The sequence below is a fragment of the Oxyura jamaicensis genome, chromosome 3 (genome assembly GCF_011077185.1).
Source record: "Oxyura jamaicensis isolate SHBP4307 breed ruddy duck chromosome 3, BPBGC_Ojam_1.0, whole genome shotgun sequence".
NCBI classification, from domain to species: domain Eukaryota; kingdom Metazoa; phylum Chordata; class Aves; order Anseriformes; family Anatidae; genus Oxyura; species Oxyura jamaicensis.
Genome location: NC_048895.1, coordinates 61,275,580 through 61,392,464, shown reverse-complemented (window position 1 = coordinate 61,392,464; position 116,885 = coordinate 61,275,580). Strand labels below are relative to the sequence as shown.

Sequence of the window (116,885 nt, the reverse complement as noted above, 5' to 3'; positions counted from 1 at the left end):
AAGGAAAGGAAAGGAAAGGAAAGGAAAGGAAAGGAAAGGAAAGGAAAATAAAATAAAATAAAAGAGAAAAGAAAAGAGAAAAGAAAAGAAAAGAAAAGAGAAAATAAAAGAAAAGAAAAGAAAAGAAAAGAAAAGAAAAGAAAAGAAAAGAAAAGAAAAGAAAAATGCATTATTCTCCTGTTCCCAGGCACTTTTCTACCCAGCAAAAAGCACAGGGTATCTTTGTTATAAGGTAGATGTTGTCATGTTCATCTGTATTTCATCGTTCTCTTTCAGAAACCAGGAAATATTCTACTTTGAAATCTTTTTTCTTTCCAATAATGTTGCATTGACATTCCCAGTCTTTTTTCCGTTTGCATTATCCTTGAGATCATACCAAAAGAGTACAGACAACTTACTCACACAGACAGTGTATTAAATTGCCACAAAGACATATTAATAAGCCTTTATAGATACAGTAGTATAAAAGTAGATATTCAGGCTCCAATACATATTTAAGGATACCATAAAAACATAGCATTTGTGATCTGAATGCAAGAAAAGCTATGAAAGAAGTAGCTAAGAAAAGCTACTTGTTTTCCTATTTGAATGAAAGAACAGAAAAAACATTTGCTAGAACACACAAGATCTCATTAAAAATATTGTATTAACTTTATGCAAGTAAGTAAACTGCCTGGGATTTGTCACTGCTATGTTTCACTATATTTGTTACTAGGAATATTGCTATTCAGGGATATAGTGTAAGATGTTATTAAACTATCTGTCTAATACAGCCCAGGTGAATACTGAAAACTGTGCATTTATGAGAGACACTGTGATGTGGAAACCATGTGTAGAATCAAAAAGCTTTCAAAGATGCACTTTTTTTTTGGTCCAAAACTTTATGCCATGATTAAAAATGATTTAAAAAAAACATGTCATGATTAAAAAATAAATTTATTCTGTCCTTTGTATTAAAGAAAAAGTCCACTGCAGCCCCTTTGCCAGGTGGCTCCCTTCTGGATGCTGAGTTGCTCAGCTGATGTAGGCATTGGGGTGCTGTTGAGAACCAAGCCACTGCCAGTGAAAGGTGCCACCCCTGTCCCCCCTGCTGCCTCATGAGACCCCTCACTGTCCACATCCCTCCTGCCAGTACAAGAGCTCTGTGGTCTTATGAGACCCATCAGCAGACAAACACGTGAAAAATGAGAGGAAGGGTGAAGACCTGACATATTTTCTGTCAGGTTCATTGTAGTCCCATAAATTACCTGTGCTGATCAAAGGGAGGTGGTGACACAAAGATGGCAGTGAGTTAGCAGGGGGTCATGTGGGAAGATTTCTTCATTTTGGTAGCAGTGTTGGCTTAAACTATCTATTGAACTACTGCTGGATTTAAATAAGGAGGTAGACAAACAGTCATTTGGGAAGGAGCTGCCCTGATGTGAAGCACTGCCTCCGGCTGCTTCTTGTTTCTTGGCAGGAAAAATATTAAACCCAAGCTGTTTCAGTACTCCTATATATCAGTTTAGTTATGCAGTAAGTAATCATTGGCACAGTGGTCATGATACCCTAAATCACCATAGCTGTTTTATAATGACTGACCAAAGCTTTACATGCCCAGTGGGTGAATCTTGATCACATATACAGTCACCCAAATCTCCGTATTTGCAGCAATTGTTACAAATCACATTGGTAAGGGTGGAATGAGGAAAAGCTGGCCTTTCTTAAGGCTAGAGCCTGCTTCTTCTGGAGTCCTTTGGATATTTGGTCTTGTCACATTGATGTCTGGCTGCCCCAGCAGTCCTGGGCAATGGCTGGTACCAGGGTGTCCCTATTGTTCTGAGGGTGACGTTGCTGCTGCTCTTTGCTCAGGTTTAGTCTTCTGAAAACAGAGTGTTCATCAGATTCACATTCATCAGAACACATTCGGTCTTTAGGCCTGAAGTGAGTTGCTGGGGCTATATTTACATATTTGCAGCATTAGTGCAATTCAATGCTTCTGCTGTATTTTACTGCAGCTTGGGAGCTCATTGCTTTCCAGTCTAGGACAGTCAATGGAAGACAATGTGTTCACTGTCCCTTGGCTTCTTAAACAAAAATCAGTGCTTAAATCCTCTTTGTTAGTTTAACCTAAACTGTTGGACTTTCTACTGATATGCTAAAGGTGTACACAGAAGTTTCATTACCATTTTGATGTGGATGAGATAGTCCTTAACAATAGGTGAGGGGAGGAGGTGGAAATCAGCATTACTAGGCAACCTGAACTCTTTACGTCTGCTGGTATTTGGAATTTCTCACATTACACTTGCAAATCTTGTATTCCTTGTAAGTGCAGACAGATGTTTCTTTTTCCATGTCTTCTTGCCTAAATGTAGTTGGAAGTTTAGGATCTTTTAACAACATCCACAGAATTTTGAGTCCTCCTGCCACAGCATGGGGTGCTGGAGCTCAGATGCCCCATCGTAACCCTGTGCCTATCCAGCCAGTGTAAGGTTGTATCTAGGGCACAGCACGGAACAGGTTCTCTGTGGCTGTAACAAAGGGAACATTTCCTTCTCTGTGGACGTGAGAAATGGACGTGGGCTACTCTTCATTCAGTGTGGCCCGCTTATGCCATGGTTTGCCCTCCAGCCTGTGCTCTGGGGTCCTGGGTGAATGTTGGGAGAGTTCAGCAACGCCATCATCCTGGCTTGCACTGAGCAGGGAGGTGGTGGGGAAAGCACAGCTCCACAAGCCATCTCCAGACAGGTCTTAGCAATTATTTGTGGCTTCTTGTTTGTACATGAAAAATTTAGCAATATTAGGATTGCTTCATCTTTTGCATTGACTTTTCCTATGTCAACTAAAGGATGTGCGTGTTCTTACTTGCCATTGACATGCATATGTTGAGATTAGATTTTTGAACGTATCCTTACAATCTAAAATTTTAGGAAATAACTAAAACTCAGCTATATCTTAAAGGGCTTAAAATTATCAATGCTGACTTACTACTTCTGTAATTAAGAAGTGTAATTAAGGCAATCAAAGGATAGCACAGTGACTGATTGCTAAATGAAGTTTCAAATGCTACTATACAGCAATATTTCTATCACATTTATTCTATAATTTTTATAAATGCTAGCAGATATGAGGCATATTTTCAATTATGTTTTGCAAAGCTATGGAAATCCAGTTTTACTGAGAGGAAATAATTAGCTACATTCCAGACTCTCAGGATCTCTTGACATTAAAGAATTACACCAAACTACTCCAAAGAGATTAACAGCTTTTCAACAGTTTTCTGTAATGTATGTCCATCATAGGGTGGTGAATTCTGAATGCAAGCCACTGCTAATTGTTCTGCTAATTCTTTAAAATACTGAGTTTAAGAACTGGTTTCACAACAAACTCAGTATTCTTTTCTGTACAGACAACAGATTTCAGAAAAGAGACCCCTGAAAACCCATCCAGCTGCCCGTGCTTGTATATGTAATATTGTTACACAATCATATTTACAATAAGAGTTTTTGGAAATAATTGGCTATCATACACTATTTGGAAGGATAAAGTAACAGAACTGAATTCAAAGAGAGTTTTGGGTGAGTGGAAATGTGAAATTTGACTCAGTACATGGGCTGAAATAGCATAAACAAAATGCTGCTGGCTGGGGACAAAAAGAACTAGAACAGCTTCAAATATTTTAAAACTACACAATGCAGAACAGAACTTTTAAAAATAATTGTGGTATAGCCAAGAATGTTAATGTGTTCATTTATGCCAAGCATGTCTTAAATATATTGTTATCTGCGACCGAGCAGTGATCAAATTTTATAGAATTTCAACACAATAAAAAGTATCATAGAACACTGTTGGAGCTAACAGCCATATTCAACATAAGCAGGTGGTAACAAAACAGGTTTTTTATTGCAGTTTTTATAGATAGTGTATTCCTGTTAGCTGTTTTCTCTGGTTCTGATATTATATGGTTGAAGGCCATCCTTATGTCCTTTGAAAGTGACAGCAATAATAAAATGCTGGGCACCACAGATTTCTGCACAAGAAAAACTAGCTTCCTGTACTTACCTGTTGGATTTTCTCCTGACAGAAAATCACCCTTTATAAATATTGTTTAAAATAGGATGCGTAATTGCTGCAGTGAAATTTTCTATGTTAATGTCACTGTCAATTAGTACAATACTTTATATTCAGCTCTTGTTGAATGCTGTGGTTTTCAGGTTTCAGATGAACCTGTGTTAAAGAAGAAAGCAAAGGACTCTAAGTGTTATGCTAACTCATGTGCTATGTGTAACCTTTGTACTCAATACAATATTATATTTATATGCTATATTTTATTACAGCTGAGAATTTGGATTCTAGCTTGGCAACACTAAAGTAATACCATGCAGTCTCCACGGCACAGATAAGACTATGTCTACATCTCTCTGTTTAGGAAATCCCTGTGGCCACGCCTCATGCACCATGGGGAAGGGAAGGGAAGGGAAGGGAAGGGAAGGGAAGGGAAGGGAGGAAAATGGAGAAGGGGATCCTCTACCATAAAAGAGATTGGGCCAGATATACTGCTTGTGGTGATGTTCTGATCACCTATCCCAGTTTAGCCAGGAGCAATCATTGAGGAGCTAGTTTTAAGCTTGTGGATAACAGTCTATGGGGATCCCATTATTTGATACCCAGAATGGTTTATTCACTCTATAGGAAACCTGGATATTTATCTCAGCTAAGGATTTTATGCCACAATACTTTGTCTAGGAGTTAAATGTGTAACACCTTGTAGTGATAGCGAAGCAGTTCACCTTGGTGTGAAATCATGGATATTGATAGCAGTATTTCTGTGCAAATAGACTTTCACCTTTATTATTTTTTGAAAGGTTTATTCTATACTAATATAATCTGCATATGAGCAAAACTCGTCTTTCAGTAGAATAAAGTGTATCCAAGGGGTTCATTGCCCTGATAGTTATCCTGCCGGTAAGTAGGAAGAGAAAATCTACCTTTTAAAATACAGATGCATTAAATATTCACAGATGAGAGCTTCCTTTTAAGTTTTACTCCTATAATAAAAGGAGTATAAGCGTTTTCTTGAAAGAATGTATATTAGCTCTACAGTCAGTAGTTACAGCTAAAGCTATATCTGAAACAACAGTTTTAGTTACATTTATTCATAACATACCTCTGGTGGGTCATGGGAACTGGTCCAGTAGACTGGTAAAAGAAAATGTTAACTAAGCCATCTGTCAACTTGACAAAGCTTTGAATGCAGGACACTTGCCAGTAATCCCTTCTATGACTGACGTTTTCCTAATTCCATGCAAAATTATGCATTAGCTGTTTTTGCTATAATCTCAATGGGTTGCTATTATTCATTTATTTATTTATATACATTCTAAGACATCAACTTCACTCAAAACAATTTGCTGTTACTTGTTCAGATTTCCCAATGCTCCTGGATTTTTGTCTTTGAGTTACTAGTTTCTCAAAATTTGTGGCACACCTTCAACCCAAGGATAGCATATTTAATTAACATTTCCCAAACCTATGCCAATAGTTCTATACATGGAAAAAAATGAATGTATGCAGTGTCAATCCTCAGTCTATGTTAAAATCAGCTGAGGGATTACATTTAGAAATGGACTTCTGAAGAAGTAGACATTAAAAGTCGATCTGAAATTTGGCAGGATGATAGTCTTGATATTTAAGATGTTTTTTCCATTTCAGTAACTAAATGCCTAAGTTGGAAAAGTTGTAAATTATTTATGAACCTCTGATTGCTTTTGTTGTTGTTGTTGTTCTTGGTGGTGGTTTTGTTTTTTTTTGTTTGTTTGTTTGTTTTGTTTTCCCTTTACTATTCCTGCTGATAATGTAGCTAATATTGATAGTAGTCCTCTCAACACACACATATTAAAGAATTTATTACTAATTTTAAAGCAAAAATCATCACATAAGAAGCTGGTTAAGCCTTGATGTTTCAGCTTGCATATAGTATACTATCTCAAGTCAAATTTAACCAGGATGGTGATATTGGAAGGTCAGGTGATTAAACCAAAAGTTTATTTTTTTCTTTGCCTTTGTAAAGCACTTTATTTTGAAGGTAACAACCATAACCATGCCACTTTTATACACATTCTACTACAAACAGATTTATAAATTTACCACCTGGATTCATAGAAAATTTATCATTCTTCTGAGTTTATTAACAAGCTTCACAGCCTGCATTTCTTACCAGACTATTGTCAAAACTAAAAAACAATTACAAAATATTAACCATTGAAATATATCCTTTGGATGCCACATCTTGGAAAATTCTACTTTTTAACATGTCAGCTATGATATTTTTAAGCAGTTTCTGTGGTTTCCCTTTAACCTGTGAAGTTCAATTCTTCTGGGCAGAGCAGATGTTAGTATTGAAGACCTTTGATCTCATGCGATACAATTAACTTTACAGTTGTATAGATGAACAGAGAAAATTGTAACACATATCAAGAAGAAAATATTTTTTTATTAAAAACAAAGCCCAAGCCATGAGATCCAGTGTTTATAAGCTTTCTGCTAAGTATACCCTTAAAAATCTTTTCGGTAATTCAAACCCTCTACTTCTGTAGCACTGTTAAGTTTATATAGCTTTTAAAGTGTGGTGATGGTGTCAAATGATGTTGCTTCTGTTTAAACTGGACAAATTTACAAAGAATAACACCAGTGATCACAATCCTTTCTTAAGTAAACTGTATAATCATTGGTCAATAGCTGCAAACAACTTGCACAACTTGCAAGGTATTTATTATTATTATTATTATTATTATTTTCAAATTAATATATTATGGAGAAAAATAAAATTGATAAATACACAATACTTTCTTTCTAGGGTACATTAGCATGAAAGTATTCAAGCAATGGGACCTGTGGTAGCCTAAACTGATCAATCTGTGGATATTTTTCTTCCCTGCTGTGTGTTACTCCTCCCTCCCTTGTAAGAGCATTTATCCTCTTGTAAGCATGTCATGAATCTTTTCAGGCACCTGATGCAGCTGAAACAAATGTAGCAAGAAAGTGATTATTATTATTATTATTTTAAATGCCCTTTTTGAATGAGTTTAACATGTAGTTGTATGAGATGTAGAGCTGATGTAGGGATGGGAGGGCCATGGTAATCTGGAATTAGATCAGTTTAAACAGTCTTGGAGCAGTGTGCTTGGTTGCACCAAGCTCTGATTCTGCTCACGACTCATATCACCCATTTCTCAACATATGGCAAGGAAATACAGATTCTGTGACCTTTGTCTGAAGGAATATCAACTTTACAGCACATATAGTTCATATGCACTTAACATTCATTTGCAATGCTTGCCATTTTGGCAATATTCCAACCTTGTGTCCTCACATGACTTGGTGGTTGGTTTGTCCATGTGACCTCTACTGTGCTAGGGCTGGTTAGATATCAGCTCCTGCAGAAGAGCTCTTTCTGAAATTGAAAGCACTCTGAATTTGAGGGTATATCAAATGGACAGGTAGCACAGCTTATATAGAGCAATATACCACCAGTCTCCTTGTTCCCTGGGAAGAGATTATCATTTGTTCTTTTGAACAAACTTCATAGAAAAGGCCTTTACAAAGCTGTCACCTACAGTGTTCACTTAACCAAGTCATGTCTGTCCTGCAATGTCAAACCACAAGAGAAATTCCAATACAATCTTCCAAGCATCAAAAGAAAAAAGTGTCCCTCCAACATCAGTTGTTCTTTGGTTATTGTGTGGGGCTGGACTAGGCAGTATTCGTCAGATGCTTCTGCCTGCTTGTGGTTTGGAGAAGAGTACTAAGATACTGAAGTATGGAGGTAATTCCAGGATCGGCATGGAGTCAGATAATGGTCAGCTAAAAACCTGAGTCTCCATATTATGCAAAGATAAGGTTATTGATGGGAATCCTTGGTCTGTCAGATTTCTGGATGGAACTTGTTCTTTTTGGTACGGGAAACTTTCTTTTCACTGGTCAGATTTGTTTTTGTTGCAAATACTTTGTTTAATTTTCTATGATAGACACTGGGTCTTTTTCACTGATATCTAAAATAATGTTTATGTCAGGGGAAGAATCAGTGTTGCCTGTGCATTTAAAAATTTTCTGTACCTAACCAGGCCACCATTCAGAAAATATTTATTTCTTGTTCTACACTTTTCATGCTTATGGAGAGCTGGTGTATGGTTGTTCTGTCTTCAGAATAGTGACCTCTTCTTCCTGTCTGCCGTAAGTACACTACAAATTTTGAGTTATAGTAGTTATAGTATTTTCCTTAAAACTTGGTCAGTGCTCTTTTGAGACTACATAGAAAGTTACAGAGTACATTGTAAAGTTCTGTGAAATAGTATGGTGTATAGTCTTTGTAGTATACTATAATAATATGGTCTTTAAGGACAACTGGATGGCTTTGTGGTAATGTGGAGGGTGGTGGTGTCTCATACAAAACTAAGCAATTCTGCTGTTCTGCTTATTGAATGCATAGCATAGGTGAGCAAAAGTAATAGGGCATTGGTAAGATAACAGGCTCTGGTCATTGCACACTCTAAGATTTTCAAAAGTTGTTTTAACCCCATTCATCTCACTGCAAACCTTGTGCATGCCTGCAGGGGGTACAAAATGGCACTTTTTTGCATAAAAGTACTCAGTTGTAGATCTGGCATCAGAAGGAGAGCCTCTCTGTTTTTCATTTCAGAATAGGTATCTCTGGCCTTTTATCCCTGAAGGACGTCAGGTGGGACCATTCTGGTGAATTATGTCAGAGCATACCTTGCTGTGTTCCTTTTAGTACTTTTAAAACAGGCATCTGTTCTGATTCTTGATCAGTGACGTCTCTTCTGACATAAGGACTGCCTGCAGAGGTATAAAAATATAGCTGCTAAATGCTTCTCTCTCACACCTTACTGCCCGTCCTTTGTGATAAAATGACCTTTTGCATCCAGCATCTAGCAAAATTATAGGAGAAGAATGTAAAAAGAGGAATATTTGCTGAGCAGATAGCACAGAAGATGGGACAGGGAAGAGAAGAGCAAAGAGGCAACATGGCCACGTTGCTGGCTATGTGTAATGTTAAAGGAGATTGGACAGAAAGGTACACAATTAGGCATGAGAGAAATGTAATTTATGTGAATTCTGAATAGTCTGAGAACCTTCTGGAAAACGTGTTACGCTCCTCCATTTTTTCCTTTGTAACAGTTCTCTGCCTTATGTGGCTCCATCTGATGTGGCACTGAGCACCTCTTACTCATGTAAGATGTAAGTTTTGTTAACCACAAATCCTCCCACCTAGACATTTCAGTTAGATAATACCACATCTGAGCTGCTATGCCAAAGATGATTTCTACCATGGCATTTTATCTCTCAAGTGCAATCAGGGAGAAGACTTGCAATGATATCTCCCTGATCTGTATGTAAGGCCAGAAGACCTCTATTTTTGTTATCTCACAATGGTAACATTGGATCCACTCCTGACAAAAGTTGCTTTTAGGGATCCTGGCAGGACTGTTCAGAAACAGTAATATGCTTTGGCATTATTTTTACCTCAATTTTCCTGCACTTTAGCCAACTCTGTGCATTTTCAGTGTGGAAATGGTTCTGTGAGGTTTGGGTGATGGTGAAAGCAATCTCACATGATTAACTGCTTTCTCCTTTCATTCCTTTAGAGGAGCATCTGGATCTGTGCAAATATCACTTAAATTACATGATTGGGTAATTATGATTGGCACCTTCAGGTGGCAAGTATATCACTCTTCTATACTAGACTCTCCCTCCAATCCTCACTGAAACGTCACCGCTGCCAATCCAAATATTTCATGCAGGCAAAACTCAACTTCCTCCAGCACTTCATACTTGCAGTACCTCCAGTACTCACCTGCTACTACTACTGGGCTACTTAATGTTGCCTAAATGTTGATTATGGAGGAAGACCTGCATATCATGCCTCTCTAGAACAGCTAGAACTTTTATTATTTTTTAAAATACAATTTTGATAAAGTTTTTGAAGATTAAAAGAGACAACCAACTTTATGCATCTTGTGTGGCTTGATTCTGTTAGAGCATGATCATTATATATAACACTATATATATTTCAGGGAAACAGTGATTAAGTGGCCAAGTTCCAAATGTCCGTAGAAATTATGCACCTGCAGTACTGCATCTCATGAAAGGTATCTGTATAAGACATTACTATTAATAAAATAACATTACTGTGGATGCATTCTGAAGTAACCCATAGTGATCAATCAGTGAATGTGGAGTAGCTTTGGCTTTCTGCTTAGCTATTGCTGCTAATTAATAGATATTTGAAGTGCAAGGGTGATCCTCTCTGAAGCAGGATATGAATGCCATATGGTATGGGATCACTATAAAGCATTTCTTTAGTTCATGGGATGTCATACAATCCTGCACTTAGGATTGCATACTATATTCTACTACTGACTTACCATAAATAAAAGCAGATAATTGCCTGTTGGAAAGCGGTGGGTCTAGAAGAGCTTACTTTATGTACTGAAGTTTCCCAAATACTTGACAAACTACATAAGAATTACTCATTCTCCGATACCGGTTTTTAGCTTCCTTGAATAGAAAAGAGCAGTCTTCGTTCATGAGAGCCTTTCTTCAACATTTTTCAATGCTGCAGCTATTTTTTTAACAGAGGTGAGATGAAAAAGAGCTTTTTGAGCTGAAACTTTTAATAGGATGAATTCTAGGATACAAAGATTAGTAACAACTCTACAAAAATGAACCACAAAGTATTTTAAAGACTACAAGTGCTCAAGATCTCCCTTTTACATCAAATCTGGAAAATCAAATGCTTTTTGGACTTAGTGAGGTAGCAGAGCAATTCTCCACTAAGATAACCTCACACGTTTTAGGCCTAGTCAGCCTATTCCATGTTCATTCTGATCGTGCTTAATTAAATGAAAAATACAAATCAACAGAGTGCAATGATTTATCTATACAACTGAATGTAGACTGTCTGATCCTGCAGTCTGAGGGTGGTGGGACTACCAGATTGTTGAGCAGCCTGGTGTGAGACTCTTCCAGGACACGTAAGCTCCAACTTCAGCTGCTGGATCTGACTCCTCATTGCAAAAGTAGAGCACAATTTTATGGAGACAAAGAGCAAAAAAAAAGAGGCAACCCTAACTGCAGGCTGGAAACAAGAAAATTGGCTGTGAAACAAATGTGCATTATACAATTTATGATCCACCCATTCTCTACATTTTCTTAGGCTTATTTTGATAAGGTATAGGGAGAATAAGTGTATAGGATGAGGAATTTCAGGACATATTTATAGTATTTCAGCAGGACATTTAGATTGCACAGGTGCTATATAATTATTCACTTATCTGGGAAAGACGCTAAATGTTAGGTGACAAGGGGTTACACCATGGGTTTCCTTATGGAATGCTAATAGCTATTACTAAGAATTGATTTCACTGTAGATTAGCTGCTGTCATTTCTCAGTAATAATCACTTTGCTCAGCAAAACATGCAAAAAAAAAAAAATCACGCTTACTGAATGTGTGATTTTCTGAGATGAAATACAAGCAGCCTTTCTTTCTTAAAAATGTGTTTGCAAACAGGGGCCGATATTCTTGTTGGACAGATGATTTCTATTAAAAACAGTTTGGCAAACATATGGATTAAGTCTTGCAGTGACAGAAGAAACCCTGTTCAATTAAAGTAAATGGCAAGCGTATTGATTTTAGTGGTGTAGGAGCACCCACAGAACAGTGGGTAAAATGGTGACGTTTTAACCATTAGTGAGAACACCAGGATAGTAAGCAGATGCTTATGTTACAGTGGCCTTAGACCTCAGAGTAATGATTTTTTGGATTCTGTATGATGATCATCCAGGAAAAAATATTTAATGATTGACTCAGTGCCCAAACTCAACACACTAGCATTCTATAATACTCGTATGTGTCTATCTTAAACCAAATTAAAAATATATATATATTTTAATGCATTTCATACATTTCCTATTTTAATGAAGGAGTATGTAAGACAAAGCTCTTTCTGCCCTCAAAAAGAGCTAAATTGATGAGCAAAAAAATATCAGAGACAGTACAGATTCACTAGGTGGCAGCATAGTTAGTAATTTTCTGTAAAATCTAGCTCATATTCCATGTATGTTTTAGGTACATTTTGGCCAAGATGGACATGAAAACAGAGAAATAGTCTTTTAGAAAGCTAATATTAAGAAAATAAAATCATTGTAAGCATGATATTCTTTCAGAACACATTAATTTAAAGATATGAGGTAAATGATATATATGCATTACTGCTTGGTAAAAATCTGCAATAGAACAGAGAAAATGAATTTCCTAATCAGATGTCCCAATATAGCTTTTAATTAAGTCTATAATGGATGAAATTTGAACTGTAGCTTCAGAATGGTTTATATATATATATATTCTTTATATATATATATATATATTCAGCCATTAAAAGTTACTAAAGGTAATATGAGTTATCATAACCAAAGGAGAAATTTAGTCAAGATTGCACCTCAGAAGAAAATCACTGCCAGTGCTCTCCAGAACCTGGTATAGGGCAAACACCATAGTGCCAAATGGAAGAACAAAGGGAGCAGAGAAGGAAGCTTACGTTCATGGCTGACCATTTGCAAAGCTGCACTGGTGCTGTGAACTTGTAGCTGAAGTTTCCTGGTTGGGTATAAGACTGCAAATGGATCTTACCTAGTTGCAAGATCCTCTCTAATTTCATATTTTTATTGTAAATGACAGTTTATTTTTTTCCTTCTCTTTGGTGGAAAAACTAGGTTAAAACCTTCTCAGCAGGGAAAATGCATATAAAAAAACAGCAGTAAATAGACTGAAATAATTCAGTCTTCTTAACTTTTAAGGTTCGGATGAACAGATTAGCCCTTCACATCTCCATATATGCCTTACTATCAACAATTGTAGATTCAGAATGGATGATTTACTGAAATGTTCTGCAAACAAGCTATTTCCTGGTACAAATCAACATAATTATCCAATAATCTCTGTTCTCCAATGCTTCTCTCAGCCAGTTATGCTTAATGCTTTTCAAGCGTATTTACAACACTGCTGCTGCTAGCCCACTTGGAACCCAGTTGTGTAGCACTTAGTCAGGCCACATTTTCTTTGTCTGCCTAATTTCCCCTCATTAGTGACTGTGAGATCCATTACTTTATATTTCAAACTTTAGGACTAATTGTTACCCTACTCAGATGAGTATTTTTTCTTATTTTTTTCTTACTGTTCTTATACTTCGCAGTATACTGCAGGGTGCTTCGTGTCTTCGACAACTTTTCTTGCACTAGGAAAGTAAGAGGACTGGTGGATGACAGAGAGAAATATGGTCCTGAACTAAAATCTGGTCCTGGTATTTAACCACAGGAACTGGCAACCATTCACGCACTGCTTGAGCTGTGCACTTGTTGTTTATGATTTCAGCATCATTCCCCAATGAAACTACAGTTGTGTTCAGTCAGGATTGATGCATGCTTTTATGCTTTTGGCAAGCAGAAGAGCCATGGCTCAGAAATGCTGTGTAATATGTTGTAAATGTTGCTGTTTATAATGAAATGGAACAGATTTTGCATCTTTATAGTGCTTGTATATATATCAAGGGCTGGGAGTAACAGAAATGCTGTAAATGCTAGTAAATTTAATACAGATTAAGCATAACAGAGCCTAGTAACCAGAATAATAATTTCTTAAATCCAGTAGAACAAATATAAAATTTAACACCTAAATATGTGTATTTATTTTTACAAACTCTATATGTATCACATATAAAATTCTATTCAACTGTTCAGTTTGGTTCTCTTGAGGAAAATTCAGCCTTTTTGCCTCAGTATGGACTAGAAGATCAGCTACCAAAACATCAAGCCTCAATGACACTGAAGTGCATGAAAGTCTTGCAACTGCTACTACACTGGAGTGAAGTTTCTCCAGCATCTTTGACTCACATCTCACTAACTGGGATTTGGACACCACCTTCCCCTCTGCATCTCACAGGTCAACCAACATTCAGAGGTGTCAGTGTTTTATCCATGGAAATGAGAATAGGACTCAGGACAGGGTTAGCAGGGCATTTATCCCACTCTCTTTTATGCCAGGCTTGAAAACCAAGTGTCAAGGGCCAAGAGTATGATGAAAACTAGACAGGAACTGTGCTAGTCTTTTGCCAAGGAGAAGGGGGGGGCAAGGAAATGTAACTCCTCTATCAGCTGTTGCAAAAGCAGAAAAATTGCACACCATCAGCCTTTCAAAAGACTTGCCAAAAGGTATAGCTCTAAAACTGTATAAACAATTTGGATTAAGAAACATTAAACACATTCACACCTGCTTTCAAGCTTTGAATCTGTAGCTCTGCAAAATGTCATCTATCTGAATAAAAGCAGCTATTTTTCTTTCAGTAAACATCTGTTTGGAAATGATAAACTTATTTTTCTGCTATGAACTTTCCCATCTCATTTACCCATTTATCCTCCTATTAGTTGAAATATACTGTTGATTAACATTGCACAATATCAATAAATTACAGCATTAAGTTATTCCATTCTTTCATTTTCTCCCTAGCCTACAAACTTAAGGTGTTGAAATAATTCTATGTACAATTGCTAAATTTTAAAATAGAAACAATCTGAAGACAAACAAGAACCTGGTAACATATTTTAAGAGCTGGGAAAAGTATTATTCTCCTTTAATGTTAAATACAGTCTTAACAATAAATATAGTTATTTAACAGTATACTATTAATACAGACCCCTGTTAAATACAAAAGAGGCTCATTTTCAGTAGAAAGCAGTCACATTCTAAGTGAATGAAAAACAAATGCCTGTGTTAAATTACATACATGATTCAGAATCTGATGAAAAACAATCCACCAGACAAGAGTATTCAAAATAAATTTTGATTTCATGATTTTCATATTATGTAGTTATAGATAAGGTATATGAGCTTGATTTGAATTTATCTTATGTTTAGAAGTCTGAAAAATTTGGAAAAAACAGAGCAATTCAATCAAACATTCTTATCAGGAAAAAAACACATTTCTTCAGAAATGAGTGAACAAGGTAGGAAATAAATGCAGCATTTAACAATATAAACATGTTAATATTTGATGTGTATTTCAAACATAAGGTTGTGATCCTGGCAGCATGTTCCAGTTTAAGTAATATTTCTGATTCCAAGGGAGTTTGTATAAATAAAGGTACGTGATTGTGCATTAGGTTTTGGAGAGTCACATAGAAAGCCATTGGGACTGGAAGCTATACTCAAACTTTTGTAAAGTATATTCACTGAGATGTAGAGTTTTCCTGATGCTGCTGCTGCAAAATCACTAGTGGGGAGGAAAGTGCTGTATAGTATTTTGTAACCATTCTTATACACACACATCCGCAATAAGCCCTGCTAACACAGTGAAAGTGGTGTATAGTTTTTGAAGAAAACTGAGAAAACTGTAAGGACAGAGAAAATAGAAGACCAATTCATATTAAAGTTTAGAAAACAATGGAAAGCCAAATGGCTGTATCAAGTGGCTGCAGTTTTACTGTTATAAACACGTTACATATTGATAAAGTTCACTTAGGAAGCTTGGTGTGTCCATTCTGAGTACTTGCAATTAACTTAAATTGATATAAAAATGTGTGTAGGTTGGATCAAGATTAACTTTAATTTATCTTCCATGTTTTTTTGTTTTTTTTTTTTTTTTTTTTTTTTTTTTACTTTTCCAAAAGATAATCTCTGACTTGCTAGCAGATGAGTTAATACAAACATTAGCTTTGTTCTGTAATGTGGACAAAATGTCTTTTCTGTGCAAATGTGCCCTGAGACTATTCTTGGCAAGTTATTTTCATGTTATGGAGATAAGACTTCAAATTTCTCCAAAAGCCAAAAAGCCATAGCTGTTTAAGAAAGTCTAGTGTTTTAAATGTCTTCCAGGATGTTTCTAACCACAAGGTGTTCTCATTTGCGGAATTCACACATATTTTGAAATCTGTAAAGAATATCTTAAATATTTTTTTCTAAAATTTCTTATCAGAAACATTGGTTGCAAAAGCAGGTTCAGATAAAAAAGGCACTATCTTGCACAAGTGTTGGAAACTTAATAAGACTGAGGGTCATTGAATGTCAAGCCTCTGTAGTGCATGGAGTTACATTGTACAGACTGCTGAGCAACTCTTTGGGGGCCCTGTGCTCTAAGTGAATCCCTTTCCTGCACTATATAGCCATTTCTTATCTATAATTTGCACTGAGAATGTCACAGGAGGCTCATTGCATATAAATAAATTAGTTCCTACATTTATATAGTAATTTGTACTCACATGCCCTTTCAGAACATGTCATAAAATTGGGATATTTCCTATGACAGCAAATCTCTAACTACCCTTGTTGTTCCCTATTATGCAAGTAATGGCTACTCTGGACAACTGAGGACAAAGATCATTCTGCTGCTCCTGATACCACTGCTATTTGTAATATTTTTATATTTAGTGTCTGTATTTCTGAGCATTGTTTTATTCATTTTCTTTTATGCAAAAATTGCTTATTTGCAACTGAACCTCTCTACTTACTGTGTGCAAAGAACTCACACTTGGGCTAACAAATTCCTACATTTAGATGATGGAAGTTCATTATCTCACATAGCTCTGAGGAATCCTGATATGGGAGTTTACCCTCTGAATTGGAAATAAAGCCCATGAAAATGCATCAGACATAGATGCCTATCACTTTTAGAAACAGGTAAAATTTCTGCTTGCTACCGGTGACAAGATACCTATGGGGAGCAGGATCTTCTGTGCTGCTGCTTTTTACACAAACACAGAAAAAAAAAGGTCATCCTTGTAATTGGTTCTTGCATCCCAAAGGTGCTGCCTGTAGTGTGACCGTTTGGAGTCTTCCCTCAGCTAGGTGAGCCTTCAGCCAGGTCAACCTCAGGGCTGTTTGTCACTGTAATCCTCACCAAACCCCCCCGAAGCTGGGATGGATGAGGCCATCCACATCTGGAATCCTAGCTCATCAGGGAAAGAAAGAGGACACTGGCTCCACAGGAATCATTTTAATATATCTGGACATTTCAGGTAGAAGCACTGCTTGTTAGAGCCTAGACACTTGGTCTCATCCTCTCAGGACGGTCTCAGGCGGCGGTCAGCCATGTATATTCTTGTATTCTATGTATGTCTATTCCAGACCCATGATCTTTCACTGACCTCTCCAGCTGCCCTCTCCAAATCTCTCTCCTGCTTTTATATTTCACTTTGTTTTGCTTTAGTATACAATCTTCTAAAAGTGACACAAAATAAAGTGGTTCTTTATTAAAAGCATGTGTTTGTGCTTCCTGTCCAGGCTGAGCCAGTATGCTCAAAGCCTTCCTATGTTGTGAGACTGTGTGTCCTACGGGAGGGAGACTGTGGCTGTGGCAAGGGACATGACTCGTGAGATCATACTCCAACATATCCTCCTGACTCCAAAGGATCACAATCTAGCCTTATAGTGAAAGACACAAATTAGGAAACAATAGGAAATGTGCCTGGTCAGCATGCCTGTCATTGATCTCAAAGCTGTCAATTGTTTTTAAAGACATCACATCACAACTAAGAGAACTTTAGTTTAATTAAACCATTTACCAGCAAAGTTAACAACTGAATAAACTATAAAATTTATTATATATCAGAACTTTTTTTTTTTTTTTAAAAAAAAAAAAAAACTGAAGATATGGGTTTAAGCTTCAATTGATGGAAGAAACACTATGAGAACAATGAGATGTTTTCAAATCTCAAGGTAACTAAATTGTAGAGGTAAAATACAGCTGATGACTGAATGAAACATGGGGCCTCTTATGTTTCATTCAACAGTGTACAACCAAGTTATGTGACAGATACTGGTGAGAAGAGGAGTGCTGAGACAATTGGAAACTGCAGAGGAAATTTAAGTAGAATAAAATGTCATCATGCTGGAATGTAAGTGGGAGACCAATGTTAACACCAGTTGTTTTCTTGGGATGGAAATAATACCAGAAAGTGCATGTCATTACCCCATTTATTTACGTGAAGGCTTTCATTGACAGATAAAATAAAAACATGCACTAGTCACATCTTCCCTCTGCCATACTGTGCACTAAATTCACAATAAAGTCAATGAGAATTTGCATGCAGATGGGTACATAATAAACTGTCTGATTATGTGTAAATAATGGTAACAAAACTGCTCTCCTGATGAAGATGTTATCCAGCTTTGGTCAAGCTGTGAAGAAAAAAATATATTTTCAGAAGAGATGGTTAAATTAACAAACAGATTCTAACAAAGTTCCTCATGTTTCATTTCAACACAAAGAATGAATTGATATTTTGGCAAACTACATCAACAGAGGCTCCAGCTATCCTGCTGTGTGTTTTTCTGCAGATGTGCTGAAGCAATTAACAATACGGTAAGGTAGTCAAGCTCATTCTACACAGCATTTTGTTCCAGATTATTTCCTTTAACTTAAGTAGGTTAGAAAATTGGCTTAAAAATACCTTTAAAATAACTTTTTCTGAAGTATTTTTTTTTATTATTTTTATTTTTCCTAACATCAGGTTAACATGTTTTCACATGATCTCTTTCCATCATTAGCAGTTCAGTGAAGATATCAATACTTCTCTGAAAACAATTCCCCTATACTTAGGCTTCTGATAAAATACATCCCGGGAGATGTATGAAAATAATGGATAGCAGGCTCTTCTTTATCAAGCTTCTATCTTAATTGCCATTTAAGCAAATCTAATATTCATAAGTAACTACTCAGTTATAAACCATTCATAAATGAGATTTGAGACAATAGCATGATAAACTATGGTTTATGGTAGACTTACATGATTATTATATAATTATTGATAATTGAACTTTTAAACATTAATGAATGGCTCAACTTTTATTGTTCCATAGTGGTCTCTTAAGCATTTTATGCCATTCATTTTACATATCTCAATCATCCTTAACAAGTACGTAATTTTACATAATTTTAAAAAACACTTTCAGGGACATCTTTGTATAGATGTTTCCCCTGCCTCTCCTTTTTTTTTTCTTTTCATTTTTATGTTATCATAATAGTTTATTGTGTGGTTTCTTTTAAGACAATCTCCCGATATAAACTATCCTGAGAATCTGCTTTCTTCTGGGTTACTGGTTTAGAAATGAAAAGGAAAGGGAAAGGGAAAGGGAAAAGGAAAGGGAAAGGGACAGGGAAAGGGACAGGGAAAGGGACAGGGACAGGGACAGGGACAGGGACAGGGAAAGGGACAGGGACAGGGACAGGGACAGGGACAGGGAAAGGGACAGGGACAGGGACAGGGACAGGGACAGGGACAGGGACAGGGAAAGGGAGAGGGAAAGGGAAAGGGTAAAGGGAAAGGGGAAAGGGAAAGGGAAAGGGAAAGGGAAAGGGAAAGGGAGAAAGAACTGTGGCTAAAACTGGACAGTGAGAGGACTGCTGAGATAAAATATATATATATATATATATATATATATTTATATACAGGGTTAAGCCCTTGTAATATCAGGTAAAATAGCCTATAGCCTATATATTTGTGTTTTGTTGGATCTAAAATGCTGGATTAGGCATTAATATTATTTCCATCATTATTCACATAATAAATGATAATTTCCTGATGTCATCAACTATTCTGCATTAATTATCACACTTGGTAGTCTTTATTATGGACTTAGTCAACATTTGCCTTTCAGAAGCAGGCATGAAAACTAACAGAAAAATAACTTACAATATATTCTTCATAAAGCTTGAAAATTATGACTGGTGATTTACAATATGTTTTGATCAAATGTTTAAGACTTATTGCACCTTATTTAACAATTTGAACAAAAGCTAACTTCTCTCTAGACTCTCTGTGGAACTCAGTTATTCAGAGGACTCACATAATCACATTACACAGAAAGAACCTCCAAACATCAAAATAGACTTAATGAAAACAGATTATCTCTAGAATATGTCCCAGTGCTCCACTACTATGTGCCATCCCGAAAACCTATCCTGAGAATCTTTAAGCATAGTAGGAATCTCTAAAGTTGATTTTCTGCCAATTTTCTATGCTGAAGATATATTTTTTTTGAACATCATTATTTTTCTAAAGTATTTCCTATAATTTAGGCATTAAGATCTAGCTCTTTGATCAAGGATGGGCAGTAATGCTGTGTGATTACTGTGGATAAAATACTAATGACTATTGGAGAGGTGCACTTTCTTTTAGGTATATATCAGTTTGTAAAATTCATGTTTTAGAAAAACATGCATATCTAGTAATGTCACAAAAGGTTTTTAACATGTTCATATTTCATAATGAAGTGACCTATTGTTCAGTTCTAGTTTCTTTTTTATCTAGGAACAATAATATTTAGGAAGCAGATTGGTAGCACTTCTAGGTAATTAGTTACATATTTTACATAATATGAATGTATTACGTAGACGTGTCTTCTTTCTGCGTAGTAGGAGATAGAAGGAATTTTTGATAATTCCCTTAACAATGCATTTCAATAGTGATACAAGTATTCAGATGAGAGGCATCTATTAACTTTTCTTAATGCTCCATGGCTTTTTCTCACAACAGTAGTAAAAAGAATTTAAGATGGCATAAAATGGCATGAAGTCTGAACTTACTATCACCACAACTAAAATGATCACAGATAATTACTATCTGTCACATAAGAAACATGTAAATGGCAAAGTTCAAAACTGTGAAGAAATGATATGGTTTCCATTATTTAGATTTTCATTCAGAATAGCAACTGTACTTTTCCCAAAATAGTTTTGCTTCACTTGATTTCCTATAAGTCCACAGTGGAATTTTGTCTGGGGATAGTGTGACTACTGCTTGCACCAGCACATGCATGGAAAGCTTGTTATGGAACTTAAATGTTAAATCACACACTATGTTGCTTTTTTTTTTTTTTTTTTTTAATCTTCCTGGATATATATGATGGAAAGATGGCAGTGATGGCAGTTCTGTAAGCACTCTTCTCTTTTTTTCTGGCACTACTGCTGGCATTTAAAATGCAGAGACAAGCCCTTATGCAAACAAGGAAATATGCTACCTGTAGTATCAACATCCCACCTACTTTGCTTGAAACAGCCCAAACAGAAGAGCTGTGCTTTTGACTCATAATGAAATATCAGGAAACCTTAAATGCAGAGGGGAAAAAGTGTTTGCTGCAAACAATTTGATAATCGGGGAAAATACTATGTTTTCTATGTATTTGCTCCTTCTAAAAAAAAAATATTCCACTAACATATTATTTATGCCTCTGCTGTAATGGACATGAAAGCTTACACACTACTTTCTATCTTCCTTTCATGATGGTACTGCAATTTAAAGATGCTAACACAAAAGAGTGTCCCAGACACAGGCCAAAGCACTTACATTGCACTGATGAATAAGAAATTGAAAATAAAATTAATAAAATAAAATAAAATGTTAAAATAAAAACAAAATAAGAATAATAATAAAAAACAACAACATTTGGAAGATTTTTTTTTCTTCAATATCCTGTACATTAAACAAGAGTTCATATGTATTTAACTTTCTTAATTCGGTATATTTTTCAGTCTCTTCATTTAATCATAATAAAAGCATAATAATCATTATCTTCCTAGAAAAGTATTTCAGCGTTTTTTATTACTTACCAATATTATACATTCCAGCATGTCCACGTATTCACAATAACAATTTTTAAAGACAAACATTTCAAATAAAACCTATTAAACACTTGTTTCATACAACTGTAAACAATAGATATTCCAGCAAATTCTTTATATATGAAATGCCATATACACACTAGATGCTGAACTGAGAGAAGTCTACTTTGTATTTACAGAGACTGCTGACATGATTTTCAAAGGTTTATTTTTAATATACACACATTTTTGTCATAGCTGGAGAGCTGAGTGTTAAATCTGCTCTGTCTATTCTTTTTTAAAAAGTTGGATCATATGAAAGCATGAAGTTAAATCAGCCTTTTTAAGTATTGAAAATCATCTGGAAGTAGATATTTCTATCTGTATCCTCACTAGCTTCAGAAACTGTTCAAGATAAAGCTCAAGCCAGTAAGTAGTAAATCACATTGTATTCTGTGCTATTTAATTATTGTTAGCATAAACAGTGACAAATGCCAAAATCCTTTTATACAATTCTGACATTTTCTTGGCCCTTTTTTTCAGTGCTTTACATTGCTATTACCAAATATTTGCACCATAATTCTGCTGAACATGATCTTGTTGTATTCAGTGTTGTACAGATGCAAACAAAAATATGGTATCTGCCACAAAGAGCTTCCAGCAGGATAAAGACAGCTTAAAACAGATAATTCTAAGATTACAGAAGATATAGGTGATACAGATTACAGGTGATAGAGAAAGGAGTTTCACACTGTTGCTCTAAGGAGATCAATGAAGTAGTTTTACTGATACTCATGATGAGCTCCTCATAGCTCTAGAGTGTAAGGCGTCACAGGAACAAAAAAAAAAAATTTGCTTGTTAAATATCTTAGCAGCTTGGTAATATATACTGGCCTCAGGGGCTAGGGCCTGACCTACCAGTTTAGCAAGGGATCAGAAAAGGAGTTGAAGACCTTCCAGACCTTGGAGGGCGAGGAAAGGTGGCTCCTGTATGAAAAGATAGGTAGTGAGAAGCAGTGACAGAGTCACAAGTTAATACAACAGCCTGGGTTGCATCATGCTTCTTTAATAAAAACTTTACTGTCTCAGTTAGAGGGAAAATATTGTAAAAGATACAAGGTCACTTTGAGTGTGTATGTAATGGAAGTACCTACACTGTTAACTCTACGGCCTGTTGGAAAATATTGGGATGATTCAGATTTTCTGTAACTGAATTTTAGTTACCAGCTCATGTCATCGGATTACATGTAACAGGTCTGTAATTAATATTAAGATACTATTTAGGCCCTTGATTGCTTAAATACTTGCTCGTGTACAGTCTAAGGAACTGTATTTTGTATAATTTTGTATTCTTAGGGGCAGAAAACAGCTGTTAGTCAGAGATCTAGACATAATTTGTGGTTCCATAGTTATTATTTATTGACTAACATTCATTATCACCAAGGAACCCTTGCTATCTTATGCAGACCAAATTCACACTGATAACATTGAAAAAAAAAAGAGTATGAACAAATGATAGACTAAAGATTTCCTCAGAATTAATTAATTAATAATTAATTTTAGCTTAATGTAATATGGAAAGCAAGCTATGTAAGGTAACTGATTCACAATATCATTTACACTATGTTTTGGCAAAAACTTGTGATGAGGGCTGTTCTCCCTGTAGTGGCCCAGATTTGACTAGTTCTTCACACTAGTGGGGATCCCTTCAACCTTCAAATACTTTAGTGTTCCAAACTCACATTTTCAAGTCTGTAGCCCTACAGCATGGGACAGTTCAGTGTCCCAAATTCGAACTAAGTTCTAGCCAAAGTCAAAGTAGAAGTGAGTCTGAATCTTTGAAAAAGTTTCTGTCTAAGGGGAAGAACTGAAAATGCCTGCCTTGTCTTTAAATGCCTTCAATTTATAGAAGACATGCTTACCATTTAATCCACCCACTGACTTTTTTTGTTACAGGAAATGAATGACTTTTCATACTATGAACTGAAAGATGTAGGTTGGAAGGGAAACTAGAATAATGCTACTAACAACCCAATTTTCAAATAAAAGATTTCCATTACTTTAAATAAACTGAAAGGGAGGATCTCACTCATTGACACTAATTACTGATTCTTGCTGTAGTCTCAGAAGTAACCTATTGGTCTTGACAGTGGCTTAGGATCCAGAGATTTGCAGATGACTGAGATTTTAAGAGCCTCAGGATCTTATTCTCTCCCATCTTTTCCACTGCAGATCAGGAATAAATCCGTTAAATCCATGGTCGTCAGATTAATATTAAACTGTTGTAAGCAGGAAAAGGAGCAAGCACCACATCTCTTTAAGAATATACTAATACAATTTTAAAAGAACTGAAACAACCCAGGTAAGAAGCAAAGCTGTATGTCATCTGCCTGCAAGACACATCTCCCTGATGTCTGCCATGAGGATGGGCACCTGTTGCTGTACTAACATCGGCAGGAAGATCACAAAAAAATGCTGCCTATGTTTCAAAATCACAATTTTCCTATTTTCATACATGTGACTTGTGGGACATGTAATAAAACAACAACCCTGCAGTTCAGTGTAAAAGTAGGTTTTATGCATGTACTGCAAATGCAAGGGGAAGTTTGTCTAATCCACCTAGCAGCAGTACTAAAATGAATCTCTGAGCGCCTTTGTTCTGTCCTCACAACCACACTATCTCTGAACTCTTTTTTTATGGGGGGGAGGCTAGTTGAGGGCATAACTCATCTGAGAATTTAAATACCAGCACTTCCTAAAGGACACAAGGTATCTGAGAAGTATCTTACAGCAGGAAAATATGAATAAAGATGTGGTGATACTGTACCTTGTCTGGTGTTGGAGGGGAAACAAACAGAGATCATTAGCAAGAAGTGAGCAGATCACTTTCCTTGCAGTGCTACAAGCCCCCATCTTTCCAGGATGAGTACATGAGCTGTGGTAAAACTGGTGCTGGTTCACATCATGCCCTTCATTCACATTTCATGAGCTACTGGCAGCACAGGAGGGTAGAGTTTCCACATCTCTTTCACAGTGACATTTTCCATAAATTCTAGAGAAAAATTCTGATTTTTTTTTTTTTCTGTGCAGAGACATTGACTATGAAAGGGATTTGGTGTGCACATCTTCCTTTTCTTCACTCCCAGTGATGCACAGCAGGGTCTCAGAGAACCTGAGCACACATATGTCTGCAGACTGTCCTCTCACTAGCTGGCATCAAATACACTCAATGTGATGGACAAAACAAATTACTAATCTTGTAGCACCTGAATGAACAGGCAGAAATCTGACACTTGAAAGCAATTCTTTCCCCCTTGAATCAATACATTCTGAAAGCTGGAAACGCAACATTTCCAACTTCTAAACGTGTTTCTATGTTTCTCTTCTCTTTGCTAGTCCAGAGCTGGTGGCATGAAATGTCTTATTGCTAGGGCAAGGTGGTAACTGAGGCTATTCAGTGTGGAAGCCACTGCAGCCTCAGGCAGGAGTGTAGTCATAAAGTGAACACTGAGAACTAACAAATGCTCTGCACTGTACAGCACAAAAAATAAATGAAGTGCACATAAGAGTTGAGGGCCTATTGCAGGGTGGATGGAAGCTCCTAGGAGCTTCTACGCATCTCCAGGACAGTGCTGCCTGAAGTAAATTTAGGTATGACGATGCCAAGCTCCGCAGCTTTCTGTCTTTTCAGGAGAAGTGCTAGGTAAAATAATTGTAAGAAAAGGTGATGGTAACTTCCAAGTCCTGTCAATTTTTGAAAATCAAATAAAAGCAGCTACCAACTCCAACGAAGCACAGTTTTTTCTCGTCAAAAGATACGCCCGACTTACTAACGTGAGGAGCTCCCATGCAGGCAGGTGTCTCCCCCTCTCCCAAGCCCATCTGGTTTTACTTGGCTTGACTGCAAGGTGCGAGCAGCAGGTACCTAAACAGTGCCAGCCCTGGCTGGACACAAGGGGTGGGTGGGCAGCCACAAAACCCCAAAATAAGAGGAAAAAAAAAATGAATAAGAGAATTAAAAAAAAAAAAAAAAAAAAAAAAGCTGAATCATAAAAATGTCATTGCCTCTGAGGCAAAACCCACCCGGGTGAATCACTCCGTGCTCCCGCCTGGCTCTCACATGGGGTCGACCGGGTGTCCTCGGGTGTCCTGCCCCACTGCCGAGCCCCCCGTGCCCCCACAGCCCCCAGAGCTCCGCCGGGCGCCGCTCCCCGCCCGCCGGCTCCTCCTTCCCGGCCTCGGAGCCCCGCAGCCCGCCGGGGCGGGACCGGGCTCCCTACAAAGCGCCCGCCCGGCGGGGCCGGCGGCAGAGCGGCGCGGGGAGGCACCGGGGACAGCACCGGCACCGGGCACCGAGCACTGGGGGGCTGCGCTTTTCCCCGGGGACAGGGGAAACTTCCCTGCTCCGTCCCGCCTCGGGCTCCCTGGTGCCTCTCCGCTTCTTCCTCCTCTTCCTCCTCCGGCCGCATCCCGCGGGGAGCAGCGGGCGATGGGGCTGGGGCCGCCGTCCTCAGGGAGTCGTGCCCGCAGCTGGCAGCTTGCCGCGTGAAACTTTGCGGCGGGGGCGGCGCCCCGGCACCTCGCAGCGGAGCGGGCAAAGTTCTTTTTTTTATTTTTTCTTTATTTTTTTCCTTCCCCCCCCCCCCTTTTTTTGCAGCCCGGGAGCCGCCACCCACCCACGTCCCCCCCCCCCCCCTTCCCTCCCGGGGTGGCCGCGGCCACGCTGCTATGGCACCCGCCCGTCGCCGCGGGGCGGGCAGGGGGCGGCCGCCTCCGGCTGGCCCTGCGGTGGCGGCGGCGGGGGGGCGCGCAGCCCCCGGGCGCCGGGCGTCTTCCCCCGGCCGGCAGTGACCGCCCCGGCCCCGCCGCCTGCCGGCCCCCGCCTGAGTCTCGCCGAGGATGGCGGCGGCGCCGGGGCCGGGCTCGGGGAGCTCGGGGAGCCCGGTCACACCCTGAGCCAGCCGCCGCCTCCCCGGAGCAGCCCCGCAGCGCTCCCCGTCGTGAGACCCCTCTCCTCCCCGCAGGTAAGCGGAGGGGCGCCGGGCTGGGGGGGCTGCCGGGCACCCCGGAGCTTGACACCCCCTTTCTCCGCCGCCCCACAGCCGCGAACTCCCCGCAGGGAGCGGGCTGGGGACGAGCCGCGGGCAGCCCCGCTCGGCGTTGGGGCGGGTGGGCAGGGTGGGGAGAGGGACGGAAGGGGGTATTTTCTTTGTTTCTTTTTATTTTTTCCCCTCCCAGAAATAGACTTTGTGCCTCCCGAGCGGAGCCAGTTGGCGTGTTGGAGCTGCCTCTCTCCGTGCAGCTGCTACACCCTCTTTTGTCTGGTCTCGGCTCCCGAGGACTTTCCGTGCTGCCATCGCCCCCCGTCCCGGCTCCGGCCCCGGCCCCGCAGCTGCCACCGGGTTTCGCCCCCCTGCCCCGGGAAGTTTCCCCGTTGCCTTCATCGCCATCCAAGTTCGGGGCTCAGTCGGCTTTGTTTGAGGGAAGATGGTGGTGGTGTGCGGATTGTCTGGGAGGATGGGAGCCAGATGGGGACGGCGAGGGGGATGCCCTCCTCCCTCGCACGCACACCCGGCTCGCTGCTAGAGCGGGTCCTCCCCGGGCTCCCTCGGGGGGCAGAAGCACGGAGCAGCCTCCCCGGTGTCTCCCCGCCCTCCCCGCTGCGTCCCTGGGTCAGCGTCCCTGCCCTGTCCGGCGGGGCAGGGACAGCAGGAGGGGTACCTGATTGTCATTAACCACCGCCAGTCTTGTTTCACGCAGGTTATGATAAAGAAAACTGGCCAAAGTATTCTTCTAAAGCATCGTTATGTGTAAGACGAGCCGCAAAACATAACCTGTAGTCACGTAGCGGACCTGCACTTTATGATGCTGTTAGGATGGAGGGCTTTATTGCTCAGTGAAATTACAGCACCAAACGTTTTGTGTGTTCTGGCTCACCCCGTTTCTGGATCAGTATGCTGGCAACTCTCCTGTTATTTTTCTTTAACAAAACCATACTTCCGATCTATGTGATGGAAACCAGAGAAGTGCCCAGATAGAAAGAAAGAGCGCATGCTTTTCCTTTTGTTGTTTCTGTACTGCTTTGTAAAAAGTAGGAAAAAAAAAAAAAGGCACTTTAAACATAAAATTTGATTTCTGTTGAATGTAACTTGAATTATTTTAATAATGAAGTCAAAGGGTCTTTTGAGTATGGAACATTTTAATGTGCTTCTCAGGATACCAGTAAACATACTTCTAGCAAAATACTTGTTAGAAGATAATTGTAAGACAATTTTTAGCAATTTGAGACATGAGGTACAATTAGATTTTTGTTCTGAGCACAAGGAAAAAAAAAAGGCACCCTCGTGGAGAAAGATATGTGGTAGATAAATAGCAATTTGGAAAATAAAATCATATATAATTCTTATTTTGTTGGCATAGAAGCATGTTTTATTTGTTGCTCCTTTGTTGGATTGCAACAATGACCCAAATGAAAGTTGGAAAAGGAATAATGATGCGAGAGTTCAGTACACTACAATTAATTTATTCCATGTATAGAAACATTTTTGCCCAATACAACCTCGCCGGAATTGGACCAGAATTCATTTTTATGGAAGCTCTGTAATCAGATTATAAAACGTGGGCTGTCCGAATTTAATCCTGTAAAGCATGGACTAAGCAAGCCCTGCTCTGACAAAGCACTGAAATGTATGCTGACCCTCTAGCAAGTAAGCAGTGCCGACCTCCATCTGTGGTGTGAGTTCATTGCATATAGCAATAGGTGCAGTAACTTTAGTGAAACTGTTTGCTGGTTTAGCTGCGTTACTGGACCCTTCCTGGACCAAGCTGCGTTTCTCGGTGTGTTCTCCTTCCATTTCCGTGAACGCTAGGCATAAAACACAAAGTACCTGTGCCATACACAGGTATTCACATCAGCCACATCTTGTGGGTTGTATGATCCTGACCAACTCATACATCTCTGTGAACAAAAAGGGGAAATGAAAAGTGAAAATGAGTTAAGAAGTAGAATACATGTATGGAACAGCAGGAGGAGACTACTGCTTTTCATAGCTTGTTCGGTATGCTTTAGGAGCCAAAAATTCAAAATGATGAAAATCAGTGAAAACTCCCAGCAGAATCATTGAAACCAGACAGAGGTATGATATAAAAAGTATGAAACCTAAGTGTTGCCATCATGAAGAGCTCCCTATTTTTTTTACAGAAGAATGCTAGCAGTCTTGATAGCAGTATGATAGCAGTCTATGATAGCAGTAGAGATGTAGTGGAAATAAGAGCTTGATTTCCTAGACAGTGATGATGTCTCCATTTGACCTGGTGCCATAATGCTTTGTAAACAGATAAATTACTTTTAGTCTATGGGTGTTTGATCTCCTGGTAATGGAACAAAGGGAAAAGAGCAAATCACTTTCCAATGTGCAAAGACAACTAAACTAGGAATCACTTGTGAAAACATGGGCATCTTGTCCCAGTTTAGCCACACTCGAAGGCATTTCAGATGCTTGGCATGAGGCAGGCAAACAGGATCTAAAAGAGAGCCTTATCCCTTGTACAAAGACAGCTGAAGGCCGGGTAGAATATCCCATTAGGTAATGTTTATATTACAGTTCTACAAAGAAGCCTTTAGAAGGACTTGAAAAAACATTGTAGTTAAGATTTCTGAAGCTGTGATCTCATGGATGTGGGAAGACACCCCAGCTATGACATTGTTATGAGGATTTAGGGAGGTTCTTCTTGGTGACTGTTTACCAGCAGGATCTTTGTGTTGCTTCCTGTGCTGCCAGCTGGATGACTGCCTTTATGTTCCTCAAAGACTGCGATCGATAGCTTAAGAACTGGAAATCTTCTTAGAAGGTTCATACACGTTTTAAAATAAAGAGGTGTCTATACCTTCCAAGTCCAAGAGAAAATAAAATAATTTTCAGACGATGCTTGACATGGTGCTTTCATTTTAAAATAAGAATAGAGTAAGGAAAAGTTTCTGCTTTTCTCCCTTACTGACTAACACATCACCCACACAATCTTGGGGTAATTAGGTTCTTATTAAGTGGACTGTAGATTGCATGGAAAGGTGAAATGCTGACAAAGTCAGTGAATGAAATTGCTGAACAGATGTTTTGCACAGCTGTTATCCTACACACTAGTTTTACTAGCTCCTGAGTGCCTGCGCTTTGTGGAGTTTGTGAGACTAAGCGTTGTTGTAAACTTCCCTGCTGGGACTGCGGTCTGACCGTACAGCAAGAGGTTGTTACTCTATTCCACCACCAACCATTTCCATGTGACACAATTCAGTACCTGCAGTGCATCTGTAGCCCCTACCAAAGTAAGTGAATCTTGTCGGGAGCAGATCAGGTGGAACTGATGGCTGAACATAGTGCTGCAATATTCAGATTATACTGATCTCTTACAGTATAAATGCAATTACATTCTCCTATCAGAACTTTATTACAGGATCAATAATTTTAAACTTAATTTTTCTTGTTTTTTTTTTTTTTTTAACTTCATGCTTTCCCTTAAAAATCAAGCATTTTTTAAAATTTCCATTTATTTATTTATTTGTACAGTAAGATATAAATGAAATGGATATCCTGTAACAAAGAGCTATTTGTAACCTTTTATCTGCAGCACTGACAGAATGATTGTATCACTCAATATTCTTATTTTGATCTTTTGGTGACAGAAATATTTCAAAGAGCATTGGAGTCTTTTTGAAAATTATTGAATGGGCAGAATACATGAGAAGGAAGGTTGTATTTCCTCAAAGTCTTTGTCTCTGTGTTTCCCTGTTTCATGTTGGGAAAGGTTATTGTACCCGAAGAATTGTGCTAGAGTAGTGCAGAGCCACCTGACCAAAACTGGACACCTGAGGATCTTCGTCAGTGAGGTGTAATCATCCAGCAGAGATTTCAGGAAAGATAGTACCAGAATGTACCAGGAAAATAAAACCATGAAGGACCTTTTTGTGCACAGCCTCCAAGAATTGTAATGAGGACTGTAAGACTTCCTTTCTTGTGTCCATTTATATCAACATATTATTATTTCCATCCCACTGGAACTGTAGTCAATTGTTCTTTTTGTTGGACATGTGACCATTTTCCTCCAATTAATTTAAGTAGAAACAAACTGTATCTTCTACATTGGTTATGTCTATCCCACTTAAATAAATGATGAAGCTCTAACTGAATCAGAGAAGCTAAGATTTGATCCTTTTAACTTCAGATACATGCCCTAACCAAACAGATTTTAAAAATCACAAGTGATGTGAAATATAGTGTAAGCTACTTCTCACTGCAACTAGTTTAAAGACGAAGAACTACAGGAGAAGAGAAAAATCTCTTCTGATTACTTTTTTTTACTTTTTCTTTTTTTTTTTTTCTTTATCTATTTCACAAAGACTGAGCATCCTGGTGCTACTATTTTAAAAGCCATCACTAAAAATGTGAGGATGTTGAAACTGCATATTTCTATAATTCATTCTAGCTGTAACATGGGAAGAATATTTTCAATGAAGGATTGATACTGTTGGGCACTAATAGCCTATGAGTTCTAGCAGTTCTTTAGTGGCACTTAATTCTTTAACTTATAGTAAGAGATGTATCCACTTTGATGCCTGTGATGTGCTGGGATCTGTAGCACTAACTCAGAGAGTGTATATGAAATCAAAACAAGCTTTTTAGAGCTTTAAAATGACTACTTTCTTCCAATAAAGGGGGGAATTTCAGAAGTAATTTTTATTTTTATGAACATGAACCACTATCAAAGCAGATTAATTAGGAGGCAATTAAAAAACTTCACTTGTTCTACTGAATTTGGTGTAATAGTGATAACAGTAATAGAATTTGATTTTTTCCCAACATTTTCCATCTGAGTGTATCTGAATAAATGGCTCCACTTATCTGTAATCAGATGCCTATTGTTGAAGAACAAATTTGTATCTAATTAATTTTATCACTTACATTTTGCTATGTATTGAATAAAAAAATGACATTACTTGTACCACAACTTGCCCATCAATCTAGTTGCATGTGTAAGCTGAAGCTTAAAGCACTGGCTTTTCTCTCATTTGTGTACCATAAGGTAACAAAGGCATATCACATACTAAAATGCAAAACATACACAAAAAGATATGTTGCCATATATTAAAAAAAAAAAAAAAAGGTCCAGTTATTCAATTTTTATACACACCATTACTGAAAAGCATCTATTTATAATTTGTTGTGATTCAGTGTGAGAAACTACAGGTAAATGAATAGCTCTTAGAGTTATTCAGATGTTATATCATTTTTCTGTGTACTGGAAAACTCATAATGAAGAATTCATATTGGTAGTTTGTGCTTTTCGTATGAGTTGGCAGGATTGTCAAGGAATCATATATTAGTCTAGTCATTGACTTGATCCTGTTACTGAAATTTTTCAGTACATTCCTCATGTAACTGCATGGATACATGCACAGACACAATCGATCTTTTGCTTAAATCTGAAATTTGGCATGTTTTGACACTGTAGTGAGATGCACGTTTAATGTATTACTTCAAGAAGATGGATGAAATCAGTGTCATGTGTTGGGTCAGCATTCTGCTGCAGCAAATGTGTTTTCCTAAAGAATTGTTCCTTGGAGCAGGCAAGGTGTACACAACTTGTCTGCTGTAGCTTCTCGCTTTTGCAGCATCTTGTGCTAGACATATGCAGTGTATGTGTCAGGCAACCTGCTGAACTCAGAATAAGAGATGCACCAAGGAACCATGTTGTCCTGGAGACATGGATGTCACAGTAGGGTTGTTCAAAGTCAATTGAATAAACCTGATGTGTGTGAGATTCAGCAGGTGTGTACTTCTTGCTATAAGTGACTGTGTATTTAACAGTTGACTTGTTTCACCTGAGGTCTGACTATGTTTCTGTAGGAAGAAGTGATATGACAAGTAAGAGAGAAGAAAAGAAGAAAGAAGAAAGCAGGTGGTGTGGGAAGGAGGGAAAAAAGAGGGGAATATATAATAATAATAATAATAATAAAATAAAATGAATGACAAAATATAAATTGAAAAAAGATTAAGGCAGAAAAAAATGAGATATAATAAGCTGCATATTTAAAGGTGAATGATGCTACGTTCAGTAATGCAGACTGAAATAGGCTCACACTATAAACAGAATGTTTAAAACATGGTGGTGCTTCCTTTGTGATGCATTCCCATCTTTTGACTTTGTAAAATGAACTGGAAAATGAAGAGAATAATTCTTGTCTCCCTAAGTTGCATTTTAGATGATTTATTTTGTCTTCATTGTGTATCAAAATACACCAGTCTGCAAAAATGACATTAAACAGTTCTTAGAGAAGCTCTACTATAAGCAAATCTGTTCAAACATAGATATAAAAAGAAAGGGAACTGTGGAGTATAGCATGTTTACCAAGATAGAAACTACTAAGTGGGGCACTTTACTGCATTTTGAAGTACCTGCAAGTAAGGTGAGCTGTTGTTTTTATAATCAGACTAGTACCTTGAACCCCAAAGTTGCCACCATGCAGATCTATGTAATGTCACTGTCATATAGAAGACTAGCGAGCATTATAAGCACAATGGGGACTGCCCTCAAAATGTCAAATTAAATGGCATTTATTCAAGTGAGTACTTAGCTGCCATACTTGCACAGATTTTCCTTTCCAATATGTTTTCACGATGTCTATAATAGTAAACTACTGAGGCAAAAGCCGGTTCTCTAGTCGTGATACCAACCAGAGTGGTCTGGTTATTTGCTTTATGCTTAGATATACAAAATATGTGGAATTGGTGGAACATACTGGGGAACCAGACTTCCAAATGTATTACAAGAAGTTTACTGAACAAGTTCAGATTTGCACACAAAATAAATCTCCAGCTGACAGTTCCTTAATGTAACGATTATCAGCATTGTAATAATAGCCTGGTAAAAAAATGACTGGCAAAGTATTAATAATAATGGCTTCCAGAGGCTTAACAGACTCTATTTGGGTGTAATAACCAAGCCAGTGGCTTGGTTGTTAATACAATTCACAAACTTTTAGAGCTGTAGGGTCAATTCATGATAATTCAATGCAAAAATGCTTTCCCCAAACTCTTCTTATGGCCACTACAAAGTGTTTGCTTTGCTCTTTGCCAGGAAGAAATTTATTTCCAAATTACTTTGCAGACTCCTATGCTGAATTTATTTCCATTCTTTTTCTAACTCGGTTTTATTCTCCTAGGACATGGCCTCATTAACTGGTGACCATGGTGGAATATCTGCAAGGTCCTATGTATGCTGCTGGAAAATAGTTCAATAGGTTGTGTGATATTAGAAAGATGCAAGTCACTGTTTTCCAATCCAAGTTTACAAACAACACACATACCAATGAAGTTAAACACAGAAACATTTAGGGGTTAAGATGCTGTGTTTTGCAGCACTCCAGTTTGTATTTTTTCATTGTCCTCTTGGCTGTAGAGTTGAAATGGTAATGGAAAATAGGTTATGGCTAAGACTATGGTTCTTTTTCATCTTGGTTCTTAATACTGTGATTTTTTTTTTTTTATTCAGATTTTTTTTTTCTTGTGAAATATGGAGATTATGATTAGATGCTGTTGTATAGATTATATAATTCTTGTAAAAGAAGTACAATTATCAGAGTCAGAATTAGCCTATGAGAAGCTGCAACCAGGTGGAGTAGTGTAACTTTCTGTTAACATTTTATAGATATTTTTAACGGTGTATTCTTACGTTGCCTTCATAGCGTCCAAATGCTTTATTATTGTGCATCGTGACATGACTTTGTGACATATGAAGTTCATTGTTTTTCTTGCCTTCTCTAAAGAATTTTGAGAATACTTAACCTTTTTTGTTATGGCCATTTTTATCAGTGTACATGACATTAGGTATTTAACCTGTGTTCAGGAAGGCAAAGTCCAAAGGAAGCACCTGGAGATGGTTTCTGCAGTTCTTTCTTACAGGTTTTAGACCTAATCCCAGAGAAACCTCTTTCGCTCTTGCATAGGCTATTCTAATTGTTACTAAACAAAGCTTGGTTTTGAATAAGGCTTGCCCTGCATGGTTTTCAGGTTTGAGTTGAGGAGGTTATTTTCATCCCTGAATGTCAAGTGCTTTGGAGGTAGGCCTAACACGTTGCCTGATATTCTGTGAGAAGTCAGTATCCACAACAACCTCAGATTAAGCATGCTTTTATTAAACCTTGTGGTTGAAGAGATGGACTTCAGTGGAGTTTAGTTCCAAGCTTTCTTTCCTAAACCAGTAATTGTTCTTTTCCAGTTAATGAAGCATCTTCTGGAGAAAATGGGGAAGGAAAGGGAGAACAAAAGGGAGTTCCAATACAGCAAACTATGAAATCAGATGGACAGAGAGAGATTGAGAGGGAGAGAGAGAGATCAGTTAAAAGAGCCTGAAGTAGAGTTGACCCTTAGAGAGAGGGTGCTGATGTTACGGAGAGTTTGGTTTGGAAGATTTTTCTGATGAGTCATTTGCTCTGGAATTATTTGAAGATGTTGCCCTTGTTGCCCTTCAACAGTGAGACTTTGTTTGGGAATACCCGTGTTCCAAGAACATGTGACTTTTGAAACCCTTCTGGTACTTATGGGCATTTTTTTTTTTTTTTAATTTAGATGTAATGCTTGGAGGTCTGGTTAATGCTTATTGTGCAAATCCATCCATTGTTTTATATTAATAATTTGGTTGCTGTGTTGTTCCTGACTGCATGGATTTGATTCAGTTGCCCTCATTCATTAGCTGTATGCTAGCCAGAAAGCTCACAGAACTCTGACACAGTTTGTTACACTTTCTTTGCCTTACTTAAAAAAAAAAAAAAAAAAAAAGTATTCAAACACAGTTCATTCTTTGCTGCAGGACTATGAATATAATGATGTTATGGGGACAGAATGTAGATGGAGAGGGAGATAGTTCAATACTATAGCAGCAACCATGGATGTTAATTATTTTCTTGGGGCAAGCCCACATTTTTGCCAATAATGTCTTAGATAAATAGCAGGGAGACTTCTCTCTTATCTGAATAACTGGAAGTAAAAGTGGATATTTCTATGCTGTCTGGAAATACATTTGGCGTTAACATCATACAACTCTTTCTTTCCCATCTTTCATTAAATCCATTGATGAGGCCAGGTGTTGGTATTTGCCATGGTTATCATTTAGAAGACAGAGATGGTAACATTCAGGACTTCAGCAGTGACAGCAAAGATTTTGACATAAAGCAATAAAAGAGCCCCAGAAAAGGTGTCTGGTCTGCTTTTGTGCCTACTATTCTCCAATTGTTTGTGGCTTCTGAACTCTGCAAACTCTCAACTTAAAATCTCTAGCAATAAGCACACTGCATTGTGAAAGACTGCTCTTACTGTGGTTATATGCATGTGTATACATCTTCTTGTCCTCCTTTTGGTTATACTTGTGCCTTTTAGACTGTGATGTACTTGGTGATACTCTATGGACAGTGTGTTCTGGGGTTATTTTCCAGTCAAACTGCAGCCCATGTATGTTGTTTTGTGATGTGGAAGATAGAGGAAGAAGGGATATTTGCAGGGATTGTTAACAGGAACAATAAGTTGAGTTTTTTTAGATTTTTATTAAGATCTTGAGGCAATTTGTTTCCAAATGTTGAGATTTTGGAACTTAAAGTTGAGGTGCTGGGCAGGTTTCTATGATTCCTATGCTTAAAATCCCATTGTGATAGGAAATTATATTCTCAGAGATGAACACAAATGAGATGAATGAGACAGAAAACGCCTACTGATCCTACTTTATAAATTTCTTACTGTTTTGGGTACAATATTTTTTTTCTGGGGAAAAAAAAAAGTAAAAAATTGAGATTTGGTCAAAACAACAGAGATTGTTTAAAAAACATATAAAATCACTTTCACTTTCACATCTCACATGTAAAGCCGTGGCCACAATTAAATAAGCTCTTTGTATGCAAAAGTTAGAGGATGAACGTTGCTGAGAATGACTTGCTTTACACAGATTTTTCAGAAGAACTATCAGTCATGATGATCAATCTGTAAAAACAGAAAATATGAGCCACAGCAAAGGTCTGAAAAACAGCCAAAGAACCTATCCTGGATTTCATCAAAACCCAAAAGATTATATGACTTCATGTCATGACTTTGGGAGAATGATAAAATTGGAGCTGATGAATGGCTTGTATTACTCATTTTGTATTTGGCTTGTGTTTTAGTTTTCATGATACTTTATTGTCAAACTTTTTTTTATTGCTCCTTCTCAGTGTGGGTTTTGTTTGTTTTAACTAAGACTGACCAACATAGTTATAGTGCAGCAAATCTTTTTTCTGTCTGAATAGTTCATGAACAGGGAGCATGAAAGCATGCCTGTAGTCAAGCCAGTATTGCATAATTTGAATGTCTCTGAATCTACTATGGCTTTTCTGGTGGATCTGACTGTAATTTCTGTTTTTCTAGAGCAAACCTGGCTTTTCCATATGTATATTGTCTTGTGAGGAGAGTGGGGGGTTTAGGGAACTGTTTCTCCTCTGTTTTTGAGAAAATGAAAGTAAAAATAAAAATCAGGTAGTGTGTCATATAGAGATTTTCCAAGCCCTGCTTTGTAGTGTGCTCCACAGAATACCAGTAAAAGCACTCTCATAGAATCATAGAATGGTTTGGGTTGGAAGGGACCTTAAAGACTAACCTCTAGTTCCAAACCTCCCTGCTGTCAGCAGTGACACCTTACACTAGACCAGGCTGCTCAAAGCCCCATCCAACCTGGCCTTGAAGACTTCCAGGGATGGGACACCCACAGCTTATCAGGGCAATCTGTGCGAGTGCCTCAATACCCACTGAGTGAAGGATTTCTTCCAAATATCTAATCTAAACCTACCCTTTAGTTTAAAGCCATTACTCCTTGTCCTATCACTATGCTCCCTGACAAAGAGTCCCTCCCCGTCTGTCCTGTAGGCCTCCTTCAGGCACTGGAAGGCTGCTATAAGGTCTCCCTGGAGCCTTCTCTTCTCCAGGCTGAACAGCCACAACTCCCTCAGCCTGTCTTCACAGGAGAGGTGCGCCAGCCCCTTGATCATCCTCATGGCCGTCCTCTGGACTCATTCGTATATGTCCATGTTCTACTTGTGCTAGGGGCCCCAGAGCAGCACTCCAGGTGGGGTCTCATGAGAGCAGAGCAGAGGGGGAGAATCACCTCCCTTGACCTGCTCACCATGCTCCTTTAGATGCAGTCCAGGATACATTTCACTTTGTGGGCTGCAAGCACACCTGGCTGGATCATGCTGAGCTTCTCATCAATCAACACCCCCAATGTCCTTCTCCTCAGGGCTGCTCTCAATCCATTCTCTGCCCAGCCTGTATTTGTGCTTGGGATTGCCCCAGCCCAGATGCAAAACCTTGCACCCGGCCCTGTTGAACTCCATGAGGTTTGTGCAGGCCCACCTCTCAAGCCTGTCCAGGTCCCTCTGGATGGCATCCCTTCCCTCCAGTATGTGGACCGCACCACACAGCTTGGCATCATTGGCAAACTTGCTGAGGGTGCACTCAATCTCACTGTCCATCTCACTGATAAAGATATTAAGCAGTGCTGGTCTTCATGCTGTGGCACTGTTTTGTGATGTGAATCCAAACCATCTCAGTATTTTATATATATAGACAAGACACGTGCATTACAACATGTAATAATCTTGTGAGCATGATGTTACATTAAACGTTTGATAACAGGTGACTTAGTTACTCTCTGAAATAATCCTTTAAACTCTTTAGGTTTTCTGTGTCCCTACAATTCTCTGTCCTCTCCTTATTTATATCATAAGAGATCCAGCCTCTCATCCTTTGCTTCACTTCTTCCTTTTTGCTCTTTTCCTACATCAGAGAAGGAAGTGCTCAGGGAATTAAATGCTGGGCCCCTTTAACTGTGCTGGATGACTCCTGCAAAGTTAATTTCTAAAGCTGTATATCTTAAACAGGTCAGAAAAGACATAAGAAATTGGAGTGTCCGCTATCATTGCCCACATGTCACATCAATATGAATCCTTGATTTTAATGCAGTTTATGTCACAAAAATGTTGGAGGGTTAGATATTACACATTGAGAATTGGATGATGCAAGTCAAAAAATGTCTTTTCCTTCTGTGATATCAAGAACACTGTAGAGTGATTGAATTATACTTGTTTGCTTACTGTTGTTGTGGTGGTATGGTGAGATCCTGACTGTGAAATCAAGGAAGAATTCCCATCTATTTCAACAAGGTTAGGATTTCATTCAATATGTTAGCTAGTCATGGACCTAGTAAATACAGTGCGCTGGTTCTTACATGGCCCAAAAATGTCAAAGATGTTTTCTGTGAATCATGCCTTTATTACACAAGAAAGCCAAAAGAGCTCTCAGGAGCTAGAAGGGTTTTAGTTCAAAGCCATGACAATCAGTTTCCACTAATAAGCTGCCATCCTGAAACCCCAAAAGCCTTTGGGAATCTATTTTCTGCAGAGACTTTCTAGTTTATCTAAGCCATATTTTCATTGTTGTTTTCATGTCCCTAAGCATAGAATCATAGTATCACAGAACATTTTGGGTTGGAAGGGATATTAAAGACCATCTAGTTGCTACCCCTTGCCATGGGTAGGGACACCTCCCACCAGACCAGGTTGCCCAAAGCCCCATCCAACCTGGCCTTGAACACTTCCAGGGATAGGGCATTCACAGCTTCTCTGGGCAACTTGTTCCAGTGCCTCATCACTCTCTGAGTAAAGAATTTCCTCCTAATGTAAATCTCTCCTCTTCTAGTTTAAAACATTCCCCCTTGTCCCATCTGAAAAGTTGATCTCCAACTTTTTTATAAACCATCTTTAAGTACTGAAAGGCTGCAATTAATGTTCCTTGAGCCTTCTCTCCTTGAGGTTGAATAACCCCAGTTCTCTCAGCCTTTCTTCATAGGAGAGGTGCTCCAGCCCTTTGATTATCTTTGTGGCCCTCCTCTGGACCCATTCTTAACATCTTTCTTGTGTTGGGGATCCCAGACCTGGACACAGCATCTCAAGTGAGGCCTCACAGGGGCTGAGCAGAGGGAGACAATCACCTCCCTTGACCTTCTGGCACTCATTTATTGATGCAGCCCAGGATGCAGTTGGTCCACTGGGCTGCAAGCACACTCTGCTGGCTCATGTCAAGCTTTTTGTCCAGCAGAACTCCCAATTCTCTTTTTCCAGTCACCAAGGACTTTGCCTGGCTGCCAAGACTTTTCAAGTGTGATGGAGAGTGGCTTGGTAAGTACCTCTGCCAGTTCCTTCAAGACCCTGCGATTTATCAGGCCCCATTGACTTGTACATGTTCAGTTCCATCAGGAGGTCTCGAACCTGCTCTTCACTTACAGTGGGAGGGACTTTTCTCCTCTAGCCCCTGCCTAGAGGTTCAGGGACTTGAGAGATGTGTGAAGCCTGACTGCCAGTGAAGACTGAGGCAAATAACTTGTTGAGTAGCATAGCTTTCTCCATGTCTGTATATGCTTTAATCACCTGGACTTTATAATGTCTGTCTTTTAACTTTCTAAATGATGTATCTAACATGCCTGACTAGAATCAACTTTGGGAGTAGGAGAATTTTTTTCCATCTAACTTCTCTGATTATAATAGAATATTATGAAAGCATATGATATGTTAATTAAGTTAATCAAGATCTGAAATAGATGTTCGGTTTTCTTATGAGATATTCAAGCTCTTAATGGAAATGTAGTGGAAATGTCTCTTCCAGTCCTGGATAAATAATTTTTTGACAACTTTTAGAAGTGCCTTAGCACAGATATGAAAGACTGAGGCCACTAAATCTCAAAAGGTAAGATCACAGAATCACAGAATCACAGAATTTCTAGGTTGGAAGAGACCTCAAGATCATCAAGTCCAACCTCTGACCTAACACTAACAGTCCCCACTAAACCATATCCCTAAGCTCTACATCTAAACGTCTTTTAAAGACCTCCAGGGATGGTGACTCCACCACTTCCCTGGGCAGCCCGTTCCAATGTCTAACAACCCTTTCGGTAAAGAAGTTCTTCCTAACATCCAACCTAAAACTCCCCTGGCGCGTTCATTCTGCAAGATGTTCATTCTGCAAAAAGCTGACCATTCATGAAAGCCCATATGTCTCACTTCAAAAATAGTATTAAAGTCTCAGTAACTTTTAGATCCCAGTGTGCCTGAGAAATAAACTTAGAGTTGTAGGAAAGATTGTAGAAATGTGCTGAGAATTTTCTTTCCTTCTTTGGTTCTGCAATCCCACCTGCTGGGAGGGAAGCACTTATTCTTTCTGTTTCTGTGATCTGATGTGCTTCACGTGACATAAGGCCACGAGGCTAAGAGGTCTATGCCTAGCAAGGCTTCTCTTAGAATACACTGTAATAACTATTAACTGCATTTTGGACTAAACCTATTAAGTCATTTTATCTGCTCAGTAGTGTTCAGTGATCCAGAATAAAACTCTACCTCACAGTTTCAGATGTGAAAGGAAATGACTGAGTGTTCATGTGTCCATTGCCACAGTGTCACTAGACACTGAACTGCCTGGCTGCGGTCTTTATCATCTCGGCCATAGGTGAAAATTTCTGCAAGGTGAATTTGGGCTTGCTATAAATATTGGTATTTGGGATTCATTAGGCTGAAAGTGTGGTTGTGTATGAAATGCGGTAAGAACAGCCAGCTGATGAAGTAGTATAAAAATTGTTGCACACCTCTGCAGGACAGTTTGTATCATTAATGCAATTGAAACTCTAGTATTAAATTTGTAGTGCATTTCTGAGCTGTTTTATATATGGAGTTGAATACCTAAACCTTATACAACAGTATCTAGAAATAATTCATTTAAATCATAGTGGTCTTGCTGTAGAAGCACAGGCTTAAGAATTGGGTGATGCAGGTTTTGTTCTTGGTCTTGCCTGTGGTATTCTTTGTCTTTGGAGAGCTTGACTGATTCTGCCTTCCCAAAAGTGCATAGGCACCTCATTCCTGTATTATTTTTATCCCTGTGGAGAATATGGTCTCTAGTGTCTTTTCCCTCAGTTTGCCTTTCTACAAAAGGGAGGTAGTTCTGTATGAAGCTTACCACTCATAAATGCTCATGAGGGTTTTTTGAGACCTTTGAATGAAAAGTGCTGCACAAAATCAAATTAGTATTATGTATGCTGAATGAAAAGAACTCTGTGAATGTTGGTGCCTGAACAGAATCTAATGGCAGAAGCCATCTTAATGCACCAAAATATATTGGAAATCAAAATATTTAAACTGAAAATAAATTAAGAAATGAAATTGGAGGCATTTTTAATAGTGAAAAGGAATCTTAAAGTACCTTCTAAGAGCTGAGTTGCCTCTCTTTTACTTAAAATCAATGCTGTCTTTCTGGAAGATCTAACTCAAGAAGTTATAGACCTGATACAGAAATTAGCGGTGAAGGTCTTTGGTTATGTATGAAGCATGCAGACAACAATGATATTTTCTAGCCATAAATCTATATTTTATATATATTATATATATATATATATATAGGTTAGAACAGTCATATGTTTACAGCTAAATAGTACTTTTCTCCAGAGGGATTTAAATTCCATCAAACCTATTACTTTGAAATGTATAATGTAAGCTTGTTATTTAGACAAACTTACTGGCTTACATGCTTATTTTAGGCAAGTATCTCCAGCTGTATTGCTAACTAAATATTGAAGAGATTTAGGCTGAAGGGAGAATGCTGCTCTCCAACACAGCTCAAGTGTAGCTTGCACAAGGGTGGTGTAGCGTATGGAACAAATGTGGCTGAGTAGATGTAAGGCTCCCTAGACACACTGTGTCTTTAATGTATTATTTCTGCATGGAAATAAATGGGTTAATATTGGTAAGCCTGCCTGACAAAGTTCAGTTCTCTGTAGGGATGCCTGAGATGATATGGGCACCAGACATGGGTTGGCTATTACAAGTGTACTCCAGATGAGCTGTTCCAAATATAAGACTGGATAGTTTACACAAACCCAGTGAGGTCAGGAGCAGCTGTCACACTACAAGTTTACATTTCATGTACAATACTTCATACAAGCAATTTGCTAATATTTTTGATGACTCAAACAAAGACTTGAATCATGCATCTTGTATGGCACATGACTGGATCATTTCAGCACTCTCTGAACTGTTTCTAAGTTGAAATAGCCACCTTTCTTCTTTTGTCTTTCTTTGTAGCCTGTACGAAAATTAGCATGAATTCCTGGAGTTAGCCCTGCACTGATCAGGAGTTTGGACTAGATGACTGCTGGAGGTCTTGTCCAGCCTAATTTATTCTATAGTTCAGTGATTTAAGAATAAGTGGTTTTGCCTTGTATAGGAATGAGTGTGTAGGAATGAGTCTGCACTTCAGAGTACTGCACTTCAGAGCCACATAGTTATATATAGCTGGAGCCCTTCCAGAAGGAGTCTGTGAACACCCTTACTGGCTGTGGAGATGAGGTCCACTGTCTGTGAAGGTTATGATTTCTGCCTCATTAAATAATAGAGCTGCTGCTTGCATTCCTAGTTGTATGTTGACTCAACAGTTCATCAGGTTTTCAGGTTGGAAATCAGGAGAGATTTCTTTTCAGAAAGAGTGGTCAGGCATTGGAATGTGTTGCCCAGGGAGGTGGCGGAGTCACTGTCCCTGGGGGTGTTTAAGGAAAGGTTGGATGTGGTGCTTAGGGACATGGTTTAGTGGGTGACATTGGTGGTAGGGTGATGTTTGGACCAGATGATCTTGGAGGTCTTTTCTAACCTTAATGATTCTGTGATTCATCAGGAAAGACTGAGCCTTGCTTCTGCTTGGAATCAAAGGAATAATAGCCCAAAGGTGAGCACTCCTTTGGTGTCTTTAAGTGTCCTGTAAGTGGAATAAGAATGTTTCATGCCTAGTGTTACCTAATCCTGCAAGTCCATTGGGGGTACCTTACTGTTTTTGACTGATGGAGCATCATGTACAGTCTTTGTATTAATACGATGTCCTGGCTTGATCTCTGACTGCCAGCGGGCAACTGCCAGTAAGAGGCAACAGCTAATTGCTCACTTTGGTTAGAAAATACTATGGATTAGAAAAATTACTAGTTGCTAGTGCTGGAGCCATTGCATAACTAACTGCCATAATAGCCTTTCATGATATAAATCTGTGATTAAATATTTAAAAGCATATCTTATCATCATGCTATCAAATATCAGAGATTGTGTGTGACAAGGTTCTGTACTTCAATGAAATTTCAGGGATGAGTTCAACTGGGCAGCACCCAGTCTGTGGTGAGGCTTGGTGAGGCTCAGTGAAGTTTGCCCTAAAGTCAAGGATGGCGCTAGCAGGTCATTCAGTGGGGAGGCTCCTTCCATCCCTGGTGAAATTGCCCTCTGAGCCGGCTGCATTACAATTTGGGAGCCGGCTAGCACCCTTGATAGCTCTGTGCCCAGATGGGCACCCAAAAGGAAGAAGTGTCACTGTAAGAGTGCCTGTGCGTCTTACTGACTCTGTTTGTTGGCTGAGTAGATGTGGTTGGCTTTGCTTCCTGGTAAGCCTCAGGTAGGGGTTTTGGATTTTCTATCCTAGGCACTGGTGAAATGGATCATATTTTTTGAAAGAAGGACATCTATGACATTAGTATTTACTTCTTGGTGAGGTATTGGGCTACTCCAGATGGAAGACCTGGGAGAAGGAAGGTTTGACATGCTAGTTTTTCTCAAGATAACCAAATCAGATGACATAATGCTCTGGATAGCTATGAATGAAGTATTATTTTTAAACATATGTATTCCCTCTACTGTTTCATGCAAATACTGTCTTAAATAAATATTTAGTTTAAGGATAAATATATACTTCCATAAGCAAAATAAGACTTTGGCTGTTTTAAAAAAGAGCATAAGAAGCAGAAGTCACAAGTGTTTGTGAAGAGATTGATTTGGCATGTTAGTTAACCAGTTGGAAAAGTTTCCAGCTGGTACCTACTGATAGTACTAAGAAGGAAAATTGCTCTGTTGCTTGTATGTTTGCTAGGTTAGATCAAAGTGCAGGATGTCTTACTTCATATTCATTTATGTCACAATGCATCACATTATGTGGTGGTCTCAAGAAATCATTGAGAGTTTGCCTGTTAATTGCAGTGTTCAGAATTTATTTTACATGCATAAATGAACTGTTCAATCCAAATTCCCTTTGCTACCCAACATTCTCAGGGACTTCACTAAACCCTCAGCATTTGCAAAGAGTCTAGAGCTGGGCAGCCTGAAGTGTGATTTTAATGATTTAACATGAGCAGACATTGTTACTGTTCAGATTCATAACTCAGTATGATTGAGCAGTTCTTTTTTTTGACACACTTTTTTTTAAATTATTTGTATGAGAAAGGTTGTTAGAATATTCTGTGAAACATTGGGAATTATTCCCATTCTTATTTAGGTAGGTTGGTTAATAATGGTGTATGTTAGTCTTCAAAATCTGTATTTTATAAAGAAAAGTTTTGTGATTTACTTTTCACTTTAAATGATAATTTACAATTTTGCACAGAACAGATGATTCTTATTATTTTTCTGTGTGTGTTTATATTGTGCTTTTATGTTATCACAGAGTCTGGACAAAATTTATCACTACAGAACTGATGTTCCAGAAAGTCTCCATAGAATTTGTATGTATAAAGGATTTGCAGATTTCCAAATAACCAGTTAGAAATATTTGCTCTGCATTTCTCCCAACTCATATAGAAGCCAACCAACCAATTTTTAGTGAAGTTTTCATACAGCCATCAGATGCAGGACTGACGTGTTCCATATGAGCCCATAGCTATTCAGTTCTGGCTAAAATTACAAACAAGAATTTGCAAAGTAAATAACCAGGCAACTGTACCTGGCAGTATTTGAAATGGACTTTTGAGGAGAAAAATGGAGTGATGCAAAATATCATCGTGAATCTCAGAAAATCAAACTGGAAAGGACATTGAGGATGGTCATTCCAACATTTATTGTGGTCCATGGAAGAATCAGCTGCAGTAACTACTGGATCAGATACTGTCAAGCCATCGTATTTCATTCTCTTACCCAGCACATAGTTAGAAGACTAGCATAGTTTTAAGCAATATAAATTGCAAGTGCAGTTATCTTTTAAAGAAAAATATTGGAAAATAATATATATATACCTAAATAAAATTTTTTCTTTCCTGTGAACCAAAGGCATCTATGCAAGGTGAAGGTACAAGAAGAATATTGAAGAATAACATCTTTGATAAATAATCTGGAAAAGTATCAGGAGGGAGAAGACAAGAATCACCAAAGAATGGCAGATTTTCATAGCTGTTTCTTCATGATAGTGCTCACGGGAAAAAAATAAGTCATATTCTATGTGCATTCTTTTTTTCATTGAACTATGGGAATTTTCATTATGCTCTATTTGACTTTAACTGCAAAAGCTCTTCATCTAGAGTATATCTAAATATAATGATCGCTAATAATGGCTACATTTTAAATTGACATGCTGAGAGCAGAGAAAGCAAAATGTTTCACAGAGAGGACATCAAGCAGCCTTAATGTGGAGACACAATTTTTTTCATAGTAATTTAAAAATGGATATTTAAGGTTAATGTAGTTTTCCTGAAAATCCAAAAAATTACATTTAATGCATGAAATTTAAATATTTTGATAATTGTCTATTCTGGCCCTTCATTTGTCTGTTAGGCTTTGCAGTGAGAGATACTTGGACTTAATACATTTGCCCAAAATCTAAGTTAATGTAAAATAATTAGGAAATAGTAAGAGACCAGTGGTGGAGTGTAAAGGTCTTCCCTAGAACTGTTAATTTCATGTCCAACTTAATCACATGTTTATAAGGACTTTGCCAGTCATGCAGAGCCACGTGAAAAGATAACTCCCATTGGATGAATGTGGAGGAGCACTGGGTGTCAAAATGTAACAACAGACACAAGGAGTGATTTATCTAGCACTTTCTTTAGGATGCAGCTTCCTCAGACAAATGGCAGGCCTTGATACTAGTGCATGAAATACAGGGCTGTTAGTTTTCATGAGAAACCTTCAGCTAATAGCTGGCTGTTCAAAACATGTCATGTTGTGTCTGCACATTGCAGAGTCGGACATTTTATTACATGCTTAACCAGCATCGCACCATCTGGAGAAAATAGCACCTGTGCAAAAAGAAATAGAAAAATGATGTTTTATCCAAGGCAGTAGGACCCACTTTTTGTTTGTGGTAGTTTAGAGTTCAGTTTATAGCACTTCATTGCATCGTGTATGTGTGCTCAGTGGCTACAGTTCTGGCTTGTAATGAAGGGGAAAAGACTCATTATGGTCTGCTCAAAAGATATTATTTCTCTATCCAAAGGCCTGACAAAAAAAAATCTGACAATTGTTGTAAAAATGTGCTAATTATGTTATAAACTCAAATATTTCATAACACATGCTAGCTTTATCTGTAAAACTTCTAGTTTTATCTGAATGTTATAGTTTAGTCATTTATTTTTTATTGAAATCTCCACATTCACTGTATATTTACATCAAGTCCTTTTTACTTATTTCCACGTCTGTAAAAGCTATATCACTGTTCACCAATAGCACACTCTAATTCAGTATAGTTTCTTTAGCTTATAAATATACTAATGACTATGAATTATCTTTAGCCAACCAATCTGTTAGCACTATGCTATTTGAAACTCTTAAGGTCTTGGGACAAATAACCGAGTCACGAAATAAAAGACAAAGAGAAACAGAGTGAGCTAAGGAGAACAATGAGAATCCAAAATGAGCTAGTGATTTCATTAAGTCCTTGCTGTCCTTCTTATCTCTGTTTACTTGCTCATATTTTTTTTTTTTTAAGTGCTTTAAACTGCACACATGTAGTGGACTTTAGTGTTTGCTTTGTGTTAAGGTTGCTTTGGATGGAGGCTTTATTGTCAATCTTAAACAGAAAGTGTTTCTTTGGGGATATCAGACAGTATGAGGCTTTCACAAGAAACTTCAGAATATTATTCAAATAGTTAGCATTTTAGAGTGGCTTTGATAAAAGCTAGCACATGAGTTTTATGATTACTCTGTGGAAGAGAGGAGCTAACAGGCCCTACTTACAGAATTTGAATATGTATGTTAACACAGAGATAAATAATCTTCCAAAGACTAACCAGGCTTTGTTTCAAGAGGAGGCTGGGAGCAAGCCAAAATAAGGCTTTTAGCTTACAGGAGCATATGACAAGCCAAGGTTAAAAAGATATTCAGAGAAAATATTTTTCTCTGTGATCATATCATACTTAAGTACAGTCAGCTTGCTGAGCATGAAAATATACTACTGAATGCGTCTTTTAACTAATTTTTAATATGAGAAAGCTTCTCTGAATAATCACTGTGCTGTAGTAGAAAGTGAAAATTTAGGGGGAGGTCAGGGGAAACTACAGGAAAATTCCATTCTGTAGGAAAATAAAAAGTATAAAGAGGTGAGGATAATTACTGTATTTAAGGTATAAGAATCAAATACGACTCTGCGACAGGAACTACTGGGTTTTATTTTTATAGCATGTAATGCGGAAAGGTCCCGAATGATGAATGAGCTCATATGTTCTCTAACCTACTAGCTGAACCATTTCCATAAGTTAAAAATGGTAGAAACTTTACAAACAACTGCTTCTAAACATAATTTTTAAACTTTTTGATCAGGTGTCTCCTATTGATTCATTCTGTCTGGTCAAACTGTCAGTCCTGCAAATAAAATAAAATACAAGCTTAGAAAAATTATACAGCTCATCTGCTTCATTGATAAGCAAAACCATATTAAATTACACATATGATTAGATCTGCCAGTTTTTGTGGAGTGACAGAATTTTTCCTTACATGCCAAACAGCAGAGTGGAAAGCTGTGGTATTCTGGGCTCAGCTTGCAAATTCTTGCCAGTTCTAGCAGCCTTTAGTGACAATGAAAAATCACACTGATTTTTAAAGGAGGGAATTCCAGGAATTTAGGTTCACTAAAAGCATTCTCCTTCTGTTAGTAATGAACAAATGTTGCATCCAAGTTGTAAGATAATTTTGTTTTGCATGCAAGTTGCAATAACTCTGAAGAATTTACTGTAATAGTTCTATGACCTGAAAATGATGAAGAAAGTACAGGTAAGTAGATGTTTACAAATCAGGCTCTCTGTAGAAGTTTATGCTAAATTTGTAAGCATAAAGCATTCTTTTGTCACTATAGAAATAATAATTTAAGTTCTATAATTCCCGTGGGTACATTAAAATGAGCCTTGTACTTTTTAGGGTCATGAAAAGATCAGCGTTTTAAGTTCCACAGTAATTATCATCATATTGTTTAATAAACCAATTTAATGCTGAAGCATGAGTGTTTAAGAATGAGTAACAAGAACAGATCTCTTAAGGTTTGAAATGGACAGCCTCCAAAGACTCCTAAGCATATAAATAATAAAACATAGTAGCAATTATTTTGAAAAGGCAGCAAGGCACACATCAAGCATTACTGACAAGAAAAAAAAAATCAAGCCTGGATCACATATAACATTCTGATCCCATTTAAGCTGATGGCAACCTCCTGTTGCTTGAACTTAAGATTTAACCTTTTGTCTTGTTCTACACTATCAAAGCACATATGTGGGCATTCAGATATCTAATTGCTAAGACAGATGACTATGAAAATTATGCAGAGCTTGGGGAATATAATTGAAGGATAGATAAAAAATCTGGAGAAGAAAGTTAACAATAGAACTTTCTGGCTTCCATACCTCTTTGTCACTAAACTTTTTTTTTCCCAACTAAAGATTGATGCGTGTAATGGATCAATAACTAGCTGATTGAGCAAAGTGTGAGCTGTCTCCGACTTTATGGCATACCTTTATTTATCTCTGTATTTTGTCTGGGATGGATAAGATGGGTTGCTCTAGTATTCTCTTCCAAAATCCTAGGCAGTGTTGCAAGGAGCAGTGAGCTAAGACCTCTCAGAATGGATTATTATTATTATTATTTAATGGGAGGTGTAGTATGGGACATGTAAGAAGACGTTGGTGTTATTTAAGCAATGTTGATATGACTGTAGGATTGAAGGCACCTATACATCAGCTTTAAACAAACTGTTAAGGAAAGGTAGGAATGGCCATTGCCTCCAGTAGCTCCAGAGCCTGGAGATTCCTCCTCCTCCTCCTCTACTGGACTGTTAAGCACAGATCAGAGTGTGAGAAACATTATAGTAGATCAAAATGCTGTTCGATGCCAACTCCTAGCATTTTTGGCATAGCAGATCTCTATCTCAGATCTTACAGTCCTTCCACTAAAATTGATATCTGGATTGGTTCATCTCCTAAATAGGAAAAAAATGAGCAAGGTTGACTAAAGTGAATGGAGAAAGCATGTAGTGCAGATAGGCTGGTGTAGTGGTTTTACCTTGCTGGGCAGCTAAATTCCACCACAATCCCTGTCTCAATCCCCCTCCTCAGAAGAAGAGGGAGAGAAGAAAGGAAATAAAAGGGCTCAAGGGCTCACAGGTTGAAGTAAGGATAATTTGATTAAAGGGGAAAGGAAGGGGGTGGGGTGGGAAATAAAGCAAAGGCCGCATGGAAGCACAGAGAGGGAAAAAAATATATTCTCTAATTCCCATCAACAAGAGATGTTCAGTCACATCCCAGGAAGCAGAGCCTCAATACACATAGTGGTTGTTTGGGAGGACAGACGTCTTCATAATGAGAGCAGCCCCCCCCCCCCCTTTTACCCTCTTTTATTGCTAAGTGTGACACCACATGGCATACATAGAATATCCCCTTGGTTGGTTTAGGCCAGCTGCCCTGGTGATGCCCCCTCCCCACCTCTTGCCCACCCCCAACCCCCTGGTTCTTGGGGGGGTTGGACGGAGTCCTGATGCCATGTCAGCACGGCTCAGCAGTAGACAAAACACCGGTGTAATACCAATGCTGTTTTAGCTACAAGTGCGGAGCACAGCACTGTATGGGCTGCCACAGGGAAGGTTAAATCCATTCCATCCAGACCCAGTACAGATGGAGAGGATTAGAGGCATTAAGCATCAAGTACAGAGAGTTGTGGGAAACGGGAAAGTGTGTAGAGATCCAGGTCTTTCCAGAGGGGAGAACAAAGATGCCTGGCAGTATGATTTCAGGGATTGCTGGTGACCTAATGAGAGACAGTCAGATCCTTCATGAGGAAGGAGGGAGATGTTGGCAGGTCCTAATGAGAAGGTGGCACGTGGGGGCACATGGGGGAAGTTAAGGACTGGGAGTGGGGTAAGGAGACACCTTCTACAAAAGCTCTGAAAGGCATTCAAAGGAAACATCTGAAATGTACTAGTTATATGACTTGGCTTTTGAGCCTCCTCAGGGTTTTATAATCTGTGAGTATAATCTCTATTATACTACCTGTTAGAAAATGTATTTTTCTTAAGAAATGTAAAGGTCCAGCTTTTTCATCCATACTGATAGTAAATACTAAGTATGTGGTTTCACTCAGTTCTAGTTGAACTGTTTGTAATAGAAATAGCAAGGTATTACCTGACATCTGTAAGGGCCCCAGAATGATTTTATGTGAGCTACTGTAATACTCCTACATTGAACAGAATGTAAATCACAGCAGGATTTCTTCTGCAGTATAGTTATATCCCCTGTGAGTCACAGCAACAGAATCTAGCCCCAGCCAGCAAAGTACTGATTATGTTGAGGAGTGGTTGCAACTATAGGTGGAAAATCTCTGTCCCTTGTTAGGGAATGTGGCTGATGTTTCAGCTCTGTGTTGATGCCATGTCTGTATTATGTTATTACAGGGGAAGTTTGTTTAGAATCTCTTCCTTTGTTGGCTTATTTATTTATCCATCCCCCATCTCAGCAGATATCCTGAGAGAATGTATACGGCCTGTAATACAGCTGTGGATTTTTATGACAACAGGGCTGCAGATGTTCTGTATTTGAATGTGTCTTCAGATGTAACTACTTCGATAAACAGCATTCAGAGACTTTACATTGTTGCCTAAGTGTTTTTCCATTCCACATGTGTAGAATGGAATCTTGAATTCTGAGGCATTGTTGAAAATAATAAATCAGGTATGATGGTTTAATTGCTAACACAGATGAATTGAATAATAAGCAACCAATGTGAATATTTGCGCAAAAGAAACTGCATTTATATATTTCAAAAATTCCATGAACACTAGGAAAAACAATCTTTTTGGAGACTGACTTTATCTCTTCCCCCCTAACCCCCCCCTTCCCCCCCTAGTTTTTAGGGCTAATCTAAGGCCAATGTATGGATGCTTTATTCTGGTGAGTAAAGGCTACATACTAGGCTTTTCATTATTTCTGATTTCTTCTAATTTCTTCTTTTCATTTCTTCTGATTAGGTATGCTTATTCTGATATTGCAGAGATCTTAATTTGTCATGCTACTCACATTTTCATGCATATGAAACACCGTCTTGGCTGGAGGAAATCAGCTGTTTCAGAAACAGCCAAGGGTTTCCTAGCAGGGAATGTAGGGAGCACATAATTCATAGGGAGCATGGAGGACTTGGACCCATCTATGTGAACAATCTGCTCCATAGCACAAGCATGACTGTTTAAGACATCTGGTTGTTGAAATAGCAGTTTTCCATGAAGATTTAAAGAGTTACTTGGTAGAGACATAAAAGGCACGGAGAGGGATTTGATCAACTGCCTACTAAAACTGCCTACTGTTCTGCCATCTAAAAGTCAATCAGTGTGGGAGTTGGGCAGTGACTTTCAGTAGGAATTCATCAAGGCCCTGAGACTTTTGGAAATCTGAACTTACTATGGGATGAGGACAACAGGATTTGGCCTTGAGAAGTTACCTGTCTTCTAAAACTATTTTTATTTTTAAAAGACAGTCTATTTGGCTCCTCAGTTTCTAATTGGGGTTTTCAGCATGTGATCTTTGGATTCCAAGGGGAGTGGAAAGAAGCAGAGGCTCTGAACAACTTCTAAGACATTTATGGAAGATGACTAGGGAAAAAAAGTTCTTACATTAATTCAACAGGAAACTGCACTGGAAAATGTTTAGGCATCTAAATACATTAGAAGTTTGAAAACCACTGATCAAGAACATGAGTATTTTGGAAGCTGAGTTACAGGTGCTCAGGCTTTAGTCTTTTCTAGCCATTTCAGCTTTTGAAACTGGAATTTGCTATTTGCCTTTTGGCTGGCAATTCAATAGACTAATACTACCTCATGCAGTTATCCTGAAGTCTTTTCATGGAAGTAGTACACATTTTTTTTTTTTTCTGGATTTTAAGACCAGCACAAATAATTCTAAACTGCTTCTAGCTCAAATATGTATTGTCTGTGTATTATATAATATTAAAGGAGACAACAAGCATTAGAAATTAGTGTCTAATGTAAGTCTCAGATGATGTACTTTTGAGTGCTCCTGAAAATGTTTACAGTTGTAATTTTCTGTTTTCTGTATTGCTGTGTAAAAAACTACAGATAACAGTCTAAATGATCGCATAGGAAACAGAGAAACTTGCTGTACAAAAAATATTGGCAAATACACAAAATCCATAAAATTAAGAAAAATATGTCCCTTTTTGAGTTGCTGTCAGTTGTTAATGTAACAAGTAAAACAAGTAATAGAAAATATTTTTTTTCTTTTTATTTTTCTTTTTTTTTCTTTTTTCTTTTTTCTCTTTAAATTATCTATACTGAAGTCTAAAGAGGCCTCCTCAGGACATTGGCCTTGCACTGAGTTAAAAGATTCTTGTGTGTTTGAGGACTCAGTGTAACCAAATTTCCCTCCCAGAGATATGCTTCAGGCTACACATTAATTTAAGAGCACATAGAACCAAAGTGTGCAACACCTTGCAGTGTTGATTCCTGGAAGCCGTTATAGGCTGATCAGCCTTTATAGGCTGATCATGTGCCAATGATTATAGTAATTTTGCTAGTGCTTTCAGATGGAGGTCATCTGTGGTCTTTACCACTGAATGATACTGACCTTGATTTTAAGTGATGTTTTATGTGTTAACATTTATCCAATGTCAAGTATATGCAGTTACACACATGGTATTTTATGCAAATTGAGTAAAAGTCACTTTAATATGGAAGTTAATCAGAAAGCTGAATATTGTTGTCAAAGTCAATGTTGGGAAATAGGACTGCATAAAAGCAGTTAATAGCTGGAGTAGATACAGAGAACTACTGCCAGTGCCAAAAGGTATTTGTAACAATATATGGGGAGGGGTAGAAAGATGGGAGTTGTGGGATCATGAATTCACCTTCACCTGTGTCGGGAGACGGCATCTGTTGCATACATCTTTTCTAGTTCTCTGCTTATCTTCCTACATACAGTCCCAGGCAGGGAGCCCAAAACGGGACAAAGAGGATACTTTAATGGAAGTTTGATGAATGCTGCTGAAGTCCCCATGAAACAAGTGGAGCTTTGGTGGATTCATACGGTTTTCTCTGTCAGGGAGGAAGATGCACCAGGACTGCCACAAACTTTAATATCTTGTGAGGAAGCTTTACTGAGCAAACTTCTATCCAGGATAAGTATGTTGTCTGACATAAAATTGTAGTGAAAATAAAGTTTAGAAATTCAATATAGAATATCCATATTCATCCAATATCTTTAAAGAATATCAATTTGGTGGAGCTTCTTGATTTAAAGTAGCACTGTAGCTACTGTTTAAAACTCCAGTCTTCATAAAACCCAGTGAACAGGAATATGTAAAAATGTTGGCAATCAGGAGTAGTTTGCAGTGAGAGAACAATGGGATACATTAAGGGAAAATAACTGGTCATTGCCATAAATATCTTCAGCTCTTCTAATAAATCTACTGTATTTGGGCAGCAACTTTCCAGCTCTTGGCAAGCTTGTAGCATGTTCCACAGCAAAGACAAGAATTTGGAAAACCTCAGGGGGCAGTCTTGGCTGCAGTCTGTGACAACTCGTAATATATGCATCTGAAAATGGTTTATGTATTGTATAAAAAATTCTTATGAGAAGCATGATCTGGGGAGATCAAAATCACATTTCAAAAAAAAGTTGATTTTTCTTAACCAGATGAATTCTGTCCTGTGCAGTTTTTCTTTCTTTTGACAGAAGTTGTGTGATTTATAACGAGTCATTCTGTACATGCAATATTTTCATTAAAAAAAATCACTTTTATGTGCAAAGCATTTCACTCTGACAATAACGTGAAAGAAGAGCTGCTGTAGAGTTTCTTTTTATCATCTTCTTATTTAACAATTGTCAAAAATTTGAAGTGGGATGCAACTAAAATCGAGGGGACATTGCATGTATATTAGAACAGCACTTTTGCTAATTAATTGTTAGCCAAAAATGCAGTTTAGATTTTTTTTTTTTTTTTGTAAATCAACACAACTGTATGGGTGTCCATACTAAACTCAGCAAGTGGTTTTGGCTTAAGTTAATAACAACTGAAAAAAAAAAAAAAAAAAAAAAAAAGTTGAAGCAGCCAAAATATTTTTGTGTCGTTTTAAATATGAAACCTCTTTTTTCCTTAAAAAAGGATGTTATTGTCCAAATTTACCCTAAAAAATAACTATTTTAAAACTGGTGATAATACACACACACAAAAACAAAACAAAACAAACAAAAAAGCAACCAAAAAAACACCTTTTATCTGACACAGAAATAGTTTAGGTTGGTTATGATTCTGGTGAAAAAGCTAAAAGTTATTTAGGTGCAAGTCTAAACATTTTTTCCTATAATTCCATTTTTAGGAGTACTAAAATCTAAAATCATTGCAGGAGTACTGCGCCTAAGATTTCCCAGCATATGGGCACCTAAAAATTCAGAATGCTGAGTTTGTGCGTGTGTTGGTGAATATCCTCTAGAAAATAGATGTGTTATAGAAAATTGAAAAACTGTAGCACTGTTAACAAAAAAACATTCTTGCATGTTATGCTTTTTCATGGCTTGTGTGTTGGTGTCCACATTTTTGTAGTTTCCAAATTATGACAGTGTGTGTGAAAGGAATGTTTCAAAATATCCACAAAATAAACTTCCAACCCACAAGTGAAGGTCTAGCCTTGTTAAGGTCAATGTAAATTCTTCAAATGATGTTTGTCATTTAGGATTTTGCCCAGTAGTGTCACAGCCTTCTTGATTCTTGTGTCATACATGATTATTTATTTTCAATACACCAGAATTCAAGATTCCTTTCCACAAATATGAGAAACACTTAGGCAACAATGTGAATTGTCTCAGAATGCTACTTAAAACAATAAGAAACCTTTGTTCTCTATTGAGAGAGCACATTTGTAAATTTATTTTCACAGTATTCAAGAGATCTCATCATCAGTGTCTTTTGAACACAGTATAGTTATTTGGTACTCATAATCCTATTTTATGGTAGGTGAACAATGATATCCTTTAATATAATTTTGTATTCCTTGCACATTCAAGATTTCCACCAAAGCCAGTGATAATTTTATATGCACTTAGAAAAGTAATATCAGGCCTCTAATTGTAGATGACTTTTTTTGCTAATTTGGTTAAAATAAATTATAGTAAGCAGAACCCTATCAGACATTTCCAAATCAACCTTTACTTGCCTTACAAATGAAAAGTTCATGTTGAGAATCACACACCAAGTAAGATTAGCATGTGCTTAATGATAAATCTCTGAAAATTTTATCTTCTGATTCACAGCAGGTGATTTCAGAGAAAAAGAAAGAGAAAAAGAGAGAGAAAGATTGTATCTATTACTCTGCCTTCTATTTGGAGATAATTAAGTTCAAAGGTTCTGAAACAACACTGACTATATTACAGGATGTCCTCCGCACCAGAAAATGAAATTAATCAGTCATTGCCGTATTAAGTGAAAATGAATTAGTTGCAGACAAAACACTGTACTTTCATTAGTCATGTCAAGATGCAAATGTGAAGATATATATCTTCACATAAATGTTCACAGATAAACAAAATAATTAAATTCTTCGCTGTTATGCAACGGATATTCTCTTAAGTATATGGTATTTGATTTATGAAAGCATACATTAGGTTCTTTATCTGTATTTTGTCTATGATGTTATGAGATTTTTTTTTTTTTTTTTTTTTAATCTGGGATGTCTGGATTCAGGCAATGACTCAAGAAAACATCTGTGTTTATGTTTAGTGCAAAGAGTCCATCTAAACCTTTCTGGCTGCCAGTTTATCTTAGTTTTAGTAACGTTCCCTTGAGGAGCATAGCACATAATCTGATCTCAAAGTTTTGTGAGTGTCCATCAGGATGATTCTAGTGAGGACAGTTTTGTCAAGTGAATCAAACCAAAGCATTAGTTTTGCTTTGTGTGTTTTCAAAGGATTTCACTATTTAGTGTCAAAGCAAACTTAGTTCTTTTTTTTTATTATTTTCTAGCAACAGAAAATATTTAAAAATCACCTGTCAAAGTGATTCAAAATTTAATTGACTAAACTCTTTGCTATCAACTTGAGGGAACGAGAAGTGGGAAGGGATGCCCTGTGATATTTATGTACATAACCAGCTGTGCATAAGTATGAAATCTGTACAGCTTGGAAGACAGCAGAGAGTCGTGTTCAGCTCATCTGCTCCATAGAGTTTACAGTCTATTCAGTTACTTGTCATTCATGCTGGTGTATGGCATCTGGGAGTGGAAGAGGATGAAGAAACAGAATTTAGAGTGGCAATGGGAATTTTCATAAGAGTTGTTCTTATAAAACACAACATTCTTGGAAGAAACTAAACTGAAAGGATCAGACCTCAGATATAATGGATATGTAAAGGAAGACAAGAAGGTATAAAAATCAGTGAGTATAATGAGATGGCTTTGGGTGTGTTTCCTCTTCACCCACAGGATAACTAGACTACATTATGAACAAATAACAAAACTGGTCAAAGGAAACAAAACTTCACATTTCATGTTTGAAATCAAAACCCTCATAAGCTTCAAAAGATCAGGTACTTACTGAGAATATTTCCAGCAATAATAGTGAAAATTTAAACGAAGTCACTTTATGTTTTAAGGGAGAGAAATTGGAAGGAATTTGTTTTTTGTAGCTGGTATGCCTTGCAGCTGACACTACAGGGCTTCTTGAAAGTATTACCAGACAGATGGAAGATACCTAATTTAGTATACCACTGCCATGTCTAGGCTGGTTTTCACAAATAAAGTTTAGGGAAGTTATTAAGATTCTTGTCCACATTGTAGTAAAGTTGGGTAGATACCACTGGGTTAACTGTGCATTATTAACAAGTGGATAATTATTCTGAAGCTAGATTTTCAAAGTTTCTATACAGTGGATAAATATACTTTTGTTATGTTATTATCAACTTATAAGATGTTGATAAGATGTTGCTTATTTATTTTTATTAAGGAATCATCCCTTTATGGTTAGAAAAAGACTTGAAGCCCTTCAGTGTTTGCTGAAGATAGCTGTATATTCTACTTCCAACTTACATTAGCTGGGTAACAAGTGTCTTCGGGATTTGTTTTCGGTTTTACATATTCACAGTTGTTAAAGATGTTAGTTTTAAAGCCTTTCAGAAAGTAAACTGAGTTGACAGTGAGGAAAATACAGGGCAGTGGGGAGAAAAAAATCAAAACCCTGAACAACCCAGAAGCAAGCAAAGGGAAAAAAATATCAAAATGTAGTTCAGTTTCAACTGTTGCCAGATTGAAAATGGATTTGTGCAAATGCCCTCATAGGAATTAAAATCACCTATCATAAATAAAGGTAAATTGCAGAAAAAGCTGATATGTCAAAATATGATTACAATCTTTCCACAGCTGAGCTTGTAGAAATCTTAATGCCTCCAGTCTATTTGAAAGAATCACACTGATCTATCAGTGCTTGCTAATGTGAGGTTCTCAGCATCTCTAGGTGGATCTTCTATATAGAAACTTCAGAATTTCTCAGGAAAAGGAATAGGAAAGTGTTAGGACTTAATCCCAGTTTGTGCAACTGGGAATCATCCACCACTTTGCAAATAAGTGTTTGATCCTTCTTTTATCAGAACTTCAGCTCAGTTTCCATATTTACTTGCAACGGTTAGTGGCACCAAAGGCTACAGCCCACCACTTCATCCCATTACTAGGATTATTTCCAAAGGAGAGAAACCTGGCTTTAGAATTTGGAAAGACTGGAGAAGGAAGAGTTTGCATGACACTTGAATATTTACCATGTACCATATGAATCTGCAAATAGAGTTTAATACTTAAGGTCTGCACTGGTGAGTAGGGCATTTTCAGTCTGTAATATTCAATGATGCTTCAAAAATAATATTTTTGTATTTATTCCTTGTGATAGACTTACGTTTAGAAATAGTTTTATTTGAAACATTTTAGGTACTTAGCAAAGAGGGAAATGCACAGTCACTGATATCAGCTATAGTACTTCTTTTTTAATCGCTAATTCGTCAAATGCATCATATATGAATGTGGTATACATTGCTAGAGTTGTCTTACTGTGCATGTTACTATATGAAAAGTGAACAGCAACACCCAAACACCATTTTTCTTTTTACCCTAGGTTATTCTTTCTTGATGCACAAGTTTGTCCTCATTCTTGTACCTGTTATTTGTATTGGCTACCTCAGATCCTGATTTCCTGCTCTGTTGGCATCAGTCTGCAAGTTGCGGAGGATATTGCTTCCACCCAACAATGCATGGAGCACTTTAGCTAAACAAATATTAAGCACACTTGTAATGCTTACAACAAGGTCAGCTTCAATATTCATCTTGAAGTTCAGTGTGCATCTAAACATATTGGTGGAGAGAATGTAGAAAGTGATGAATCTCTCCTACTTAACACCACTGGGAATTCAGAAAGTACCATAACAAATTACTTTAGAGAGAGAAACAACTATGATTTGTTTCAACATCAGATACTGCTTGTCTCAAAAACGTAATTGGGTTCAACTATCTCAGAAAATGTGGCACCAAAACAAAAGAGGATAATCTACCCAGGAATAAAGAGGAGCTGGAAGTGAGAAGTATATTTCTAGACATTGGGGCAGAGTGATCCCAGTGGAAAGGTGGGAAAAAATACGTCACTTTTAAAATGAGGGCAGAAGATTAACTGAAAGATATTATAAAATGCTTTTGATTATGGAGTAATGAACTGGAGGTCTTTTCTTGTCTAGAACATTTTAAAACAACATCTGGCACTATCTTTACCATTGGTAAAGAGACTAAATGACTTATTTTCTCTCTAGATTTTAGTTTGACTTTAAGAGCAGCATTGCAGAGAGAATAAATAAATAAATAATTTTTTTTTTTTTTTTTTTACCTAAATGGAAAGTGTTTATATTTGTAGTAGTTATTCTAAATGTCAAAGTGCTCTAGTTGACATGGTACAGAGCATGGGTTTCATTTTATTTATTTATTTATTTATTTTGTGGAGAAAGAACACAATATTTACTGAGCAGTTGAATATTAAATGTAAAATGTGAAGTGATCCTTATGAAGAAGACTGTGTCTAGGGGCCAGCTTAAATGTTTCAGCAAGGCAGCCCCTACAGGGAAAAATAAACAAAGCATCATTTGCTTATTTTCCTTTTGTTTAAATGGATAAAATTTAAATGTGTGCTATGCCCTACTGTACCTCTTGTGTAATCATTTGTATGACAATAGAAATACACAGTTTTGAATTTTCATATATTTCAGCATTTTTCTTGGAACGCATGTTAATAATATTGTTAATAATATTTCATAGTAATAATTTATAACAAAGAATGTTTTCTACGTTCATTTATGATTTGGCAGTCTTTTTTCCCTCCCCTGTAATTTTCTACAGGAGAATTCTTTAGAATTTCATAGCTGAGGTGTGGACTGCAAGGAAACGTTGTTGAAGAGCAAAGTTGAAAGATCTTATAATTAGACAGGGCCTTTTAGAAAAGGAATAATAAATCTTTGATTGTAACTTTGGTAATCCTTTCTGAATTAATGGAGTTTCCTTACACACAAACACCCATCCTGTATTTTGTCACTATATATATAAAGCCTACTGCAATTTAATGGAGGAATTTTTGAATTTAGGCATTATTCAATGTATTTTAAAGCTGCTTTTAGTTTGTAGTTCACCACCCCAAGTAGACTGAGCTGCTGAAATAGTGAAAAATTTTGTCTGAAAATAATGAGAGCATCACCTTATGAACATTTTAGTGAGGCAAACAATATGGCTTGTACATTCTTCTTTAAAATGGTTTTCCTCCTTTTACCATTAACAAAGACTGAGAATAAAGCCATACAGTACAGATCTACAAATAGCAAGATAGCAATTCATCAGCTTAAAGGTTGCCTGGAGTCTTAAAAACCAATTATTTGTAAAGCTGATGTACATGGAGAACAAGGCAGGGTTGTAGAAGCAATATCAGTCTAGGGGAACAGTTACAACTTAATTACCTGGTGACTAGTAAATAGAAATTTGAGAAGGGTGTTGTAGGGTCAGAGCAAAAGAACCATTGCCCATTTTAAAAGATGGAATGTGGGAAGCTGTAATTCTCAACTGCTTAAAGCCTAAAACTTGCCTTAATTGTAGGTTCGGACCCTAAGAGTAAAAGTGTCAGAAACTTCTAAGTAACTTGGGAACTCAGTTTCCATTTTGAATAAAGATTTACAGTTAACTTCAGAAAGAGGTCCTGGATTATTCTTCAAAAGTTTGCACTAAGCTTTTTGGTGCAGTAGTTGGTCATGTCCATGAAGGGGAAATGCATATTAAACTTTGAATAAATTCTGTTGGTGATAATCTGATGACATTTTTATAGCTATGTTCCAGACATCCAGGAACATTCCTTTACTGTGATATTGGCCAAGAGTAGGTTCCGGTTTGCTGGACTCTGTTTATGATTTTATGGGTAAGAAATATGAATCAGGACTTCTTAGCTTGAAACAGCATCTCTTACTTACCCCTTTCATAAGCCAGTGGAGTAAATGAATCATTTGTCATTATTCCACAGGGCTAACGTCAGTCCTCAAGAGTTGGCACCTAGAGTTGGCACCAAGAGTTGGCACCTAGTTACATTATCAGTGAAATAAATTGAGCTACCATTACTGTCAAATGGAAAGGATAGGGATAAAAAAAGTAGATGAATAAAGATGTTCTGAATAATATATACCTGTTGCAGCCTATACAAATGTAAAACTGTAAATCCGTCTCCAAAACATATACTGAGTTCTACCTGCCCTTCTTTTGTCTTGTTCTTGTTACCCTTTTTTTTTTTTTTTTAGCAATATGTTTCTGTGATAACTGATTGAATGAAACACAAGAAGCTGATGTAGGGCATATGGTTAAGCTGCAGGAATGCATGGGGACAGCACGCAAATGGGGGACGGCATTCAGTATGAAGGAATGGGGAAGGATAAGTGTAGCCTGCACTGCAGAAAATCAGAACAGAATTGGATTAATTGGCACGCTGTTTATTAGGAGGAGGCCAGGGAAAGCCCAATTCAATTGAATTTCAGCATGTCACAGCTCTCCAAGCCAGAGTGTCTGTAATTAAATTCAAAAATCAATGTTAATGCTCAGCTGGGTCACACAGCTCAGATCAGAAGATAATCAGAAAGTACTGGTAAATTGAAGGTTTCATACAAATATTCTGCTGGCTATACTGCACTTCATCGATATTCCTCAGTAATGCTCTTTCAGAGCAAATACCACACTGTGATGTAATTCAATTAGGTTTGTGTGATACTCACCAAGGACGGGTGTAACTATGTTTATTCATGAGTATAGCAATAGTAGAATAGAATAGGGGAGGAATAAGATGCTATGGCATGCATAACTGGGAGTTTCAAAACTAGAATAAGGCGACACATTCATATCTCAGCTTATGGCCATCTCTCAGAGCTCTCAGAACTTGAGGCTTTTGGAGTGGCATGAATGTCCCAGCAGTTCTGAAAGCAGTTGAGGTGACAGCATGGTCCTGCTTTAGGTATGATTTGTGTCATACCTCATATGGAAAGAAAATTGGAATCTCCATACATACGCGGGTCCTCTGTGGGCAGGATCACAAGGGGTATTTATGGTACCAGTGGATGATGATGTCGTCATTAACTCTAGTACTCTTTACTGATTTTTCTGTAATGATTTTAGTGTAAGTGAGAATATTTGGTCAAGAAAGGTTCTGCATGTAAACTAAATTCAAGGCAGTCTTGTTTGGTATGACCTATGAGCTGGAGAAGAGATAATTACTTCCAGGCTAATTTAGGGATTATTTAGGAATATGTCCCACTGGTCCCAAAGCAGGCTGACTCATCTAGGTTTTTCTCATTTCAGAATCCACTAAGATACTGACCTAGTTCCATATAGTATATGCACAAACTTTACATAAAATTGATCATTTTTTGGCTTGTCAGATGTGGGATTTTGTGGCTGAATTTGTGGATCTACATATGGATTATGACCTGACAAGTTGGGAAAAGAGAGCACAGCTGTGTTCCTCTTTGCTGATTTAAGTCAGCTTAAATAAAGCAGTCAAATACCAACCACTAAGATCCTAATTCTGTGTCCCTGCTTTCAGCATGTTTGGCAGTGATGAGCTGACTTTTGTGCTCCTGTCACAGCAAAGGCATTTAATGGCAGCTCTTGAGGAACCATCAGGTTCAGTGTTGACACTGACTATTGCTATGTATAAGGGAGGCTTCTTCTGTGTAAGAGTCACAGAAAGATTGCCATGTGTAAGCAAGAGGTCTGATACACCAACATCTCTCTATGGTCTGGAAAATGTAACATGGAACTGTGTGGAATAGGACTGTCCACGTGAAAAGTCTAAACCACAGCTTTAGCGTCTGCAGTGCTAAACCACTAGCATCTGCAGTGCTAGGGATATTCATGTTTGCAGTCTGCAGCTGACCAGAAGTCCTTCAAAGATTCCATTAAAACACTGTAACAAATAGAAAATTGCCAGCAAGAACAACAACAAAAAAGCCCAACCTGTTTCCTGATAGTACAGAAAAATAAAATTTCTGATTATTTGGCAAGAATCTTATTTTTCAATCTTTCTCCTCCAAATTTAGCTTTTGAGGGCAACATGAAAGATGTGAGTGTCCTCTGTTCTAACCCATTATTTCACCCACTCAGCAACTCAGCTGTGAAAAATTGCAGAAGACGTGTGTTAAACATTTTCTCAAATTCACAGCTATTTGAAAGGCAAAAGCATCAGTGTTGGCTGGAATTTGGAATGCTCTCAGTTTGGATGTGTCTCACATACCTACACTCTAGGATGTCAAGACAGCATAAGAATCCACACACTTGTACCAGGGTAACGCAGGCGTTTTCCCAGGGAAGCCACCTTACATAACTGTTAGATACTTAGAAACCCTTCAGAGGACTTCTTTCAACGATGATAACTGGACTAGTTGGCTATACTGAATCAGCATAGGGCAGTCCATGACTTCTGTGAGAACTTTAGCCAGCTCTATATTGTTTTTCTTTGTTGGTGCCTTAGTGATGCTCTAAGATAATGTAAACTGAAGAATAAATGAGAAGGCTGAAGAAGTGCCTGTGAAGTGGTTATTTCAGCCTCTGGGCAGATGATGGTTGATCCTTTCAGCAGAGGAATAACAACAATGTGATGTGAAAGGAAAAGGAGTTTTGTGCTCTGAAAAATCTTGTCCTCCAGCTGAAACAGGAGGATGTGATCAACTTCCAAATCTGCCAGCAGCTGCATGTATATCTCACTAGTTAACTCCCACAGACCTTACACATTTCTTAAAATCAGACAGCTCTCATGAGATGCTTCTTCTACCCTCCTTTTTGCTTTCATTCTCATCTGTCATGTTTTTCCATCATTTGTGTAGGTCATTTCGTTGATTTGATTTTTCCTTGCCTCCTAGAGTGTTCTCATTTGTTATCTTCATTTTCTGGCATTTGTGTTGGTTAAATTATATTCTATCTCTGTCATTTCAGGCTATTTGCACATAGTTGCATGATCTGGTTCATCTCTCTGCATGCTTCTCTGCCTCTTTATTCACTCTGGGTGGTCCTTAATGTTTGCAGCTCTATCAGCCACTATTTCAAATGTCAAGCTCAGTTCATGTTGCACAGAAATTTTTCCTTCTAATATTTGCTCTACTAATTCTTGGGCACATTTTTAGAAAAAAAAACATTTGTCCTTTTACTTTCTCATGTATCCGACTTCCTGTGGCATTGCTGATTGGTTCTGCTGCAGTACTATCTTTGCCTTGAAAAAACAGTAATTACTTTTTTCACATTTTAGTCCCATAATGAACTTGAACTCATATATTTATATACTAATCCAGCTACCTAACCCATTTACTTAACTGGGGTTTTCTACGAAGCATATTTACTGCAGAATCAAAGCTCTCAAGGCTTCCACAAGGAAATGGAAGAGCCAACTTACTTTCTGTCTTCAGAAGTGACCTGTGTTAGGGCAGTATCTCACAAAACTATAGAATGGTTGTGCTCCTGGCATACTCTGGTTGTTAACTGCACTAATCTTGATAGTCTCAACTGTTTTGTAAAGTCTGCTGTATTTATCTATTGTCTTTTGCTCTATGCTTACATTGGTCTTGGTTCTGTCTTTCCATTGGGTGGGACATGCATTGAACGGTGACCTTTAAACTCAACTGTGAGACAAGTGAAATCATAAATAAATATTTGTTAAATAGTACTGTATCTCTCTATGTAATTCTTTTATATATTTTTTATACTTTTTAGTGGATACCCTCAGTTATGCTCAGATAATGTTGTTTTTGGTTTTGCTTGTTGCTTTAGCTGTCTAAGTAAATCTATTTCAAGTAATTTAGTAACTTGCTGCTAGCCTTCTATTGAAAAAATAATTAACTGATGGTATTGTATTTCACTCTTTCCCCTACACTCCAAACTGAAAATTTTATGGTGGACTACTGGCAGCTTCCTGCTGCTCAACCTGTAATTGCATTTTCAATTTATCTTCCTCTCCCTATTTCTTCGTCCTGCTTTTCTCACGCATAGCTGATAATTTTGCAGTAGTTTCTTACAAGAAAAAAAATGTTACCCACACTCTATCTGTTAGTACTTGGTAGTCTGCTGAGAGAATTTTAGTGACCTTTACTTTCTTTTCTCTTCAGCAACACATGGAGAAATTGGGCTAAAGCTTTAGACATGCCAGACTGACTGATAGCTACAAATGCTCTGTGATGGGCTGAGAAGACTCTAAAGCAATAAGACATAAATATAAATTTTACAGAAACTGGAAAAAAATGGTTCTGTATTTTCTCTTTTCTTGACTTTTAACTCCTTATTAAAATCTTGTCTTGGTTGTTTATGCTACTTGTATTTCCATCACATATCTACCAACAGTTTTTAACAAGGTACCTCAACTTCAGTCATGCATTCAGTTTAGTTTAAACTTTCCTTACTTATATTTAAACTGCTTGATTCTGAACCTTATGCTGGCTTTGTGTAAGTCAGGAGGATTTCCATTAAAACAAACTGACCTTTATCTTCGTAATTAACTGTGATCAGGCTAAGGAGAAGTAAGTAAAATATTAATAGTATGAAGTGATGCAACAATAGCAATGTAAGTGAGAACCTAAATGAACTAAAAAAAATAATTTTGTAACTCATTTGTGAATAAATTGCAGCCTATAATACATGCTAATAATAGTTGACATCTCCGTATAAAATTAAAATGTTACCTAGCATCAATTGGTTTTGACATCTGTCCTGATCACATGGGTCATCTGAGATCTTGTTTTAAATTACATAGGGTAGCTCAAGTGTGTTAAAACACAAATGTAAAGACATTATGAATGGAGGGTATCGAAGCTGAGCAACACTATCATGCTATTGACAACATAACCATTAAAAGGTCTTTAAGTAGGGCACTGTGTTGCAGCTAGCAACACCATTCATCATTCCTCATTTATTAGGAATATTCTCATTTTTTTGCAGGCCTAGCAGCCTACTGTTCCACAAACTCCATTTTGGACTCAGTACGTCATGGACTTAACTAGAACAACTGGATGGAGCTGTTTTTCTGCAAAACAGCTGGATATGCATATTCTAATTCATGGATGCAAAATGAAGTCATGGCAACTCTTCTGTATTTGAGTGGCCTTGATGCCATGGAAAAGCTGTGTATATTTGAAACTTAGGCCAATAGAATAAAGTGGAGATGGACCATGACCAGACCTACTCTGGTCAGGCCTCCCCTGGAGTACTGTGTCCAGTTCTGGGCTCCCTGGTACAAAAAAGACAGGGATCTCCTGGAAAGAGTGCAGTGGAGGGCCACAAAGATGATACGGGGCCCGGAGCATCTTTCCTATGAGGACAGGCTGAGAGACCAGGGTCTGTTCAGCCTGGAGAAGAGGAGACTGAGGGGGGATCTTATCAATGTCTATAAATATCTGAGGGGTGAGAGACAGAAGGATGTAGCTAACCTCTTCTCAGTGGTTTGTGGGGATAGGACAAGGGGCAATGGCCGCAAGATAGAACACAGGAAGTTCCGCACTGACATCCGAAAGAACTTCTTCGCAGTGATGGTGATGGAGAACTGGTACAGGCTGCCTAGAGAGGTTGTGGCGTCTCCTTTTCTGGAGATATTCAAGGCCTGTCTGGACGCCTACCTGGGCAGCTTACTCTGAGAAACCTGCTTTGGCAGGGGGGTTGGACCTGATGATCTTTCGAGGTCCCTTCCAACCCCTACAGTTCTGTGATTCTGTGATTCTGTGATTCTGTGATTTAAGGGTCACGAAGGAAAGTTTTTTGATAGAAGTGAGGGGGTAGCTGTTCTTGTTCTAATTGGCCTTACTCTATGCACTTCCCAGGAGTTGTTTGGTTTTAACAGGGAGGGAAACAGGACAAAAGCACAGGACACCTAGCTGTTCTCTTTTGCTTTCAGAGGTTCCAAGTTCCAGATTTCTGTTGGTGCTGATACTTTTTCTGTCAATTTAAGCAGAAAGGTGGTAAATGATAGGGGATAAACTTTACCTATCTATACCACTTCAGCCAAAGCATGTTTCTTGCTCCTCGTTCTCTGCAATGATAAAGCATAGGTTGGGTTTTTCAGAGAAAAGGAAAAAAGAGATTTGCCAAGCAAATCATATATCTATATAGGTATTTGGCTACCAAAGCTTTGGATACAATTCCATAAATGTGACCCACAGTGTTTCAGCATCTCTCTTGGCATCTCACTACTGATACATCACTTGGCTGTTTGTGGATTATTGCTTTTTGCAGTATCCTTAGTTTTGGGTGGTTATTATAGTGCAAATTATTATGGGGATGATTAAAAGTAAAGAAGAAATTGTGAGGGATAATTTACATGCTGGAAATTAATTTAATATTGACATTTCTATAGTTTTATATATATGAAAGGTTAATTTGTTTGTCCCCGCATCTTGAAACTGCTGCTCTTATGTGTACTTACTAACTTGTGATTGTGGGTCAGCAAACTGCGGAGTGGTGTGAATGCTTACAGGTTCTAATGTCTCCAGGTAGATGACTGACTAGGGCATCAATGTTCCAATGTTCAGCTGAAGATGTGGTGAAGTTTTACTGTGAATTACATAATTATTTCTGAGGTATCCATTACTAGGAAAAAAAAAAAGTTTAATTATACAGTACACCAAAAGTATTTTTGAACTATGCTTTCCTTTTTCAATGAAATAGTGCTTTATTTATATATATATATTTGTATTGTTGTTAATTTCTTACACAAAGGTGCAAGGATACCTTGCACAAAGGTCTTTGGTGGAAAAAAAAATCCTAACAGAGACCCATTCTATCTTCCAATGTTGCTTAGAACATAGGTGTCAAAGGAGATTTCCAAAGGCAAGTGACAGACAAGATGAGCATAGAGCCACAGTTGTGCTGAAGCAGCTGTTCCTGTTGGCCACATAAATGCTCTTGTCATGTGGCTGCAACACTCAGGGAGAACAGATTCCAGTTCTTGTTCCGAATACCCCCTGTGTGTACTTTGCTAATAATGTGGACTAATATGTCACTACATGACTAAAACGTGTCCTGGTGGTGGAGGGGCCGGGAACCCAGGATGTCCTATTTCCCACGCTGGTGCCTCATCCACATGCTGCTGGGCTGATTGTCAGGTAGCAGGCTTTTATTTATTTATTTATTTATTTATTTATTTATTTATTTATTTATTTATTTATTTTGTGGCTAGTTTGTGGCTTTCACAGTCACTTTTTGTCCTAGGTACTTAAATTCTGTAAAGTCAGGAACTACCATCTTTTTGTGTTTTGTTTTGTATCTCTGGTATGCACTGAAATTTTTGAATATGACTATATGGTGTAGATACTTAAGAACTTTTCAGAGTTAGGCTCTTGTATTATTTAAATGTGTTTGAAAAATTGCTGCTAGGTCTCTGATGGTAAACAGAGACTGATAACTCCTGCAGTTTTGAGCCTGGATGTTTTACACGCTGAGATGTATTTTCTTGGTGAGAGGGAAAGCTTTGCTGAGACCTTAGTTATGGAACAAATAGATTTCAGCTCATATCTAATACATATATTATTTAAACCTTCTTTTAAATACCTCCTTAATCTTGTTCCTGTTAGTATTTGATCTTACAATCATTGGATTTGTATACAGTGGGAAATTACAACTGTTAGAACATGCTAATTAACATGATTAACTGAGCATGTAGTGCAGATAAGGACATTTGTTTGGTCTCATGACAGCTGGTCACTGCCTACATTAAGTGTGTGTCTAGGCTGGAGATTTTGCTTCTGACTAAATCAAGTAACAGATTGCTGGTTAAGCTAGATGATGTGAGTGTAAATGATTGCCAAAGGACTCCAACATTTTTTGTGCTTATATACCTCCACACTAAGTGCCTACCACTGTTTTATTCATAAGTTATTTGAAATTTTATGCTCAAGGACTGAAGAACCAGCATGACTTACTGATGGTATATTAAGGTATTTGTTAACATCTTTGATCTTTTTCATGTTTTGTTTTGTTTGTTTTTGTTTTGTTTGTTTGTTTTATTTTTATTAGGAAACTGAGTTTATCCATCTTCTGGCACACCAAGCCCCAGACTGTTAAGTCATATCTTTCCTTTGCAATAGGTGACTGAGAACAAAGCCTTTATTTTGCTTTTACACACTTAGAAAGAACTAGAGACCTTTATAATATTTATTTAATGACTCATGGTTTATATCTGGTCAATACTTTAATCTGCATTGTGTGAGCTTGGTTCCAAATTCCCATTAGTTCTGTGCATTTGGAATTTCAGTTCACGGGTTGTTCTACTATTACCTCATGGTTTTCACTTTCTTCTAAAAGATGCTCCTTCATATTCTTTGAAATGTCTGAGAGATAAAATGAAAAAATGCAAACTGGAATAAATGCATACAGACCACATGCTTCTTTTATACAGTTTAAATTAGATTGTGCTGCTAAAATGATTTTTTTTTTTTGATAATAAGAAAATTCTTTATGAAAGAAAATGCATAACTTTTTTTTTTAAAATAATTATTTCACCTATAGGCATAGCTAATGTAGGATCTTTTCTGATTCCTGAATAGGAACGCTAATAATGTGAAAGGACATATGTGTAAAAAATTATTATGAGTATCTGACTAAATAGCCAATGTCTGCTTCCTGTTGTAGTACTGATTTTCACTAGGAAATGGATTTACTCAAAGTTCTAAAATAGCTTAGAAACATATTTTGTCACATTAGTTATAAAAGACAATTACTACCTCACTCATTTGAGGCTAAAAACAACCAAAACACTCCTGCTCTTTTTTAGTAGAAAAATGTAAACAAACCGGAGAATGCAAGAAAATATAAGCAAAATAAAGCCTTGGATATCGAGATTTATTTCTCTGTCTGCATATTCAATTTATTTCTTCTAGGAAGAAAACAATGTAAGAACTTTATTAGTCAATCCTCTTTTAAGCAGCATTTCCTCAAGTCTTAGAATCATAGAATCACTAAGTTTTGAAATGACTTTTAAGATCTTCTGGTCCAACCACCACCCTACTACCAATATCACCCACTAAACCATGTCCCTAAGCATCAGTTCCAACCTTTCCTTGAACACCCTCAGGGACAGTGATGCCACCACCACTTCCACGAGCAACCCATTCCAATGCCTGACTACTCTTAAAAAGCTTCTTCCTTTTTTTGTTTCCCCAGACATTTTTTTTAGCTCCTTCTTGCTTTTTGCTATAGTTCTGTGATGTATTTTGGAAGAGGATGTATTGGGGTTATTTGGCAAGATTTTGGTAGCAGGAGGGCTGCATCTGAGAGCAGAGCCCAGCAGCTGCACATGTAGATCAGAGCCAGCTCCAGCTGGCTCCAAAAGGGACCTGTAGTTGGCCAGAGCTGAGCCAGTGAGTGATGCTGGTTGGACCTTTGGGAGAGCAGATTTAAAAAAAGGGAAAACAAAACAAAACAAAACAAACAACAACAACAAAAAACACTTGCTGTGCAACAGCAGCTGGGAGAGATAAGTGAGAATCAGCGCTGCAGACCCCAAGGCCAGTGCAGCAGGAGGGCAGGAGGTGCTCCAGGCAGGCAGCAGCAGTTCCCCTGGAGCCTGTGGAGAGGCCCCTGGTGGAGCAGGCTGTCCCCCTGCAGCCCATGGGTCCCACATGGAGCAGATCTCCACGCTGCAGCCCGTGGAGGAGCCCCCGGGGAGCAGGTGGATGTGGCCTGGAGGAGGCTGCGGCCCATGGAGATCCCCCTGGAGCAGGCCCCGGGCCGGAGCTGCAGCCCGTGGAGAGGAGCCCACGCAGGAGCAGGGGTCTGGGGGGAGCTGCCACCCGTGGGGGACCCGTGCTGGAGCAGTTTGCTCCTGGGGGATGGACCCCGTGGTACGGAGCCGTGTGGGAGCGGTGCTTGAAGAGCTGCTGCCTGTGGGCAGCCCCCCGCAGGCTCAGTTTGGGAAGGACGGCATCCCATGGGAGGGATCCTACATGGAGAAGGGACAGAGAGTGACCATGAAGGGGCGGCGGGGACAAAGCGTTAGGGACTGACCACAGCCCCCATTCCCCCTTTCCCTTACGCCACTGGGGGGGGGGGAGGTAGAAGAAGGTGGATGAGGGGGTAAGGTGTTTTTAGTTTCTCACTGTTCTAGTCTACTACTTATAGGCAATAAATTATATTAATATCCCTATGTTGAGTTTGTTTTGCTCATGTCAATGGTTGCTGAGTGATCTCCCTGTCCTTATCTCAACCTTTGAACCCTTTCCATTGTGTTTTCTCCCCCTTTTCTTTGAGGAGGGGAAGTGAGAGAGTGGTTGTGGTGGAGTTCAGCTGCCCAGCAGGGTAAAACCACCACACAGGACATGACATATATGTGCATAAGAAGTGAAAAATTCTATGCTTATGTGAAGAAGTAATCAATGCACATTTCTGAAAACAAGTTACTCTTCTCAAGTTATTGATAACTAAATATGACAGAGATTACAGTAGGCATTCCACAAACAAATGCATCCAGCATCAGAGCTCCTGTGTTTCTCTAGTCAATCACCAAGGACCTGGGCTAAGCTGGTACAGCTACACAGAGCAGAACAGCTGGACATTCTGGACATCACATGTGATGATGATTCAGGGTGATAATGCATAAGACAGGTGTTTTGTGGCCATGAAAAGAACATTTGTGGCTCAAGTACAAAGACTGAGAAGCTGTTCTAGACATAGGAGACCAGGTGCCTCATGTCATGTGTTCTACATCGGTAAAATTTCTGAACTTCTGTAGACTTAACCTGATTTACTGCACCATATCAGTAGATGTAACTGAGGAAGGAACAAGTTTAAAAGAGTGCAACTGGGCCAGGCAAAAGCTTGTAGACCAAATCTAGGCCAAGTCATAAAGCAGTGTCTTGAAAGCAAAATATAGAACTCAGGTTGCTTCCTTCTCTCTTTGATGTGTGCTCTGTGCTTTTGTGAGTGGCTAACGAGCTCTGTGCAATGCTGCTGGTATTGGATGTTGCTGATTTTGCACAGAATTATAATATCTGACCTACTGAAAAGATCAGCCTGGAGAAGAAATAATAGCAAAGAAGGCAAGTTTGGGCATTCATCTTTGTGCAGTATTGCTACCTGTTTACCTTGCTTTTGACCTTGGCATACTAGGTGAAATAATTAGTGTATATGGTATAGTGTATATGTATAATACTGTAAGTGGTGATGCATTCAAAAGGGATTTTTGTTTTGTGTAATTTAATGAACAAAGTCACAGCATTCCCCAAATCTGGGCAACAGGCATTCTCACATAGCTTATGATTATGTTTATCAATACTTCTGAGTTTGTAATTTTTAGTTCAAATTACACATTTAGCTATTGGTTGACAATTTCAAGTCAAGTTTAAAGCCAAATAAAATCCCAGGTGATTTCAAAAAAGGAATTTCACATCAATAACATTTGAAAAGACATTCACAGACTGAAGCAAGTTCATTAGGTGGGCCCACAGTTGGTCAGGGGCCAAAGCTCTTGCCCTGAGAACAGACTGAGGAATCAGGGGTGGTTCAGCCCTGGAGAAGAGATGACTTTGGGAGGACCTCACAGGAGCCCTCTAGTACCTACAGGGGGGTAAACAAGAATAAAGAGCTAGGCTTTTCCACAGTGCTACATGGTGTTAGCAGATGAGACAGTAGATTTAAGTTGCATCAAGAGAAGGAGAAATGGTGACATGGAGCAGTGGTGCAGGCTGCCCAGGGAGGCTGTGTTATCCCTGTGTTTGTGGCTTTCCACACCTGAGTAGACACAGACCTAAGCAACCAGGTCTGACCATGCAGGTAGCCCTGCTGTGGGCAAGAGGTTGTATGAGAGACCTCCTGCGCTCCACTCAGACTGAATTGTCTGATCATTTTATGACACTATTGCCACACTGTATATATGAACCATGGTTCTGACCTGCTGAGTCAGCTGTCTTGGGCAATTATATTCAAAAAATTATTTTGAAAATAAAATAAAATAAAATAAAAGCACTCTGCTCTGCAAGCTCACTTCCATGTGCTTTCTAAAGGAAGGAGAGGCTTGCATTACTGTACACACAAACTGAGTAGCTGTGAAAGTCTGGGTGTTGCTCACAGTTGTATCTTTGTAACCAAGTTCTATTCCTTGTCCTGTTGAGAGGTTCACTTAACAGTAACACAGTGTAACTTTATAATATTGGTTTCTTCTTTTCTTTCTTTTTTTTTTTTTCCTTATTTTTCCCCAAATAACAGTAAATGATTTTTAAAAATATATTATTATTTTTTATTGTAGTTTTGTGAATTGGGTAATTTTATAACCTCTCCACAGAATCATTATGCAGAATGTTAGTAAGCAGGGCTACTCACAGCCATACTTGAACTTTCCCATTTGTGAGAGTCCTGCTTTAACATAAGAACAGTCATAAAAGTCATGATAGAGAATAACATGGCTCAGGCTTGCTAATGAAATAGGGCAAATGTGAGTCTAAATGGAGATATATTATTCAATGTGGATATGAGACAGACATACTGGAAAGAATCCAATGTAGGGCCACAAAGATGATGAAGGGCTTGGAGCACCTCTCCTATGAGGGCGGCTGAGAGAGCTGGGACTGTTCAGCCTGGAGAAGAGGATATTGAGGGGTATCTTATCAATGTGTATAAATACCTGAAGGGAGGTGCGAGGAAGACAGAGCCAGGATCTTTTCAGTGGTGCCCAGCAGCAGGACAAGAGGCCATGGTCACAAACTGGAACACAGGAGGCTCAGTCTGAGCACCAGGCAGCACTTTACTGTGTGGGTAACAGAGCACTAGCACCAGTTGCCCAGAGAGGCTATGGAGTCTCCTCCTTGGAGATTTTCAAAAGCTGCCTGGACGTGGTCCTGGGTGCCCCATGCTGGGTATCCCTTATTGAGCATGGGTTAGGACTGGATGACCTCCAGAGGTCTCCAACCTTAGCAACTCTGTGATTTTGTGTGATTCAGTGACATGGCAAATATATGCAAATAAACACATGATACTGATTTACCATATATGCTTCTCTACTGATAGTAAAAGAAGAGAGCTTCAACAGCTACTTGTCACTTCTGAAAGTTGCATCAAAATAATTCCAAAAAAAAGGGAACTGTGGCCCTTTATACAATGTTAAGATACTTCTTTGCATGGGCTCCAAAGCAGTGTGGCTATGTATAGTTATAGAAATACATATAAAATGAGATCTGTTGACTTACATAACTCTCCTAAGAGCTTGGGTTTGTTTTTTTTAAAAATATTTTCCCCTTCTTAGCTTATGTTTCAGTATCCAACTTTTAATAGTAGAACAATGACCTCTTTTTCTTCCCAAAGTGTCCATGGTCTAGATCCACTGATGTGGATCCACCACATCTAGATTAGTGGTTTTCTGTCCTTCACAATTTGTGAATGCCCTGGATTCCTTCCTTAAAGCAGTAAAAATTACAGTTTCATAAAGAAATATGTATTAATAATGTTCATATTTGCCATTCTTACCTGTCTTTCATAGTTTTTTTTAGAGGTAACTGATGGAGACCTTTGGCCTTACTTGGGTTAGTACAATGCAGATTTGAAAACTGCTGCCAGATCTAGATACTTTGAATGAATGGATCACATTCAGACCTTGAATTTCTCCACAGATTTTGATATATCCTTAGTACCAAGCTTTTGTTTTCCACTTACAAGCGTGAAGATTTTACTGTTTGAAATAGTACTATTGTAAACCAAACACAGACCATTTGATACAGGGCTACCAATGTCCAGGAAGCCTAAGCTTTTAATCTCTGCTTTTCCCTTCTTTCCCTTCTACTGCTGTGCCATAGGCAGCCTGGAGTTTTTGCATTGCTTGACCCACATGCAGCCTGCCTTTTCCTTTTTATGCTGTGAAACTGCTTGCATGATTTGGCCTGTTTCCATAATCTGACTGGCAACCAGGAGGTTAAAAGGACATGATTAGTTCCTAAGCTTAGCCATTTACAGACTAAAAGAGGCACCATTAAAGGGAATTTGAACCCAAAGGGTTTGTTTCAGCTGGAAATTTCAAAGCTTTAATGTTTTAAATAGGCATGCAATTTTCTATCCTTGGTTTTTGCTTGCATGACTTTAAAATCCCAGCTGAGGTTATGAAGATTTTTAATACCACATTTCACATGCTTTCATCTTACCTATTGTCAATTAAAGCACATTTAAAATACCCCATAATCATGAATACAAAAGATGCCTTTTGCTTGCTTGCTTTTCTTTTTTAATAAGTTTAAAGGACTGGATATTAGGAGAGAGATGCATCATAGGGTAGTCCCACTGGTGTGTTATGCAGTTGGAGGGGATTGCTTGTTAAACAACAAAATAAAAATGTAATTTTGGATGATTTTTCTGATTCTTGTGGAAATACCCTTTCTTTGGCCATTTCTGTATTATCTCTACCAGAAATATTAATCCTTTTGGCCTATAAAATTACTTTAACAGCATATTATTTTTACCTTTGGAATAGAACTGATTGTATCAATTGACAACCTCTATGCATAGATAACACATTGATATATTATACATCAGGAACAAAGTTTAGATGTATTCTGTTAATTACAACTTAATAGTGGTTTGTTTACTTAGCAGAGTTATCAGTTCTCTTATTACTTTATCATTTGCATTCTTGATTATGAGAATTTCTGGGTAAATGGTCTCTCACATACCTCTTTCATTGCTAGGATTTCAGGTTTATCAAAGGTAAAGGAATCTTTCCTTGATGTTAGTCCTCTCGTTAAAATTTGAGATTGAGTCACTTAAGTGGTAATAAATAAAGTACTAACATGAAGTAAATTTCCTAATCAGCTGAAATAGCAAGATAGGAAATGCCACAGTAATTGAAACCATGTTTTGTCACACTTCTCACTGTTATGAAGTTTAATTCTTTGCTGAAATACAATAGCTGATCATTTCAGAAAGTTTTACATAAACCTAAACTACAGGGAAACAGCATGTACAGTTCTGATACATTCAAATAATTAAGTTTCAATAATCTTTCAAACAGTAAATATTCCAGTTTTATAACAAAAAAAGTATTTTTTGCAAACTACAAAGGTCATAAATACTAAGGGACACTGAAATATATCTGGAATAAAACAAATAATATGAAAGAAATATAATCCTAATATCCTTTAGTGCACTTTCTATCTTTGGTGTTGGTATACCTTTTAAATGTAAGATCTCAGCTTAATTCTAATGACTATATATTTATTCAAAAGATATGTTGTAGGTAGAATTAGTAACTTTTATTGTACCAAAATAGTTGAAAAAATAGATAAGCCTTGAGGCACCTGAAATAGAAATACCAAGCTTCAAAGCTAACTACAGGTTGAGAGTTAATATAGTTGCTGAGAGATTAACTACGTTTAATAGTTTGACCATCTCTGAAAAACAAAGCTAGTTGATACCAGTAACAGTAATGGTGATGCTAGTCATCAGAGGGGAAAGAAGGGTATTAAGGTGATGACCTCCTAGGCTAAAGAGAGAATTACGGAGTTTATGGTTTGTGGAACCTGGAGAAGTTAGTTGAAGCCACTAGCACATGCAGTAAAGTCAATTCCTTCCTTTGAATTTTTGCTTTTCCACACACTTTTCAGGTTTTTCTAGACTGCCTGCTATCAGAGCCATTGTGTAAATAGCTAATATTGTCTCAGTTGCAATTAAAACATAAATATACAGTCTATAATACATTCTTGCAATTGACATGTCTTGTATCTGGAATAATCAATCACAGAGTCAACTGGGATCAAATCCCACCAAATGCTATCCCACCAATTTTGTCATCTGCTTGGCTTCCAAAGGATAACCGAGTATTACTTGTGGAGGCTGTTCCTAGCTTCAAAAGGACTCAGAGTGACCCCCTCTTATCTGTCATACCTCCCTGTGGGCATGTCTAGGTTGTTCAAGTTTCTCTGTGCTCTGCAGTTGTCTGGAGATGCCAGCTACTCTCATGAGTCCCCAAGTAACCTGCCTCTGACCTCCCTTCCCTTCTCCAGGCTGGCAAATTCATATATGGGTAATGCTAACAGCATAAATACACCATTTTTCTGTCTGATCATCAGTGAAATCCTGAGGTAGTGGTGCAAATCAGAATAGAAAAGAGGGCCGCTTGTCCACCTGTGCTAAAGTTTCTCCATGATAATTTATCCCTGCCTAACCTTTGTATCACAGAGTGAATCTACTGCCTCCATTTCTTTGTTGATTTGTTTGACCTCCTGACTTGGTTAGGGGAATACTACAGTCTTTGCTCAGCAGATGCAGGTCTAGTGGTTACCTACAACTAGTCTGGGAAAGCTGGTTTTACCTCTTTCATAATTTTCTTTATGACAGCCTTTCTTTGAGCATCTGAGAAACCTTTCCCCATATGTAAAGGTGATAAAGGAGAATCCCTTTCAGCCTCTCTAGGAGCCTTGATCTGGGCAGCAAGTGTAATGTAAGTAAGAAGCAGGCATCCTCCTCATCTCAGACTAATGCTTCACATTTCATTACCCATCTTGTATCACATTTACAAACCTTAGGAGGAGCTACTTTACAGGATCTATATCAAGACAGGCTTGGATGATACTGGAGTGGCCGACAGGGTTGGTGCGAGGACCTCTTAGTAACAACAGCATAGTACAAAGAGATGCTAGCTCTAAGGGTAAATCTGGGCCACTGTTCCTTTCAAGACTAAAATTGTAAACTTATCAAGGCCTTTGGTACTGATGTTCCTGCTGAAGATGAAACAAACAGAGCAGCTACAAGGTTAGGAAGGCAGACTCTTGAAAAAACACTCAATGTTTGTTCTTCAAAAGCAGCTTGATAGCTGTGGTGCTTTTTTAACAGCAAGATGGTTGTGTTTATGAAATGGTTTACAGGCCTATCCCTTTATTTATTTTTCTCTGTACTCTACATCCATTTTACCATTATTTGATCCATTTTAAAGTAAGCCTGTGTCATTCCCAGTGCCACCAGAAAAATTCTGTCAAAACTTCTAACATAACCTTTCTTTACTTCTGAGTCAAAATCTTGTAAAGTTTGCTTGTTCAGAAGTTTGAATTCAGGATTTTGAGTAAAACTAAATGTAATCATTGTACTAAGCTAAGAGAATTAACATTTGACATTGGAACTCATTGTGGCTGTTCTGTAATGAAAGTAAACAGATTTGTAAAATAATTCATTGTATCTACAATATCACTTTATTCTAAATACAATATATATATATGTATATTTAAATTCCCATCTTAAAATACACTTCATTGTAATAGGCTTTTGAAAAACATTCTGTATGAAATTAAATCATCTCATACCAATGGTCTGCTAATACCAATGATTTTATTAAATGGAGAAGAGATCAAAATCCAGCTCTTAAAATTAAGTAGCATAAGCCTTACCAACACCATGGCTTATTAAAATTATATTTATGAACCTGGTTGTGATTTTATTCCACTAAATAAACATTTAATAATATCCATGTGAACTCACAAGTAGGAAGGAGACTTCTATATATAAAATGCTTTTTCATCTTGTTGCAGCCAGACTTTCTCTCTCATATGTCCAAGTTCTAATGCAGGTAAAGTGAACAGAGGAACAAAATGTTCCCCTGAAGTACTGGGAGGAAACCAGCCAGGTGGCTTAGGAGATCTATTTCTCCCTTTTAGTATAGAAGATCTTAGTTCTCTGCCCTTCAGGTTACTGTAGACCAATTAGTAGTGAAATTGTGATGTAGTTTTCTTGCAATATTTGTAAAACTTGAAAATGAGAATTTTCGAACGATACCTCAGGATATATATATATGTATATATATATAGATCTGCTTTTCAGAGTTAGAGAGGAACTTTTGCTAGAGGTATGCTTAAAATGTTTACCAACAAGATCTGAGCTTACTTGGATCACCTTTTGGTGCGATCCAGGTAGCTGTGATAAGAACAGTACAGAACAAAAAATACCAAATCCAGCCAACATGCAGAGCTTGGATTTAGTATTACCCTGTGCAGTTCCTTGGCAGCCCTGGTAATGGATGAGAGTGGGTTTATATGTGCTGCAAACTGCCACATAAATATGGAAACTCTTCATCCCTGCAAAGATCTAGGATGTGGAAAAGAATAAGGGAGCACACTAGATAATAGTTAAATGATCTATTAATTTCAGTAAAGATATGCCATAATTCTCTTAATTTATTTCTGCCTAGAGCATCTAAAGCATCTAAATGTTTTAGAGTGATCTTTTGCTTTTGGCAGAAACCCTTAAATACAGGCATATGAGACACTTTTTTTTTTTTTTTTTAATATATACTATCAACCTCAAATAACTTTCTTGGGGGGAGGGAGAGCATTGTGTTAAAATAGCTACATTAAAAAAAAAAAAAAAAAAGGCTCTTCATGAAACATTCAAGAAGTTAATTGTCTTGGAACTACTGAAATTGCCCAGACAGCATAAAAATTAAAGTGAATTGCAAAGGGTGAGAATTTCCAGAGCACTGAGGAACATGAAACCTGTCACTAGAAGCAAACTTTCTGAGTTTTGTTTGCTTTTTTGTTTGTTTTTAACAATTCTATCAATTTTGCTTTCAGAAATTAAGAAAATGCTGCATCTTAGGCCTTGTTTTTTCAGGTCTTCCCTTCACAAAGAAAAGGTTTTTCACAGAAGGAGAGAAAGCACTCTATCTGTTAATAATGGTGCAGGGGAGGAATTCAGCTTGCTGTTCTTTCTGTCTATCACCTGAATTACTACTGAACAGATAATAATGAACACTGGTACATTTTTTTCTGGATTAGTGCTTCCACTTGGCCACCTGTCTCAAACTCCCTGTTAATTTCATAATCATGAAATAATGGTGGGTTGGAGCAATTTCTGCTTGGAAATGAGCTTACTTGACACCTGCTTGCATTGCTGGAAATTCATGATAGTGCCCCAGTATATGGTCATTCTCATACTACAAGAGCTCTCATCTTTTTGCATGGGGGTCACTGTTGTTTTTTTTAAAAACAAATATTTAAAGATATTTAAAGTTATTGCCTGTAAACTGAAAGCAATCACTGGTTTGCTTTGCCTCTGTTTCTCTGCCTCTCTATACATACAGTCCAACTTTTGCCTTGTATGCTTGTTAAACCATCCCTAGCATTGACACAGTGCTTTTTTCTCTGCAACAGACTGTCAGCCTTTCTGTATCTTTGAACGTAGCAAGGCCATCAAAAAGAACATATATATTTTTTCATACCTGGCTTTACAGTATCTTAATTGTTTGCTATAATACTTTCTAGTATTCATTCAAATATTCAGTAGTTTTTTGAGTCTGGTTACAAGATGCCTTATAAAATAATATTTAATAAACCTGAACTGTGTTGTTTCATTTGTTACTTTTACTCAAGAAAAGCCCTACCAAACATGAGTTTCTCTTTTTAAACTATGCTTGTTAATGTTTCCCATGTAGTAGACAACCAGCTGTGAAAAGCCTAAAAAAAAAGTCATAAAACAATGAAGCTTTGAATTCATGAGCTTGATGTTTATGAGTATAGGTTATCTGGTAAACTAAACTGAGCTATTACTTTGTAGTCAGTGAAGGACCAAAATATGGAGAAAAAGGATATAGATATGCATAGAGAAGGATCAGCTTTATTAGCAAAGGCAAAATGATTCTGTAGTTGAGACTCAGGTGGTCTCAATAGGTTTAATAAAAGCATCTTTAAATGATGGAATAAGTATATATTAATATATACTGAAACCTAAAAGGCAAAATGTCTTAAAGAGGATATGTAGAACTATCTGTATTCATATTAATTGTATGTCACAGAAGCTTTTAAAAGAGCTAGCTATAGTGGTAAAATGATCAAGAACACATACAAGGTTCTTAACTTGTAACTTGTTACTGACTGTCCTGACATAAACCATTTATAAAGACTTCTCAGTATTCTCATCTTTAATCCTGATATGTCACCACAGAGCACTAGTTTTCTAGTCTATATCATTGCTGAAAGACTTATTACCTATATTTACAGTGATAAAAGTCTTTTGAAAATGCTTTTTAAATGCCATTTGAGTCTTAAAACCTTTATTATGCCCTAACTGGAATAAATATAGTATTTTTTTAAAAAGTGATGAATATCTTAATTATCAAGAAATATATACATATTAACAAAGTGCTATTTATATTTGCACACACAAACTTTGCTTGCATCAATATTTCTGCTTTTTTTCCCCCACAGGACACGATATAGAACTATGATAGCAACCGGCGGAGTCATAACAGGACTGGCTGCCTTGAAAAGGCAAGACTCTGCCAGATCTCAGCAACATGTAAATCTTGCCACAGCACCAGCTTCTGAGGAGAAGAAGCCAGTTAGACGCCGGCCCAGGGCAGATGTAGTCGTTGTCAGGGGCAAAATCCGTCTCTATTCTCCATCGGGGTTCTTCCTTGTTTTGGGAGTACTTATCGCATTCTTGGGAATTGCAATGGCCATCCTTGGATACTGGCCCCAAAAGGAACAGCTTTTAGGATCTGAAGATAAACTATCAGTAAATGAAACCGAGGTCCTAAGAAACCAAGGAAGCATTTTACTTCGTTTCTTTGAACAGCATATGCACTCAGATAAGATGAAAATGTTGGGCCCTTTTACTATGGGCATTGGAATTTTCATTTTTATTTGCGCAAATGCCATTCTACATGAAAACCGTGACAAAGAAACAAAAATCATACACATGAGAGACATATACTCTACTGTAATAGACATCCACACCCTGAGGATCAAGGAACAAAAGCAGCTGAGTGGTGCCTTTGCTGGCTTTTTGGGGGAAGGAGAACTTGGGCACAGTGGGAACTCATGTGCATCACGGCTGGCTGCAAACACGGTTGCACCTTTCTCTGGCTTCAAGAGTAATTTTAGAATGGACAGTTCTGCTGAAGAAGAGGAGATTCCCCTAAATGAAGATAGGACCACTGCTAGCCTCCTACCACCTCTGCTGACTGACCAATCTGGTTCAGTATTTGGACTTTACCCTCATTCCAGCAAGGCTTCAGATGACAGAAACACTAGTTCTATAAAGTGTGAAACAAAGTCCATTGTATCATCTTCTATTAGTGCTTTCACGCTGCCGGTAATTAAACTAAATAACTGTGTTATTGATGAGCCCAGTATAGACAACATAACCGAGGATTCAGAGGTCACAAAGAATTGGTCCAGAAATCTTTCGATGGACTCTCTGGCCATTCCATTAACTGACACCAAGGAATCCTGCAAACCAGCTGCAGCCATGCTACCACGGCATAATTCATTTGTGGACACTCCACATGATCAGTTCAAATCTTCCATGACCCTCGGACCAAGCACAGGAAAGCTTTTATCCCCTGGTGCTGCCAGGAAACAGTTTGGGTCCAACACATCTTTGCATCTTCTGACTTCACATTCAAAGTCCCTGGATTTGGACAGGGGTCCATCTACACTCACTGTCCAAGCTGAACAAAGGAAACATCCCAGCTGGCCCAGACTGGATCGGAGCAACAGTAAAGGATATATGAAACTAGAAAACAAAGAGGACCCAATGGACAGGTTACTTGTGCCACAAACAGCGGCCAAAAAAGACTTTACTAATAAAGAAAAGCTTCTTATGATATCAAGATCTCATAATAATTTGAGTTTTGAACATGATGAGTTTTTGAGTAACAACCTAAAGCGGGGAACTTCAGAAACAAGGTTTTAATATTTAAATTGCAATTTAAAATATATCATACAGTATTTTTTAGAAAAAACATTTTGACAAGTGTTTCCTTCTCAGTGAAACTAGAACAAGCCTGTTTTTATCCAGATGCTTAATAGCATGTTAAAATTGGCTTGTGTAAACAGAGATCTTTGTAAGTCCAAGAGTTTTTTTTTTTTTTTTTGGTCACAGTAACATACAGCTGCAATACTGTACATTATCATTGCTCAGAGAGTTTTGGTATGACTTATTGCAACTTTTTCAAGTCATTATTCCTTCTGTTCTATACAAGCATGTTACTTTCTATCAATTTGACTCCGGAAACCTGCATTAGAATTAAACGCTCAATTTACCTGTAAGTTCTACTTCTTTAATGACTGGTGGAGTCTAAAAATTGTGTTTGCAGTCCAGAATGGGAAGTGAGGAGGAATACATACTGGAATTGTCAAATTCAGGCCTTTATCCTTGCTGTTGTCTTTCACATATAATACATCTCAGTAACTACAATCTTGCCATTGTCATTGTGAGAATCTTGTTTACATATGGGGGTGGGTGATAGAAAAGAGTGGGTATCAAAACATTTTTTGTGAATTCATTGTAATTGGTCGAGTTGAATACCAGTGTTGTGAATTATTAACTATGCTTTGTACAATAATATTTCTACATTCATTATGATTTAATCCTAAAATTCCAGGAAAGCGGATATAAAGTAAGAAATCTGAAAATTCTTCTGGGGTTATTTCTGTAAAGCAATTTGATTGGCAGCAGTTCTAAAATCAAAGTATACTGATTAAAATCATAGGGACATAATGAATGCTAACAGGATTTTAGAAACATGGTATATAGTACAATGATATTGTGACATGAATCTGAAGAGAATAATGGAAAATGAATATATTGCCTCTCATTACAATAGCAAGAAGCTAAATAACTAGGTCTCTATGGTCAAGATACTGATACAAAGCATATTATTTAATATGTATACTAACATATTACAAAAGCCCCTTGCATAAATTTTGATTTATATATTGCACATAATAATTGTGATGGTGGTTTACTGGAGGCTTAGCTGGGGTAATGTGCATTAGAAAATTTTACAAAAGGAAGTGACATTTAAAACAATATTTTTCTCAGCAAAGTTCTTCAGTTGACAATTGTAGGCTATTGTTAAAGTGATAGAATTTGATTGTGCATACCAGAAAGTTTTCATGTATTTCACTGAGGTATTTAGGCCGTGATCCTGCCATGACAGCCATGCTAGAGAATGTCACTTCTATTTGCAAGGCTCACCTAACAGGATGTTGGTCGTATGTGGTCATTTTGGATATATTCACTTAAATACTCAGGAATTGTTTTTAATGGCTTTTCCCAAAAAGAATCAAACCTGTTAAACTGTTGTTGGACTTCAGTTGGTTATGAAAGATCAAAGATAAAATACACACTCTCTCTCTCTCCTTTTTTATTTTTAAATATTCAGCTTCAGATTTCAACTGCTCAATGTTTATGTATCAGGAGCATTACTTGCTCAGTGAATTGAGGCATAGTGTTAACTGTTAGAACCTCAAGCCTATATATTGTAACAGAGTTGGCTAAATATTTTGCTATGAAGCTTTTAATAACTTTCTGGTTTGTGTTCTTAAGACATTTGCTATTTTTTGAAACAAAAATAAAATGTATCTCTACATATATCTGCTGTAAGACATGTTTTTCCTCTATAATCTCAAATCTTCCATATCAAAATATAATTAAGTATCATAATATTGTACATAACATTATGCTTAATATATTAGCCTGCCACTAGATATTTGGCTATGACTAATTAATTTCAATGACATCCCTGCACATGTAAAGGTTGAATTTACTGTGCTTTTAATATTTTTTTAATGTAATGTGAAATATATTCAAAATGCTTTTGATATAAGGAAATTTTGTATAAAAAGAACACCTTGTTCTTTTTAGTTTGGCAGTAAGTATGTTTCAAAAAATGGAAACCATTACTAAAAAGATGTGAATGATGTAAGCTTTTATTTCCTGTACAACTAAATTAAATTTAGCTTAAAAGACTTTTTTTTTTTTTTTTGGTTTTGTTTTGTTTTGTTTTGTTTTGTTTACCATCATATGAGGGAATAGTGGTCCCTTTATAAGTATAGCAAGGCATGAGCTTCTAATTTTTTAACATAGATACCTGGTACTGAAAAATGTACTGATTTCAGAAAAATCTACCTGGTTGAGAGACCAAAGTAAAGTCACTGACTTACATTACCCTTGTTACTGACTGTCCTGACATAAACCATTTATAAAGACTTCTCAGTATTCTCATCTTTAATCCTGATATGTCACCACAGAGCACTAGTTTTCTAGTCTATATCATTGCTGAAAGACTTATTACCTATATTTACAGTGATAAAAGTCTTTTGAAAATGCTTTTTAAATGCCATTTGAGTCTTAAAACCTTTATTATGCCCTAACTGGAATAAATATAGTATTTTTTAAAAAAGTGATGAATATCTTAATTATCAAGAAATATATACATATTGTATACCATTACCCTAAAATTGAACATTTCATTTAGATAATAGCATCTACTGTAAGTTCCAGAAATAATAAGCTCATCCAGTATATATTAAGTAACATAACTCAAAAGGGACGGTGACTTTGTTTCCTGGGATTCTCATATCCCAAACTTTAAAGATATGTGTCAGATGATTTATAAGGCATAAAGTCTAAGGTGCTAAGTCTGATGAAAGGTTTAATATTTTAAAAAAGTTGGCTAGGACTCTATTTTTGCCCAGATACACAATCACTCTGGAAATTAAGGGCTTTGCATCTTCCCATATTCCTTGGGTAATTCCAACTCAATATCTAGTCAGAAAAAGTTTTAAATGTTCAAAAGACCTGAACACTAATCTTCATATATTGAGGTGGGAAACCATAGTAGGGTGCTGCTGTCTGACCTCTTTGTAACACATGTTCAGATAGCAAGTAAAGAGCTGGTGAAGACAGGAGCATTTCTTAAACCTCACTGGTATCTTTAGGGCATGACTATATTCACTCAGTTGCTGATTCAGTTCACAGACTTTTTTTAATTATTATTTTTAAATTATTATTTTTATTATTATAATTATTTAGCTCATTTCTGATGCTCTGAACAACACTATTGATAATTCTGTGCAGCCACACAATGAATTGCTCCAATACAACTTCAGGGTGAAAAAGGAGACAATGACAGGAAGTTTCAAACTGTCTTTCTCATATGGGAAAATAATTGTATAGACACCCCACAAGACTTTTCATGCAATAGGAAGCTAAACCTTACATCTAGCCCTTGGAAGATGTTATGGTACCACATCCTTTGTATGTAATAATCCAGAAGGAAATCATTTGTATTGTACAAGCAGTGAGTTCAGCTCCTTCTTCTCCATGAGACCATTGAAAAATACGTGTTCTACCTCTCAGGTAAGCATCTTAATCACAGTCGATGGCTTAGACTGGTGTTACAATCTGTCCATCCCTCCTGGCAAAGCTGTTTCAGTCTGCTCATTTATTGGGCAAAATTCATCAGGAAATAAAGAGCACAATTCTGCAGTGATAGAAGAGAAAGTCTGGGTTGCATTGTCTTTTCCAGTTTCTATACGTAACATGAAATACTGACTAAGTAAAAACCTTAAAACAGGGTCTGTGTCTGGCCAGACTGATATTTTAGCTGTTCCTTTGGAGAACCCAGTTCACTCTCCATATGAGCCAACGAACCTGACTTTTCCATGCAGAGTTCAGCAGGAGGGAGTGGCAAACGCACCAGCTGCAAATACTGTTACCTGTGGACAGGAAGGTCTTGGCTTGGGGTTCTCTGAAGCAAAAGGACTTCAGTATGGTGCTTCCCATCCTGATGGCTACCCTAACACTTGGGCTTCATAAAGGATGGAAAGGCAGCTTGGTTTTAAAAATGAAAAGTTATAAATGAGCAGAATTTTTAAGGCTACTAGTTTGGGAGGTAGGCATCCACATCTGTCCCTCAGTATAGATATAGATTAGACAGCTAAATAAATTTTGTGCAACCATCTCAGAAAGCCCTTCTCAGATCTAGCACTGATTTTACTTATCCTCAAAGTATAGTGTTACTAGTCCTTTAGTTTCTCCTATATGAAATTTGGGCAATAGTTTTCACCTGCAGCATCTTTTCTTTCTGAAAAGGTTTTTTATTAGCTTGTGGAGTTCCTGGACTAGAACCTTCCAGATAGGCTTGTGGATGCCCCATCCCTGGAGGCATTCAAGACCAGGCTGGATGAGGCCCTGGGCAACCTGATGTTGATGTAGTGGGTGGCATCCCTGTTCATGCCAGGGGAGTTGAAACCAGGTGATCGTTAAGGTCCCTTCCAACCTGAGCCATTCTATGATTGGTTTAGTATAGCGCTTTTACAAATAAATTATTATTTCTAGGAGTGTATATCTGACCATTTCCTGGAAGTTCTGCCTTCATATACCTAGCACTATTTTTTTGTTGTTGTTAATTTCCCTACAAAATGTGATCTTATGGTGAACAAGCAGAAATCTTTTAGCAAGACTGCATGCATGTATATATGAAAATGCAAATGATATAAGTTGTCTATTATAATATAGGAGTGGTTCAATTAGTATGATTTAGCTACTCAAGGGCAAGTTCGTGCCCTTTGTTTAAACCATTTCAAATTAAACTCATGAGCAAATTAATTATAGTTATCACAGCTATCACACGTTTAACATTCAGTTAACATTTATTAACTCTTTCATTAATGTTCCATGAATGTCAATGCTGAGTTGTGTTTTAGGTCTTGGTACTTCAAATTAACCTCACCAGAGTACTTTATACTTTCAGTAAAACCCAGACAATATAGTTTATCTGAATGACATTTGGCAGAATTATAACCCTGAGTCTCACAAACAGTGGAAATCTGATAGTTAAATTACTTTTATTTATTTATTTATTGTTATTTGAGTTCACAATAGTTTATTGAATTTAAAATATAAGAACACACTATATTAAATGAAAAGCAGTATGTCTAATTGTTGTCTTGGTTCTGATTCTAATTGGCAGACAACTTCAGAGGAGAGTATAGAATCACTATAAATTATCCATAGGAAGAATGATTAATCCATTGTTGTCCTTTATCAGTTTTTATTCTAGCTAGTGTTATTATTCAGGATAGCATTCCTAGGAAAAGCTAATCCATTTCTGAATCCCACCAACCCCTTTGGTTTACTAATATTTATTTTGCAAACTACTGCAGATTAATTAAGAGTTATGCCAATAAATATACTTCCCTTGTCAGTTTGAAAGTTTTATCAGCACTTTAATTTCATTGCAATAGCCAGTTACTGGGCTATTAAAGGAAAATGTACCCAAAATAACCTGGTATCTATTGATATTTCTGTGGATTTTCTATTTTTAAAGAAATTCATAACAATAGTTGCTCAGAGTTATCCTGTGATTCACTGCACAACACATTTAACACTTAGATCTTTCTGTTCTCGTAAGTTCCTGCTTTGTAGGAAATACTTGTTCTAGTACACATTTTTTCACTTTTACTGTTAAATTTCTGCTCATCTCATTAAGACAATTCAGTTTTCATTCTGATATTGATAGTATGTCCCTACTTAGGCTGCAATAGTAGACAGTGCAGCCCAATAGTAGATCTGTAGCTGGTGCTGAGGACCCAACAGGAGCAGACCTGCAGTTGGTGCCGAGGGCGCCAACTTAATTATTTTCTTTAGTTCTTTGATTTTTTTTTTTTTCCTGAAGTTTTCCATCCTACCTGGATCACACTAGCAGGCTTACAAGAGACCAGATAGCTCCTCCTTTCCTTCTTTCTGACATTTCATAAATGCAGTTAAAAAAGATTACTATTCTTAATGCGTATTGGCTTCCCTCTCTCTGTCAACTCAGTAGATTTATTGAAATTCCTTGCTATAATGTTTTTCATGTGCCATTTTTTTAAGGCTGCTGTAACAGAAATTATTTGCCTCCACACAGTGAGAGCATTCAGGACTTGAATTTAGCCTTGTTATAGGTGAGGGTTTACATATCTTTCATTTCACACTTTCTTTCTTCCATTTGCCACACTTCCCCATTTCCCATTTCCAGACTTATTTTTTTCCTGTTAGTCATCCCATTTCATCCAATGTCTGTAATAGTGACCCCAGGTGAAAAATGAGGCAAAGTATTCACTTAGCATATAGGCTCTATCTGGAAAGATTTTTTATTATTATTATTATTATTATTTCTTTTTAAACTGGGTTAAAGAGTATCTGAGTGTGACACTTTACATCTTGCAGTGTATTTCCACATGTACTGACTGCTCTGTTACATTTTCCCATTATATTTCCTTGTAGGTGTTCTTTTCTTTTCTTTTCTTTTCTTTTCGGTTTAGTTTTGGTGAGGTTCTCATTAATTCAGCTAGGTTTGGAATTCTCTTCAGAAGCTTCCTGCAGTTGAGGTGCATGTTTGTTTGGGTTAGTTAAACAAACAAACAAACAAACAAAAGTCTTATATACCCAGCCTTCTTTCTTGCTAATTGCAACAACTAACTTTCTTCAGAAATAATTAAAATTTCTTCATCTGAAATCAACACCTGATTTGGAGTCCCACTGTTGTTTTTCATTGTTGTTTAAAATTAATTGGATCAGCTCATTACTACTTCAGTTTGTAGGAGCATCTTGTCTATGGCACTCTTAGTGCTTAACATAAGCTACTCAGTTTTTGCTACAATGATTGTGGTAGACATCTGTTGGCTCTTCCTTCTAGGGATCTCTATACTCAGTTGTCACAACCACCATTTGTTCAGTCTTTTTCTTTCTTTTTTTTTTTTTTTTTTTTTTTTTTTATGGGAAATTAAGTTTTCTGCAAGGCAAAGGTTAAAACTCAAAGTAAAGGCAAAGCAATAATTAATATATGTCTACTTTTTAATTCAGTCACCACAGGGAAAAATATTCCTATGATGTCTGTCTACTTTTCTTGACTTTCTGGAGGTCTTTAATATTTCTGCATTATACTCCTGCAAACAGAAAGCTAAAGCAAAGTAACCAGGATGAGAGTATAACTTTGTTACATAACAGAAAACTATATTTTCAGTATTTTTTTTCCAGTCATACTGATGAATATCATGTATTTCCATTGAGCTACCTTCACTGAGATGTGGCTTGCTTTTCTGTGTAAGTTCAGTTTGTTTTGAGATTATGACAGTACAGAAGCACTTCAGAAAACTTTCCACTGTGTATTTTTTTGTTTTTCAGAAATTATTTTAAATTTAGATATGTTACCCTGAAGGAATATTGCTCCAGTTTATTTTTATTACTGTCTTATTGTAGCCACCAGTTTTTCAAGGGTCGCAATGACCTCAAATAAAAATGTGTGAATAGAAGAATATGGGGGAAGATCAGCTACTGTTATACAGAGGTTATAATATAGTTAAACTCAACTTGCACTTGCAGAGAATTCATTATCATTTTAACAGACAGGAAGCACTGTATATATGATGTGTGCATATTGTATTATCTGTAGCAAACAAGTGTTCTTTATTATCTCTTTATGGGAACCAGGAAGAGCATTAGACTTATAACTAAATTAAATAACAGTATTCTTTGAATCTTTTGCAGAGGAGTTGGGTTTATACAATAGATTAAGAGGGGTTAGGAAATAATAAAGTGAACACTAGATTCTCATTAAACTACATTTTCTAAATTTATATGCCTTATAACTAGCACTGAAATGGAGAACTCTTGCTAACTATCACAGAAGATAGTCCTGGTCATTCTTCTAAAGAAGAAAGTACACACATTTCATATCCATTGACTTTTTGAACGAATAATTTTATTCCTATTCCCTATATATTGATGCTTATCTCACTTTTATCTGGACTGGCAGGTTTGCAAAGTTCTTGTGCCTTTTCTTAATACCTCATTTTACTTTGCATTTTTCTTTTGAAAGTAGAACTGGTGAGAGCATTTCTGGAAATCACTAAGAACTCTCTGATGTTTATGTCCACACCTACACCCCATTACAGTGATTACAGACTCTTTCATCTTATAATTGCTTTAAGATGACTAAAACCTGTCTGCCAACAAAATAGACTCCGACCTCTTCTTCCTTTCCACACCTTTCTACATGATCCAACTCCTTAAAGTGCTGTGTGGTCAATGACATTTTTATATGATTTTCTGTCTCTTTACTCTTGTCAAACATCCACTTTCTTGGTTATTATCTATGAATGAGCACAACATTTTCAGAAACTGAAATCCATTCCTGAAAATAGGAAATAAGTTTACTTGACACGTATTATTCTTTTCATTTTATTCAGCTTCAGAACTGCTTCTGAAGGGATGCATGGGTGCTTCTTAATGACTGTGTCTACAATAGCCAGTTACTTTCTCCTCCAAAATCTGAAAAGTTGATGTTATAAGTATCTTTCCAAACCCAAGGCAAGTGGAAAAACAAATAAACAAACAACAACAACAACAAAAAACCACAACCAACAACAAAAAACTCGTATCTGTGAGCTCTCCCATATTTCCAGAACAGATGGAAGGGATTATTTTTTAATTAAATTATTTCATTTGTATCATGTACCAGATCGTATGAATTCTACACACACATGCACATGTTTATTTATATACATACGTAACATGTTCAATTGGATCTGGAAGCTGACGTACTTCAGAGCATTCTGCTTTTAAATAAACAGAATGGTGCAAAGTGAGTGGGGAGTCAATGATGCCTGTGCTCAAAAAGCTTTTGCCCTAATCCATTCCTGCCTCAATAAAAATAATTGCAATATAAATCATCACATGGAAAGACTCAGAATATGTGAAAATTGCTAATGAGATTAAAGAGACGTAAGAGGCTAGCAGGTTAATATTCTGGAATATGCAGTCTAAAATACCACAAAATTGAGTTTTGGAGGTTTCAGTTTATCATGTTATCAAATTACTTGATTTTTGAAAAATAAGGTGATGCCTCTGATTTTATCACTGTTGAAGAATCCCAGGAAAAAAAAATAAAAAGTTAGTATATTGAATCAGAAAGAGATCTGTTGCTGGGAACAAACTGGGATTGCAAATATACTTCTGCTGTTATCACACTGCTAGCAAAAACACTTCAAAACATATTATTACATGGCATAAACCATTAGACATTTTCCATGGGAGAAGAAATCATCTCTCATTTTGAACTCCTGGAACTGAAACTAGTGTGCTGAATTGAAACCAGTCAGGGTGACTGGACTCTGTGACATTTGTTTTCTGCCTCTTTGAGACAGGTTTCTGAGAAGGTCAGGGGCTGAAACTCCTTGCAGAGTTAATGCTTGTAACAAACACAGTAAATTCTGTGTGATTGCACACCTTTCGTAGTTTATTTTCCTTTCTTCTCACACTGGGAAAGCATACCAAGGTAAAGAAAGCCTGTGTATTATTTTCTTATATGCTGATACCAGTCTTTGTCAGCTTATTTAGTCTTTGGCAGCTTCAAAGGCACTTAAATGCACACTTATTTTGACAGAACAAAGATTTGTAGCATAAAGACTGGAATTCATGTAAGAATAGCTGCTTCTGACATAGTACTTGCTTTCAAATGTGATCTGGAGTTGAATAGCATCAGGTAAGGATGATGTACAAGTTTCACTAAGAAGTTGGACGGACTTGCAGAACTCTATGACAGAAAATATAGTAGTCACTACCATGGCTAAAAAGTTGATTCAGGGAAAGACAGACTGTGCTTTTCACCAAGCCAAACAATTAATTAACGCATCGGCATTGACCTTTTTTTTCAAGGATATTGTTCATATTTTCTTTTGATAATATTGACACTTAAAATTACTTTCACCAAAGGTGCCAATATATGATTATGTGTAGCACACACATACACAGATAATGACCTCAGTCCAGCTGACATTGATTGTCAAATCTGAATAAGTATCTGAAGAAAAGATTATATACCTTTTGGGCAGTTTAAATGTTTTCATGTTATCTATATAAGAAAAGCTTTTGTATTCAATAAAGCAGAGATTCAGCATAAGCAAGCATTTGCAATGGGAGACAAAATAATTTGTATTATTTAAAACCTGAGCACAAGAAGATGTGAAGAGGATACTGGGTTTCTTAAAAGGTGAAATTCAGTCTGCCAATGTTGATAGAGTCTCTGCAGCTATTTAAAATCATTCAGGTTGAGTGCTATGAGAAGGATATTGGATCATTTCTCAGCTTCCAGAAAACTCAGCTCAGACATAACCTGCAAAAATGTATACCTGAATGTCCTCCTAAACAGCCCAGGGCCTGCTTTAGTGAAGTGATTCACTTTTATTGTCTATAGATGGATTTCTTCCTAAATGGGAAACAGTATCTGCTAGTATCAAAATATAAGTTGTAAGTCAGTTTGAAACCATACAGACTTGGAGGACAAACATGGTGAATGTTTTCACTTTCTTTCCTTGTTATGCTTGTGCAGTCTTTTTTCTCATATTTTCAAGGATGTAGAAGCAAATGATGTCCTGTAGAAATACAAAACAAGTACATTTCAAAACCAGCTGCTCTATGACAAGTTTCTGTCACAGAACCTATAAAAATTGAACAAAAATGGTTTTAGAAGACTCTCACCTCTTGTCAAAACCACAGTCCTGAGTGATCTCTGAATATATTGGGTAAAGTGGAAAGACATAAATCTCATCAGCTGATAGAATTAGATGTATGCCATTTTAGAGAGTAGATACATTATATTGGCATGTTTGATTTTTCTTTTCCTATTTGTAAAACAGAAGCTGTTGAAGAAATTTTTCTTGGTCAACACTGTTGCATCAAGTGCCTGAAATATATTTGGTTTTAGTTTTTGGAGCTGGTCAGAAGAGTTAGAATGGCAATATCTCTTCATAAAGGTATAGGTTGTTCAATTAGCATCTACTCTATTTAAAATAAAGTATACTCAGGATATAAAGGAAACTGAAGTTTTATATTTTTTCTTTAAAGTCCTCTCATAGTGGGAGAAAAAAATTAATAACTAAAGCTAGTCATAAAGTCAGTGTGATAATAAAGGTTCTAAACTAAGACCTCTTAATTATTTCATATGTGTACAGGAGTAATAAAACATTTAATTATCTTAGGAGCATTGAGTACATTGGGAACTTTACCAAGACAAAATAAATTTCTATTCAATATCAGATTTTTTGGATAATAAGTATGGGATATGGTTCTTCATGTAATCAGCTGTATCTTCTGTAAATCCAGGAGCAGACACTAAAAATGATTCAGCTATTTTAAAATGACAGCTGGTGTCTATTTGAATTAATCAAAATGTTGGTTTCTTGACTTCTATCTAATAACTTGGGAAAGCTGGACAGTATCAGAAAGGCAATCAACAAGACTTGCAGGATTCAGAATTTGAAACTATCATTGAGTTTCCACTTAAGCTTGTCTCCCTCATTCAATCAGCATAGTTAAATTTACCATAATTTCCTTTAAGATTTTTTTGTTACTCAAGCCTGTGGTTATCATCCTGAAGCTCAAAATGTAGTATTTGCCTTTTTCAGTATGAAGGAACCATCTGTTTTTTCTCCTACACAAGTAATACTGACAAAGGACGTATATAACTTCTGTAACATTATCTAAAAGGAAAACAACATTTGCTTTCTCCAAGGAATATAAATAACATATTGAAAAGTATGTGAACATCCACAGCATATATAGCAGATAGAGCATGGTTGGATATAGCAGAAATTTAACTGGTTATAGTAAGAAAAAATCAATTTTCTGATAGTAGGAATTGAGATTTATATTCCCATTTCTCTTAGCCCTGTCACCACTCTTTGTTTCCTGTCACAATGAATGTTGGTTTTAACAGGTAAGAGAATGAGAGGAATTATTTTGCCCAGCAGACTCTCTAAATCCTTCCTATTTCAGCCACTCACCATTCCAATTTCTACCCTTAAATTAACTGACTTTTTCTCCTGTCTGTCCATCCTTTTCAAACTGTGTCTGTTTTCAATAGGAACAACAGCATCCTTCGTTGCTCATGGGGAGAACAGATTTACTGAGTAGTTGAGAGAGTGCAGCAAAATCGGGGTCACAGCACAAAAATCACTCAGTGTGGTACGCCTGGTTGTGTTTTCTCAATGGTCCTTTATGCAGTGAAGAGTGTATGCCCACTTCACTCTGTTTTCTCCATTAGTCCATCTTCCAAATAAAGATTTCCTCATTTGACCCATGTACAAGCTCAAAACAAGGGGAGGAAAAGGAAGATTTGGTGTCTTTCTTAGCTAATATTACTTCCTATTTTACAGTGAACTTGACTTTCCAACATTATATTATGCATTTAGTGGGGTTTCAATTCTACCATGTCTTCTCCACATCACTACTGATGATTGTTCCCTGCAGCCTTTCAGTTACAATTAATGGCTAATTTATTTTTTCTCTATGTCATTCTAACTCTTCTGCTGGGATCCCTGAGTATCTTCCATTTCTTCCATGCCTTTCACCTTACAACAGTGAGATCACAAGCTCCAGGCTACAGATTTTATTGGCAGAACATTACCACGTGCTCACATTTGAGCTTGCAGTTACCTACCTGGCACTGACTGATTTCCTGAAAAAAAAAAACAAAAAAAAAACACAAGGAAGAGAGCCAAATAGGTATATATTTGCAAATAATCAGGATTTGGTTTGCCTCTTATATGAAATTCTTGCATACAAGAAATTACTCACCGTTCAGTTTGTCCCCTTTTTCCTGAACATGTGAGGGTTAAACTCTGAGTGCCGTTTCTCCACTCCTGGATCTTGAGCTCAAGTTGCTGTGCTACCCTTCCCCAGCTGAGGTAGCAAGACTGGGGAATCAGCAAAGCTACAGCAGATTACTGCAGAAACTTAGGCTGAAAAAAATGAGTGTCAGCAGACAATTTCAAGCCCAGTGATAGCAGCAGGGCCTGAGGTCTCTGCTGCCCCTGATTATGAACTAGGTAGGAGTCTAGTGACAATAAACTGGGCAGGTTGCTGAGCAAGCAAGAAAGCTGACAGAGGAGTGACTTTCCAAGTAAGAAGCACAAGCTGGCCCAGAACAGAGCTCTTACACATTTTGGGAAGAGAGGGCTTGAGGGCTCATGGAAAGAGTCCTGTAAAGTAGGAGAAGCCACATAGCTGTACCTGCTCTTACCACTTTGCCATCGTTTGATTATAAATCTTTCACTGTTTGCAGACTGATTTTCTTGCTATTTGTGGGAACCTATGTTCTTTATGGAGGGGAAAACAAACCTTAGACCACCCCTTCACTCTTCATCCTCCATCCTGCAAAAACTCTGGGAAGTGTGGCTTGAGTATACTCTGCATGTGCAGAAGTGAGTCAATGATGGAGAAAGATTAAGTTTGTAAATTTAATATATGATCTGTAAAAGAGACATATATATATATATTTAAGTTAGACTTGATTTTTTTTTTAATCTTTAAACCAGTTTTGAAGGCCTTGGACAGGAAAGAATTAGGGCCAGCTGCTTTGAGGGGTTAGTTCCTTGTGTAACCACAGAACTAACTCCTTGTAGAGATGTGTACACTTGCAATAAAAATAGATGTATATCTACTGTGGAAAAAGTTATGGGTGTCCAAGCAGCAAATCTGAATCTCTGTCCTGTGGTTGCACAGGAAGCTGACAATGGGATTCATAATGTTTAATTGAGTGGATGACCTGGGTTTACTCTCGCTGAATTAACCACATTACTGAGTGCCTGTGGAGAGACTCCTACTATATTGATTTTTTCCCTGGCTTTTTTTTTTTTTTTTTCCTCAGTGCCCTTTCAAGAGAACATGGAAGAGAGAGTAGAAGAGAAGAGAAAGCTTATTTCAATGTGTAGCTTCTGTGCTTTTGTGGAGCAAAAGCAAAAAAATGATGCTTTTCACTGCACTATATTTATTTCAGGGTTGGATTTCAGAATTATCTGGTTCTTTACTCTGACATGACAGATGACAGGATTTGGCAGGAAAGGAGACCTGTACTAAGAAGCAGTTAATTCAGTAAGTGCCAGATCGAAACACAGAGCTGGTGAACAGAAGGTGAAATATGATGATTTCCTACTTGTGTAAGATTTGTTCATTCTCTTTCTTTGACTTGATCCTTTATTTATCAAACCTCTTTTTGAAAAAAAAAAAAAAAAAAAAAAAAAAAAAGCAACATTGCTTTGAATTGACTTGTGAGCTAGGAAAAGGGAAGAACATTTGCCTCCTAGGAGTAGGTATGTCTGATGACTCCAAAGTTCAGCAGAAACATTTAAATACCTACATAACCTTGGCTCACCAGATTTTCATATGAGGTGCCTCAATATTTGGATGAACTCTTGGTGTGAAAGAGCCCTCAAGAACCCTATGGACTCATTATGCCTATAGTATTTTGTGGGGTAAATTCTGAGTGGGGCCAGATATGGCGCCCTTGGAGGCTGTCATAATGTTGCTACTTGCATTCTTGATGCATAACCTAGATTTCCATAGGCATGTCAGCCTGCAAAGGGGCCACATCCTGAGGAAACAATGGGCTCTGTTCTGCCTCTGTCCCAGCTGACAAGTCAAAGTTCTGCTTTAGCTGGTGCTGGTGGATGGAGGCAGATGCAAGAGGAGTAAGCATCCTCAAATAGATGCATTTGCTGCCATTTCTGTGTACACTGCTCTAAAACCTGGCCCTTGTTTACACTTGACAGACAGAGTGGCTGCTCAACAACTGCTACTTGAGGGCTAAATATACATTCTTACCCACACAGAATGCCATCCTGCCTTGCAGGCTGCAGCACAGCCTTCAACTCCCCATGGAAAGGAGAAACAACACCACGCAGAGACATCCTATAGGCAGTAAAAACACTTGAAAGACACTGGGGCAGAGAGGATTACGTATGTGATGTCTCTTGCGGCAGAAAACATGAGAAAGGATGGTTCTTATGTAAGAAGCATAACTTACAGGATAAGTGAATTTGTATTTTGATTTTCTCTGCAAATGCTGAATGCAAGAAAGCACCATTTACAGAAGGAGGCCACTGTCATTGTTTGGGGGGTATAACAGCAAATGCAACCCAAAGAGAGCCACAGATTAGCTTTCCTGCCTTGCAGAGCCCTGACTCACACTGGTTCAGGGCCCAGTGGCAAACTGCTCAGGTGGTGATCTCTGCAAGCAGTCACTTAACTGGGGCTGATTCTCCAGCAGGCTGGAGAAGTGAAAATCATTCATTGAGGGCATTTTTTTTTTTTTTTTTAAATAAATGGAAGATTTATGGGTGATGAGGAAGGATGTTATAACAAAATACACGTGGCAGTTGCTCTGTGTTAAGCAGAGGTATGCCCTTGACATCTTGTTCTCATGAGTAAGAGACTTCAGGTGTTAGATCAATAGGAAGGAGGTTAGGGAGAGGGGTATTAGATCAATGTTTTAATGGTCTGCTTAATACTATTAGAATTTCTCTTCCAAATGTATCAGTTCTGCCCCCTTTTTTCAGACAAGTGAGAAATTCTGGTGAGCTCCTAAAAGCTTCAAGAGAGAAAACAGCTTCAGACTGTCAGTAAAGGCAGTTTATTCTAAAGGTCATGTTTGAGATCTGGGTAAGGAACAGTACAATTAGCTGACTGATATCTTATTGATCAGCAATTCCTGTGATGAAATGCATTTCTGTCTTTTGGGAATGAAAAGGTTCCTTTCTTGAAAGTTCCCTCTCACTCCTGTTCTTCAGGGTTTCTGTGGGCTTCTCCATCAATGACCTTATAGTTTATCTGGATGCATGTGCTAATCTGCTATCTAATTGCTAACTCAACTTGCTAATTTTTGTTAAATGTGATGAGGCAGCAAAACAATAAAACAAACAAACAAAAAATGAAAACAGAGAAACCTCTCTCTACATTTTTTCAAACTTTTTTTACCACTTGTACAACCTTTCTGAACATGAGAATTTTAGAGGCTCAGACACAAAAAAAATAATGCTGGAAGGATAAAGACTAGAGGCTATACTTTTTTTTAGTCCCAACAGAAGTCAAAGATCTGTTCATAGCCCTTGGAAGGATGTTTGATGTGGAAGTGCTACAGCATGATTGCAAAGGCGTCTTTTCCATTTTATCAGCATTTTTTATCAGAAACTTTCTACATTACTGAGCCTCTGGGAACACAGCTGGAAATTACAGACATACCACTGGAAATGTGCCCAAAAACCTGATGTTATATAAGCACAGGAATCAAAATTGCCTGCATATGGGTGAAGCCAAATTTGCACTGTTCACCGTAGAGTTTTTAAGGCAGCTGTGGGATACAGGCACCTAAATACCTTAAAGAAATCTGCTCTTGGTCAAATTTCGCTCTTTAAATTGTGCTCCAGGTTATGAATATAACAGGTGGGCACATCTCCTCTGACTCTAGCCAGGATGCCTGTGCATAGTAAAGATGGTGCTAACAATTCTTCTGCAGCTTTGAAGGACGTTTTTTGGTCTAGGCAAGATGATGGTCTTACATTTTTGTGCTCGCCTCAGAGGTAATGCAAGCTTCATGCAGTTCACATGCATCCAGATATTGTGCATGAAGAGCATTAAAATCATCCCCCACCTTTGCTAGATGCAACAAAGCCTACTGTGCTGGAAAGAAATATTTCTTTCCTGTCCAGTTGCTTGGCATTTCCCAAAGGCAGAAAGCTATTTTTGCTGGGAAAAGTTTGCCTTCTGTTTTTGTCTTCCACTGACATGAATTCACAGATTCCTTTACATCTGTTTATGAAATAAGAAACTGCAGGAAACCCTGGTTATGATGGTGTTTGCCAATGACTTACTGTCCTGTAGGGCTACATATTTCTTCCAGTGATTAGAGGAGACAAAATTCAACATGGCAAAGAGTGCATCATGAGAAACACCACCCCCCTCCTGCCCACACAGAATAAGCTATTCCCTCTTAGGGCATCCTAGGAGATCCTTTGTGTCCTGGGTATTAGTTTTGCTTTGTTCCATTCCTCTCCCTTTCTTCTGTGTGAAAGATTTTGTGTTGGTGAGTAACACTACATAGTGCTTATCTGCAAGCAGTATCCGCTGTCAGTGGCCTCGCAGGCTATGAGATGCAGAAATTGTAATAAAGTGATATAGAAGTGAGAGAGTTGCATTGGTGACTAATATAATGAACACTGGAACTTGATAGCTGGCCAGCAGCGATTCCCTATTGCTTCTGATATTAGTTTATTGTTGGTAACATACTTATTAAAAAAAAAGGAAAGCACCACGCTGAGGCAGAATTTTAAAGAAAGCTGGAATGATCATACGCTGCTAGGTGGATTTTGCCACTCTAGCTACATGCGGGTAACAGTTGGCAGTGGGTAGCATGCAGCAATTGACTTTTACATAAATTAATACTATACTAGAATGGTGATTGGTAAGAGCTTAACTTCCATTAAGCAGTAGGAGCTGTTTCTTGCTGTTTTGGGCAAAAAGGTTTTATATAATTAGAGTTGTAATTAGAAATGCCAGACCTAATGTTCTGTTGCCTTCTTTGGTTTGAGGACTATGGAAAAATATTCACATCTGACAGAAGTTTGCACCCACTAATTACTTGTGAAAAGATTTGGATGGAAAACAGAGCTTCAATCTTCCAGTAAAAGGAAAAGCAATTAAAAGAGAAAGTGAGCCATTACGTTATTCATGTTTCAGGATGATCTGTGCCATTACTGCACTGTTATCACTCAGACAGCATTCCCTTATTAGTAGCATTCATCCTGATGAATTTATTCTAATGTCCCTGAACATAGCTCTGTCATAAGAGTGTTGAAATGTGGGAATAAATTTTTTAAATGAAAATAAGACTTGGATCCCAACTGATAAATAATTCCATCCATCTTTTCAAAATGATCTGTAGAGGTTAGGAAAGACAGATTTCAGGGTTACTTTCATTGAAAAGCCTTCACAAGTTTGTCATTTCCTCCTGAGCCAATAGCTCTTGCTGTGAGCTACAGAAGTTAGTTAATTTATGCTGTCATACAAAACCATTGTAATTTATCAGTTATGCAAAGGAGTTTTAAAACTTTTCCCTTTTCATGAAAACCTATACACACACTTGAATTGAACTTGTAAGTGAGCATAGGTTGCCCAATACCTTTGTTACATTTAATACTAATAATGATGATAATAATAATAATAATAACAAAAGCAACACAGAAACTCTACAGTACATGATACAGCATATCTAAAAAGTTAATAACATTCTGGAGTAGCCTATTTCTCTCAGTTGGTGGGGAAGGAAACTGTGGGGAATTACTCTCCCTAATTAGGCAGTGCAGGAATTTAAAACTTGTTGGAAGTCAGAGGATATATAATATATCCTGTTATTATCAGCAGTATTAACCGCTGAGGATTGCATGGGGGCTACCCATCTCTCCATCTAGCAGTAGAATCATAGAATCACTAGGTTGGAGAAGACTTTCGAGATCATCAAGTCCAACCATCAGCCTGACCTACTGAGGTCCCATCACTAAACCATGTTCCTTAGTGTAAGGTTCATGTCCCTTAAATGCATCAAGGAATGGGGATTCCACCACTTTATTTAAGACAGCTATATATGATTGATAACTAGGGTACAACCTTAAGCTATAAGCTAATATATGTATTGCCAATACTGGCCTTAAACCAATATACTAAATTCAAGAATAAAATGAATGGTGACTATTTTCATTTCTTTTACCAATTCTTTGAGTTCTTTCCTCAAACAGTAGCATACTGTCTTTGTTGTTGTTGTTTGTTTGTTTGTTTGTTAAATTAGTCCTGGAAGGTAAGTCTTGCACAAGACTTTCCCCAAGAAATTTTGCCCAGTCTCTTCTTTCAAAAGGCAAGGATAATGGTGATAGATACAGCTTCATGTTTTGCCTAGGATGCAATAAATAAATAAATTAACACCTTCCCAACCCCGCCGCCCCCCCCCCCCCGAGCTCTTTTATGTTAAAAGACGATCTGTTCATCTAAAGAAATAATTCACATGTTGAAAACTTCTGCAGCAACATATCATTACACTGAGTGCTGGCACTGCTTTTGTGGAAGCTGCTGGGGCCCTGTTTTGCAAGACATAGGGTGAGCACCTCATGACAACTGAAGCAGCTGTTTGAAATCACCAGTCTATCATTAGTTAAATTTTCTGCCTCATCAAAATGACACAATGCCATATTGGTCTTTGCCGAGAACAATGAATGATGCATTTCTGTGGAGGAAAGAAGTCAGAATGAAATTCTGATATCGAAGTTGCCTTACTGCATGTGCAGAGCATTTAAATGTTTCTATTTTCCTTCCTAGCATGGTTACATATGCATGGTTAATTTTCTACCTGTTACTATTTCAGCACAGTTGCACCTACGGAGCTGAAATGACAGAACCATTTATCTTTTAGGTCTTGGATGACAAAAATACAATAGGAAAAGCAAATCTCATGTTAATTTTCTATCACGAACAGCTATGCCAAAGCTTAACCGAAAGCTCTGTACACATACAAACTCTTACTATGGCATTCCTGATATGATTTAAATAATAGTCCACTTTCTTTTCCCAAGTTTTCAACTCTCATCTTTAAAATCTTTAAAACAGGTGTAGCTGTTTAATAAAATATGATTTTATTGTGAAATACTAATTGTAAAAAAAAAAATACACAAAACTGCAGCAGATAGATATTACCTGAGTAGCCATTCCTAATCCAACAGCAGCCTAGACCAAAATCTATTCAGTTTATACCTTTCTGGTTGGATGAAAAAGAGGTTTGGAAACCTGATTTTTCTTAAATTTGATGGTTGTCAAACAGTACTTGAGATACGTGGTTGCTCATCCAAACTGGTTTCCTTAATATAGTTCATAAGTTTGTGGAATCCAGTGTCAGCTGAACAGTTACCTTCTCAGATGCCTTTGGAATCTGCAGTCCTACATGTCATAATACTTCCTTTGTTGTCTTATTAGTTGTCAGAAACTTTTTAAAAAGAAGAACCGTGAAAAGCAAATACTGAATAATATTTATTTCTACACGTGTTTTCTGTATGTGGAAATACTGTCGTTTTATGAAGAACAATAACTCCCAAACACTTGTGTACTTATGCAACCGAAACTTAGTTTTTAAAAATATTTGCTTGTGTGGTAGCCAGCAGAACAGATCTATACTAAATTTTATCATTATCACTCAGTTTTGATTTTGCTATTCAGAAGCTACTGTAAGCTACAGCGTCCCTTACAAGAACAAGTTGAATACCTCTGTAGACAGAAGAGGAAAGAAAGTGTGGCTGGATGAAAAGGCTGAACTGATCTGTTATCTCTGAAGATAGTTTTTTTCCAAGAAGCAGGACACATTGCCAGATCCCTGTGGGCAAGTTTGACCATACCTATGATCTGCGTAGACAGTAGTGAAGACCCTTTCATCTGATATATTTTACAAGTAGTAAGTTCATTATGAAAGGATTAAGCAGCTTAGCCATCATCCCCTTCACAGAATCTTCTTCTTCCCCTGCAGAAATCCCAGCAAAAGGGTGCCTTACATGAATGATACACGGTGGTTATTCCCTGTGGACAACAACAATTTAAAGAACACAGTTGTGATACCAGGGCTGCCTTTCTTCTATTAAGTACCTCTAAACTAGACAGAGACAGTGCTTTTTTAAGGGACGAGCTAATTTCAGTCTCATCATTATTCATGTAATGTGCTCTTTCATTTTTGATGAGGAAGGGTATCCTCTTAAATGAGTTTTGAATCTCTGTGAGTATTTTACTGAACACATGCATAAAATATGGTAGAGAATAACCCAATTTCTAATTCTTGTTGTGTGGCACCCTCTTAGAGCATCTTGAAAATGAGTTTGTTTTTCTTTTAAGTTTTGCTTTGATTTATGGCATGCTCAGTATGACTAAGGATCTTAATTAATTCTGGCTTGATCATATCTACATGTGTGATACATACTGTATCTAAATTTAAAGCAGCTATAACTGGGCTGAAGTACTGATGTTGAGAATATATTGATCTAAACCTTTGGCACTTCTTTGATACATACAATTAAGCACTAAGCTGTTGGTCATGCAAAATTCAGGCAATTTGGCTGTGAGGTTGCCTTGTCTTTCCAAACGAAAAATGTCAGAAGTTTTAATTTATTTTACCTAAAGTGAGGTGTAGCATACCAGTACATTAGATTAATTATTGGAAATAGGTAGGAATCTTGGAATACATGCCTGCCTGTGTGGCTCTTGCTTTTTTCATCTTTGGAAAGCTTCTTCTCCAAGGAGTAAGGCAAATTAAATCAAAAAATGTTGTGATGGAAGTCTATTTTCATGGAAAGAAAAAAGAAAAAAAAGAAAAAAAAAAGAAAAATGATTATAGTTGTGAATGTTTAACAATATAAAGTAATCTTCCTGATGAATATTTCATAGGAGTAAACAACCACCTCCATATTATGTGACAGAGATAATTGGAGTTGTGTAAATTATCTACTCTGGGTAGCAGATATGTGGTTTTGATGATAATTCATTTCAATTGTGATATGCAAAGAAACAATAATTTCAGAGCTCTGAGAGTATCTATTGGCTTTTCAAATCATGTAAAGATTTCAGTGGTGAACATTTGTGTCAGTTGATTCACCAGCTCTTTTCAATGTGTCTCCAAAATTGTAAATAACTTTTTTTCTGTGATGCCACAAAGCAGACATAAATATTTTCAGTGATGATTAATGAATGTTATTTCACATATTTTAACACTTAACTATTCAGAAAGGCATGGCACAATGGAAAGAATTTTTGTGCTAAATGTTCTATATTTGGTGCATTGACTAATTTATCCTTGTTAAGAATATGAAAAGTTTATTCTGGATGAACATTTCTAAGTTTTAGATTGTTTGATCATTTCTGCGGAATAATGATAAAAGTATTCTCAAGTTTTCTCAAGAATATTTTTATGGATTCATTCTTGTATCTTGTTTTTGAATGAAATTCTGTCTTAACTCTTTCTGAGTATATCCCTTTTTACTATGTTCTATTATGACAAGGCTTCCACATTGTTGCATTTAAAGTGTATAGTGGAAGACAGTCATAATTTGAAGAGTTTCTTGCACCATATAAATCACCCATGCTTCCCAGCATCATATTTCTGGGATTCCTGCAAGTGTTTTTATTTCAGGTTAATAGAGGTTGTTTAGGTTAATTAACCATTTGTATAGGTATTCAAACTTTCAAACTAAAATTTTCTCTCAATTGGCTCTAGACACTTGACTAAATCTTGCATAGCATTTTCATATCTTGTGTTCAGACAACATTTTGGAAGGCAGTGCTGTTTAAAATGGAGATGCAAACTCCTCGGCACAAATTAATGCTGATGAGGAACACATTTGGCTAAAATAAACCATCAACAACAGAGTTCAGATGAAAATTTCCACTTTGCTTAGAAGTGTTCTCCTCAAGAGCAGTCTCCCTTGTCTTCCTCAACTGCTGTGTGTTCTTCTCTTATTTCTTTCAACAACCTATTAGAGGTCTGGAATACTCTTCAGTATTACCAATCACTAAGGCTCCATTCCTGAAAAAAAAAAATTCTTCATAGTGAGCCCCTGAACTTCACCTGTTCTTGGCTTGGATTATATAAAATACAGAGTAAGGCTGAATGCTGAAAAAGACCCTTTAAAGTTTATATATATATATATATATATATAAATGAAAGCACATTGTGGTTGTAACTCCTCTTCAAGATAAGTATGTCTTTGTAAAAAAAAAAAAAAAAAAAAAAAGAATATATGATCATGAGGTACTGTGATACACACATAACTAGACATTACAACAAAGGTGTCTCTGAGAGTTTATATTACTTCATAGTGAAGTAAGATCAGATTTTCTGCATGACTCAAGTGCAGCGGACTTTCTAAGGGTTGTCTGCCTCTCTCCTGAAAAATAAAAGGGGAAGCAAAGCATGGCATCTACACAGAGGAAAGATAGCCACTGAAGCAGGAAAATGAAACTCTCTCTAGCTACCTCTGATTTTCCTTCCCCTCCTCCAATTACATTTCCAATAATACATCCAGTTTTTTGTGTGACGTTTCTTTAGTCAAGGATAACAAGACTTTTTCTATGATGATAAATTAGTTCTGCAAATTTCTGGAAATTTAAGAATGTTTTTCCACTCTTTCTCTTTTGATCCCTGCTCCTGGAGCAAGTCTTTTACTATTCTGCAACAGTTTAAATGGGATCTAATGACTCTCAGCCATTTTCTCCATGGATGAAGCATGAAGTCAGCAGGAGCCTCCAGAAAGCTCCTGGGGATCAGTTCTCATGGGGGACCCAGAGTGGTGGGGATGTGTGAGGTGCAGGACAGCCATGCTGTCACCCACCCATCCACAGGAACAAAGGAGGGCACAGCTAGGTCTCGCCCCAGCTCTGGGAGAGAACAAAGGTGCTAGAGCTGGTCCAGGAGCTCACTTATACCTTCAGACACTCTTTTGTTAACCAGAGAAATTCTCTGGAGTAGCTGGAGAGCAGAAATTAATTAAACAAGAGGGAATGATACATCTGAGTCAAGCCTCTCTTCAGAACAATTCATCTTTTTTTCAATAAATATCTCTAAAAGTCACAGGGAAAAAGGAATGGCAAGCAGTTTTCACATTTTCAAAAGAGCTTAGCAAGAAAAAAAAAAAGGGTGCTTTCTTTGCTTGACAAAATCCAAAAGGGTTTAAACAGCTTGGTTACAAAAGGGCAGGTTTAGCATAGGCAACCTTTCCCATCAAAACACAGAGTAGGATTTATTAATTAGTAATTATTTTGGTAAAGGACAGATTCATACTGACAGAAGTAATGAAAAATTCATGACAGAGACTTAACATTTCTAATCTGCTGGATTACTATAAGGAGGCTGCCAAACTTCGGCCACCAGCCAGTGCTAAGAACATAAACAAATATCATAGTTCCCATAGTAACTGGGATCACCTTGGAGATGATTAATACCAGTCTGACATACAACGGGTGTTCCAGAGATATCACTCTCTGCTGATTTAATTATGACCCACTGTAATGTAGCAGAGCATCTCCTAAGAAAAATAACTCCATATCTCTCAAGTTCTTCCTCCTACCCCTTGATGGTGGTCCAAAAAGGATATTCTTTTATTTTGGTTTTGCCATTAAGAGAAAATGGAAAAGCATATAGCACACATCCCAGAACCATGCGTGCCACTCAGAAACATAAATAGATATACTGCAGACTATTTAGAAATACTTAGGAAATTCTTCCTTTCATTTTCATATTTTTTAAATTCTTGCAAAAGCATATATTTCACATATTCCATGGTACTCTGAACAGTACTAACTGTCGACAGTTTTCATACTTAATCCAAGTACATCAGTTAGTGTTAGGAGTTTTACAATCCACTATAAAAATAGAGTATTATGAATGGAATGTTATTCCAAGGTTTTACAATTTTATGTAAATTAAAATGTTGTTAATTTCACAAGAGTCTGAGTTTGTGGAAAAAAAGTCAAAAATTACAAAACATTTTAGATCTTGTTAACGCTACCATCAGAGAACTTAGGTATTCTATGAAAAAACACCTGTAGGCTCATTTAGTACTTCATTTACACCATGAATAAAAAGCAAGTATCAAATTTTGTACATTGACATGTGGATTTTTTCAACACACAAACTGCCTGAAAGTGACAGAGCTGTAAGAACTTCCACTATTAGCATTGTACTAGCATAAAATTCAGTTTACCTTCAATTTGTTCTTGAAAATCAGTTTTTCATGCACTTTCCAGATATCTGAAAAGTTTTAAATTTAACAGTGACTTTTAAGAGATATATGTTTACCAAAAGGAATTCTTATCTCGTATTTACATAAAGAATTGTTTTTGACACCAGTAGTCAATTTTGTTTGAGATACCATCATTTTTTCTTCAGTGCTGAACAAAGAAAAAAGCTTTTGCTGTTTTTAGATAAATATTCCTAATGTATTTTATTCTTTTTTAAGATGAAAATGTTTCAGTACTCACCTGCTTTTAGAAAACTGAAGTAAATGAAACTATTTCTCCCCATTTATGACTACAATTAGAGGACATTTCCCCATTCAGAACTGAAAGTATATGTATGTATGTGCCTTGATTTTCCTCCTTGAAGGGTGCATTTAAAAGTTAAATACCTGTAGTATAGAAAGAAAAAATGTATGAAAGGATATAAAAATAAAACCTATAAATAAATAAATTTTAAAAATATGTTAATTCCTAAATTATTAACAAAGGAAGGAAAGAAGTCTAAAGTAGTCTTCTTGAAAAGTCTTTTTGAAAGACTAACCATAAGCAGCCAACTAATATAAATAAATGAGAGTAAAAAGAGTACAGATTCAGGCTAGATTTGGGGTGAAAAGTTTTGAAAGTGCTTGGGTTAGTTTCTTTAAGGTATTTTCAAATTGATTAGCAATTCTCAGATTAATTACCTTAGCCTGAGAATGGAACAAGTCTATTTAGGACAGAAAGTGGTGATCTGAAAAAACAGATGATGGTTAAGCTTGTGAAAGGATGGAGAAGACTAGATATAGCCATCTTTGAAAGTGAGGGAAAACTAGAGCCAGAGTTTTGACTCTAGCCAATTAAGCTTCTATCTCTTAAAATAAATAAGCAATGAGGATTTTTTTTTTCTTTATTTTTTTTTCAGGAACAAATCAATCAGACTATTCTAACCTCCTTCTAGGACAAGATGATATGTTTTGTGAGTGGGAGAAAAGTAGTAGATGTCTTCTATGTTTAAACATTTTTTCATTACACACACATACAACCAACCTAACAAAATTTATTCTCACTGAGACTAATAGAAAGCTACATGAAAACTGGCTGCAAGGCCATACTGTGTATCAATGGTTCAAGAGACAAGAAAACTAATTAAAATGAATCCAGCAGTGAAAATGATCATCAGGAAAGACTGGAGGTATGGATGGAATAAAATGCAATAGTTTTAAACTGAGACAAGTAAGATTTGTATTAGAATTAAGAGAAGAAAAAAGATATCCAAAAACACTTTTTCTCCAACTTTTTGGAAATGAGAATTCATTCTGGATCATTTGCTCCCATGCTCTCTTGCATTGAAAATGTTCATTCCTCCTCAGGAGGATGGTCTCTATGTCAGTGTTTAATGGTAGTTATCAGATCTCTGCTTCTCATGAAGGGTCACAACCAGTCATCAAAAAACATTATCATTTCTAGGTGAAAAAGAGCTGCTGCTTACTGCTTTGTGGTCTTCTTGACAACTTTTCATGAATCTCCCAATTTCCTTTCTTCCCTGTCTCTGCATCCCAGGGACATTGCCTGAAGAGTTTTAACAGATTTTCAGGTTTTACCAGGTTTTCAGCAGATGGCAATTTTAAGGATATTCATGTTTTCATTATGCATTATGTTGGTATGCCCGTTTGTACTATTACAGAATGCCACTGTCTCTGAAGGTCCCTTGCAATTCTATTTTCCTGAAGTTTGATGTGAACAAGATGAACTTGAGGATATCATTCTTCATTAAATTGGAAAGCTCACCAATGAATAAGTAAACACTTATCTCAGTAAAGGCTGTAGGTTCCAGATTTGTATCTTTATTCTACCCATCATTTTTAAAATTTAATTATATCCTAAATGTTGGATTCTCAGGGGAAAAGGAATATGGGCTTAATCCTATACTAAGAATCTTCTAGATTCTTAAATTCAGTTTTTATCATTAGTACACCTGCTTCCACCAAGATTTCCAACTAATCAATTATTTTTTCTGTCAGGAATGAAGATTAGATATTCTCAAGATAAAAGAATATCTATCCCAAATATTTTGGAGAATGTCTACACGTTGTTATGAATTGCACTAAATTGCTTCTACATAAATGTTTTTTGCCAGCACAGCCATTGATCTACTTTTGCTGACGGACATGGAGACGGGGTTGGCAGATCACTTTTGATTGTCTCCTCATGTTCATTGGTCTTACCTCATTTATTTTGGGAGTTTGTCATATGTAAGATAAAATGATGAGTTATCTGTGTGCTCCATATCTGGAGCTATATTTAAACTTGGTTTTGCTAAATTAAGCATGCCTCGAGGCTTAACATTTATTCTTCAAGTGCCTCACATTTTTCCTAGCTATGTAATAAATGGATTGGATTTCAAACCAAGACATGAATCTACCGCAGTTTTTTGTTGTCAGAGGACAAGAAAGTTTACACAAGAGTCTACGTTTCTTCTTTCAACTTCCACTTAGATAAGTCACATATACTCTAGCTTTATGAAGAGCTGAGAATCTTTTCCTCCATCTGTAATAAAGAGAAGTGTATCTGCTTGCAAAATCATGGTTTTACCATCCTCCAGCACAGAGAATACTTTTGAAATTCTCTTCCCCCTCTGCTTGATGGAAAAAGCACTCCTTTTTCTTTCCCCTCCATGTTTTTGAAAATCATGACATGTATCTCCATAACAATCTTGCTAAATGTTTTCCTTGAGGAGAAACAGAGAACACAAAGGCAGTATTCAATGTTGTTGTAAATACTTGTTTGAGCTGAAATCAGAAAAGTAGCTCCAAAACCATTTCTGACTAGAAAGCATGGTAGCTCTTGACAACTGAGTCCTAAACTCATCCCAAATTCAGTCTTTGTCTGAATCTAACTACAGGCTGGATCCCTGTTATCACTTATTATGTGTGCTTGTTTAACTTTGGTGATGAGAATAGCTTTAATACCTTTAGCAGGAACACATGGTAGAAAATTAAACAAGTGCATAAACATTTCTAAGCTTGCCACAAGTTATGCTCTTCTAAATAGTGGCTGAACAGCAAAAATTTTCTTGGTTAAGAATTTAATGGTAATGTGACACACTTTATATAAGTAATAAATAGTGAAATTTTGTTTGTATTTAGTATGGGAAGAGTTGAAAATGTGTATTTTAATCATCAGAGACTAAACCAAATCAAAACTATAGCTCTCCAAACCCAATATCTACAAAAATTCCTATTATGACCCCATACTATTGATCTCATGTGGAGATCCATTTTTGGAAAGTCACTGTATAAACACAGTGTCAATTCTTACAAAGCTTCTGTTAATATATGTGTACTTTAATGTATTAGTAGAGAAACATTTTCTCTAGTTTCTTCTTGCCCTGGCTGACATAAATCTATTTGCTTGTCTTCTGTAGCAAGTACTTTTCTGAATAAGTATGCTTATTATATGTGAATAAGAAATGCCATTAAAAATTCAGTAATGTTCATAGGTTCCTGACAGCTCCCTTGCTGAGTAATGGTATGATTCTACATTGATAGTAATTCAAATTGTGTAACAAATGGATACACAGATAAATCAAGGTCTTTGATGTGCAATGTTCTGTGTTTCTTAATGCCATCCTAGAACTCATATCAATGACATGTCAATGAAATATAAGAAGAAGAAATTGTTTAGATTCCATAGATTATTTTTAAAAATAGCAGGAAAACTACTAAAACAAATATAAACATGTGAAAATGTATCCTAAAAGCGGATATTTTTTTCATATATATTTTATATTTTGTAAGTATGATTTATGAGCTGAAGGTTGAATGATTCTCTGTTCCAAGAATACCATCAGCTGATGCTCTGACTGCTCCAAAGAGCAGTTCCCAGCTGCTCTCAAGGAGGTTTAAATATATGCCATGGTCTACTCATGAGAAGCTTCACTGACTTTAATGAAGAGAAGCTGTACTGAGGCAGATTCCAGTGCTCAGTGTGGCTTCTACAGTATCACCTTTTATTGACAGATCACTTGGAGGCAGAAGGAATTTGTTCACATTTTCTTTTCTTGATGAAAATCATTTCTTCACAGTATTTTCCATTCTTTTGTATCCTGATACTGCCTACAACAAAGATTGTTTATTCACCAATAGAGCTGATAATTACTAGAGATAATTAGTCGAACATATCTAAAAGTGTGGATTCTACCAGCTGAAATTTAAATAATACTTTATTTTCGTAGAATATCTTTTATGGATATATTGTAAGCACTGACCTCAAATTTTTTTTTTTTTTTTTTTTTTTTAAAGTTTAACTAATCCTCATGAAAGTAAATATGTACATATATGTAATCATGCCCTTAAAGACTACCCCGATGCAGAATAATACTGGTATATATTGGGGGGGTTAAAAACCTATTTTGCACATGTAATGGCTGCACATGGCTCCAGGTATACCTGGTGGGATTCACTGTGAATCAATGCCACAAAAGAAAAAAGAACCCAGTACACCCCTCTCCGGCTTCCTCATTTGTCAACATTTAACTGTCACTCTAGGACAATAGGCTAGGTATCTTAATGACAGATTTCTAAGTAAATACATTCTAGTTTCAGGCCAGAATTATGACCATGCATTCCTTCTTGTGGAGACAAACAGTGATAACCAGCTTTTGGCTTTGCTTCTTAAATATCTGGTAACTGGCAGCACATACCCAGCACAAGATATGCAATAATCATTGTATGAACTGACAAATGAATGCACCAGTGCGAACCTGTTTAGAAGGGAGAAGATGAAGGATTATGGCCATTTTTTCCAATTACAGAGCTGTTAAGATAGGCATTCTCTTAAGCTGGCAGAGAAATTTTTTCCCTCTGTATTTACAGAGTTTACCTGCATAAATTCGAGTGATTATTGATTTTAGCAGGGAGTTATGGGTTTCACTCTGCATTGTTGCATTTATCACACATGAAACCTCACAGAAACTTTGGTGCTGATAATAAGAAGACCCATTACACGAGGGCTAATAAGATTTCTGAGATGTTAAAGCTGTATGTATTATTCATACAGCACAAATGGAAGCACTGAAGTGCTCAGCTCAATGTGGAAGCCTGGGAGGTTCCAACAGATAGTGTGGTTACATTTTTTACACAGCAGTTGCAGGGTTACATGTGTCAAATGAAATCAGTGTATTTGCACAAAACTGTGACATTGACAGTATAAGAAAGGGGTACTATAGCAGGTTTCTCAGCAAATACTGCTTTAGTACTTATATTCGTATTTCCTGTACCTGGTTACTCAGATAAGCAGTGGCAGTTCTGCATGCATTTGTCTCTCTCTTCACCCATCTCTTGCTCCTCATTGACCTTAATGGTCCTTAGAGAGGAAAATGTTCTGAAATTCTGTGCTGGAAGAAATGATTGATGACCACAAAAACTGACAGTGCTCAGTAGTTCACAGGAAGTGCCTAGAAACTTTAAAAATTGGATCATTTAAAAACTGTATAAGAACAATACCTGGTGAGAATCTAGATGGGTTTGTATTTAAAATCTTTTATTGACAAAAGTTACTGGAATACCTTTACTTCAAGGACTATCAATAGTTTAATCTACTTTGGTAATCTTGGGCCTGGTTCGTATTCCTCATATACTCCCACTGTGGAATTGCAATGAGTAGAGTATAATTCATCACAATTCACCTCTTTGTAACTTGAAGTGCTTTGACTAATAAGTGATTACACAAAGAGCAATGGTAGTTTCTACAGAAAAGTTGCCAGAATTTGTCCCACTATTTCCTGGAAGAAATAAGGAATGTCCTATGACAAACATGCTGTTCACTATGATAATGATCCTGGGAGTAACAAGATAATATACTGCCCCATAAGTTAGTTGCTTGTGCTCTCAAAGCATGCAACAATTCCAGAATACAGTTTATTATTGTTTTCCTACTCTTTTAAATCAACATATACTCTGATCCTGATTTTTGATACAAAGACACATTTTAAAGTTCTAAATATTTCTTTGAATTTCAATTTAAACTATTTGATAATGACCAATCAGTTGTATTTTTCATAACTATTGGCATAAGTTTTTGTCTGATGACTAAGATACAATCTCTTCAGGGAGTGAGATATTATTTGCTGTACTTGGACTAATTTAGGCTACTGTTTCATGCCTTAAGCAGCCCTCTATTAAAGGACTTAGACCACTAAATCCGGAAGTTGATGGAAACGAGACATCCAACTCCAAATTATCAAGCTGACAATTGAACAAGATGTTCTCTGGTCTTGCAAGCATCAGCAGTATAACTGGGGTGAACCTGCGATGTAAGGCATCAGGAGAGAGAGTCAGGGTCAATGCTTTTCTCACTGGAGAGAATACAAAATTCAGAGGAGGTGTAGGGAGAAAAAAATTTAGGAAGTCACTAAGTCCTTATCAAGTCTTGCCAGAGTGGCAAAACTGAGGGTTCTTAGTGATCAGGTCAAGTGGGAAGAAATGTTGGGAGGGGCCTACCCTGCCCAGCCACCTCCAGCTGGGAAGCAGGGCAGGTCAGGGCCAGCCAGTAACAGCCCCATACCTGGGCATTTTTTCTCTGGTAGTAGTTTGCTCTTTTACTATGACCTTTGCACTACCTCTTTTTTATCCTCTTCTTCTGCCTTCACTTCTCTTAATGCATGGGATCCTGTGGATTTCCTCAAAGAGAAAGTTGACAGAGTAGTCATCCTTCCCTTTGTCTAATCCTCTTGTTGACTTCTCCTCCTACAGCTCTCTTCTCTCACTTTCTGACATACACAGAGATTTCTTGGCTGTTTTTTTTTTTGCTTGGCTCTTCTTCACTTGCACAAGTAATTTACAGCTCTTTTTACTGCTTATGGTTATCTCTCTTGATACTTCTTTCTCACAAGTCAAACCCAATTAGAAAGCACCAGTGAGTCCGTTTCCCCCTCCAGATCCTTCTACCCTTCTCCCGTCCATATATCAGATCCTTCTTTGGCTGCCCTGTACACTGCTATACTGGTCCTCGCACTTCTCCATTTGGTTTCTGTGTCTTACAGAAGTTTCTCTCAGCAAAGATTATAAAAGTCTTCCTGAACATAGCTAGGCACCACAATTCTTGGCTGGTACTGTGATGAGCACCTGCACATTGCCACCATAACCTCCATGTTTAAATTAATCTGCAATACAGTTTTCCCATAGCACCTTATTTTACCACAGTTGGCCCACCATCCTGAGAAGATCCATAGAATCACCATGAAACCCTCCCTAAAGTCTCTTCTGTCATGATGTCTACAAACTAGTCTTGACCCTAGTTAGATTGTTGGAGTACTGAACTCACAATTTTCCATTGCAAATAATATTTTCTTATATGTTTCCTATACTCCCCCATACTTGAAAACTGTGGGGCAACTGCTTCTTGTGGAGCAAGGATAGTTTTGCATTTTTATGCATTTGTAAAACATGTAACACAACAGGACCATCTCTAGTCCTTCACAAGGAATTCTGAGTACTACAGAAACAGTGTGCAGTTAGAATAACAGGAGTAGTAATTTGTGTTAGATCTTTGTTTAGCTCTCTGTGTTAGCTCCATGTTTAATATGGTCCAAGAAAGCAGATTCTGTCCTACAGATTTTGTCCAATGGTTGGGGAGAGTCAGTGCTGAGATGTTGCCCCAAATCTGGATTTAAGTCTAAGCAGCCATGTTTACTATTGTAATCTTTTGACCGACATTAACGATACTGCAGTCTCAGTAGTCATAGCTGCTTTCTTTGAACTTGTTCAGATTAAACCAAACCTAGTTTACAAACAAGAAAACTTTCAGGTTGCTTGCTCGTTAGTGCAGAATTAGTTCCTTTTGAAATCTTGACTATGTGAATTAGAAATAACTAAATGCTTCTCCAAAAAGGTCCACTGTGATTTCTGAAACACATGTATTGATTATGGAATAGAACAAAGAGAGCCTAAACCCTTAGTTCATTATAAAAATCTATGAAACTGTGAAATACTTTGCTCCCATGTTGACTCATTAGTTTGTATGTCAAATAGCTTTCATTTCTGTGATCTTAGACACCAGTTTACCTTACCACAACTACCATTCTAAGTGGATTTTGTAATGCTTGGCTAAAACCAGAGAATTTCCTTATTTATGCCTCTCCCCTAAAACATGTGCCCAGCACTAATCAGCATAGTATGAATTTACCATTATTTTTTCTAGAGCTTTAGCCAAGTCAAAGCATTATTTGAAGCCATTTACTTTTTCAGCTGAATGTAGTGAAAATACACAGATGGAGGAGAAGCAGGGATCCAGTGAGAATGGTTTCTAAAAGATTTACAAGGCTTTGAAGGCAGCTGCTTCCTTTGGAAGTGGTTCTAAAAGAGTGACAGATACATAAAGCCTTCCTGTATAATTTTTAGCTCAACCTCTTTTCTAGGTTCTTCTCGTTTACTTACCTGAGTGGTCCCAGGAACCAGTGCCTTCAGCCTCCTCCCAGCCATATACTTTATCAAAACAGGCAGATGAAAAAAAAAAAAATCAGCTGCCTGCAGGACACTTGATGTAGCATTTACATTTTCGACACACTATGCCTGATTTCTCCCATTTTGTAATTAATAAGGCTTGGTCCTGCAGACATTTCATTTTAGAAGTGAAAAGCTTTAATTTGAGCTTTGTAATTGCACTGACAGTTAGTGAGAAGTGTCTCAGGATCAAATCTATTCCTTCATCTCATGGCTAACTTGGAAAAAAATATTTTCGTTGAGAGCAATGCCTTCAAGCATACAGACATTCTAGCTGAAAGCAACAGCATCTGCATTCTTGCACTTACTACTGTGTGTGAGTGTGAATGTTAATGTTTGCTAGAAAGTAATATAAAGGAATACACTCTTTTTTTCTCTCTTTTTTTTTTTTATTTTCTTTCTTTCTTTCTTTCTTTCTTTCTTTCTTTCTTTCTTTCTTTCTTTCTTTCTTTCTTTCTTTCTTTCTTTCTTTCTTTCT

General features: G+C 37.4%; 1 protein-coding gene across 2 annotated transcripts; it reads left to right on the top strand.

The window, feature by feature from the left end:
• Nucleotides 1-25,924: 25,924 nt before the first annotated feature.
• TMEM200A (transmembrane protein 200A) lies at nucleotides 25,925-85,202 on the top strand. 2 transcript variants are annotated; one of them, XM_035322272.1, is made up of 3 exons: nucleotides 25,925-26,672; nucleotides 28,186-28,355; nucleotides 81,710-85,202. In XM_035322272.1, the coding sequence occupies exon 3, from the start codon at nucleotides 81,726-81,728 to the stop codon at nucleotides 83,199-83,201; it is 1,476 nt and encodes a 491-aa protein (XP_035178163.1). In that variant the 5' UTR covers nucleotides 25,925-26,672; nucleotides 28,186-28,355; nucleotides 81,710-81,725; the 3' UTR covers nucleotides 83,202-85,202. The 2 variants fall into 2 exon arrangements, with proteins under 2 accessions (XP_035178163.1, XP_035178165.1); XM_035322274.1 differs by lacking the exon at nucleotides 28,186-28,355.
• Nucleotides 85,203-116,885: the final 31,683 nt, after the last annotated feature.

Bases quoted from the DNA above. Each gene is read 5' to 3' on its own strand.
- TMEM200A (XM_035322274.1), top strand. From the start codon at position 81,726: ATGATAGCAACCGGCGGAGTCATAACAGGACTGGCTGCCTTGAAAAGG.